Consider the following 121,896-nt stretch of genomic DNA (forward strand, 5'->3'; position numbering starts at 1 on the left):
TCGCAAAAATTTGCGACGACCTAGTAGCGACGGAAATTCCGTCGCTAAATTCGTCGCAAAAATGATTTGCGACAGATTTTTGCGATTTTTTCGTTGCAAAATCCGTCGCAAAAAACATGTTTTTTTGTAGTGAACAGACACTTGCGCAGTTGCCATGGCTAAGCGACCTCCTTGAAGGCGGCCGCACAACCTTGGAAGATAGAGGCTTGGCCGTTGCACCTTTTTGGTCCCTTTGATTTTCTCTGAATTTGAGATATGAACTTGCAATCGAAGGTGGCGGCCACGACACGGTCGCGCAATCGCCGGCTCTCCTGGTGACCTCCTCATCGCGATTGCATGACTGAAGGGCGATGATTATCAAAAAAAGTAATAAACCTATTGCACTTTTGTCAATTCCTTTATAAACCTTTTAATTGTGCTAATTGAATCCTAAACCTTTTCATATTTTGCCAATCGAGTTTATCTGGCCAATTTTGGTAGGAATTTGCTGACGTGGGCGCACAACCATCCTATGTGGCACGATCGGCGCTGACATAGACATTTTTAAATTTTTTTTTTATTTTTGATTTTCCTTCTTTTCTTTTTTTTGTATTGTGGCCAGCGAGGACTTCGCGGTCCTCGCCTAGACCATCGTGGCCACAAGTGAGGCCACCTTTTGAACAAGGGCCTAACGACCTTCATTTGTCACAATTAAAAAAGGAAAAGAGAAGAAAAGAAAAGAAGAAAAGAAAAGAAAATAAATAAATAGATAAAAAATCCAAAAAAAAATTAAAATTGTCCACGTTAGCATCAGTCGTGTCACGTCGAATGGTTGGCGGCCACATCAGCGATTTCAGACCAAAATTGGCCAGATAGACTCAATTGGTAAAACGTGAAAAATGCTTATGATTCAATTGGCATAATTAAAAGATTTAGGACTGCATTGGCAAAAGTATAATAAGTTTATGACTTTTTTATTAATTTTCCCCTGTCAAGGCGGGCCTGTGCAAGGAATCCTGAATTCGCGACCCCATGCTCAGGTTCGAGCATTTCCTCAGACCAGAGAGAGATAATCAGCCTCTGGCTGTGGTGATCGGAGACTGCAGCCACCACTTCGGTGTCGCCTGAGGAGGGCTAAGGCTCTCCACAGCAATGGCTTAGTGTAAACCAACAAGCCAAGTGAGCAAGAACAATCATTATATAAGGAGATGCAATCCACTCCCATCTCCAGCTTTATCGGCAAGACAATTCACCACAAAAATGGCTCTTAGTCATTCTGCAGATTCAAGTTGCAGCATAAGGCAAACAAAAGTGGCGCTTCAGTATCCTCTGCTTCTATCTTCCTATGCAACTTCCTTCAAGTAACTGCACCTGAAGTCCCATGTACAACTGCAGTTAGCGAGCGATTTACAAATCTGAGCCGTCCAATTGTTCAGGGACAAGATCTATGGATCTGTTCTACCCTTTCACTTGGGCGGTACTTCTAAATGGTTCAAATTCATCTATTGTCAGAAGGTTTGATGCACTCCTACATCCAACATTATTAGCATTCAGTTTGATTTTTGTTCTGTTGGTGGTTCAGGGTTTGAGCTTCATCTCTTTGGTTCTCTTGCTCTAATGAATAACATTGTGGTGTTTCGAGCATAATAGGTCGTTTTAATTTAGCTTGCATCCTCGTTTAGAGGAAAAACTGCACGCTCTGTCATTCAGTTGTCAGTGATTGTGGTCGCACTTCTTTGTGTTATTCCGGGTTAGCAGATTTTCATTAGGTACAAGCAAGACACTTCAGATATCTTTCATTCGACTGCTTTCGGTCCACGCAATTCAACTTAATTTCTACAAGACAGAATCTCTTATGATCACTCTTCTTGAGGTGAACAGTTACGTGAACTCGACTCTATCTTGCCGATGCTTTTTTACGATGTTCTTTTCCTGGAGAGGAGACATTGTTCCTTCGTTCCGAATCAGGTTCATCATCTTTAGTCAATTTTATGCCTCATCTATCCTCAAAAAACCAGAGCTACATAGCAGAGTATTGGGAGCCATTGAAGCGAAAAAGTTTTCCTGAATTTGCTGTTTTCAACTTGGGTACTCCTTCCTGTCGAATAATCCAGGGGGTTTCTGCTGGTTTCGGAAATCTTTTTCGGAGACTATTAAACCGTAACCAAGAAGTATCCGATCCCAGAATTCCTAGTTAGCTAGACTGTTCAACGTTCTCTCACCTTTAGTTAGACGCCAATTGATAAAATTCGGTCTCACACAGGACTGATTCGTCTTGATGTTGCCTTTCAGAGAATCTTCAAGAAGAATTGTGTTCTTGATGCTGCACTACCAATCCGAGCTAAAGGAGGGCAAAAGCTATTAGAAGCGGTCGCTGTACCAGCCCAAGGTCAGGGTGAAATCTGAAGCTAATATGCCAAGCAGGCCTACCTGCTAAAAACAGAGAACTAGTTTGTTAGTTTCAAGTGCCTGGAAGGAGTTGATGAAGCATGAACCAGCAGTTGTCGTCAGCTACTTCGTGTTTACCGTGTGCTACAACGCGGAAGGCCCCATCATGTTCGGAAAATTTGATAATCTGACGATCCATGGATGAGCGGCGCCGATGTCCATCGCTTGAAAGAAGTCAGATTTGTTCATGATGTTAATATGGGCACTAGTTGAAATGAAAATGGATGCCAAAAAATCATAAGAAAATGGTCTTTGTTGAGTTTTAAAGGCGTAACACTCAAAAGTGAAAGCCTCGATCGTCGATAACTCTCGTCGACAACTCTCGAAGAAAAACGCTCAAGGAGAGGAGAGGAATAAACTATTTTATTATGACTTGATTCACCTTACAAATACTTTAACTGGACTTGCCTTTATATAGGCATAATACATGACTCTTGATATGACTCATAAATGACTATACATGTATCTGATATTAACTAGATATCGAAACACGAAAGGTCAAGACCAAATACAAACAATCACATTAACTAGTCATTGAAATACGAAAGGTCAAGACCAAATACAAACAATCACATTAACTAGTCATTGAAATACGAAAGGTCAAGACTAATTACGAAAGATCTAGAGAGATAAGGCGGTGATATCTTCAATACTCCCCCTCACCGACTACTCTCTCTAGTGATAGTTCTAGCGACCATACCAAGCTGAGCTCGAAACTCTTCAAACTTTGCAGCTCCAAGACCTTTGGTGAAGATATCAGCAACTTGATCTCCTGTCTTGGTGTACTCCATCTTGATCTCGCCCTCCAACACTTTCTCTCGCAGAAAGTGATAGTGGACTTCCACATGCTTAGTCCTAGCATGGAAAACTGGATTCTCTGCCAAGCTTATAGCGGATAGATTATCACAATACAATATTGTCGAATAATCTATCGACTGATGAAGATCATCTAATAACTGCACTAGCCACGTGCTCTCCTGAGCTGCCATTGCTGCTGCTCTGTATTCAGCTTCTGTTGTAGACAAAGACACAGTCGGCTGTCTTTTACTGCACCAGGATACTACACGCTGATCCAAGATGAAACGAGTATCCAGTAGTTGATCGCCGTGTGTGTTGATCTCCAGCATAGTCGGCATCACAATGATCGACCAACTCACCTGATGATTCTTTTTTATACAAAAGCCCAAAATCAAAAGTCTTCTTTACATACCTCAGGATACGCTTGGCTGCATCCAAGTGAGGCTTCCTTGGCTTCTCCATGAATCGACTCACTACTCCCACTGCAAAAGCGATGTCAGGCCGAGTTATGGTAAGGTAGATTAGACTACCTACCAGCTTGCCTATACATAGACGAATCTTCTAGCTCTCGACCTTCTTCAAGACATAGCTTTGCGTTCCCATCCAACGGAGTAGATATAGGTTTGCAATCGAGCATCCCGAATTTTTTCAAGAGATCTCGTGCATACTTCTGTTGACATAGGAATAATTCTTCTTTTGTCCTATCAACCTCGAGCCCCAGAAAGTGTTTCAGCTCTCCAAGCTCCTTCATCTGGAACCGCACAGAGAGGTTGGCTCTAATTTGACATATCCCATCTTCATCATCTCCAGTAATGATGAGATCATCCACATAAACCAGCACAACTGCAACCTTTCCATCTTCTGCCTTTACGAACAGGCTCGAGTCTGCTAGAGCTACATTATAACCGCTCTTCAACAAGAATTCTGCAATCTTTCCATACCACGCTCTCGGGGCTTGCTTTAAGCCATACAACGCTTTCTTTAGCTTGCAGACATATTCTGGATAAGTTTTGCTCTTGAAACCATCCGGCTGCTCCATGTATATCTCTCGCTCAAGTTCTCCATGCAGGAAAGCATTCTTCACATCCATCTGCCACACATTCCACGACTTGCTTGCTGCAAGTGCTAATAGAACTCGAACTATGGTAACCTTTGCTACCGGGCTAAAGGTCTCTTCATAATCAACCCCATATTTTTGCGAAAAACCTCGAGCCACTAGACGTGCTTTATACCTCTCAATCGACCCGTCTGGTCGAGTTTTAAGTTTATAAACCCATTTGCAGGAAATAGGACGTACCTTTTCAGGTTTCGGTACCAAGTCCCACGTCTCATTCTTCTTTAGTGCGAGGATTTCTTCTTCCATGGCCTTTCTCCATTCTGTTCCCTTCGAGGCTTCTTCATATGTCGAAGGCTCGACCATGCCAACATCTACGGTTAATGCCGCATTGGCATACTTGGGGTTTGGCTTCCTTTGCCTCGTTGATCTCCGAAGTTGAGGCTCCTCCTCTTCAAGTTCTTCGACCTGACTTGGTCGAAGTTCTTCTGTCGACCTTGGACGCTCATCAAATGAACTTGTCGATCCTGGTGACTGTGTGTCGACATCTTTTTCAACAGGCTGATTCTCATCGAATTCTTTTAGCCTTTCTTCAACCTCTTCGTCGAAATGCTGTGAATTTGGCAATTCAACAGCTTGAGGTGACCACCAAGACGACAATTCGTCGAACACCACATTCCTTGAAGTATAGCACCTCCCTGTTGTAGGGTCGCAGCACTTCCACCCCTTTCGTTGATCATCATATCCCACGAATATGCAGCGAATCGCCTTCTTGTCGAATTTGCTGCGAAGATGATCAGGCACAAATGCATAACATACGCATCCGAAAACTCTAAAGTGACTTACCACAGGCTTGCGATTCCATAGCTTCTCGTATGGTGACATAAAACCAAGCCTTGCTTGTGGCAGCCTGTTAATCACGTGAGCCGTCGTCTTCATACATTCGGCCCAAAACCTCGGTGGAACATTCTTCGCGTGCAACATGCTCCTGCATGTCTCAGCTAGGTGCCGATTCTTTCTTTCGGCAACACCGTTCTGCTGCGGCGTATACGGACAAGTATACTGTCGACGTATCTTGCACTCTTGCAAATATTTCGTGAACTCGTAGGAAGTGTATTCTCCCCCGTTATCGGTGCGTAGGCAATGGATTTTTCTGCCTACTTCACTTTCAACCTTCTCCTTAAACACTTTAAATTTAATAAACGCCTCGGATTTTTCCCTCATGAAAACAACCCAGACATACCTTGAGAAGTCGTCGATGAAAGTGATCATATACTTGAATCCGCTAACAGACGACTGCTTCACTGGACCAAACACATCCGAGTGAACGAGCTCGAGAGGCATCCGAGTTTTGAACGATGATTCCTCATATGGAAGTTGATGTGCCTTCCCATACTGGCACCCGGCACAAATCACATCTTCTTGCACTTCCAAATGGGGAAGACCCCTCAGCATGTTCTTCTGCATCATCACCTTCAACTTGTGATAACTTACATGCCCAAGCCGCGCATGCCATAAATCAGGTGTATCATTCCTTCGAGTTTTGTTTACATATGCCGTTTGAGCAGACATCACGTAAACGGACTCCAGCCGACGTCCCTCCATGATTGGTCGACCAGTGGGCTTCACACTTCGGTACACCTTAACATCTCGTGGACCGAACACCACATAATTACCCGAGTCTGTGAGCTGGGACACAGACAATAAATTCTTCTTCATTCCCGGCACGTGATACACACTTTTCAATTCAACTAGCTGTGAATGGAATCGAGGAGATATCATCATCTTGCCGATTTGAGTAATCGGCAACCTCAAGCCGTCTGCAGTAATAACAACACGTCCTCCGGTATATTCATGCATGTTCGACAGCTTGCCTTGATCTCCAGTCATATGACTCGAACACCCCGAATCAACAATCCAGTCGAAATCATAATTAATCGACTTTTCACTTACAGAGATTAATGCCATCGCATCGTTTGACTTGAATGTGGAAGAGGCAGCGAGCTCATCTGATACCACCATTGCAACAGACGATTGGAAATCCCATTCCTCATCTTCATCGAAATCATTCTTCTTCGATGATGCTGCGACATTTCCTTCAACTTTCTTCACTCGACAATCTCTGGCAAAGTGGCCCTCCTTGCCGCAGACGTAACATCGTCCACTACGTCTTTTGCCATCGCCCCGCCAGGCTCCCCTTGGTCGAAGACTCGTCTCTCCTAGACGCTTTTGCCATTCTTCACGAGCTGGTTGCTTTTGCCATTCGACATGGCTTTTCCTTGACTTGCCATCTTTATTGTCAGCACCGGTTCGCCTCTGACCCTTGAACCCTCTTTTATCACTGAAGAGGGCACTTTCTTCTCTCTTAATCGAAACTTTAGACATTTGACTATCTAAAGTCTCTTGGTTAGCCAGAATACTCTCCAGATCGGTCAACGTCGGTTGAGTTGCCCATCCACGAGTAGCCGTAATAATACCATTATACTCCGGCTTTAACCCGTGAATAATAATTCTTCTCATTCTTGTTTCTGAGATGGCATTAGTGGGATCCAACTTTGAAATTTCGTCACAAATAGACTTAACTTTGGAGAAATACTGACTCACCGTCATATTTTGTTGTGACATCGACAGCAGCTCGTTTTCCAGCCTTTGTAGCTTGGCATCATTCGACCTTGCGAATAGCGCTGCCAAGTTATCCCATGCCTCTTTTGGAGTCCTCGCGCTCTTTATGTGCTGCATTAATTCATCTTCAACAGTCACAGAAAGAGCATAAAGAGCTTTACCCGCTTTGATGTTCCATCTCCTTAACTCGCCATCGTTCGTAGGTGGTGTGGTGTTACCCCCGCCAACGATATCCCACAAATCTTGTCCCAGCAAGTAAAATTGCATGCGGGAACTCCAATTATTATAATTGGAGCTGTTGAGCTTCTCGACCCCGTTCATCGAACTTGAAATATCCGCCATCGAACTTGGATATAATGCCTGGCACTACACCAATTCAGCTTGGTCCCAGACCAATGAATCACAGTCCCTGTCTTTGCAATGACAGAATTTCGGCGTTCTCTGGTCCCTGACCGGTTGCTCACGTACAACGGTCCCCGGCTCCTGGGCTTTGATACCACTTGTTGAGTTTTAAAGGCGTAACACTCAAAAGTGAAAGCCTCGATCGTCAATAACTCTCGTCGACAATTCTTGAAGAAAAACACACAAGGAGAGGAGAGGAATAAACTATTTTATTATGACTTGATTCACCTTACAAATACTTCAACTGGACTTGCCTTTATATAGGCATAATACATGACTCTTGATATGACTCATAAATGACTATACATGTATCTGATATTAACTAGATATCGAAACACGAAAGGTCAAGACCAAATACAAACAATCACATTAACTAGTCATTGAAATACGAAAGGTCAAGACCAAATACAAACAATCACATTAACTAGTCATTGAAATACGAAAGGTCAAGACTAATTACGAAAGATCTAGAGAGATAAGGCGGTGATATCTTCAATAGTCTTCAAATTTGTTTATTCTTAGATTGGGGATCTTTTAATTAATTTGAAATGTTATTTGATTAAGCGATAATATTACTTCCTCACAGCATAAAAGCGGAAAAATAACACCTTGAACTAGAATAGATTTCCAAAATACAGAAGAAAGAGGAAAAAGAAAGAGGACTGGACTGGAGAATAACCATTGTAATCCCCAATGAAACCGATGAACAGCTTGTAACCCTCAGAGGTGTAAGGCGCAACGTACGGCGTGTTAGGCGCATTGTATGGCGTGTTGGGCGCATCGTGTGGCACTCCAGCGGCGAGCAACCAAGTGCCGTCGGGGATCAATTGCCCGATAGTGAACATCGAAGCCTCCGTCAAGCTTGTGATGACATGGTAACCTGCCCATGTGACCCTATTTGTGGTTGATGACCCAGGACCCGTGTTCTTATATTCTCCATAATATAGAGTCTTAAGGGCAAAGTCACCTTTCCACTCCAACCAGCCGGCCGGGTCAATTAGGCAATCAAGGTAGGTATTCATGAAAACAGTTCTCGAATATTTTCGTCTCGGCCTCCCGAGGTATGTCTTCACGGAGCTTTGAATCGATATCAAGTCTGGAGCTGCGGTGACTTTGCAATTTTGGAAGGAGATGCCAGTGTTTTGGTTGGGGTGAGTCCGGTCCTGAGTAGTGATGGTATTGACCTTATCAGGAGGGCTTTTATCGTAGATGTTGCAGTTCTGGAAAATGACCGTAGCATTTCCAAAGATGAAGTCAACTGTACCGTAAATGTCACACTCTCTGTAGAATTGTCGCTTGGAATGAACGTCAAGGGTGTGCTCATAACCCTCCAAGCCACATTGATAGAAGATTGAGAGGTCAGAGTTGGAACGGAGAGCAACTGCTTGGTGATTTGCCGCACCAGCAGTGTTACAAAAAGTTATGTGTTTAGCAATGAATCCGTCACCAACAACAGCTGAAACTCAATATGAGAAAGATTATTAGTACACTTATGTCTACTTTTCAGTACTTATCCTGAATAAAATACACAGTATCATAAGTAACTTAAATTGTAAGCTCTTCAATAGTTGCTGATTTAAAGGTAGTAGATCCTTCGTCATGACTTTTGCTTCCAGTGATTATGGTCTTTCCAATACCATCACCCACGAACATAATGTTCTCCAATTTTCGTCCAACTTCAACATTCTCTTCATACGTACTGGCCTTGATATAGATTACGTACCTTGTCGTGCAAGATTGCTTCGATGCCGCAGTTACAGCTTCACTTATTGTTTTGTAGTTCCCCGTACCATCTTGGGCCACCACGATATTAGCAATAGATGACACGGAGGGAGACTGTAAGAGCTTTCTGTTGCTAGGCTTCAGCCAAGTAGGGAACTCATTGGTGTATTTCGGTGGAGCGTAGGGTACATAGTTTGCAGACAAAGCGTTGTTTATCAACTTGGAAACATTATTTGGCATCAAGGGCAACACATTGTCCGAGACGCCGAGCTTGATGAACCCGGCCCGACAGGTCTCAAGGTTGGTCAGGGCGCTGCTAAGCCACATTTGCACATCGTCCTGAGTGCACTGGCAATCGATGGTCCGGTTCAAGTCGAGGACCGTGTGCTCATAAAGCTGGAGGCAGTCGGCCCACGCAGCCTTCTCGCGCTTGTTGCGGCATCTGGGGCCCAGCGAGTACATGTCGGCTTGGGCGAGCTGGGCTCTCTCTAGGGCAACTTGCATCGAGGCCTTGATGAAGTTGGATTTTCGCTTGAGAGGGGTCTGGTTAGGGCTGTGTGTCAGGAAGTACTCACATGGTTGTGGGTAAGGCATTTGGCTACACCATGATTTCACATCACCGGAGGAATAGCTATGAATGGTTTGAGATAGCAGAAGAGGCAAAAAGACAATGATCATGAACTTTTGATGAACACCCATATCGATTAATTTCTGGTAGGCTGAAAAGATGAGTGGACGTAAGTAAATGAAGAGAAATGAGAATGTGATGAGGGAATTTGAGATTAGTGATCTTGAACTGGGGTTTGTTCATTTGCCTTGGATTGGTCCCTTTATATAGAAGTGGAGGCACAATGGTGATCAGAGGCATGGCAGTGGCACCAACTTTCCGGGAACCTGCGTTTCGATTATTGAATTTCGACCAAATGGATAACGAGAATGAAGAGAGAATAGAGAACGTACAATCGTCAACTAGGAAATGAACTTTTTCTTCACATAGTTTGTGCCTAAGCTACTAGCCATCATTCTTCTTGGAATATTATTTTTATCCGATGCGACCAAAAGCAACAAGGCATATGAACATTACTCATGAGCATGCGTCGCTATGCTTCTTCGTTATTTCCATTGGCGCACGAGTACAAAATATTGCAGTGGTTGACATGATTTTTTATTAATATCCTTATACAATGCACATGCACGCACGATCCAGTAATGAGGGGGAGTTTTTCGTGCATCTTTTCCTAGGTTAGAATATTTTTCAATTATCGCCACATTCTTTGGGAGATTGGCTTTGCTTTTGGACAAAAGAATCCGTCTCCAAGGGCTTTCATATGATGCAAATATGATTCGGTGATCTTATATTTTGACTTCAATGACTTTTGGGCACTTCACTTGAAGCTTCCGGACTCCAGGAACACTCCACACTGGGCACGGCCGATAAAAAAAGGTGGGATCTCATATTCAGTTTGGCCTCTATACAAAAATATTAGTGAGGGGAGAAGAGAGAGAGAGAGCATGTGCGAGTGGAGGTAAAACTGGAATTTAGATAGTCTAGTGAGGGCAAGATGGGAATACGAAAATATTAGTGAGGGTAAAGCGTGGAAGAAAAAAAATCAACAAACCCTCGAGGTAGCATTTTTGGAATGCTGAATTTTTGGCTTTAAGGTTTTTTAGGATTGTGTTACTAAGCACTTCCAACTTTGCACAAGAGCCTTTGAAGGCCCAAGGGACTTTGGAAAAGCTCTCCCAAACGCAAGGAACTCTAGCATTGCCGGTTCAGTTCTAGGTTGGAATAAAACATGATTTGTTATGCGTATCTTCGAAGGCAAAAATATTGCATTATAATTTTGTATTTTCAACTACCTTAATTCTCTTTCTTTGGAAGAGCTTGTCACTATTCCTCATGGTAATGGTTTCATAAATCCTTGAGGTCCGTTTGTTTCATGGAATAGTACCATTTTGGAAAACATTTTCTAGGAATAAAAATGACTTCATTTTTTTGTATTTGACTGAAACTTGAAAAAGATCCGGAAAGTATTTTCTGTCGTTTGGCAAGGAAGATCTGATAGGGAAAATTTTCAAAAAATTAGTATTTTTTAATTTATTTTCCTTTTCTCTTTTCTTTTTGCTTCTTCCTTGGTCGGTCGCTGGTCACTGCGATGGCTAGCGATTGGCCACAAGTGAGCTCCAGCCTTGCCCAATCGGCGAGCTTCAAGCTCACTAGAGGTCAGTGGTCAACGAGCCACTACGATGACCTCTGGCGAGTCAGCCTCGAGCAAGCTTGACGTCACTAGATCGGAAAGCTTCGAGCCTTACTAGTTTTGGGTGAGGCTCGAGCTTGCTTGGGGTTGGTCGCAAGTCGTCGTCGTGGCCAGCGATTGGCTGAGAAAGAAGGAAAAAGAAAAAGGAGGAAAAGAAAAAAAAAAGAAAAAGAAAGAAAAGAAACAATTAAAACTAATAAAAATTATAGTTTTTTTAAATAAAATAACAAAATTCCAATTTTTCTTTAAAATATTTTTTTAAATGAACAAATGTTTCATTAACCAAGGACCCAAGCCTGAGTGCTAAGAACCCGTGCACGGCCTTTGTGCACCCAAGCCTGAGGGTTGGGACTAGAGTTTGAGGGTTGAGGACCTGAGCACGACCTTTTATGGACCCAGGTTCGGGAGCCGGAGCATCAAGTACGGGCACTAGGAGTTCGGGCCCGGCCTCGATGGACTTGGTCATGGGCCCCGGGGGCCCATGCTCGAGCATCGGGGTCCCGAGACCTAGTTTGAACGTCGGGACCCGGGAATTAACGTTGGGGTTTTTGTTCCTAAGTGTAGAGTTTTGGGTCCAAGTGCTGATACTTAGTCATATTTTGGAAAACGTTTTTAGGTTCTTTCAAAGAGGAAATGATTTTCTTGAATTTAAGTTTAGGTGGGAAAGCCTTTTCCATTGACTAGGAAAACATTTTCCGTTGACTCATTTTCCTAAGTGAACCAAACACCGGAAAATGATGGAAATGTTTTCTTGAAAAATATTTTTCGTGAAACAAATGGACCCTTACTTTCCTTTTTTGCCCCGGCCGTCGCTACTCCCTTAGCCGTTCTTCAATCTCAACCTGTTTTTCCTCACTCGCTAGCTTCTGGTTTTTGCCTATTTTGATATCTGTCGTAATCTCAGTCAGCTAGAAATAAATGATTAGTAAACTGATCACAAAATGAAGTAGATGTAAAGGATTGAGTCGTGTCGAATACAAAATTAATGGAATGCCGTCTCACTCTCTTCGGGAACTATATACAAACCCAGTATTGATTTTGAAGCCTTTCTGGATTTTATGGAGAGAGCTTTGAAGGATTGAAAATGTAGCCTCGACTTAGTTAGATTCTGGCCTCTTTGCCTTTACTTTCAGATCACAAGTGGAAAAACACAGTGCTAGAAGGTGGTCTATGGTCTTTCTCAAACCTCCTATTAATGCTTAAGCCATGGGAGCCTAATACACCTCCCCATTGCTATTAGTTTTCTATTTGTGCTTTCTGGGTCCAAATCCATGAAATGCCGTATGTATGGTACTCCGAGGAAGCTGTTCATGGAGCAGCACCGAGGATTGAAACAATTTTGGTGGTGAAAGTCGAAGTTCAAATCAAGTTGCCTAATACTACTTGAGCGGGATTACACGACGAGAACAGTGACGGGCTGAACAACAAAGGACAACGACGGCATCCAGGAACAGCAGCGGCAACACCGACGGGACCAATTAGCAGTGGCGTCTGGCAGCAACAGTGATGAACAACGGCGACGTCAGGCGAGTGGGATAGTCGGGATTAGCAGGAATGTTGAGCGAGTAGCGGCGACAAGCAGCGGCGACGCGGAACCAGCGGTGGTAGCAATGAACCAGGCGGTGTCAGGATCAGCAGCAGCAACGGCAGGACCGGACGTTGTCGGACCCTGGACAGCGACGTGCGCATGCTTGAATGTTCAAGTCTTTTGCCGATCCAGAGTGAAGGGACGTATCGAGAACCGAAACAGAACGATCACGCAGAAAACAGAGAAAATAGACGATGCACGAATTTACCCAGGTTCACCCTCTCTTAGGGCTACGTCCTGCAAAGAGATTTCACTATGGTTTTTCGGTTTACAGCCACTCAACTCGTTACAATGATCAGAAAAACGAGTAAAATATATATATGCCCAAAACGGGCCCAAAATCTAAACCTATATAAAATCTCTTAATCTCACACCGGGCAGCAGGGCACCCGTGTCGGGGGCGCTGCCCCCGAGCCCCCGCATTCCGCACGCATGGGTCACATGTCGTCGGACAACACTTCAGTTTCCCGAAGCTCACGTGGGCGTACCCGGTGTGAGAAACAAGGGGGTCCCCGAATTATTCGCTAACTCCAACACAGAGAAGACTCGATCGCTTAAAAGAAGAAAGATTTGTTCGTGATGTTGAGATAGGCTACTAGTTGAAATGAACATCAATGCCGAAAATCAAAAGAAAATGAGTTTTTAAATTTGTTTTTCTTTGATTCGAAAGGGTTTTTTTCACCAATCAGAGATGTTCTTTGTTTAAGCAATAAAATTTCTTCCTTACAGCAAAAAAGCGGAAAAATAACAATTATTGAACTCGACTAGTTCGACCAAAAAAAAAAAGAATTAGACTAGATTTCTCAAAATAAAAAGTAAAAATAAAATATACTGGACAAGAAAATAACCGTCGTAACCCCCAATAATATTGACGGATAGTTTCGAACCCCCATAGGTGTCAAGCATGTAGTAAACCCTAGAGGCGTTAGGCATGCCGTAAACTTCAGAAGTGTAAGGCACGCCGGTGGCGAGCAACCAAGAGCCGTCGGGGATGAAGTTCCCGATGGTGAACTTTGAAGCTTCTATTGCGCTTGTGATGACATGGTAACCTGCCCATGTGACCCTATTTGCGGTCAATGACCCCGAACCCGTGTTCATATACTCTCCATAGTACAGAGTGTTGAGGGCAAAGTCACTTTTGTTCCACTCCAACCAGCCGGCCGAGTCAATTAGGCTATCAAGGTAAGTCATCATAAAAATAGTTCTTGAATATTCTTTCCATGGCCTCCCGAGGTACGTCTTCACGGAGCTTTGAACCGATACCAAATCTGAGGCTGCGGCGACTTTGCAATTGTGGATGGAGATGCCCGTGTTTTGGTTGGGGTCAGTCCGTCCCTGTGCCGTGATGGTATTGATATTGTTAACAGGGATTCTAGCATAGATGTTGCAATTCTGGAAAACGACGGCAGCATTTCCAAAGATGAAGTCAGTGGTGCCATAGATGTCACACTCTCTATAGAATTGTCGCCCAGAATGAACATGAAGGGTGTCCTGATGTCCCTCAAAGCCACATCGATAGAAGATTGAGAGGTTAGAGCTCGAACGTAGAGCAACTGCTTGGTGATTCGCCGCGCCGGCAGTGTTACGAAAGGTGATGTCTTGGGCAATGAATTCGTCACCATCAACAGCTGATGCTCAAGATGAGAAATTATTAGTACGCGTACCTATACTTGTACATGTAATCTAAACTGGAAAGTATATCAGCAAACTAAACACCGATCTAGAATGCTTAATTTACTACCTCATATAACCGAATAATTGTCAACCATGTGCACTAATTCTTGCATTTCATGATCTACACCTCCTTCATCTTCCTATTATATGAACTGGAAACGTTGCAATTTATTTAAGAATTGGACTATTGTTCCATTGCTTTATTCTAAAGGCAATCTAAAGGCTATTAAATCTAGGTATAGTGATAATGGCCGCCATTTGGTGGCACATGGAACCAACCATGAATTTATAGATGGAGTGTCGGCTCACATGACGATAGAAAAGATTAACTAATGCTGTCTCTTTGTTGATGATGTTAAGTGAAACCGTGTGCATTTTCTCAATTACGATCGATCTTGTACTAGATTAATTTCCATTGGGGGTTGATTATTTACAGCAGTTACAACCCCAATTCGTTTAATTTTAATTTATATAAAAAACTTCGTACTTATGATCGCTTCGCTTTCGAAACAATATCACTATATCGCTACATGAATCAAGATGCTTATGTGCAGCATCACATTTTGAGTATATTAATAGAGGATATGTAAAAGTACTGTTTATAACATTCTTCCACTTAAAAGTAAGTAGCCTTTGAACATTACAATAACCCGACATTGTTGGATGTTATGTACTTGTTAAAAATTATGAATATTGTATATGTGTAATGTTTTTCACATGGTTGGTGTACCAAAATAAGAAATCCTTTAGTATTTATGTAACCTTATCCGATCTCTATTTTTTTTTTCCCTTTTAATCTAGGAAAAAAGAAGAAGGTTGGTTTGTACTTTAAGCATCTTCATTTTCATGAAAGTAGAGACATGCTTAACTAGTTGAATCGTGTTGGCTTTATTAAGAAGGACCACCTTAATTCGTTAAATCATTTATTCCACGATTTATTAGAATAGGTCGTTCCATATCATATATAGCTTAAATAATACAAAACTTACCAACAGTTGCTGAATTGAAGGTAGTAGATCCTCCATCAGCACTTTTGCTTCCGGTAATTATGGTCATTCCAATACCATCACCCACGAACACAATGTTCTCCAATTTTGATTCAACTGCAACATCCTCTTCATATGTACCGGCCTTGATATAGATTATGTATCTTGCCATGCTTGACCGCTCCGATGCCGCAATTATAGCTTCGCTAATTGTCTTGTAGTTCCCCGAACCATCTTGGGCCACCACGATGTTGGCCATAGATGATGCGGAAGGAGACTGCAAGAGCTTTCTGTTGCCAAGCCTCAGCCAAGTAGGGAACTCGTTGGTGTAGTTCGGCGTAGTGTAGGGTACATAGTTGGTGGACAAAGCGTTGCTTATCAACTTGGAAACATTATTTGACATCAAGGGCAATATGTTGTCCGAGATGCCGAGCTCGACGAACCCGGTCCGACAGGTCTCAAGGTTGGTCAGGGCGGTGCTCAGCTAGGTCTGTATGTCATCCTGAGTGCCTTGGCGATTGACGGTCCGGTTCAAGTGGTGGACCGTGTGCTCATAAAGTTGGAGGCAGTCGGCCCACGCAGCCTTCTCACGCTCGTTGCGGCACCTGGAGCCTAGCGAGTACGAGTTCATCCGAGCGAGCTGGGCTCTCTCGAGGGCGACTTGCATTGAGGCCTTGAGGAAATGGGATTTCCGCTTGAGAGGGGTTTGCTTTGGGTGGTTGGTCAAGAAGTACTCACATGGTTGTGGGTAAGGCATGTTGCTGCACCATGATTTCACATCGCTAGAGGAATAGCTGGAAATTGTTTGAGTTAGCGAAAGAGGCCAAAGGAGAAGGATCATAAACTTTAGATGAAAACCCATCATGATTGATCGTGTGTGTTGCTAGCTGGAATTTGGATACGTAGAGATGAGAATGTGATGAGAGAATTCAAGATTGGTGATCTTGAATTGGGGTGGTTCATTTGCCTTGGACTGGTCCCTCTATTTAGACGTGAAGAGCAAGTGGCATGCAGTTCCACCACCTTTCGGGGAACCTACCTTTCGATTATTGAATTACGACCAAATGGTTGACTCTGAATAACGAGAATGGATAGAGAAATAGCGAACGTACACTCCTGAACTAGGAACAACATCCGTCCTAAGCCACTAACATTCTTAATGGGTTGTTATTTTTATCTGAGACGACCAAAAGCAAAAAGGCATATGAACATTTCTCATTAGCATGCGTTACTATGTTTCTTCGTTGTTCCATTGGCGCACAAGTACAAAATATTTCGATGGTTGGCATGATTTTTTATTAATATCTTTATACATGCACATGCATGCACGAGCCAGTAATGAGTGAGGGAGTTTTTCGTGCATCTTTCCTAGGTTAGAATATTTACGATTATTATCGCTCCATTCTTTAGGAGAAAGAGTTTGCTTTTGAACAAATTTGATTCGGTGGCCTTAGATTTTGACGTCAATGACTTTTGGGCGCTTCACTTGCAGCTTCCGGACTCCAAGAACACTCCACACTGGGCACGGCCGATAAAAAAAGGTGGGATGTCATAAACAATTTGGCCTTTATACGAAAATATTGGAGAGGGGAGAGAGAGGAATAGAGCGTGTGTGAGTGAAGGTAAAACTGGAATTTAGATAATCCAGTGAGGGCGAGGCAGGAATAAGAAACTATTACTGAGGGTAAGCTTAAAAAAGAAAAAAAAATCATTCAACCCCTGAAATAGCATTGTTGGAATGCTGAAAATTTGGCTCGAGGGTTTTTGCGATTGTGTTACCAAATACCTCAACTTTGGCACAAGAGCCTTTGGAGGCGCCAAGGATTTTGGAAAAGCTCTCCTAGACGCATGAAAGTTTAGCATTGGGGTTCAATTCTATATTCCAATAAAAACACGGTCGGTTCCGTGTATCTTCAAAGGCAAAAAAACTACCTTAATTCTCTTTATTTGTAAGGGCTTATCTCTCTACTCCTCATGGTGATGTTTTCATAAATCCTTACTTTCCATTTTCACCCCAGCCGTCAATACTCTCTTTGCCGTTCTTCAATCTCAACCTGTTTTTCCTCGCTACCTAGCTTCTGGTTTTTGCCTATTTTGATCTTCATCGTAATCTCAGTCAACTAGAACTAAATGGAAGAGGATGTGGATGCTGATGCTTGCCTCACCTTGCCTCACTCTGTAAACGATTAGTAAACTCTGATCACAAAATGAAGTAGCTGTAATGGATTGAGTCGTATCTCATAAAAAATTAATGGAATGCTGTCTCACTCTCTTCGGGAAAGTATGTACAAACCTAGTATTGATTTCCAAGCCTTTCTGGATTTGATGAAGAGAGCTTGAAGGGTTGAAAATGTAGTCTCGGCTTAGTTATATTCTGGCCTCTTTGCCTTTACTTTCAGATCACAAGTGGGGAAACACAGTGCTAGAAGGTGGTCTATGGTCTTTCTCAAACCCCCTATTAATGCTTAAGCCATGGGAGCCTAATACACCTCCCCATTGCTATTAGTTTTCTATTTGTGCTTTCTGGGTCCAAAACCATGAAATGCCGTATATATGGAACTCCGAGGAAGCTGTTCACGGAGCAGTACCGAGAATTGAAACAATTTTGGTGGTGAAAGTGGAAACAAAAGGATTTACCTCCTATAAAATAGGAATAGAATGCACTTGGATGCTCCATTGGAATCTGGTACCCTTACCAGTCTCGAAAGAAAGAAACTATCGCTTGATTTTAAATATGAAAGGCCGCCACAGTTTTGCTATTAATGTGGTAAGATGGGTCATTATGGGATGTATTGTGAGATTCCTTGATGAAGCAAAACTTACTGCAGAAAATGGGAGTTGTTTTGGGCAATGGCTTAGAGCAGAAGTTCATGGAGCTAGCTCTTTTTGAAAGATCTTGTGTGCAACAAAGATTAATGAAGATGAAAAAGAAATAATTCCAGAGACCCAGTCAACAATACTCAAATCGTGAATTTTTTGAGGAGGACTTCCAGCCCCATGAGAATGCGTATAGCAGATCTGAAGGACACAATAGCTGCAGTAGAAAATGGAGCAAATAGAAAGTAGACACAGGGAAGTAAAAAGCTAGAGACTGAAAGTATCCTGGCTATTCCAAGGCCAACACAAAGGGTGGAACCAATGGTGGCGGAAACCCCAGAGAAAACTTGTAGGGGTCCTAAATCCCCAATAAATAAATAATTGAGGAGAAATAGTCCTTCTGGAACTCAATTACCTTGTTTCAATGCAATTGATGAAACTCAGATTTTGGATACTCCAATTATGGTGTCTAATGATTCAACTAAATATGTTTTCGTGGCTAACCGTAATAAGCTTCTGGATTACAAATATAATTTTTATGTTGGAACTGTTAGGGTTTGGGCACACTTCTGAAAATCCAGGCTTTACAAACCATCATGGCTCAAGAAAGAAGTAGTGTGGTATTCTAACGGAGGCAAAGAATCAGAATTCAGTCATACAAAGGTTGAAAAAGCTTTTTACATTTCTGCTTTGTTTTGTGGTAAATCTTGTAGGAATTGCAAGGGGATCGGTTGTTTCATGGAATGACATGGTTTCTTTAAATGTTGATTCTGCTTATGAGGAGATTATAAATCTGAATTGTGAAGATATTGAAGTAGACAACGAATGAGACTTAGGGTCCGTTGAAATGCAAATGCCTTGTCACGCCCCGTACCCCACGAAGCGGTAACATCCCTACCTTGGTCGATTATGGTGCAACGCTCCCAGAAAGCGTCGCCGACCCAACGTCCCAACAGAGAGTAAAGCACAAGCGGAAGAGTAAATAATAAACCCTGACAGTAAAATATGAGACAAGGATAACCAAACAAGCAACCAACGAGGAAACATACTTGCACTTTACATTGCTATAGAAAACTTCTTTACAAACATCTATACACAACCATGAAAAGATATAAGTCCCCACCTATACGATCTGCATGCCACGGGGTCAAAAAGGGAAGTGGCTAGGGAGGTCAGACTAACTCAAAGAGAGGGCTACAGTAAAAAAGTTACTAGCCCTCACTACTAGCTATAGCTCAGAACAAACCTAGGGTTCCCACTCAGGGTCGGAAGATCCAGTAGTTTCGTCCGACGGCTCCTCTGAAGGAATCTCTGAAGACTCGGACGGTTCAGAATCCATATCTTCGGCTTGGGCTCGCTCATCTTCAGAGTCCTGCTCCAACTCTGGATCTAGGTAGAGACCTAACTCGTTGTCTACTCCCAGCTCTTCGTCAGATCCTACCTCAGTGACTTCTCCGTCTTCGCTTGAGTCTTGATCCATCGGCTCGGGTTCCGGCTCCTCTTCGGCATCTTGGTCCTGATCTTCAGCTATCACCTGTGGCTCCTCATCCATAGGCTCATCAACGCCATCTACATCGTGAACATCCTGAGGATTGATCACCTCGCCATCCGCATATATGGGTTCCATCAATCCATTTTGACCGATTAGGGCATCAAAAGTCCTCAGGGGTTGCCCTAGGTTTCCGTCGGCATCTCTCAAGCACCAAGCTACATATTCCTGAATCTGATGAAAATACTCTCCCACGTTTACAAACACCACAGACCGGTATCTTACGTATGATTCCCCATTTCCTGCGGGGTAGGTACTGGTATACTGGTGTATCTGTACAGGTATTCCAAAAAGCGGCGGGTTCGGCATCCTTACGGCTGGGGGTCTGAAAAGTTGGGTTATAATAACCGTGAGACGAATCTCAGCGAGTATAACCCCTAAACCTAGGCTAGGCTAGCATGCAATCTCCTGACCGGAAATAAATATTTGAATCACAATACAACAATAATCAAACCATTCTCTGACCCTGCAGGTTAGACAGATCAACATATAATAGTCACGGCACATACGTGGCACACATTATCACACGTACGCCAATCACATGCTCATGCACCGAGTCTCACACACTCGCATGCCAGTCCATGCATGTTCATGCATGCAAATGTCGTCGACAGGTCACGTGCATTTCCCGTGCCCACTAGCCCACACTGGCAATCACCCAATTTATTATTTATTACGACGACTCGAGTCAACAATATCCACGGCCCGGTGCGTCTAGCCTGCTTCAAAGTGCATGAGGCACAGCAACCGATCTGGCCCAGTGTCTCTAGCCTGCTTCAAAGTGCATGAGGCGCAACATTGATCTCCTTACGAACCAGAGCCTGCTTCAAAGTGCATGAGGATGGTCGTCTTCCGGACGTACCGGGCATCGTCCTGCTTCAAAGTGCATGAGGACGGTATCGACCCGAAGGTCATGACCCAAAGGTCTTTAGGTGATCACACAACTCATTATTATCTGAACCCAGCGTATGACGCTTCGGGGTATTTTAGGTGATCACACACTCATGGCAGGCACGCATTCTCGCACAATTCCACCACATGCCTCACTCTAGGCATACATAATGCGTGTCCATGTTATGCGATGCAATGCACCATGAGCACCAATGAAATTCAATCACTCGATATCACAACACGTGCTCAATTGGCCCAATTAATACCGTGTGGCCCAACGTGCGATTCACAATTCAATAATTAATTTCAAACCAATCATTGGCTAATCGCACTCCACATAATTCAGCCACACGACATGCGACATGGTAGTACGAAATCAATCCCAATTAAGCACAAATTATGTACAACCAGTCAACCCGGATATACCCGGTAATTTTCCAATGGGCTCCTAAATTGGTCATTTAATCCAATTAATCTCCCCATATAATTTTCATTAATCCACTAAATTTTCCCGATAATAATTTCTACCAATCAGTCCTCAACACAGTCTGGAATACACATTGATACTACCTAAGCCAGTCTAAAATGCACCGATAATACCTAAATCAGTCTAGAAAAATGCACTATCAGTCCTAATCCGGGTTTAGGAATTTTACTCACTTAATCCAAGGTCACGACGACGGGGAACGGCGGCTAGGGGTGATCGGTTCCAGGGTGAGTTGGGTCCGGACCTAGAACCTGAAACCAACCCTGTTATAACCGGTTCCCAATTTTTGGAACCTGAAACCAACCCTGTTTTTCCTAGACCCTGTTTTGGAACCAACCCTGTTTTTCCAGTCCGGTTTCAGGGTCTACCCGAGGACCTATTTTTTTTTTTGTTCTTTTTTCCGGTTTTATTTTTTTCTAGCAAAATAATATAGGTAGCAATGAAACGATTTAAAATAAAAGATGAATAACAAAAACCACTATCCGCCAAAAGTAACAATCCCCAAAATGAGCAATTGAAATTACAATCCATCAAAATCAACAATCCAAAAGCACTATGTGGCAAGACATAGTCCAATCGCATAAATCTTTAAGAGTCACATTTCCAGGGAATTTATTCAACATGTTTAGCTCTTTATTTTGCGCCATGATGAGATAACTCCTCACTTCTGTTTCCGAATGAAATATCTTGAAAGAAAAATCAAGAGACTTAGCGGTAAGGCATCTGCTCTCACTAGAAAAATGTCTATATATCTTTTCTGAATCACACAATATTTAGATGACTTTAAGAGCCATGTTATTTCGCTCATAGTTGTGAAACATATTCCAATATTAAACCGGAAATCGGTTCTAAAACCGGTGAAGTAGGGTAACGTGATATAGACTTTTTACTTTTTTGTACATTATCTCAAAACCGGTTCTAAAACAGGTTTGGGTTGGTTTTTACTTGGAACCGGAAACCGGACCGGTTCTAACCGGTTCCCAAAAAATGGAACCGGTACCCGGACCGGTTCTTGTTAGAACCGGTTCCCGGACCTATTTTTCGGGTGGGTTGGTCCGGTTTCAGGGTAAACCCGGTCCGGTTTCCGGGTAAACCCGATCCGGTTACACACCCTTAACGGCGGCTGATCACTGGTGAACAGTGAAACCGGCGACGGCGTACGGACGGCGTACGGTCGGCCGTATGGACACTGTACGTACGGCTACGTACGGCGACGTACGGACGGGCTGGAGGTCGCCGTGGCAGCGGCTCGGCCGTACGAGCTCCGGCGTGGCAGCGGTGGGTCTCCGGCGCGGCGGCGGTGATGATCGGGAGAGGAAAAGAGAGAGAAAGAGAGAGAAAGGGAGAGAGAAAGGGGTCAGACAGAGGCGAGGCTGAGGCTGGGGACCGAGGTGGTCCACGGCGGGGCACGGCTGCCGGCGGCGGCGCTCCGGTGGCCGGCGGTGTGCTCCGGCGAAGTTCGGCCGAGAGAGAAAATGAGAGAAAGAGAGAGATCGGGAGGAGAGAGAGAGATGTGGCCGAGAGTGAGGGTGAGGAGAGAGAGTGGCCGGTCCAAGCTGGTCAAAATTAGGGGGCTAGGGGCGATACGTGTCGCCGATCCGGCGGTTTTGACCAAAATACCCCTAATCCAACGGTCTCGGTTGATTCTATCTAAATAATTGAGGGGTAAAAAGGTCTTTAGCCCCAATAATGTAGCTGATAAGCACTCTTAAATATCCCAAATAATTTCCCAAAAAATTCGAACCCGAACATAGCCTAGGGGCAAAATGGTCATTTTTCCGGTTTCGGGGCGAAATTCCAATTTTCGCACGTATCAACCCCAGATGTCCGTGGCCAACATAATATGGCGTTGGAATCGCGAAAATAGCCTCTTAAGCCCTTGAAAATTGACTGCGAAGTTCCGGGAATAAAATAATACTATTTTTCCAATTTTTGTCGAAATTCCAATTTTTGGCCATAACGACTCCTGGTATGCGTGGCCACCCAAAAATGGCGTCGGCCTCGAAAAGTAACGCTGGCGTCCCGAGGGGCAAAATCGTAAAGGAAAATTTCATTTTGGTACTCAAAGTGGGGCCTTTTTCTCAATTTGGTACCCAAAGTGGACATAGTCCCAAATTAGTACCCAAAGTGCCCATTCAGTCTCAATTTGGTACCCAAAGTGGACATAGTCCCAAATTGGTTCCCAAAGTGCCCATTTAGTCTCAATTTGGTACCCAAAGTGCCCACTCAGTCTCAATTTGGTACTGAAAGTGCAGGTCAAATGCTCATCGGCCGGAAGAAATTTACTATTCGGCTATCGAACAAGATTTTTTTACTTTTTATTTTTTTCCCTTTTTCTGTTTTTTTTTTCCTTTTCCTTTCTTTGTTTTTTTCCTTCTTCCCTCCTCGCCGGCCACGCCATGGCCGGCGGAGGTCGTCGGCGTCGGGCAAGGGCGGCCTCGCCGGGCCGGGCGAGGGTCGCTCGCTCGCTGCCGGCGAGGGCCACTCGCCCGCGGCCGGCGAGGCCACCCTCGCTTGGGTCGGCCCTCTCTCGACGCAGGCGAGGCGACCTCGCCAGCCCTGTGCGAGGCCGCCTCGCCCGACGCCGGCGAGGGTGACTCGCCAGATCCCGGCGAGGGCAACCCTTGCCCTCGCCGGATCCGGGTGGGGTTGGCCTCGCCCGCCCAGCGAGGGTGGCCTTCGCCCGACGGAGGCGAGGGCCGCCTCGCCCGACGCGGGAGAGGGTGACCTCGCGATCCGGCGAGGGCGATGGTCACCTCGCCGGCGTCGGCGAGGGCGGCCCTCGCCGGGCCGGGCGAGGGTCGCCCTCGCTGCGCCGGCGAGGGCCGACCCGCCGCCCCAGCGAGGGCCGCTTCGCCCGACGCCGGCGAGGGCCGACGCGGCGACTCCTCCGCGGCCATGGCTGGCGGAGGGAAGAAGGAAAAAAAGAAAAGGAAAAGGAAAAGAAAAAAAAACAGAAAAAGGGAAAAAAATAATAAAAAGTAAAAAATACTGCTCCTAAGAGCCGGAATAGTAAATTTCTTGCCGGCCGGTGAGCATTTGACCGGCCGGCGAACTCAGGTACCAAATTGAGACTGAATGGGCACTTTGGGTACCAAATTGAGACTAAATGGGCACTTTGGGTACCAATTTGGGACTATGTCCACTTTGGGTACCAAATTGAGACTGAATGGGCACTTTGGGTACCAAATTGAGACTGAATGGACACTTTGGGTACCAATTTGGGACTATGTCCACTTTGGGTACCAAATTGAGAAAAATGCCCCACTTTGGGTACCAAAATGAAATTTTCCCAAATCGTAATTTTTCACCCCTGGACCGAAATTCCAATTTTCAACTGTATTAACTCAAAATATGCGTGGCCAGCATAATATGACGTCAGATTTCCAAGAATAGTCTCTTAAGCCATCGAAATTCGACATCGAAATCCGGGCCCAATTTCGTGATCAAAACTCGCTCGATTTTCAATTTCAGGGTCTCTCACTAACGGGCGGTTGTCTAGAGGTTACGCATATCGACCTAGGGTTATCCGAGTCATGACGGTCCTTATCATTGAGAGAATAAGAAATTATCATTAGTTCCAGAGGTCACGATCGTCCGATTTAAGTTCAAGACTGGTTGACCACGTGTACTCTCGGTCGTGCAGAATCACCTGCGATCCGATTGTACATCGTTGGCCTTGGCCAAACCAAGTCCGTTACCTTTCCTAAGATCGATCCACATTGGTTCATAATATTCTCTCATCATTTCTCGTGATCGGTGTCCGCTTCACGATCCGGTCCTTGGTCCACGTACCGCTTTCTAATTAGCCATACCCTATTGGTTAGTATCCCGAGAGTGATCAGCTCTGGGCGAGACTTACTAAAATAAAATGCGAAATATTGTCAATTTTATTGATCCCGGAATTACATCGAAATTCAGGCTGTTACATGCCTTTAACTTAAAGCCCCTTTGGAAATGCAAATTGCGTTTGGTAAAAAATCCTTTATAAAGCTACTTTGGCTTAAGTAGTATTTGGCAATTTTCTTTTTGCGAAGGGTTTTTGGGTTTTTTTTAATTAAAAAAAAACGTAACCCCTTCGCCAGAGCTGGCGAAGGGCTACGGTCACTGGCGAGCTAGATCTGGCGCCAGCGGCTATTGCGCGACCCCAGGTGACGAGGCCTGAGGTCAGTCGACCTTAGGTGGCCGTCACTGGGCTCATGCGACCTTGCCGGCCCTCGCCGACCCTTCGCTATCTCGATTTGGCCTCGTCGACTCTGGCCGGCCCTCGCCAGCCGCCCTCGTGCAAAGAAGATGAATAGTAATAATTAGAGGCAAAATCGAAAAATTAAAGAATTAGTGAGGATAGTTTTGGAAGAAAAAATTAGTTTCAGCATTTGGCCAAATGTTGAAAGCCCAAAGCTATGGGCTTTCAACCTTCCCAATGCTGGCTTTCACTTGAAAGCTCCTTGGGAAGGTTTGCCAAACACCTCAGCATTTTCCCAAAGTGTTTAAGAGGCCAAAAGACTCTTGGGAAAGCTGAACCAAATGGGGCCTTTGTTTGTGCGTCAAATATATATCAAGAGAGACTTAAACTGTGGGAGGAATTGCAAGTAATGTGTTCCTCAATCTTCTTCCTAGAGTTTGTTTAAGTGATTTTAATGAAATTTTCTCCAATTGGGAGAAAGTTGGGAAACATATGGCTGAACAATATTACTTGAATGCTTTTCGAGACTGCTTGAATGATTGATCTTTGATGGATAATGAGTGCAAAAGGGTGTTCATACACATAGGAAAATAATTGTGAAGGGGATGCTTAAGCTAAAATGTGACAAGATTGGGTATTTTAAGTAACATTGAATGGAGGTTGATGTTCCCCGACGCAGAAGCTTATAAACTTCCTGCCATTTGGTCAAATTACATCTCAATATCGCTTTCTCCAGCCAATCAGTAAAAAAGGAGAAAGGAATTTAAGTCTGAAGCTTTCTGGCTTGAAGATGGAGAGTGGAAGGAAATTGAAAGAAGCATGGAATTCCTCGGCTTTGGAAATTGAATTTGTCATGAAAAAGTAAGAAGAACTTCTCCAATTGCTATTGCGCAATTAACTTTCTCAAGCAAGAAATTGAGAACAACGTCAAGAATTCCAGTGAAGCTTTTGAAGAAAAAGGGTACATAATCTTGAAGAGGAAGTAGAACGTCTCTGAAGCAAGATGAGATGTACTGAGGGATGAGGTCTAGAATTAATTGGTTGAGATGAGGGCATAAAAATACAAAATATTCTCATGCCAAAACCATCCAAAGGAGGAACAGAAGCAGAATTTCAACGGAGAAATCTGCAGAAGATGTGTTGACCAGAGACCAAAAGTCAGTTCAAACAAAAACTGTGGAGTGCTTCCAAACTTGTATAGCTCTGTGGGTCCCCAAAATTGCCATCCTGTTTTGGATCTTCGCCTTGCTTGGTACCAGATGCAACGTATCAGTTTTGAATAGCAAAGGTGTATATGAAAGGGGTGAAAGATGTAGATTGGGAGCTTCGAAAGCACCTAGACTAGATAGATGGCTTGAATGGATTATCTTTTCAGCACCGCTGAGAAGATATGAAATAGGATGTATTTGCTACAGCGAGCGACTTCCTTAACCTTGGATTTTTGATTTCATTATTGAATAGAACTCGCATCTCCCTCGTACCTAACTCTCCTAATCTTGAAAAACTAGATGAGATAAGGATACTAGAAGTGCCAAAAGTCATGTACGGCACTCACTTTAGGGTCGCAAGTTTTTTTTATATCACTTAAGTGTCAATTTTTTTGAAAAATAATCATTTCAGTACCAACTCCGCTCAGTTTGGCCGAAAATATGACATGGCCTTTTTTTTATTAATATCTTAAGCCTACGTTGCTTGCCGGAGGTCTGAATCAGCATAAAAAGTCCAAAACGACGTCGTTTAACCAGTTTCATCTATCAGTACATCCCAAAACGACGTTCATCTTCCTCTCTCTCTCTCTCTCCTCCATTTCTTCGTTTGAGCTTTGCAACATCACATGAAGGAGGAGGAGGGATTGGGTTTGGAGGCGGCATCGGAGAAAGAAAATTGGCGGTGGGATTTGGCCTTGAGCTCACGCTTCTCTTGTTCGTGAAGCTTCTAGGTTTGCTTTTGCTCAATCTCGGAACGCTTCTCAATCGTTGGATTCAAAGTTAAATCGTGAGCAAATCGTGACAGAGTGAGATGGATGCGTGACAAATAGAGATGATTTAAGACTCTGCACACTATGTTTAGGTTGAGAAATACATTAAAATCAAGTCCGAAGCTTACCTTTTAAAATGCCTCGAATGTGTTCGACTATTTGCCTAAAAGAGCTAACAAAGTTGTTTTCATGAAATCGATGTTTAGAGTTAGGATTGATTCACGATATCTTCCTTGATAGCTAAAACTATGTCTAAATCTATGATTCCCTATGGTTTTATGGCATGTCCTTTGATTCCCGGCGCCGGCCGTGGATTACCACCTACGCCGGAGTCCCTACCCATTTTCCAGCGATTCCCCTTGTTCAAGACCATTATCGTGAGATCCTTATTAGCCGGCGAAAATGGTGACCGATGTGATGTTTTGGTGGCAGTGGTCTGGTGATTGGCAGCGGCAAAGGTGAGTTGGGGTTGGTCGCGAAAAAAAGAAGAAAACGAAGAAGCGCAAGGTTGCAGAAGGAGAGAAGAAAAGAAAAAAAATTGAAAAAAGAAAAAAAATGATATGGAGGTAGAGGAGGAGAAATGTACACGTGAAAATGCCATGTGGACCGGTTTTTTAAAATGCCAACTCATATTAAAATTTTAATTAAAAAAGCAACGTATTAATTTTGGCCGGAATTTTTCGCGGTTAGCACTTAACTGATCGTTTTTTCTCCGGTTTTGTACTTAAGTGATCCGGCAAAGACTTTTGGCACTAAAGTGAGCGCTATACACAATTTTTTGCACTTCAGGTGTCATTGTTCCAAATCTAGAGCAATCACGTTAGTTTATGCAACTTTGTTTATAAAATCATTTCAAAGGTTATGGCTAATAGCTAGGCTCAAGCCCGGGTTTCCATATTTGATAACCATAGATTAAGTGCTTTGTGAGTGGGAGATAAATTCAAGATAACAACTTGATAGTATAGGAGGTCCTGCACCAACTAAGAATTAGAAGGAGGAGGGAAAAATTCGAGCCAATCCTAGAGTTAGATATGCTCAAAGCCTATAATCGAGCTGAGTGGGATTTCTTGAAGGTATGCACTCTAAACATGAGAGATGGTTAGGATGGATAATCCAATGTGTCGCAGCAGTTTCTTTTAGTGTGAAATTTAATAGGGGAGCCACTACCTTTCTTCCAACCTTCCAGGGGCATTAGACAGGGAGGCCCCTCTCATCTTATCTGTTTATTTTGGTTGCTAATTTCCAGTCTTTCCTAATGAAAAATGAAATAGAGAATGGTAGTAGAAAAGGTGTCTAGCTAAACAGATTCTACCCAACACTATCTCATTTTCTATTTGCGGAAAATATTATTTTATCTTTAACGTTGTTTTTGCGGGAGACGGGACATTGCTTCTTCGTTCCGAATTAGCTTGATCATCTTTAATCAGTTTCACGCCTCATCTAATACGAAGTCGAATCCTCAGTAAAACGGAGCTGTATAGTGCAGTATAGGGAGCTATTGAAGCGAAAAAGATCTTTTGAACTTGCAGTCTTCGACTCGGGTACTCCATCCTGTCGAATATCCGAGGATTTCTCCTGGTTTTCGGAAATCTTTTTCAGAGACTATTGGACCATAACCAGGAAGGATTCAATCCCGGAATTCCTAGTTAGCTAGACTGTTCAACGTTGTCTCACCTTTAGTTAGACTCCAATTGATAAAAATGGGTCTCGCACAGGATGGATAACTCTTGATGTTGCCTCTCAGAGAATTTTGAAGAAGAATTGTGTTCTTGATGCTGCAATACCAGTCCGAGCTAAAGGTGGGAACAAGCTATTAGAAGTGGTCGCTGTACTAGCCCACGGTCTGGGTGAAATCTGAAGCTAATATGCCAAGCAGGCCTACCTGCTAAAATCGGAGAACTAGTTTGTCAGTTTGAAGTGCTTGGAAGGAGTAGAGGAACAAAAGCATGAAACAGCGGCTGTCGTAAGCTACTTCGAGTTTACCGTGTGCTACAACGCGGAAGGCCCCGTCATGTTCGGAAAATTTGATAATCCGACGATCCATGGATGGGCGGTGCGAATGTCAATCACTTGAAAGGAGTAAGATTTGTACGTGATGTTAAGATAGGCCACTAGTTGAAATGAAAATAGTTGCCAAAAAATCATAAGAAAATGGTCTTTCAAATTTGTTTATTCTTTGATTTGGGAGTTTTTAAACCATTGAAATGTTATTTGATTAATCGAAAAAATTACTTCCTTACAGCGAAAAAAGCGGAAAAATAACACCTATTGAACTAGACTAGATTTCCAAAAAACAGAAAAAAATATAAAAAGAAAGAACTGGACTAGATTATAACCGTTGTAACCCCCAATAAAACCGATGGACAGTTTGGAACTCCTTGAGGTGTAGAACACGTCATAACCCCCAGAGGTGTAAGGCACATCGTAACCCACGGAGGTGTAAGGCATGCCAGTGGCGAGCAACCAAGTGCCGCCAGGGATCAAGTTCCTGACGGCGAACTTTGAATCCTTCATCGCACTTGTGATGACATGGTAACCTGCCCATGTGACCCTATTTACGGTTGATGACCCAGGGTCTGTGTCCATATACTCTCCATAGTACAGAGTGTTCAGGCAAAGTCACCGTCCCATTCTAACCACCCGGCCGAGTCAATTAGGTTATCAAGGTAAGTCATCATGAAAACTGTTCTTGAATATTCTTGCCACGGCCTCCCAAGGTATGTCTTCACGGAGTTTTGAACCAATATCAAGTCTGGAGTTGCGGTAACTTTGCAGTTGTGGATGGAGATGCCGGTGTTTTGGTTGGGGTCAGGCCGGCCCTGTGCAGTGATGGTATTGACCTTGTTAGGAGGGTTTCTGACATAGATGTTGCAATTCTAGAAAACGACGGTTGCATTTCCAAAGATGAAGTCAGTGGTGCCATAGATGTCACACTCTTTGTAGTACTGTCGCTTGGAATGAACAAAAAGGGTGTCCTGATAACCCTCGAAACCACATCGATAAAAGACTGAGAGGTTGGAGCTAGAACGCAAAGCAACTGCTTGGTGATTTGTCGTACCTGCAGTGTTACGGAAAGTGATGTCTTGAGCTATGAATCCGTTATCATTAACAGCTGAAACTCAGGAAGAGGCATTATTAGTACGGGTAAGTCTACTGGTATGTGTAATCTAAACCGGGAAGCATCACAGCAAACTAAACACCGATCTCTAAATTCTTAATGTACTACCTCATAGAACCAAATAATTGTACAACAATCTGCACTAATTCTTGCATTTCATGATCTAAACCCACTTCATCTACTTATCATATCAACCGAAAACGCTTCCCAATCCAGGTCAATCTTCGACCAGATTAATTGAAGTCAAAGCTTATCATTCTCCTCCCCCTATTAAGCTTTATTATTAACAGCGGTAAAAACTTTGATTCGATTTATTTTTATTTATACGTCAAATTCTCGTGTTTACGAGTGCGTTTACTTTTGAAAAAAATATCAACGAATCGCTACACGAATGAAGATGCATAAGTAGAGCCTAAAGTTTTCACTGTATTTGTAGAAACTATGTAAAGATACTGTTTATACATTCTTCTACCTAAAAATAAGTAGCCTTTGAACCGTAGGCTCATGCTTGGACAACCAAGTTTTATATTTGTTGCAGTCTTTCTTTATGTGACTCTCTTCTTGCAAAAGAAGGGTGGTCACCATCCTTTTTGAATGATGCTTTATAATATCCCAAACAGTCAAATGATTTGTGGTTTCATGAGTTCCTTTATGAGTATGATTTTTTGAACCTCTTACTCTTCTTGTCCCTTACCCCATCCGAACCATCATACCTTGTGTTGAAGAGTCTTTGTAGATGTGTCCCAATCTCAAGATTAGATGAGACATGATTCCTAGCCTCCAAGACTTCTATCATCTGTTTAGCAGTGCAGTCAGCTGGTAAACCACTCTTCAAATAATCCTGAATGGATTGCTTCATATAAGAAATAAAATCCAATTGCTCTTTTTCCAAGCAGCAAAGTATGCTTTCTTGGGTTCCGTATTGGTAGTAGTGAGATATGCCAGCTTTTCCTTAGTAAGAGCAATATAAATATTTGCTAGCTCCATCCTAAACAAAATCCCCTTCCATTTTTTAAAGTTTGCAACAGTAACCTCATTCGTAATGGAGTTGCCATTTACAGAGAAGATGACTGATTTGACAAGCAATGCATACAATTAGCATTATGTGAGTACTGTGCAACTTGAAATGATATAAGTACATATCCTGATAGTTATATACATTATCATGTAAATACATTTGGACAGAATATATGATATGCAGTTGTATACTCTCCACATAATAGTGGCTATGAGAATATATTCCAACCTTGATGAATTTACCACCTTTGGGTGTATGAATCACTAAGATCAGTCACTCCTCAAGCATATGCTGTACATGTGTTCCTCCATGAACTAATACACAATCACCTCATTTGGGAGTACGACCATGCATTAGAATAGAGGACATCTTACCACAATATGATATCAATATTTCTCAAACCTAATCAAGTGTGATACTTCGGTGGTCACATAATTAAATCACTCTCTCATACTAGAAATATAAACTTTATATCTCACATATAGCATATAGATGTAATTTTGGACTTAAAGATAGGGGAAACCTGTCGCTAAAATCACATGTCATGCCAATTACATTGCTCCATTCATTAATAGACAATGAATCACACTCTACACATTTTGTATGTGGTGATATACATGTGAGCTAACATCTTTTATTTCCGAAACCATAGAGAAATACAAGAAAATACACAAAATTACCCTAAAAATACACGTATATAGGGTTTTGTATGTATTTTCATATCCTTAAAAGCCTAAAAAATATAAAATAAATATGCCACATTGTAGAGAATCTAGACATGAGCACGCCAGTAACAAGAACGCTCCAAATGGAGCTCGGACGCGCTCACAAGCATCGCAGAAGTGCGCAGCGCGTGAAATGCACAGCCAGCCAGTCTAAACCGATCTATACCACTGGTATGACTGGTTGACCGGTCCAACTAGTCAACAGTCAACGAACCAGTTCAATCGGTTGACTGATCCGATCAACCAAGTCGGGTCCTGGATCGGGTCCGATCCTAGGTCGGGTCACTCGGTCGACGAGTGGATCCCAAATCGAGTCGGGTCATCTGGGTCGACCCACATTGCGAGTTGCCCTAGCGTGTGCTCGATGCATGCCGTTGCCCAGCGATACGTGGCCACGCGTGGGGCCACGGGCGGCATCCTTTGGTGGCTCTCTGCCACTCAAAATGTTCGTCTCGATGAGCTCTTCCCGCTTATATAATCAAAAATATTTTTTATCCAACAAAAAGTTACAAAAATGGGCCAAATTCGTACGTTTTACATCCAATCTATAGTTGCTCTGATACCACATGCAAGTTGCGAAAATGGCACCCCAAGATTACCATAGCTAGAATCTAGAATACAGTAATCGAGAATAAAATGATTTGTGCACTTAATTTGAAATCCATCGTTTTTTATGCGGAATTACGACGACCTTTAGCACAAGTGCTTCTCCTCTATTACCCTATTTATCACTAACTTAATGAGACTGCCTCTCATAATAGAGTTTTGTAACTGTTCCTTATGTGAGGTAATTTATGCATCAGGGTTAGAGAAGAGACTTTAGCATTATTTATAGAGTTTAAAGGCACAGGCCGGGTTTTACTCGGCCCGCACTAACCAGTCTCATATTAGACAAATTAAGAATTTTTATATCTTACATTATTAAACCAATCCCATAAAATGGTAAATTACAATATCAATTAATATAGCCCACATAAAAAAAACTCTTACGCTTTTTCTTTCTTTTCTTTCTTCCTTCCTCTCTTTCCATTTTTTTTTTCTCTTCCCTGAGCTAGCTCTCGGTCTCTTTATGCTAAATTTCCATTTCTTTTCTCTTTTGTTGACTTTTCAAACTTTCTTTTCTTTTTAATTTTTTTTGCTTTTCTTCTTGACTGGGTCAAAACCCATATCTTACACAAAGAGCCCAAGACTGCAACCGAAATCTTCGTGGCCAAAGTCAGGGATCGCTGTGACGGTCTGGGACTGATCGCAGTCAAGTCGTTAGAGTTTCCAAAATTAACAAAGTCACTAGCAAGGCGGCTTAGGTGAGTTAGTCGTGCAAGAAGAACTATGCCGGTTCGATATTTGTTGAAGAATAGTCTGGTTGGTCACTCTGTGTGCTAAATTAATCTTAATGCAAAGATTAAAGAGAAAGCACTATCAAGAAGTTCTATTACGACTCTCTATGGGGCAACTTATAATGGCCACGGCCTCCTCGACTCATTGGCTTGAACTAGAATCGATCGATTCGAGTTTATCTTTCTTGGTGAAGACTATATTGGTTGCATATACATTGCCTAGTGCAGCTAGCCTGGTCGCCAAAACTCTTTCTTGTTTTGTTTTTCTTTAGAATAGACAGCACAGGATTCTAATCCGAGAACTGCTAAGCTACCATGTGATCTTAATTCGATTGACTGTTTAGGTTTATCTATACTTCTCTTAATTTTCCTCATTGAATGCCATCTACAGGAAATGTGGCATAAGTTCAAAGAATCCATCAGCTATCTCATCCTAATCGTGCCAAATTTGAGGGATATTGATGGGCCGACACAAAGATACTCCTGGTTTTTGAAATCTGGAGAGACTATGATTTTGAATATGACAATTTGCAAGACCAACTATTTCATAGTAAGAATCACTCAGAGGTCTTATTTGATCAATGTGCATGTGTCATTTTGTTTATAAAATCATTTCAAAGGTTATGGCTAATAGGCTCAAGCCCTGGTTTCCATATTTGATAACCATAGATAGAGTGCATTTGTGAGTGGGAGACAAATTCAAGATAACATCTTGATAGTATAGGAGGTCCTGCAACAACTGAGAATTAGAAGGGCGAGGGAAAAATTCGAGCCAGTCCTAAAATTAGATATGATGAAGGCCTATAATCGAGCCAAGTGGAATTTCTTGAAGCATGCATGCTAAACATTAGAGATGGTTAAGATGGACAATCCAATGTGTCAGCAGTTTCTTTCAGTGTGAAATTTAATGGGGGAACCACTACCTTTCTTCGTGAAAGACATAATGGGTGGACCGCCCAAGATGGGCCAAACCCGGCTCATGAACCACAAGGGCCCACAAGGTAGTTATTTGCCTATTACTATAATAGAAGGCACCCCTTGGAAAAACTAACGTGTTTTTTTTTTTCATATGCAAACACACTCCTTCGAACATAACGTTTTCTCTGCTTTTGCTTCGGAACGCAAATGAGTACGAAAGACGATCGAAGAACTCTCAAGCACAAAGTGGCACTTAATCTGTGACAATACCGGGTATGTTCGTTGTGTGATATGCCTGTACGATCGGTGATACAAGTTGATGGTCCTCGGGCACGCTTTCCGCATTGATCGAATTCGTTCCGAATATATTTCGAATGCGTCGATCAGGGATTGAGTTTTCCCAACATTGGTATCAGAGCCTGTTTTACTTGTTTCCTGATCATGCATGTGTATCGTATCTAACAGTGAAATGCATACTGCTTGTTTTTTCGTTTTGGCCTCGTTTTTTGTTCGTTTTCTTCGCGTCGCCGAACTATTCATGCATGTTTCAATTTTTGTTTTTCGTCAAAACTTGAATTTTATTGCATAAACAGAAAGTGCTCGTCGAGACGAGCAAAATGAGGTGCGGCGCGTCGCTGAAGGATGCCGCACGCGCCCTCACGCGCCGACAAGGGCCGTGTGCGCGACGGCTCGTGAGGCCCATGCGCGGCCATGCGAAACGGCGCGTTAGTCGCCGCCTAACGCCAATGATGACATCAGGGTGACGTCATCGGGAGCGCGGACCCGTTGACCTGACCCGGTTGACTGTTGACCCGACCCGTTGACCCAGATCCGGTTGACTATTGACCCGATCCGGTTGACCGTTGACCCGACCCGGTTGACCGTTGACCGGTCAACGGTCGGACCGGTTCAAACCAGTCGAACCGGACCGGTTCAAACCGGACAGAATGACCCCATTATTTCTTTCGGCCCGTTCGAGCTCATTTGAACTCCGATTTGGGCGTTCTTGGTATCGACGTGCTCGTATCGGAATGCTCTACATTATGGTATATTCATATTACATGTTTTCTGTACTTATGAATGTGAAAATGCATGATAAACCCTATGTACATGTACTTAGGGGTATATTCTTTGGCATTTTCTCTAGTATTTCTCTATAGTTTTTTGAAATACAAGTGCTAGATCATATGTATATGAATAAGCATTCCTTATCTTAATGTATCATGGATTATAAGTAATCCTTTGTTCTGCCTTCGTTGCAGGAACAATGGTACATTTGAGACGCGCTCCGATAATCCCAAGAACGGCAGCTCAGAAGGAGAGACTTGAGAACCTAAGAATCAAGCTAGCTCTTTATCGATGGGACGCTGGAGATGATATGATGACACACATCATCAAGGTCAACAAAATGATACAGGATATCATTTGGAACGGTTTTGTAATGCCGGAATATGTAATGGTCGGAGCCCTAAAATGCACTATTCCTGAGGAGTTGGGAAGAATTCTTGATAAGGTTAAAGAAACCTTAAAGGGGCCAAGCTATAAAATGCTTGTGGAGAATTTTCTGCAAGAATATATAAGGGTCGGGGCAAGGAGAACATCAACCCTTGCATTGAATGGGTCTCGGCGCAAACCATGGCCCGGATCTAGGGGTTTTCCGGGAGCCTCTGTTTATGTTTCAAAGAAAATAGAACTTTCTAAAGAATTTTATGAGTCATTTCCTGTCTATGTGCTGAATTAGTACACTTGATATTGTTCTTTTAGGATTTGGAATCAATTCTGTACATGTTTCAAGTTGATATTACATGTTCTTAAACATTTGTGAATGTGTTATGAAATATATATATGGCTATGAATTTTTGTGATTTCTTATTTTATATTGCAATATTATATGTTATGTTATATGTGGGAAGTTCTTAAAAGTTTGTATAACTTTTGGAGAACCAATTTCTTTACATAAATGATTATGTTAATAATAATTTCAAATTAGGTTTTTTAGACGATGATTAGGAACATAGTGAACTTGCGACTCTAAGACCTTTTGTGAAACTATTCATTAATATGATTAGTTTATGTAATCATGATGCTGATGAAGTATTTAGATAGGCTTTAATAATTCGTGCGTGTGTATTTGAAATGTTCAGATACGATGGCTTTAGCAACTAAAAACATAGTGGCTGAACTTAATAAGGGAGAAAAATTGAATGGCGACAATTATGAGATTTGGAGTCTCAAGATTCAATATGCGCTGGAAGAGCAAGAGGCACTCGAAGCTCTTAACCAGATTATGGAAGAACCTGAGGATGGGACAACTGCCCAACACAAAAGGGACAAAGATGCCTTTGCTGTTTGGAAAAGAAAGAACTCTCTCGCTCGCATTACGTTGCTAAGCAAGATAGACAATGACATCATGCGAGAGTTCGGACGTTCCGTAACGCCAAAGACATGGGGTGACTGGCATCAAGATTTGGTCGAACTTCTGTGACCAAACTGAGACAATTCACTATCCGTTTCGACTCATACAAGATGTCTCATGGAAAGATCATGAAACAACATTTGAGGCAGATGTCAAATATGATTAGTGAGCTAAAAGATGCCGGCCACATACTCACTGATGAACAGCAGGTGTAGGCAGTAATCCGCTCCTTGCCTCAAAGCTGGGAGCACATGAATATCCATTTGACCCACAATGAGGGTATCAAGACCTTCGAGGATGCTATGCGGCATCCTGAGCTGGAAGAGGATCGTCTCATGGCGGCTAAGCCAGAAACTGATATTTACTTTGCTGGTTCTAGCTCGCATGGAGTTTCGGGCTCCAAGAGGAAGCATCCTACTGGGTCAAAGAAGTGGAAAGGCAAGGGAGCAAGTCCTTCAGGGAAGAAACCGAGGCATAACCAACGGGAGAAAGGAAAGCGTCCTTTCAAGAAGAACATTTCAAGAGTGAAATGTTTCAACTGTGGCAAGAAGGGTTACTTTGCTCGCGACTGTGGCGAGCCAAATAAGGTATAAACCCTAAGTATTAATAAAAATGCTACTTATGTGTCTAGTTCAGTATTTCTAACTGAATACAATCCTTTGTGGACTGTAGACTCGGGAGCTACAGACTATGTAGAGAAGGACAGAGAAGCTTTCGTGGAGTTCTGACGAGTTTCACAAGGAACGAAGTGGATATACGTGAGGAACAATTCAAGAGTAGAGGTCAGAGACATTGGCACCTGTCAACTACTTATGCGCGGTGGACGCACATTGTTCCTACATGATGTGCTATTTGCTCCGGAGATTCGTCGGAACTTAGTTTCGGTGTTGGTTTTAGTTAGACTTGGTTTTAATGTAAACTTCCATAACAATGGTGTAGACTTGTCTTTAGGTACAAGTTATTATGGTTCCGGATATTTTTTAGATGGTTTCATTGTATTAGATGTTGACTATTGTGAAGTTAATGTTAGTTATTCCTTATTTACATCATCTGATTCTTATGAGAATGATGTGAGCGTATGGCATGCTAGACTTGGTCATATTGGCCAGCAAAGAATGAATAGATTGGCTAAAGATGGCTTATTGGGCAATATTAAAAAGGTTGATTTGCCCATATGTGAGCATTGCCTATAAGGAAAAACAACGCGGAAACCATTTGGAAAAGGAACAAGAGCTGAATTTCCTTTGCAATTAATCCATACTGACATCTGTGGTCCAATGAATGTAAAAGCAAGGCACGGGTCTGTTTATTTCATCACATTCATTGATGATTATACTCGATTCAGACATGTCGATTTGATTTCTCATAAGTCCGAGGCTTTAAATTGCTTTAAAAGATTTATGAGCTTAGTGGAAAATCAATTAGACAAGAAAATAAAAACATTATCGAGGTCGAGAATATTTGTCTGATCAGTTCAGAAATTTATGTGATGAAAAGGGAATAGAAAGACAACTGGCTATTCCATATACTCCTCAACAAAATGGTGTTGCGGAAAGAAGAAACAGAACCTTAATGGAAATGGTTAGGTCAAGATGGCACAAGCTAACTTGCCCATCACTTTTTGGGGTGATACTTTATTGACTGCTACCTACATACTTAACCGTGTACCTTCTAAATCAGTTGCTTCTACTCCATATGAGTTATGGACAGGCAGAAAGCCTGATTTAAGCTTTCTAAAATCTTGGGGTTGTGCTGCCTATACTCGTGAGTCTTCTCACAAGTATGTAAAATTAGGCCCAAGAGGCAAAAAGAGTATTTTTATAATATACTCAGAGCACTCAAAGGGATATGTATTCATAAGTGAGCAAGAAAGCGGAAGTATAACTGAATTTGAATCACGGGATGTCACATTCTTAGAGAATGAATTTCCTAAAAAGGGCGAAGTAGGTGGAGATTAATCACTATACGAATCTGTGGATCGTGATAGTGAAGTTAGTGGGAGCATTGTGACAAATGGAGAGTTGAATATAACCCAGTCTCAATTGCAACCACTTAAAGAGACAACACCACCATTATCTAATTCGAGTGGGAGCGCAATGGAACGTGGTGAATCATCAGGAGTACAGCATTCCATACGACAGTCAAGTCGTAGTAGGATTCCCCGTTGACATTTTGACATTGAAGGAGAAGCTTTCATGATCGCCCCACAAGATGAAGATGAGCCGAAGAATGTGAACGATGCTCTAAAGTGCCCTGATAAGGAAGAATGGATACATGCAATGGAAGAGGAAATGGAGTCATTGAGATCAAACCAAGTTTAGGAATTGATTGACCTTCCAAAAGGACACAAAGCCATTGGGAACAAGTGGGTTCTCAAAATAAAGCGTAAGGCTGATGACTCAATAGAGAGGTATAAGGCTCGCCTTGTGGCGAAAGGATATAATCAACAGGAATGAGTTGACTTTGAAGAAACTTTTTCTCCTATGGTTAGATTTACCTCTATTCGCCTTATCCTGGCAATAGTAGCTAGTATGGATCTTGAATTACATCAAATGGATGTAAATACTGCATTCCTCAATAGAGAATTAGAGGAAGAAATTTATATGGAACAACTTGTTGGTTTCATTACAAAAGGCCAGGAGCACAAAGTGCGTCGACTATTAAGGTCGATATATGGCCTTAAGCAGTCTTCGAGACAATGGTATATACGTTTTCACAATGCCATAATGGCATATGATTTTGTAATGATTAGTGAAGACAATTGTGTATATATCAAAAGATCCAAAGATCAATTTGTGATCTTATCATTATATATTGATGATATACTAATTGCCGGAAGCAGTATGGAGTTTGTTAATACAGTCAAGAATTAGTTATCTTCCAATTTTGAGATGAAAGATATGGGTGAAGCTGCATACATTCTTGGAGTTAAGATTTCAAGAGATCGATCAAAGAAATCCCTATCCCTTTCACAAGAGACGTATGTGAATAAAATCCTTGAGCGATTTCGTATGCAAGACTGTAAACCAATAGATACTTCCATTGCAAAGGGCGAAGCATTAAGCGACAGAATGTGTCCTAAGACTTCACAAGAAAAGGAGCAAATGGAACAAGTTCCATATGCTAGTGCTGTCGGAAGCTTGATGTACGCTATGATGTGTACAAGACCTGATATTTGTTATGCAGTTGGAATGGTAAGTAAATACCAATCCAATCCAGGTCAAGCACATTGGATCGCTGTCAAAAGAATCCTGAGATATCTAAAGGGAAGTGCCAACTATGCGCTGACTTATCAAGGAAGTGATCTATACCTTGAAGGCTATACTGATGCTGACTAGGGAGGAGATTTAAAAGAAAGGAAATCTACTTTTGGATACGTGTTCTTACTGAATAATGGTGCCATATCTTGGAGCAGTAAGAAACAACAGTGTGTAGCCTTATCTACAATGGAAGCCGAGTTCGTGGCTTTATCAGCAGTGGCACAAGAAGCTGTTTGGCTTAGAAGATTTTTGGATCACTTAGGTGTTACTGAGAATGCTGCAAACCCAGTATTGGTCTATTGTGATAGCCAAGCAGCAATAGCGTACACTAAGGATCCCAAGTACCATGAAAAGACCAAACATATAGATATCAAATATAACTATGTCAAGGACATGGTTGCACGAAAGGAAGTGAACATGAAGTACATATCTACACAAAGGATGATAGCAGATCCTATGACGAAGCCGATTCCTAGAGAAGTTTTCCATGGTCATGTGAGATCTCTAGGACTGTGTAGAATATGATGTACTGAATATTGTAATTTTCCCTGAATGTTCACTATTAATGAAGTTCGTTATTATTGCCTATAAATTTGTATGACGTTTGTGAATGTCGATGCTGAGTGCATTATATTGAAAAGGTATGTCGGACAGATGAGAGATTAGCCCACTCACACGGGTAATCGCCTCTACTCACTGTGTGATGAATAGAGATGAGACAGTTTTAAGCTTGTTATCTAGGTGATAATTGAGAGCTTAAGCTTGAAGCATGGACGTCGCCTTAACAAAATGTTAAGATGAGGACATATAGATTATTATGTCCGAAAGTGAAATGACCCACATATTTCACTTTACTTGTCTTTAATGCCAGATATGAGTTCTGATAGACGCTTATGAATAGAGTAGATTTGTGAACTCAAGTTAGACATTGAGTATGTCTAAACTATCATCTGTACGGTATTGAGAGTAAAGACATACGCTCTATAGGAAAAGGAGAGAATACCGTAATACGTATTTCATATTATGTATGCATGGGACGACCGATAAGAGTTGGCACAAATTATGATCTCAATTTTTTAAGTCGTGTGAGACTCTTGAGGAAAATAGTTTTTCTCAATTAAAGTGCTCTCATGACTCTTACTTATTCTCAAAATTTCTATTCAGTGTTTGCTATCTTAGGATGTTGCCGATGATCATGATAATTCGGTCTAACGGGGCATTTCTAGAAAAGCGAGTTGGACTGAAATGGAGAGGTTTAAGGAAAGAGGAAGATCAATTTGATTTATGATGTCACATTCTATATTTGTATTCACAGGTCGACCAATTATGATTTTGAGTAAATCATAGTTGTGAATACAATATACGAGATACTAAAAGAGATCAAGAGAGATAAAAAATGTGACTGATTGATCTAGGGAACTGCATACTAATTCTACTCTGGATAATGCTCAATTTGAGCTGTTATATATTCCTAACAAATGTATAACAACGAGCTCTCATAGTATGCTGGTCGCACGGATTATTTGCCAATATGAACTTTACAAGGAAGAAAGTTGTGTTTAGCCCATCGTGGGCGAGTGAGAGATGAAAGACATAATGGGTGGACCGCCCAAGATGGGCCAAACCCGGCCCGTGAGCCACAAGGGCCCACAAGGTAGTTATTTGCCTATCACTATAATAGAAGGTACCCCTTGGAAAAACTAACGTGTTTTTTTTTTCATATGCAAACACACTCCTTCGAACATAACGTTTTCTCTGCTTTTGCTTCGGAACGCAAACGAGTACGAAAGACGATCAAAGAACTCTCAAGCACAAAGTGGCACTTAATCTGTGACAATACCAGGTATATTCATTGTGTGATATGCCTGTACGATCGGTGATACAAGTTGATGGTTCTCGGGCACGCTTTCTGCATTGATCGAATTCGTTCCAAATATGTTTCGAATGTGTCGATCGGGGATTGAGTTTTCCCAACACTTCGAACCTTCCAGGGGCATTAGACAGGGAGGCCCCTCTCATCTTGTCAATTTATTTTGGTAGCTAATTTCCAATCTTTCCTAATGAAAAATGAAATAAATAATGGTAGTATAAAGGGTATCTAGCTGAATAGATTCTACCCAACACAATCTTATTTCCTATTTGCGGAAAATATTATTTTCTTTTTTTTAACGTTGTTTTTCCTGGAGATGGGACATTGCTTCTTCGTTCCAAATTAGCTTGATCATCTTTAATCAGTTTCACACCTCATCTAATACGAAGTTGAATATTCAGAAAAAAAACGGAGCTATAAAGCGCAGTATAGTGAGCTGTCAAAGCGAAAAAGATCTTTCGAACTTGCAGTCTTCGACTCGGGTACTCCATCCTGTCGAATATCAGGGGATTTTTGCTAGTTTTCGGAAATCGTTTTCAGAGACTATTGGACCGTAACCAAGAAGGATTCAATCCCAGAATTCCTAGTTAGCTAGACTGTTCAACGTTCTCTCACCTTTAGTTAGACTCCAATCAATACAAATCGGTCTCGCACAGGATGGATGACTCTTGATGTTGCCTCTCAGAGAATTTTTAAGGAGAATTGTGTTCTTGATGCTGCAATACCAATCCAAGCTAAAGGTGGGAAAACGCTATTAGGAGTGGTTGCCGTGCTAGCCCAGGGTCAGGGTGAAATCTTTAAGCCAATATGCCAAGCAGGCCTAACCATTGATCTTGAGTACCTGCTAAATTTGGAGAACTAGGTTGTCAATTTCAAGTGCTTGGAAGGAGTTGAGGAACAAAAGCACGAAACAGTGATTGTCGTTGGCTACTTCGAGTTTACCGTGTGCTACAATGCGGAAGGCCCGATCATGTTCGGAAAGCGCACATGTCGATCGCTTGAAAGAAGTCAGATTTGTTCGTGATGTTAAAATAGGCTACTAGTTAAAATGAAAATACATAGTATTATCAAAGAAAATGGACTTTTAAATTTGTTTATTCTTTGATTTGGGTGTTTTTAAACAATGAAAAATGTTTTTAATTAAGCGATAAAATTACTTCCTTACAGAAAAAAGCGGAAAAATAACACCTATTGAACTAGACTAGGTTTCCAGAAGAAAGAAAAAACAAAAAACAAAAAAAAAAATACCGGACTAGAGAATAACCGTTGTAACCCCTAATAAAACCGATGAACTGTTTGTAACCCTCAAAGGTGTAAGGCACGTCGTAACCCACAAAGGTGTAAGGCATGCCGGTGGCGAGCAACCAAGTGCCACAGGGGATCAAGTTCCCGACGGTGAACTTTGAAGCCTCCGTCGCGCTTGTGATGACATGGTAACCTGCCCACATGACCCTATTTGCGGTCGATGACCTAGGCCCGTGTTCATATACTCTCCATAGTATAGAGTTTTCAAGGCAAAGTCACCATCCCACTCCAACCATTCGGCCGAGTCAATTAGATTATCAAGGTAAGTCATCATGAAAACAGTTCTTGAATATTCTTGCCACGGCCTCCCGAGGTACGTTTTCACAGAGCTTTGAACCAATATCAAGTTTGAAGCAGCAGTGACTTTGCAGTTGTGGATGGAGATGCCGGTGTTCTGATTGGGGTTAGTCTGGGCCTGTGCAGTGATGGTATTGACCTTATTAGGAGGGTTTCTAGCATAGATGTTACAATTCTGAAAAACGATAGCAGCATTTCCAAAGATAAAGTCAGTGGTGCCATAGATGTCGCATTCTTTATAGAATTGCCGCTCAGAATGAACGAAAAGGGTGTCCTGATAACCCTCAAATCCACATTGATAGAAGACCGAGAGGTCAGAGCTGGAACGCAGAGCAACTGCTTGGTGATTTGCCACACCGATAGTGTTACGGAAAGTTATGTCTTGAGCAATGAATCCGTCACCATCAACAGCTGAAACTCAAGATGAGGAATTATTAATACGGGTATGTCTATCTACCGGTACATGTAATCTAAACAGGAAAGTGTCTCAACAAACTAAACATGGATCTCTAAATGCTTCATTTACTACCTCATAGAACCAAATAATTGGGCAAAAGGACACTATAAGTGCCATAACTTGTGTACGAAGATCACTTTGGTGCCATAACTTTTTTTCGGATCACTTTGGTGCCAAGTCGGAGGAAAAACGATCACTTAAGTGTCATAAGTTTTTTTTGGATCACTTCAGTGCTAAAATTTTTGAAAAACGATCACTTAAGTGCTAAATTTTGTTAAAAACGATCATTTAAGTGCTAAAATTTTTGAAAAACGATTACTTAAGTGCCAATCTCCGGCGAGCCACGTCAGCTTCAGAAATTAATAAAAAAAAATGCCACGTCGGATTTCCGGCGAAAAATTGTGTACTGCACCGGAGTTGGCACTTAAGTGATCGTTTTTCAAAATTTTTAGCACTTAAGTGATCGTTTTTCAAAAATTTTAGCACTAAAGTGATCCAAAAAAAACTTATGGCACCAAAGTGAGCGCCGTACACAAGTTATGGCACTTGTAGTGTTCTTTTGCCCAAATAATTGCATATCATTCTTCAATCTGATTAATGAAAGTTAAAGCTTATCATTATTTTCCTATAGGCTTTATTATTAACAGCAGTCAAAACCCCGATTCGATTTATTTTTATTTATATATCAAAATCTCGTGTTTACAAGCGCGTTTTCTTTTGAAAAATTATCACTAAATCGCTACGTGAATCAATATGCATACGTGGAGCAGAAAGCTTTTACTGTATCTATAGAAACTATGTAAAGATACTGTTTATACATTCTTCTACTTATAAATAAGTAGCCTTTGAACAGTTTTAAAAACCCGATATTGTGGGATTTTATGTACTTGTTAAAATTAATAATATTGTATATGTTTAATTTCTTTCACATGGTTAGCGTACCAAACAAGAAGTCCTTTAATATTTCTTTTGTTTTGATCTGGGAAAATAAAGAAGGTTGGTTCGCTCGTAGGCACTTCTTACGTGGGCCACAACATAGAAAAATGGAGCAATTCCCTTAATTCTCCAGTTTGTGCTTTTAAGAATCTTCATTTTCATGGAAAATAGAAGCATGCTTAACTAATTGAAACATTCTTGTTGGCTTCATTAGGTCGTTCAAATTATTTCTGTGAATCAAATCGCACGTTGAACATAGCAGAAATCTTAGCAATTTTTGACATTCCAACATTATCACAAGTCAAGGAGAAATTGTCCAAAAAGTTCTAAACATATTGTTTTTTTGCCAATTTAGACCTAAACCTTTCAATTTTGTCAATTTAGTCCTAAACATTTTCAATTCTTGCCAATTCAGTCCATCCGGTCAATTTTGGCCGGTCAGCGCTAACGTAGACGCTGGTCAGTGCCAACGTAGACGCTGGTCAGTGCCGGCCGTCTGGCCAACGTTGACGTGGAATTTATATTTAATATTTTTTTTGAATTTTTATTAAGTTTTCTTTTTTTTTCTTTTTTTTTTCCCTTCTTCCCCAGAGGCAACGGTCGGTGAGGTCGACCTCGCCGGCCTCTAGAAAAGCTTGCCCTCATTGGCCACTGGCGAGGTCGACCTTGCCATCGTTGGGTCTCCCTTGCCCAGGGATGACGTGGTTGGCCTCAACATGGCTATGAGAGGCTCGACTTTGCCAGATTGAGGTCAAGCCTTGCCCAGCCATGGGGAGGCCAACCTTGCAGTCTCTAGGCGGCCTCGCCTTGGTTGGGCAAGGCTCACTCTCGCTAGTGGCTAGCAGGGGCGAGATTCGCCAAAGGCTAGCAAGGCCGACCTTGCCGGCTCTCGCCACTGGCCCATCGCCGGACCGGCCAGAGGGAAGAAGGGCAAAAAAAAAAGAAAAAAAAATATTGAAAAATATTTAAATATTTAAAAAATTGTCACGTCAGTGTTGGCCAGACGCTCGGTGTCCACGTCAGCGCCGGCCGGCCAAAATTAGCCGGATAGACTAAATTGGCAAGAATGCAAAAAGTTTAGGACTGAATTGGCAAAATTGAAAAGTTTAGAAGTGAATTGGCAAAAAATGCAATAGATTTAGGACTTTTTGGACAAGTTTTTCCAAGTCAAGTGAATATTCAAATTTGTGATCTTATAAGGGATATCGAGTTACTAAGATAAGCCTGGTGGCCCCACGACTAGACTTGACTGACTGTTGATAATCCTCCTTTTCTTTTTACTTTTCAGTATTTATCCTGTACAAAATGCACTATGTCATAAATAAATTACATAATAAACTCACCAACAGTAGCTGAATTGAAGATTGTAAATCCTCCATCAAAACTTCTGCATCCGGTAATTATGGTCTTTCCAATACCATCACCGACGAACGCGATGTTCTCCAATTTTAATCCAACTTCAACATTCTCTTCATACGTACCAGCCTTGATATAGATTATGTACCTTGCTGTATCAGACCGCATTGAAGCCGCAGTTATAGCTTTGCTAATCGTCTCGTAGTTCCCCGAATCATCTTGAGCCACCATGACATTGGCCATAGATAGCGTGGGCAGAGACTGCAAAAGCTTCCGGTCGCTAGGCCTCACCCAAGTAGGAAACTCATTGGTGTAGCTTGGGGTAGCGTAGGGCACATAGTTTGCAGCCAAAGTGTTGCTTATCAACATGGAAACGTTCTTCAACATCAAGGGCAACATGTTGTTTGAGATGCCGAGCTCGACGAACCCAGCCCGACAGGTCTCAAGATTGGTCAGGGATGTGCTAAGTCAGGTCTGCATGTCGTCCTGAGTGCACTGGTGATTGATGGCCCGGTTCAAGTGATGGACCGTGTGCTCATAAAGATGGAGGCAGGGGGTGTTTGATTTAGCTTTGGGAAGGGGCTTTGAGCCCCGAAAGCCCCGAAAGCCCCTTCTCAAAATGCTGGAGTGTTTGGTTCAGCATTTGGCCTAGCATTGGCCAAATGCTAGCATTCCACGAATGCTACTGTTCACCAATATATATATATATATATATGGTTTGAAGTTGTTCTTCACCAGGCAGCCGGCGAGGACGGCCGGTGAGGGTGGCCGGCGAGGTCGGGCGACCACCGGCGAGCTAGATCTGCCGCCACCGGCGGTCGCCCGAGGCCGACGACCTCGGCGGGTCGCACGCGACCCAAAGCGGCCATCGCCCGAGGTCGCCCGGGTCGCGCGACCTCAAGCGACAGCCCGCCTGGGTCGCGTGCGACCCCCGCCGAGGGTCGCTTGGCCTCGGGCTACCGCCGGCGGTGGCAGATCTGGCTCGCCGGTGGTCGCCCGACCTCGGGCGACGGCCGCCGGCGCCAGATCTATCTCGCTGGCTCCGGCGATGGTAGGTTTTATTTTTTTTTTTAATAAATAAAATAATTCTGAAAGTCCATTTGCAAAAAAAATTTACCAAACGCTATATTTTGACCAAAGTAGCTTTACAAAATATTTTTACCAAACACCATTTGCATTTCCCCAATGGGCTTTCACCCAAAGGTATTTGCATTCCCCCAAATAGCATTTTCAAAGTTGAACCAAACAGGCCCGCAGTCAGCCCATGCGGCCTTCTCGCGTTCATTGTGGCACTTGGAGCCTGGCGAGTACATGTGGGCTTGGGCAAGCTGTGCTATCTCATGGGTGACTTGCATGGAGGCCTTAAGGAAATGGGACTTTCGCTTGAGAGGGGTTTCCTTAGGGCTGTGGGTCAAGAAGTACTCACAGGGTTGTGGGTAAGGCATTTTGCTACACCATGATTTCATATCTCTAGAGGAATAGCTAGAGATGGTTTGAGATAGCAAAAGACGCAAAAAGAGAAGGCCCATGAACTTTTGGTGAAAACCCATATCGATGGATTTTGCGTATTGCCAAGTGGAATTAAATGAAGAGAATTTGAGATTGGCGGGTTATTAACAAGTAGAGAGGGTTTAGGAATTTTTTATCGATATGGTTTTAGGAATTTTTTGGTACTTTTCCCAAAGTTTACCGGCCATCGTTGCCTCTCAGAGAATTGTTAATAAAAATTGTGTTCTTGATGCTGCAATACTAATAAATCCGATCTAAAGTTGGGAAAAAGCTATTATTAGAAGGGGTTTGCTGTACTTGGTCAAAGTCTTGGGCCTAACTATTGTGATATTCAGTACCCGCTAAAAATGGAGAACTAGTTTGTCAGTTTCATCAAGTAGTTGGAAGGAGTTGAGGAACAAAAGCATGAAACATCGATTGTCGTCGGCCACTTCAGGCTTATCGGGTGGTACGAGCCAGAACGCTCGATCATGTTCAGAAAGTTTGATAATATGACGATCCATAATGAGCGGCGAACGCCAATCGCTTGAAAAAGTTGATCTGTTCGTGATGGGGGGAAGAACAACATTGGTGCCAAAACTTGTGTACGGAGGCCACTTTGGTGCCAAAACTTTCATTTGGATCACTTAAGTGCCAAAAGTTTATGCCGGCAATCACTTAAGTGCCAAATCGGAGAAAAAACGATCACTTAAGTGCCAACGGCGAGAAATTCCGATCAAATTTAATACGTGACTTTTATATTTAAATTTTAATGACACGTGGCATTTCCATGTGCATAATTCAATTTTTTAAAAAAAATTTCTGATTTTCTTCTTTCTTTTCTTTTTTTTTCTTTTCTTTCTTCTTATTTCCGATGGCCGGCGTCCGGCCACCGGCCATGGCCGGCCTCGCTGGGCATCGCCTTCCTCCGGGCGAGGCCCGCGAGGCCGCCGTGGCCTCGGCGAGGGCCGGCCTCGTCGGATCTGGCGAGGCGAGCCCTCGCCGGGGCTCGCCCCGCCCTGTGCGAGGGTCGAGGTCGCCCGGGCGGTGGCGAGCCCCGACGAGGTAGCCGTGGCCTCGGCGAGGGCGGCCTCGCCGGATCTCGGCGAGGCGAGCCCCGCCGGGCTCACCCCGCCCCAGCGACCTCGACCTCGCCCCGGGTGGCGAGCCCCGGCGAGGGCTCGCCTCGCCAGATCCGGCGAGCCCCGGCGAGGGCTCGCCTCGCCAGATCCGGCGAGGCCGGGCCTCGCCCGGAGGAAGGCGAGGCCGGCCATGGCCGGTGGTTGGTGGCCGGTGGTCGGACGCTGGCCATCGGAAATAAGAAGAAAGAAAAGAAAAAAAAAAGAAAAGAAAGGAAAAAAGAAAGAAAAGGAAAAAAGAAAGAAAAGGAAAAAAAAAAAAAAGAAATGCCACATCAGCCTCCCGGAGCCACATCGCCTTGAGAAATTAATAAAAAATGCCACGTCGGATTTCCGCAAGTGGCACTTAAGTGATCGTTTTTCACAACTTTTAGCACTTAAGTGATCTGATTGAAAGTTTTGGCACCAAAGTGGCCTCCGTACACAAGTTTTGGCACCAATGCTGTTCTTCCCCCGTTCGTGATGTTAAGATAGGCAACTAGTTGAAATGAAAACAGATGCTGAAAGTCGAAAGAAAATGATTTCTATGATTTTTTAAATTTCTTGATTCTTTGATTTGGGAGTTTTTAAACAATCTGAGATGTTCTTTGATTAAGCAATAAAATTACTTCCTTACAGCAAAAAAGGAGAAAAGCACTTATTGAACTGGACTAGATTGTGTTAAAAAGAACTAGACTAAATTGTCTTTAGGCACTCGGTCCAGTTGGCAGGAGGAGGGGGTGGGGACGTGCACGTTAGGGGAACAAGTCTCTTGAACCACACTTACAGACACAATAAAGTAGGGTGAGCAAATGAATCGGCGGTTCTAGGTAGATCCAGCGGGAACCAGCCGGTTCCCTGTTCCTAAAAATTAGAACTAGTGAATATTGGTTCGGTTCTTGATTCCAGGTGTGGACCTACCCACCCGAATGATCCAGACTAGACCGATATACACACACATACAAATAAGAATGTCATGTATTGGCATATATATATATATACACACACAGTAGTATTTATCAAGTAAAGGGATTTGTTAGTGGATTTTTTTTTTATCTATGGAGACATGACAATTGATAAAGTCCTTGCATACTTGTATATGTGAATCTATTCTGATATATATTTTTTTAAGCATCTTAATATGTACATCGTGATGTAATTGTAATTTCACACACAATGCACACACCAATGCCAGCAAAGCAAATACATCATAAGCAACTTTATTTGAGATGTTATTTCACATCTTTTATGTAGAAAAACATTATCACAGCCGATTCTTCGACTCACCTCGAAAAAGGACCAGACCGTCGGTTCAGTTACCAAGTGGATCCAAGAACTGGTGGGCTAGATCCGGTTCCACAAATTTGGAACTAGAGTAGAATCGGCCCTTTTGGTCCAATTCCCAGTTCCAGAGTGAAAATCGGTCCATCTTGGAACCGATCACCCCTACAATAAAGCACGGTGAGAGAGAGTTAGAATAGGATGACAAAAAAAACTAGACTAGATTTTCCCACAAAAGAAGAAGAGTTGGACTAGAGAATGCCCGCTATAACACTCAGTAAATTTGATGAACATTTTGTAACCCTAGAGATGGAAGGTACGCCCCAAGAGGTGTAAGATACACCAATGGCAGGCAACCAAGAGCTGCTGACAATGAAATTCCCAATGGTGAATCTTGAAGCTTCTGTCGTGCTTGTGATGACATGATAGCATGACCATGTGACCCTATTTGCATCGATGACGTGAGGCCAGTGTTCACATACTCTCCCTAGTATGGAGTCTTAAGGGCAACGTCACCATCCCGCTCCAACTGGCCGGCCATGTCAATTAAGCTATCAAGGTAAGTGTTCTTACAAACAGTTCTTGAATATTCTTGTCAAGGCAACCCGAGGTACATCTTCATGAAGATTTGAACCGATGCCAAGTCTAAAGCTGCAATGACTATGCAGTTGTGGATGGAGATGCCAATATTCAGGTTGGGGTTAGTCTGACCCTTTATAGTGAGGATATTGACTTTGTAGGAGGGTTTTTGGCATAGATGTTGCATTTCCAGAAAATGACAGCATCATTTCCAAAGACGAAGTCAACGGTGCCATAAATGTTGCGCTCTCTATTGAGCTGTTGCTCGGAATTGACAAAAAGGGTATCCTGATAACCCTCAAAGCCACATCCATAGAAGATTGAGAGATCGGAATCTGGATGTAGAGCAACTGCTTGGTAATTCGCCCCACCGGCAGTGTTATGAAAAGATGATGTCTTGGGCAATATAGCCGAAACTCAAGATGAAAGAGATTATTAGTACGCATATGTCTACTTGTACATGTAATCCAAAGCGAAAAGTATCTTGCAAACTAAGCACGGAACTTTCAATGCTTAATTTACTACCTCAAATAGAAATACAACCATACCCACTAATTCATGCATCCATGATCTTGACCTACTTCATATAGTAATTAAATGAAATGAACTCTTCGTAAAATTAGTATCATTGCTTTCTTCCAAAAGCAATCTAAAGGCTATTATATATTAGATAATAGAGCAAAAGCCACTAAAAACTCTAAATCATATCCAATGCGACACATTTATCTTAAACATATTTTATGACACCAAAAGTCCCAAACTTATACATGTGTGAGACATTTACCCTCTATCAAAGTTCTGTCAATGAGAACTGTTAAAAATCTATGTACATGGATACCAGAAATTAAACATTGTTGACATGGCGCTCACTTGGCTTAAATAAAATAAAAATGACATTTTGGTTGAAAAACCATCTAACGACCCTTGAAGAAGTGTCAACGGGTTACATAGGTACAAGTTTGGAGTTTTTTATGTCACAAGAAAAAGTTTATGGTAAATGTGTCATAATTGGCATAGTTTAGAATTTTTGATGTTACAAAAAATATTTATGATAAATGTGTCACAATGAATATAGTTTGAAGTGTTTTGTTATTTTTTGTCTAGATTACATGATGCATTTGTCATGGGCAAAGACATTCACGTCCAAGTTGGTGTCCCAGGGTCGAATTTTTTGTGTCCTGAAAACTGTCCTAGGATATCATCCTGTGCAGAGTGACGAAAGAATGCTGCTGGGCCTTGTGATGCCAATAGCGACGAAAAATTAGTGCTTTTCTGACTAATCATTAGAGCCGCCCCAATTTTCTAGGATGGGGTTGATCCCGAGATTATCGAGCTTTATCCAAGCCGCTGTTGGATAGATATTCTTTTTGTTTAATGTTTTAGGAATCCTTCCGACCAAAAAAAATGTTTTAGGAATCCTTTGTCGAGAATTTGTCAACAAATGGAACTCCTTAAGATCAACTAATTAGGTTGAATTAAGTTTCAATCAGCCAACGAATAATTCTAGGAAATTAAGCTGCTTTATCCTTCCATCTTGAGTACCCCTCCAATATAAAAAATCATCATACCTTGGACTTTCTTGATTACTTTAAAAATCTGGTCATTAAAAACTTGGTATGGTCTTTGAATTGGTCATCGGGTAGACTCTCAAACGGATCTAAATTTGGTAGTAAAAAAACACTTTTGCTTCCAGTATTTATGGTCTTTCCAATACCATGACCCACGAACACAATGTTTTGAAATTTTGATCCAACTTGAATATTCTCTTCTTCTGGTAACCTTGCCATGCCGGATCACTTCGATGCCGCGGTCTCAGCTTCGCTAGTCATCTTGTGTTCCTTGAACTATCTTGGACTGCCACAATATTGGCCATAGACACCATGGATGATGATCGCATGAGCTTCTGATCGCCAAGTCTCACCCAAGCAGAAACATTAGTGAAGTTTGGCGTTGCGTGGGGCACATAGTTTTGTGAATAGTGTTGCTTATCAACTTGGAAACATTATTTGACATCCAAGGCAATACCTTGTCCGCAACACTGAACTCGACGAACTCCACCTGATAGGTTTCAAGGTTCGTCAGGGTGGTGCTAAGCCACGTCTCTGTGTCGTCCTGAGTTCACTGGCGATGGATAGTCCGGTTCAAGTGAAGGACAGTGTGCTCATAAAGCTAAAGGCAGTCGGCCCACACGGCCTTCTTGAGCTCGTTGCAGCACCTGGAGCCTAGTGAGTATGTTTTGGTTCGGACGAGCTTGGCTCTTTCGTGGGCGACTTGCATCGAGGCCTTGGAATTTGGATAATTGCTTGAGAGGAGTTTGCTTAGGGTTGTGGGTCTTTCTAATCACTCGGTTGGGGGTATAGCATTTTCACTACAAAAAAACATGTAATTTGCGACGGAAATTTTCCGTCGCAAATTTGCGACGAAATTTGCGACGGATTATATTTTCCGTCACAAATTAGCGACGGTTTATTTCCGTCGCAAATTTGCGACAGATGAAAAATCCGTCGGAAATTTGCGACGGAAAAAAGTTCGTCGCAAATTTCCAACGGAAAAAAAAACCGTCGCAAAATCCGTCGCAAATTTGCGACAGAAAGAAGTTCGTCGCAAATTTGCAATGGAAAATAAATCCGTCGCAAAATTTTCGTCGCAAATTTCCGACGGAAAAAAAAACCGTCGCCAAATCCGTCGCAAATTTGCGACGAAAACGCACGTCCTTCGCAAATTTATAGTTTATTAGCCCGTGATATTCCAACCCTATCTCTCTCTCTCGCTCTCTCTCGCTTTTCTCCCTCTTTCATAAGTCTGAAATCAGCAAAATCCGCGCACGCACATATTAATCTCGGTGAAGCTTTTGTACCGGTAAGTATCATAGCTAGCTTCGTGACTATTCATCGTTGAATTGTAATTTCTTTTATTTTATATATGTTTATGTTTGTTTTTTTTTCGTATCTGCATCACCGGTTTAACGACCGGCGACCGGCGACACCTCGCCGGCCTTTGGATGAGGCCGAACGGCCACGCCGTTTTGCGACGGAATCAAGGATCCGTCGCAAATTTGCGACGGAATCAAGGATCCGTCGCAAATTTGCGACGGAATCAAGGATCCGTCGCAAATTTGCGACGGAATCAAGGATCCGTCGCAAATTTGCGAGGGATGAATTCCGTTTCCATCGCACATTAAAAATTATTAAAAAATGATTCTTAAGTGATTATTCTTTTTGGGTATGTGTCTAATTGAAAGTCTCGCAATCCAAGTGGACGTTGCAATTCTCATCAAATTGACCACTTTCTCCTACCAATAGTTCAGTCAAATAATTGGGTAAGTCTTCTTTACATGGTAATTTTTTCTATTTTTGCAATTTCATATTAATTGTTGCGTGAATAACAAAAATTATAATTTCCAAAATTTTATGGTTTTAATTAAGAACAATAGATATGATATTTTAAATATTTTACCAGAATTTTTTATTTTAATACAGACACAATGCAAAGAGAAAGGGCTTAGATGTATAATAAGAACTTACCTGGACGTCAATGATTGACAGATGAGTTTCGTACTGGGTTGGAACTATTTTTAGACTTTGCTAGTAGTAAATATGAGTTCATGGATGGAAATAAGTTAAGGTGTCCGTGTAAAAAGTGCGGTAATGGTAAATTTCTTGTGTGTGATCAAGTTAGAGAACACCTTACTAGATTTGGGTTTAGTCCGAACTATTATAATTGGACTTCCCATGGTGAACCATTTATATCTGATGAAGGATATGGAAGAAGTGACCAATTTTCAGTTAGGGAAGAATGTGGCTATTATGAGCAATTGAACCCATACGAGAGGATGGTGATTGATGCAGCTAGTTATAATTTTGTCACAGAATCAAATCATGCAAGTACTAGTTTTACTCCTACACGTGAACAAGTGGGTACTAGTCATGCTTCACAATTGGAAGATATAGGAGTAACGGGTTTTGATGAGAATGTCTATAATGAAACTTTTCAATCTAATCAGTTCTGGGATGTGTTGAAAGCAGCAGATGAACCTTTATGGGCAGGTTGTGAGGACCACACTAAGTTATCGGTGACAGCCCGACTATTAAATATCAAGGCAGAGCATAATGTGTCTGCGGATTGCTTCAACTCTTTTGTTGAAGTAATGCGGGAATCATTGCCTCGTGATAACATCATGCCAAGTGATTTTTATGATATGAAAAAGCTAGTGGATAACTTAGGTCTTCCGGTTGTAAGGATTGATGTATGTAGTAGGTGTTGTATGATATATTGGAGAGATGATGAAAATGCATAATCTTGCAAATTCTGTAGCCAACCTAGGTACAAGATTAACAGGAGGCCGGGTCGTAATCAGAAGCGTAGACCATGCAAGCAAATGTTTTATCTACCCTTAATCCCCAGATTGCAAAGGCTTTATGCGTCTAAAGCCACTACTGAACACATGACTTGGCATGCAAATCATGAAACAGAAGAGGGTCTAATGTGTTATCCTTCAGATGCGGAGGCCTGGCAACATTTTGATAGAACATACCCTGAGTTTGCGATGGAGCCTCGGAACATCAGGTTAGGTCTCTGTGCCGATGGATTTGCTCCATTTGGGAAAACAGGAAAAAATTATTCACGTTGGCCAGTTATCTTAACGCCGTACAATCTTCCACCTGGTATGTGCATGAAGACACCTTATATGTTTTTGACATTGATCGTGACAGGGCCGCAAAATCCGAAAAAAGTTAATAGATGTTTATATGCAACTATTGATTGAAGAGTTACAACGGCTATGGGTTGAAGGTGTCCCTACGTATGACGTTTCTACCGATCAAACATTTGTAATGAAGGCTGCCCTTCTTTGGACGATAAATGACTTTCCAGCTTACGGAATGTTATCTGGATGGAGTATAGCTGGGATCTTAGGATGTCCGATATGTTTGGAGAGGTCAAAGTCATTTAGATTAAAACATGGAAAGAAGCCCAGCTATTTTGACTGTCACAGATAATTTTTACCGCCAAGTCATCCTTTTTCGTAAGGAATAAGAAAGAGTTCACCAATAATAGGATCGAAAGAACGCGTCCACCATTGAGGTTGACCGGCGATCAAATTTGGGAGCGTGTGCGGACTTTCCGACCGTTGTTGAGAACCCGCACGGCACGACTTTGCGTACGGAAGTACACATAAGTGGACAAAACGCAATATATTTTGGGATCTACCATATTGGAAGGCCCATCTTATTCATCATAATCTTGACGTCATGCACATAGAAAAGAATGTTTTCGACAATGTCATAAATACTGTGATGGATGTCGTCGGAAAAACAAAAGACAACTTGAACGCAAGAAAAGATATGAGAGATATTTGCGATCGGCCAATACTAGCTGTGGATGCAAGTAGCAGGGGACCAAAACCGAAAGCAGTTTATACATTGGATAAGGAGCAGAGACGAGTTGTTTGTCAATAGTTGAAATATGTGCGGTTTCCTGATGGATATGCTTCGAACCTCGGGAGATGTGTTGATTTGAATGAATGCAAGTTCACAGGTTTGAAGAGTCATGATTGTCACATCCTGATGGAAAGACTAATTCCAATAGCTTTGAAGGAAGTTCTACCGAACTTTGTATGGGGCGCCATTACAGAGTTAAGCAATTTCCTCCATGATATTTGCTCGACAGTGTTAAAAGCATCGCACATGGAAAAACTAGAGAGAGATATTCCAATTATTCTTTGTAACTTAGAAAGGATATTTCCTCCAGCGTTTTTTGATTCGATTGAGCATCTCTTAGTTCACTTGTCTTATGAGACCAAAGTTACAGGTCCCGTCCAATTTTGATGGATGTATCCATTTGAGAGGTAATGTTTTTTTTAAAATACAGTTCAAATTAGTTTATCATATAATATGTTCCGATAAGCTTCTTTCTATTTCAACTAGATTCTTATATCATTTGAAGAAAAAAGTGAAGAATAAGGCGCGTGTTGAAGCTTCAATTTGTAATGCATATATTATGGAAGAAGTGACAACATTTGCATCATACTATTTTGAGCCGCACGTTCAGTGCAAGAGGCGGAGAGCAGGCAGAAATGATGAGGGCCCCATTGATCCCAATTGCACAGCATTCTCTATTTTCAATTATCTGGGTCGACCAAGCGGCGCATGTCAGTTTCGTTACTTATCAGGCGAAGAATTTCATGCAGCCCATACTTATATTTTACTGAACTGCCCAGAAGTTGAGCCATACTTTAAGTAAGTGTAAATTTGCAAATATATGTTTTGTGTGTCAAATATTTGCTAATATTTATATGGTTTTTAATATTAGGATTTTCCAAAATGAAATGTTTGGACTACAACCAAATGAGTTTCACTGTTTGTGCGATGAACAATTTGCAGCATGGTTCAAGACATATGTAAGTTGCCTATGGACCAAAACCAAGTTATTAAAATTATATACATCATTTAGTATAATATATATTATTGACTTTGTATGTGTAACCTTAGGTTCACAGTAATTATGATGAAATTGGAGGGCAAGGATTGCTATATCATCTGTCATGGGGTCCACAGTTAAGAGTTCGAAGTTGGCCAGCATATTTCATAAATGGATATAATTTTCATACTCAAGAATATGGAATGGGAAAATCCACAATGAATAGTGGTGTGTGTGTTCGGTCATCCAATGGTGGCAGTTCAGAAGATGATTTTTATGGCTTGTTGGATGAAATCATAGAGATAGAGTACCCTGGACCATTAATGATGCGGGTTGTGTTATTTAAGTGCACGTGGTTCGACCCCGTCAAAGGAATGAAGGTGCATACGAAGTTCAATTTGGTTGAAATAAATCACAAGAAAAGGTATATGAAGTATGAACCATTTGTCTTGGCACAACAAGCAATTCAAGTATGTTATGCATCATATCCTAGTTTGAAACGTGACAAAGCTTATTGGTGGGCTGTATGTAAAATCAAAGCACGGAGGAAAATCGAGGAACACTTGAAGGATAGAGCCTACCAACAAGAGGAAGTGTGTACACGGTTGAAATTGAGGAATATAACATACCAACTTTACGAGATCCGTGTGGAGCAATGATAGATGTGGATCCAACTGAAATTTGCAAATTAAATGTACAAGAATGTTCAGAATCTGATTTTTAGACAAATGACGAAGACAAGGACGAAGACGAAGACGAAGACGAAGATTAAAATTTTTATCACAAAACACTATAGATATGTAATTATTAATGCTACAAGTGCTATTTTGGTTGTTATCATTATTGTTCTTGTTATTATTGTTATTGTGCTTTTTTATTATTGTTATTGTCGATTATTCTTTTTATTTTAATTGATCGTCCGAAATTTTGTCCCTAAATGCCGACAAGTCAAATATTATTAACGTGCCCTAACATTTCCGATATTCTAATTTCCATTACAAAATTTGAGATGCCAAAATTTTGGACTGAAAAAAAGACGTAGCAAATTTAGGACCCAAATAAATGAGATGCTAAATTTTTGACAGAAAAAAAGACGTCAAAAATTTACAACGAACATGTAGTATGTCCATATTTGCGACGGACCAGTATAGTCCGTCGCAAATTTGCAACGGATTTTTATTTCCGTCGCAAATTTTCAACGGATTTTTTTTTACGGCGCAAATTTGCGACGGATTTTTATTTCCATCGAAAATTTTTTGTCGGTCGAAAATTTGCGAATGACATAGAACGTTCGTTGCAAATTTGCGACGGAAAGTGAAGTTCCGTCGCAAATTTGCGACGGACCAGTATAGTCCGTCGCAAATTTGCGACGGACTCAACCTGTCCGTCGCAAATTTTCGCAAATTTTGCGAGGCAAATTTTACCATTCGAAATTTGCGACGGATAATTTAATCCGTCGTAAATTTGCGACGGATTTTTATTTCTGTCGTAAATTTTTTGTCGGTCGAAAATTTGCGACGGACATAATTTAATCCGTCGCAAATTTGCGACGGAAAGTGGAGTTCCGTCGCAAATTTGCGACGAATCAGTATAGTTCGTCGCAAATTTGCGACGGACTCAACCGGTCCGTCGCAAATTTTGCGACGGACTCAACCTGTCCGTCGCAAATTTTGCGAGGGAATTTTTACCGTTCGAAATTTGCGACGGATAATTTAATCCGTCGCAAATTTCCGACGGATTTTTGTCGCAAATTTGCAATGCATTTTTTTTTACGTTGCAAATTTGCGATCGATTTTTATTTCCGTCGGAAATTTTTTGTCGGTCGAAAATTTGCGACGGACATAGAAAGTCCGTCGCAAATTTGCAACGGAAGGTGGAGTTCTGTCGCAAATTTGCGACGGACACTTTAAGTTCCGTCACAAATTTGCGACGGAACTCCACTTTCCGTCGCAAATTTGCGACATTATTACCCCCTCCCCCCCTTCCCCGACGCCGCCCAAGCCGTATTTATGCGCCGCCCCCGCCGCCGTCACCGCCGCAGCCTGCCGCCGTCGCCGTCGCAGCCGTCGCCGTCACCGCCTCAGCCTCGCAGCCCGCCACGCAGCCCCCGCCTGTCGCGGCCGCCCCACTGTGCCCTCGCCCGTCGGCGGTCGCCGGCCGCCCGCCCCATGCCCCCCGCCCATCGCCCGCCCTCCCTCGCCGATCGCGCCCTCGCTGCCGCAGCCTGCCGCTGTCGCTGCCGCCGCCCGCCTCGCAGCCGCCCTCAGCCTCCCCGCCCGTCGCCGGTTGCCCCGCCAGCCCCTCGCCTGCCGCCGGTCGCCGGCCGCCCGCCCACGCCCCCGCCCGCCCGTCGCTCGCCCCCGCCGATCGCGCCTCGCCCCGCCCCCCGCCGCCTCGCCGCGTCCGAGCAACGACCCGAAGCCTCGCCGCCGCCGACTGCAGCAGACCGACGCCGTCTCGGCCCAGCCTCGCCGCCTCGCCCGCTCGCCCGAGCCAGCCGCCAGCCGCCGGTCCGCAGCCCGCTTCGCCGTTGCCGTCGCCGCCACCATCGCCCGGCCGAGGCTCTCGCCGGGAGCAACCCCCACCCGTTGTCGCCTCGCCGGAGCACACTGCCTCACTGCCGCCGCCGGCCGCCGCCGACGCTGCCATCACCGCCGCCGGCCGCTGCTGCCGCTGCTGCCGACGCCGTTATCACTGCCGCTGCCCGGCCGGCCGCTGGCTGCTGACGCCGCCATCACTGCCGCCGCTGCTGCCGCCGCCGCGCCGACGCTGCGTCATCACCGCCGCCGCCGCCCGCCGCTGCGCCGCTCGCCGGCCGGTAGCCGGCCACCCACCTTCTATTCGCCGACCGACGTGCCGCCGCCGCCGACGCCGCCGCGCCAGCCGCTGCCCGACGCTGCCGCGCGCCCGACGCCATCGCCGCCGACCGACACCGTCGCCACCGAGCTCCACCGTCGTTTGCCCCGTCGTGGCCGAGCACCTGGCCGACTAGTCACCATTTGGGCCCACGCCCGCGCCGGGACCGCCATTGTTCGATCGGCCGGTTTTTGTTGTCCTTGAACCAAGTAAGCAACTCCTTAAACCCTAGTTAGTATAATTAGGTAATTAGTCGGACTTGTTTAGGGATTATTTAGGATCACTTTTCGTTGGCTAAGTTACGGGTCGATTTCAGGATTGCATGTGGCTTTGATCGATGGTCGACTGGTTAATTTGTCTATTATGTGGATGATTAAGCGTTAAATGACGATAGGATGATTGATTAAGCGTTTTCACAGAAAATGCTTGAAAATTGAACAATTCTATAAAAAATCATGAAAAATTACGAAAAATTAAAAAAACGGTATATGTTGACAACAAATATGAAATTTGACCGTAAAAGTTTTTTAAAATTTTTAAAAAACAAAAAATTTCATAATATCACAAAATGGCAAAAATTAATAGTGACCACTCATTTTGAGTGAAATTTGATTTTTTAACGTTCCGGGACAAAAAATTTTCATAATCTTATAAAATTTCTTAAAATAAATGTGATCACCCATTGTGAGAGAAATTTTTATTTTTTTTGGGTGAAAAAAAAAATTAAAAAAATATAAAATTTCAAAACTGCATAGAATTGCCTAGAAAACATGTGGCCATCAACTTGCAGTGAAATTTTAATTTTTTTAGGTTGCCAAAAAAAAAAATTAGAATTTAAAAATTTTCAAAACTTTACGGAATGGCTTATAATACCTGTGGCCACCCACTTTTAGTTATATTTAATTTTTTTAACGTGCCCTAAAAATTATTAAAATAAAGAAGGACAAAAATTTTGGAAACTTTACCTAATAGCTTATACTACCTGTGGCCACCGAATTTTAGTATGGAAAATTTTTTTATTTCACGGGAAAAATTTTATATTAAAAAATAATAATTTAAAAATTCTAAAAATTTTTAAATTTCAAAACTTTACAGAATGTCTTAGAATATCGGTGACCACCAAATTTTAGTGAAATTTATTTTTTTAGGTCCCAAAAAAAATTTAACAATAATAACAATTTTTCTCTTACAAAACTTTACAGAATGACTTAGAATACCTGTGGCCACCCACTTTTAGTGAAATTTAAATTTTTGTACGTGGTCAAAAAAAGTTTAATCAAAATGAATGCGATTCATATAGTGATGTTTGATACTTGTAGCCACCCATATCGTGCTCATATATTGATGTTTCATATCAAAATGAATGGGATTCATAGTATATTTGTTCGTAGGAAATTGCACGTCATAAGCACTCGACATTGGCTCATTTCAAGGAAATATTTTCTCAGTCTTTCCATCAAAATGGTAAGCTTCGTCATGTACATCATTATGTGTCCGTAATACGTGTCAATAGTTCTTTACATATTCGCATAACCTTCCTACTTGTCAGTATAAACGTGGAGGTCATTCGTATAGAAGACAAGCCTCTTCCTCATCCTCGTCCCCGGCCCTTTCCTCTTCCCCTGTCCCGTCATCTAACCCTCAACCACACTATGGTCCGTCACAATATGGACACGTTGGCCCTTCCTCCAACACTCAACAACATGTTACGGGACTTGGCCACATGCGAACTGAATCTCCTCCAGTTCAATCTCCTTTAGCTCCCTCTCCTTCCGTTCCACCCCATTATTCGGCGGAACAATCGAATATTGACGGAAACACAGGTCAATAAGATAACTGATTCTTCATATGCCCATTTGGAGATTCGTAAGTACTTCATTTTTATTTTAGTATATGTAATATTTAGGGCTTTAGATATTGATGTCAACTGAATTGTCGATGTTGCACAATATCCGTATGATTGCAGATTCACGGATGCTCCGTCTGTTGTGAGGGAATTGAACAAAATAGTAAGAAACTTTTGGATGGGAGAGTATATTATTTACAGAAGTGTTCCACAAGAAGTGAAAGAAATGTGGTGGAATGAGTTCAAGGTAAGTTTTACATATTTTATTTTCTCACCAATTAAGTTTGGTGTAGTATATTGATGGTCAAGAATGATATAAAGGGACCAGAACAACTCTATAGTTTTCGATACCTAAAGGACCAGATATTTTCACCGACATGAACTTTACAAAATCTGTCTATATTTGTTTGGTGCATGGTTATGGATATGTGATCATCATAATAACTTTCAATTTGTGTTTTTATTCATTGCAGCGGAAGTTCAAGTGGGAGGAAGCGGAAGACAATGAAGCGAGAAGAATTTTCGATAAGAAAAACGGTGATTTTATGCGAAATGTCATGAATAGAGCGAAGATCAAGCAAGTGAAGCCGTCTTTCTTTACAGCTGACAATTTGGCGGCAATTAACAGATTTTGGGCATCTGAACAGAGTCGGCAACTATGTGAGCAGAATAAGAAGAATCGATCTTCTAGTTCTAATGATGGGTCAGCCACATATGCTGGGGGCTCTATCAACATTGCGGAGCATCGCAAACGACTGGTAAGTCTGTTAAATGAGTTATAAGTTAATTTAATTCAATTACTCATGTTTACATTTTGTAGGCACAAGAATTGGGGACGGAACCGACATTTGCAGCTACATTTGAATGCACATTTCAAAAGAAAGATAAGACATGGACTGGCGATCGAGCAAAAGCTGTTAAGGTATGTAAGGTTATACTTTGGCTTATATGTAAACTATAATGAAAACCGTGAATGCTTTCAATATTTATGGTAGATATATATATATATATATATAGTGATTTTATTTTCATCTACATTGTTAATGTAGGAAAAATATGATGAACTTTTAATGAGCAGTGCTAGTGGTAGTGATGATTGTCCTGAGTCCCGGCCATCAGTTGATAATATGGCATTATGGATGGAGGCAACGGGTCGGGTGAAAAAAGGGAAAATATTTGGGATGGGATCGTTGTCAAGGATGTACATGCCGAATAATCCTGGAAGTTCATCATCCACTGCGACTAGTCGAAGGAGGCCATGACAAGACGAGCAATTGACCCAAGAAGTGCATCGTCTAAATAATTTACTTGTTCAGAAGGACGAACAAATAAATAACTTGGAACAACAAATGAGACTCGTTATGCGACACCTTAACCTCAATCGCTATGACGATCCTCCTGTACCTCCAGCCAATCCAATAGGTGATGGGCACAATGATGACCAACACATTGATGCCGAGAATGCTGATGATGATGATGATGATTTTCTCCAGTCTTTCGAGTTAAAATTCTCAAAATCGGGGGTAAGCTTGCTTCATAATCTTGGTTTTTCATAATTTCACTCATATTCATATGTAAGAACATTTATGTTCGTCCTGAAACGTATTTTTGTTAACCGTCTTGTTATTTTACACCTAGTTTCACATCCATGCATAAACGCTTCTTTTATATTCTGGACTGATTTATGTATCGATATTTCCTCAGGTCTCGACAAAAGTGACTACTTTTGGTGTCCTGCCATCGTACCAAAGCTGCGTCTTCTTGTGTATGGTTTTTCTGCGTCTTCTATGGTTGTCCCGTCTCTTAGTTCATGTTTTGAATGTATTGTAAGATTGGATATCAAATAGCATCATGTCAGACTCTGCAACTTTCCTTCAGTTATTTGTTTCAATTATATGTCATTGTGGTTGGTTTGTCAGAATCTATGGTTTGTTCGTTTTTCTGTTTCAATTATATGTCATTGTCTCCTTTGTTTGATATGGACAAGAATTTATGGCCGAAATGATGTAAAAATAGCGACGAATATTTTAAGCCGAATTTTGCGATCATTACAGTTCGTCGCTAATTTGCGACGAATACATTTTGTAACGAATTTTGCGACGAAATTTGCCACGAAATTGCGATGAAATTTGCGATTAAATTTGCGACGAATTTTGCCACGAATTTTGCCACGGTTCGTCGCAAATTTGCGACGAAATATTTGCGACGAATTTTGGGACGGATTGTATTCGTTGCTAATTTTGCGACTAATTTTGCGACGAATTTTGCGACGAAATTTGCGACGAATTTTGCGACGAAATTTGCGACGAAAATGCGACGAATTTTGCGACGGATAGAGTTCGTCGCAAATTTGCGACGAATTTGCGACGGATTGTATTCGTGGCTAATGTGCGACTAATTTTGCGACGAATTTTCCGATGAATTTTGCGACGAATTTATTTTCGTCGCAATTTTGCGACGAACTTTTAAATTTTCCATCGCAAAATTTTGCGACGACCTAGTAGCGACGGAATTTTTTCCGTCGCAAAATTCGTCGCAAATTCAATTTGCGACGGATTTGTCCAAATTTTCCGTCGCAAATTTCGTCGCTAATCCGGTGTTTTTTTGTAGTGTTTGCTACACTATAATTTCACATCACTAGGGGGATTTCTAGAAGTGGTTTAAGATAGCAAAAGAGGTTAAAAGAGAAGGATGATCAACTTTTGATGAAGACCCATTTAAATTGATTGTGTGTGTTGCTAACTGGAATTTTTTCATAGGCCGAGAAATATGGACGTAAGTAAATAGATAGAAATGAGAATGTGATGAGATAATTTGAGATAGGTGATCTTACTATAATATGTTAACTGCTTCACACCATATTAATTATCCGACGCGAGACTTTTTCTAACGCGACTTACATGTGCATCTCAACAATCTCCCTCTCGTGTGACCTCAATATCAGGTCTGCTCTCCTTAATTCAGGTATCCCCACAACAACAATGCCCATCTTCATTCCTAGTATCTTTCTCCAAACCGAATCGTGAAAGCTGGCATCGGGACCATATTGCTACACCACAACGTCCACCTCTACCTGGAAACAGTGTTGATCACGAGATTCATTCCTTAACGTATTCACCAAACACCATACACAATGTCATTTCCCTATACTTGTAGAATTGGAGCGTGACATTTGTTGCCAATGACGGTAATATCTACTAGGACAGAGAGACTTTTCAAATACAAAGAGCCGAAGTCTGCAACTGGAATCTTTGCGGCCAAAGTCGAGGACCGCTGTGAGAATCTGGCAAATTAATTGCAGTCAAGTCGTTGGAGTTTCCAAAATTGCCAAAGTCACTTGCAAGGCGGCTTAGGTGAGTAAGTTGTGCAAGAAGAACTATGCCAGTTCGATATTTGCTGAAGAATAGTTTGGTTGGTCACTCTGTGTGCTAAAATTAATCTTCATGCAAAGATTAAAGAGAAAGCACTATCAAGAAGTTCTATTACGACTCTCTATGGGGCAATTTATAATGGCCACGCTCTCCTGGGCTCATTGGCTTGAACTAGAATCAGTCAGATTCGAGTTTATCTTTGTTGGTGAAGAAAGTACTGGTTGCGTCTACATTGCCTAGTGCAGCTAGCTTGGTCGCCGAAACACTTTCTTGTTTTATTTTTCTTTAGAATAGACCGCACAAGATTATAATCCGAGAAGTGCTAAGCTGCTATTGATCTTCGATTGATTGTTTAGGTTGATCTGTGCATTCTCTTAAGTTTCCTCATTAAATGCCGTCTGCAGAAAATGTGGCATAAGTTCAAAGGATCCATCAGCTATCTCATCCTAATATTGCCAATTTGAGGAATACTGCTGGGCTGATGCAGAGATACCCCTGGTTTTTGAACTCTGGAAAGACTGATTTAGAATACGACAGTTTACACGACCAGCTATTTCATAGTAAGAATCAGCACTCAACTGTCTTATTTGATCAATGTACATGCGTCATTTTAATAACACTGTGTAGCGGCCATTAAAGTCACAGCACGACACAGAGAAGCCACAGTTTTCTTATGTTTTAGTGTGGCAATCATCACACATCAAGGAGTCTTCATGAAATAACATTATGTACTTCCGTCTAGTGACGCATTGAGAATTTTGGACTTTGGAGATATTGCCGAACCCTCAACTTTTATCACTCTATCGATGAGCTATTTCTCAAGAATTCAGGGCTTTTGATTTTTCGGAGACAAAGGAAATGCAGCAAGTTGTCTAACATTATCATGGTTACTGAGGCTGAAGATTGCAAAGAGGTAGAAAGCCTTTCTTGCATAGTGCAAATATCGTGCCTTCTGCATACTTTCGTGCCTCTCATATTCTTCTCGACAAGGTAAAAGTTCTAGCCATCTCGCAATCGCTGTGATGAGGAGTATTTAGATAGCAGTAGGTTCAGGCCCAGGGCTAGGATCTTGGATAAAGGAAAGCATTAATATCATATGTGTGGCATCTCGTAATCACATGAAATTGAATGGCATTTTAGCTAAATATTGTGTTAAAGGAAAAAATCCTCGAATTGACACTGGATGATCTGAGATGTGGTTTTCCCCTTTTTCCCTTCTGCTTCGGCTTCGTCTTCGTCTTCCTCTGCTATCCTTAATTATACAAGTTTCCTGCTTAAGTGGAAGAATCGAAAGACATAAATGGAGCACAAATTCGTTTTGCTATGTTGTCAATCGTCTATAATCATTTGAACGAATCTGTCATGATTTTGCCATGTGAGAACTGTGCAATGATCTTAATGTCTTACCTCAAAAGTTTGGTCGACATTCTTGGGGAAGCTCTGAAGTGAAAAGAAGACATAAGGTCCAGATATTGACAGAGATTTTGAGCTTCGGTCATTACAGATTGTCTTGTTATGGTGGGAAGGATGTTTGAAAACTTGGCTTCAGATACACAAAAGTTGATTCAGACGAGTTGGTTTAAACTGGAAGTGATGTCGACTGAGCTTGTAGCTGGATTAGTCCCTTTTATATGTCATTCAAAGAATTACTTGCTTATACCGAAATAAGAAAGAGGCTTCACATTGTTTTTAGCAACTTGTACAATTAAAGAGAATAAATTTAAGCAAAACTTGCAATATAAGTATCATAAACAGCTTTATATTTAAGCTTTCTATTCTGTCAATTTCTTCACCTTAATAATATCTTTGTAAGTGGAAATGTAATCGGTTCCTTGTCATGCATACATATTGAGCGTCTTCAGAGGGAAAAGAAGCCGAATATGTCCAGATCTTTACTTCTTTTGGTCCTCATTTTGTGATTTCAGTCAGCATTTTGGTCGAGTCTTTCCCTTAGAAGTTATTTATTTCTCTGTGGTTTTAGTCACTGTCCTTCCTTTTCTCTCGAGATCATCAGCAAAGTAAAAGAATGGAGATGTTTCAAAATCCGTTTCAACCATGGAAGTCCTTTTAATTCTGTTGACTGGACGTGGTAGGATAAAGATGTCGGCCCAAATTGAGAGTGGTATAATTTACAATCCCGCTAGGTTTACTAGCTGAAATGTGGTGAGTTCACTGTTTGAAGAGCGCTAAGATATTGGGCTTTCCTTTTGATGTGGAAATCGTGGTGAAGAGCCTAGCTCTTGATGATTCTGATGGAACATGTAGCCGCCTAATTTCCCGATATCCTGTTCAAGCTCTTCATTGTCATTGATCATCAATGTTTGCTTTGTACATTTATGTTGGCAAGTCTTTCAACTCGAGCTTGTTTGTTTCGATGAAAACACATTACATGGTTGATGTAACAGGGATGGCAGTCTCGAAGGAAAATGTAAATGACTTTTGTGCTCTCTTGATCGAGATGCTATCGGGCTTGCCTCTTGATGAGAACAGACAAGACCATCTGCGGAAATACTCAGGTGAAATGGGTCAAGAAACCGATCTCCAATACTCTAGAACTTGACCCGATGATGGATTCGGACTTGAATACATCTTATCCTCCCGATACTGCATTTCACTTAGCCAAGCTCCCTATTCGCTATCTCAAACCAAGAAGCAAATCCTGACTGACAATGCGAGAGGTTGGAGACACCCAAAGGCAAACACGCAGCCATTGCCAAAACAAGAAATTTCAGAGGTTAGGACTGATCATACGCTGGGTCGCACATAGGTTATGTGGCTCTTTCTCTACTGCCTATGGTCTCTTGATGTGACCTGCTTGTTAAAGTAAATGTCAGTGAAATTTCGCATTACAATTTTCCCCTAAAGGAGAAGATCTAGCATTAGTTTTGAGGAGCCTGAAGATCATTTCGAGGTCTTCGAACATAGTTGAATGTATGCTACACAAAACATGGGGAATGTCTTCGGCCAAAAAGAAACATGGTGAATGTCTGCACAGTTGGGGATTGGATTTTGTATGCTTCACCGAGCTTTTTTCCTGGTATCTTGTACATACACATGGGAATATGTTCTTTGTGACGTGTAAATCTTTCTTTTCAGTTCCTTCAACTTCTTTAGGCAATCATTATCTAAGGAGATGCAATCCATTCCCATCTCCTGCTTTATCGTCAAAACAATTCACCAAACAAATGGCTCTTTGTCCATTCTTATTCTGCAGATCGAAGTTGCAGCAGAAGGTGAACAAAAGTGGCGCTTCAATAATCCTCTGCTTCTGTCTTTCTATGTAACTTCTTTAAAGTAACTGCAGCTGAAGTCGATGTTTAACTGTGGTTAACTAGAGATATATGAATCTCAGTCATTCAATTGACCAGGGACAAGATCTATGAATTTGGTTTACCCTTTCACTTGGGAGTTACTTTCAATGCTTCAAATTCATCTATCATCAGAAGGTTTAGTGCTCTCCTACATCCAACATTATTAGCTATCAGTTTGATCTTTGTTCTGTTGTTGGTTCAGGGTTCGAGCTCTATCTCTTTGGTTCTCTGCTCTGATGTGCAATATTGTGATGTTTCGAGCATAATAGTTCATTTTGATTTAGTTTGCGTCATTGCTCAGAGGACAAACTGCACGCTCTGGCACTCAGTTGTCAGTGATTGTGGTCACACTTCTTTGTGCTATCCCGGGTTGGCAGATATTCATTAGGTACTCGCCTGTATCTCGCCGATGCTAATTTACAATATTTTTTCCTGGAGAGGTGACATTGTTCCTTCATTCTGTATTAGCTTGATCATCTTCAATCAATTTCATGCCACATCTAATTCGAAGAAGAATACTCGGAAAAACAGAGCTATATACGGCAGCATTGGGAGCTATTGAAGCGGAAAAAGTTTTCTTGAACTTGCTGTTTTCAGCTCGGGTACTCCGCCATGTCGAATATCCAGGGGTTTCTGCTGGTTTTCGGAAAGCATTCTCAGACTATTGAACCGTAATTAAGAACGATTCAAACCCAGAATTTGTTAGATAGTTTGACTGTTGAACGTTCTCTCACCTGTAGTTAGATTCCAATCAGCGCACGGGATGGATTAGTCTTGATGATGCCTCTCGGGGAATTCTTAAGAAGAGTTGTGTTCTTGATGCTGCAATACCAGTTCGACCTAAAGCCGGAAAGAAGCTACTAGAAGTGGTTGCTGTACCAGCCCAGGGTCGGTGAAATGTGAAGCTAACACACCAATCAGTCCTAACTATTGATCTCGAGCATCTGCTACAAATGGAGAAATAGTTTTTCAGTTTCATGTGCTTGGAAGGAGTTGAGGAACAAAAGCATGAAACAGCAATTGTCGTCAGCTACTTCGAGTTTACCGTGTGCTACAACACGGAAGGCCCCGTCATGTTCGGAAAAATTGATAATCCGTCCATCACTTGAAAGGAGTCAGATTTGTACGTGATGTTAAGATAGGCTACTAGTTGAAATAAAAATAGATGCCAAAAATCATAAGAAAATGGTCTTTCAAATTTGTTTATTTTTATTTTTTTATGTTTTTTCGGTTTGTCCTATTTCTAACTCTCCTCGCTCTCTGACTTTTACTCTACCTCTTATAGAGCGCGGGAGTCGAACCCCGCACCTGTGATAATATCGTTCCCCTCCAAATCCCTTTACCAGCAGAGCCGCATGCCTATTGGCAATTTATTTATTCTTTGATTTGGGAGTGTTTAAACCATTGAAATGTTATTTGATTAAGCGAAAAAATTACTCCCTTATAGCGAAAAAGCGGAAAAATAACACCTATTGAACTAGACTAGATTTCAAAAAAACAGAAAAATAAATATAAAAAAAAAGAGAATTGGACTAGAGTATAACCATTGTAACCCCCAATAAAATCGATGAATAGTTTGTAACCCCCCGAGTTGTAAAGCACGTCATAACCCTCGAAGGTGTAAGGCACGTCGTAACCCGCAGAGGTGTAAGGCATGCCAGTGGCGAGCAACCAAGTGCCGCCGGGGATCAAGTTCCCGACGGCGAACTTTGAAGCCTCCGTTGTGCTTGTGATGACATGGTAACCTGCCCATGTGACTCTATTTGCAATCGATGACCCGGGGCCCGTGTTCATATACTCCCCATAGTACAGAGTGTTCAAGGCAAAGTCACCGTCCCACTCCAACCACCCGGCCAAGTCAATTAGGTTATCAAGGTAAGTCATCATGAAAACAGTTCTTGAATATTTTTGCCATGGCCTCCCGAGGTACGTCTTCACGGAACTTTGAACCAATATCAAGTCTGAATCAGCAGTGACTTTGCAGTTGTGGATGGAGATGCCAGTGTTCTGATTTGGGTCACTCCGACCCTGTGCAGTGATGGTATTGACCTTATTAGGAGGGTTTCTGGCATAGATGTTACAATTCTGAAAAACGACGGCAGCATTTCCAAAGATGAAGTCAGTGGTGCCATAAATATCGCACTCTTTATAGAACTGTCGCTTAGAATGAACAAACAGGGTGTCTTGATAACCCTCAAATCCACATCGATAGAAGACTGAGAGGTCAGAACTGGAACGTAGAGCAACTGCTTGGTGATTTTCTGCGCCGGCGGTGTTACGGAAAGTGATATCTTGAGCAATGAATCCGTCACCATCAACAGCTGAAACTCAAGATGAGGAATTATTAGTACGGGTACATCTATCTACCATTACATGTAATCTAAACCGGAAAGTATCTCTCAACAAACTAAACACGGATCTCTAAATGCTTCATTTACTACCTCATAGAACCAAATAATTGCTTATCATTCTTTGACCCGGAGCTTATCATTCTTCTCCTATAGGCTTTATTACTAACAACAGTCAAAACCCCGATTCAATTTATTTTTATTTATACATCAAAATCTCGTGTTTACGAGCGCGTTTGCTTTTGAAAAATTATCACTAAATCACTACATGAATCAAGATGTATATGTGGAGCATAAAGCTTTTACTGTTTCTATTGAAATTATATAAAGATACTGTTGATACATTCTTCTACTTATTAATAAGTAGCCTTTGAACAGTTTTAAAAATCTGATATTGTGGGATTTTATGTACTTGTTAAAAATTAATAATATTGTATATGTTTAATTTCTTTCACATGGTTAGTGTACCAAACAAGAAGTCCTTTAATATTTCTTTTGTTTTGATCTGGGAAAATAAAGAAGGTTGGTTCGCTCGTAGGGACTTCTTACGTGGGCCACAACATTGAAAAATGGAGCAATTCCCTTAATTCTCCAGTTTGTACTTTTAAGAATATTCATTTTCATGAAAATAGAAGCATGCTTAACTAATTGAAACATTCTTGTTGGCTTCATTAGGTCGTTCAAAATATTTCTGTGAATCAAATCGCACGTTGAACATAGCAGAAATCTTAGCAATTTTCGACATTCCAACATCATCACAAGTCAAGCAGAAAATTGTCCAAAAAGTCCAAAACATATTATTTTTTTGCCAATATAATCATAAACCTTTTCAATTCTTGTCAATTTAGTCCATCCGGCCACTTTTAGCTGGCTGGCGCTAAAGGGGGCGCCAAAATTTTTTAATATTTTAATATTTTAATATTTTATTCAAAATTTTTATTTATTTATTTTCTTTCTTTCTTTTTGTTTCTGCCCTTCTTCCCTAGAGGCGACAATCGACGAGGTTGACCTCGCCAGCCTCTGGCGAAGCTCGCCCACAGTGGCTACTGGCAAGGGCGAGCTTGCCCACCACATTAGTGTTGGCAGGACGCCCGGCGTCCACGTCAGCGCCGGTAAGCCAAAATTAGTCGGATGTACTGAATTGACAAGAATGCAAAAGGTTTATGACTTTTTAAACAGTTTTCTCCAAGTCAAGCGAGTATTCAAATCTATGATCTTATAAGGCATATCGAGTTACTAAGATAAGCTTGGTGGCCCCACGAATAGACTTTACTTAACTATTGATAATCCTCCTTTTTTTATCCTTTTCAGTATTTATCCTGTATAAAATGCACTATGTAATAAATAAATTACATAATAAACTCACCAATAGTTGCTGAATTGAAGGTCGTAAATCCTCCATCAAAACTTCTGCATCCGGTAATTATGGTCTTTCCAATACCATCGCCAACAAACGCAATGTTCTCCAATTTTGATCCAACTTCAACATTCTCTTCATACGTACCGGCTTTGATATAAATTATATACCTTGTTGTATCCGACCGCATTGAAGCCGCAGTTACAGCTTTGCTAATCGTCTTGTAGTTCCCCGAATCGTCTTGGGCCACCACGATATTGGCCGTAGATAGCGTGGGCAGAGATTGCAAGAGCTTCCGGTCGCCAGGCCTCACCCAAGTAGGGAACTCATTGGTGTAGTTTGGGGTAGCGTAGGGCACATAGTTTGCGGCCAAAGTGTTGCTTATCAACTTGGAAACATTATTCGACATCAAGGGCAACACGTTGTCTGAGATGCCGAGCTCAATGAACCCAGCCCGACAGGTCTCGAGGTTGGTCAGGGCTGTGCTAAGCCAAGTCTGCACGTCGTCCTGAGTGCACGAGTGATCAATGGTCCGGTTCAAGTGGTGGACCGTGTACTCATAAAGCTGAAGGCAATCAGCCCACGCAGCCTTCTCGCGTTCATTGCGGCACCTGGAGCCTAGCGAGTACATGTGGGTTCGGGCGAGCTGCCCTCTCTCGTGGGCGACTTGCATGGAGGCCTTGAGAAAATGGGACTTTCGCTTGAGAGGGGTTTCCTTAGGGTTGTGGGTCAAGAAGTACTCACAGGGTTGTGGGTAAGGCATTTTGCTACACCATGATTTCACATCTCTAGAGGAATAGCTAGAGATGGTTTGAGATAGCAAAAGAGGCAAAAAGAGAAGGATCATGAACTTTTGGTGAAAATCCATGTCGATGGATTGTGCGTATTGCCAAGTGGAATTAAATGAAGAGAATTTGAGATTGGCGGTGTTCAATTGGGGTGGTTCATTCTGCCTTGGATTGGTCCCTTTATGGAGAAGTGAAGGCATAGTAGTGACAAGAGGCTTGCAGTTACACCACCCTCCAGGAACCGCGTTTCGATATCATATTATATTATGACCAATTGGTTGGAAAAAAGAGTTGTGAAACGTGTCGTTGTCACAACCGGTTAAAATGTTACTTTGTCAATCTATGTACCTAAAGTGTCCAGTTGTGTGCAATGAACTTCCCCCATTGGAATATCATTCCAGAGAGTGTGATTGAGTGGCCTCATAGCTCGTGCCTAAATCTCTTAGCTACTGGTCTTCAAAGTCTGCCCTCCACGCATCTCTCCTTTGTTACTAACTAAAGCAGAGACCTGCCTTGGATTCTTGATAGTGATTACCTAGAGTACCTTACCAAAGCAGGGACAACCTAGACTTCCGGCTGGGTAGGCCCTGCCTGTCTAGGTATATACACTTAGCAGGCTGTCAGGATTGCGTTTCTTAGTTTAACACATCGATACCGTCACGTCCAGTCTCCCTAATTGGAGAGAAATTTTTCTTTCATCTCTCTAGAGATTACTTCCGAAGTTTAACGTGCCAAAGTTTAGACGAAACATTTCGAGGACTTACTTCAACATTGTTTAGGGTTACATTATTTTTTTACCAGACGACCATAAGCAGAAACGGCGTGTGAACATGTCACGTGCACGCGTTCCTATGCTTCTGTTGTTAGTCCTTTTGATGAAAAGTCCAATGATCCACGTGGATGCATGTGTCCGAGCCAGTAAAGAGATGGGGTGCTTTTCGTGCATCTTTCCGGTTGATTCTCTTTGCATTTGGACAAACGAATTTTGACTCTAAAGACTTTTCCATAAGACAAAATATGTTGGTAACCGACTTTTGACTCCAAAGACTCGTGGGCTTCACAGGCCGCTTTCGGACTCCAGGAACACTCCCCGTGTTTGCACGACCGATCAAAAGAAGGTGGGATCTCGAAGTCAGTTTGGCCATTATAAATTCAACCAGAAACTCTTTGTTTATTCATCATGGGAATAAATGAACTTCACTGAGTGGCATTGCAGATCAGTTTGTCCTCATCTGTAAGTTTCCACGTTTATTTTTGGAAAATTATCCAAAAAGTTCTACACATATTGCATTTTTGCCGAGTCAGTCCTCAACATTTTAATTGTGTCAATTGGATCCTACATCTTCTCACGTTTTGCCAATGAAGGCGTCCGGACAATTTTGGCCGGATATCGCTGACGTAGATACCGACCGCCCTATATGATATGGCCGGCGCTGACTTGAACTCCTTTTTGAATTATTTATTTGTTTTTATTCTTTCCTTTTTCCTTTCCTTTCTTTTCTTGAAAGGACAAGCCGGCCCTCACCCAGATCCAGAAATTTCTAATTGTCCGTTCTTATCTCAACCCGGCAATTGGCACGAAAGCTTTATCATTGAGTACAACGTCAGCAAAAGCAAAACCCCTCCTTGCTTTCGTGGAAAAATTTTCACTTTTCCCCGGAAAAAAATAGAAGGAAAGAGACTGCGTCGGGGAAAAAGTAGAGAGAGAGAGAGAGAGAGAGATTCCAGTCCAACGAGCGTTGCTGCTTTAAGGGAGCTTTGCGAGAAGGCCAACAGGCGCAGACATCATGATCGTGGAAATGTGAGCGCAGATGGCGCTGGCGACGAGGAACAAGGGCGTGGAAGGAAAGATGTAGCAAAAGAAGAGGAGGAAGATAAGGAGTTGGACGAAGCGTTTGAGAAATGGAAGTCGAAGTCATACTCCTTGACTGTTCCGCTGTGGGTCGTTGCTCTTCACGTTTGTGTTCTTGATGCTGCAATACTAAATCCGATCTAAAGTTGGGAAAAATCTATTAGAAACGGTTTGCTGTACTTGGCCAAAGTCTCAAGCGTAACTATTGTGACATTCAGTACCCGCTAAAAATCGAAAACTAGGTTGTCAGCTTCAAGTGCTTGGAAGGAGTTGAGGAACAAAAGCGTGAAACATCGATTGTTGTCGGTCGCTTCAGGCTTACCGGGTGGTAAGGCGCGGAACGCTTGATCATGTTCAGAAAGTTTGATGATATGAAGATCCATAAATGAGCCGGGAATGCCGATCGCTTGAAAAGGTCGATTTGTTCGTGATGTTAAGATAGGCAGCTAGTTGAAATGAAAACAGATGCCGAAAATCGAAAGAAAATGATTTCTATGGTTTTTTAAATTTCTTGATTCTTTGATTTGGGAGTTTTTAAACAATCTGAGATGTTTTTTGATTAAGCAATAAAATTACTTCCTTACAACAAAAGAGGGAAAAAGCACCTATTGAACTAGACTAGACTCTGTTGAAAAAACTAGAATTTATTGCCTCCGGGCACGCAGATCCGGCTTTAGTGGTGAGCACGGTTCCAGTAGTAGAACGGAACCGAACTGCGGTCCGGCTCGTGGGCTTCACAGGCCGCTTTCGGACTCCAGGAACACTCCCCATGTTTGCACGACCGATCAAAAGAAGGTGGGATCTCGAAGTCAGTTTGGCCATTATAAATTCAACCAGAAACTCTTTGTTTATTCATCATGGGAATAAATGAACTTCACTGAGTGGCATTGCAGATCAGTTTGTCCTCATCTGTAAGTTTCCACGTTTATTTTTGGAAAATTATCCAAAAAGTTCTAACCGGCACTCTCTCTCCTACTAAAAAGTAAAAACCCTAACTTTCTTAGTTTCTTTCCAAATTTCCTCTCGCCTGGTAGCTCCTCCATTGCGCTCTCTCTCCCACTCCCCACGCCCGCGACTCAACGAGACCCTCTCGCCTCTCCTTGCTCTGCTCGGCGTCCACCTCGGCTCTTCCTCCGCTTTCTTCATCAACCGCGGTCCGGGCTGGCGTCCGCGGCGAGTGGGGCAGACAAGGAGTTGGACGAAGCGTTTGAGAAATGGAAGTCAAGTCATCCTTTGACTTTCCGTCTGTGGGTCATTGCTCTTCGCGTTTGTGTTCTTGATGCTGCAATACTAAACCCGATCAAAGTTGGGAAAAGCTATTGAGCGGTTGCTGACTTGGCCAAAGTCTCAGGCCTAACTATTTCATTCATACCCTAAAAAGGAAAAACTCCTCTCGTGTGCTTGCAAGGGTGGATCAAAAGCGTGAAACATCGATTGTTTCTCGCCAGGACCGGGCGGTATCCTCTCCGGCAAGGTTGATGATATGAAGTCCATAAATGAGCCGGTGCCGATCGCTTGAAAAGGTCAATTTGTTGTGATGTTAAAATAGGCAGCTAGTTGAAATGAAAACGAAAATCGAAAGAAAATGTTCTATGTTTTTTAAATTTCTTGATTCTTTGATTTGGGGTTTTTGCAAGAGTGTTTTTGGGGAGGGATAGGGGCACCTATTGAACGGACCGCATCCCGCTATCGGATTTGTCAACCTACAGGCGTAATGTATGTTTTCCCTCATGAAGGGTGTCACAAGATGTTAAAAATGTCTCGGCAGCTGGATTTATTCTAACTCTTTTCTTGAAGTATCTTTTTCTTTGGTCCCTAGTGCAACAATGACTTTTAGTGGCGTTTACTATTCATCCGATGTACTCACCGCCGAACATGTGAATCTTCGCATATAGAACTCCGCATTTCTTTACTCTAGTCCCCCTTATGAAAAGGAAGGGGAAAAGAGAAGAAAATAAATAGTTGTGGTGAATTTCTTCCATTTTGCATGTCGTTTGCTCCATAAACGTTGTGCTCTTCATTCGAACCATAATGATTGCAATATTTTGTTTAAGTAGTTACTACTGTAATTTTTGTCGTACTTTCTCTAGATGATTACATGTTTGATCCGCAGACCGTGCGGGTGTGGCAAGGTTCCAAGATGGGAGCTATAACTGTCGGCATGTATTGAAAGATCATACTGCTGAGGTACTCTTGGTGGCTTGTTTTCCTTAATCAAATACGTTGCTTTCAACTATGAAAAGGAAAAGCACATTCCATGTCACATGCCTATTTGTAGATGAAAAATGCTTCCTTGGTGTAAACTTTATGTCTCTTGCTTGTATGAAATCCTTTTGCATGTTTTCTTACTTCAATTGGTTTAGTCAACTATCTCAATGATTTTTCCTGTTATCTGAAGCATGGATGTCATTCTCCTATTAGTATTGTTTAGTCATGTACTGAGTCAAAATAGCTATAGATACAGTGATGAGGCTTAAAAACACAGGGATTCTAGAGAAGTACCCGAATCTAGTCTTTCATTGGGAACCAAAGACATTCCTTAATCTAGCTTTCTTTAATTCTCCTTTATATGACCTGGTATTCTTGTCTTTAGGTGTTGGAGTCAGCAAAACGTCTTCATTTGAAGGAACATGCTGTATGTGATGATTCTGGAAACATTTTCAAATTAGCTGCACCAGTGGAATGCAAGGGTATTGTGGGTAGCAATGACAGGTTATCCTCTTGGGACAGCTTATCTTACCTCTTTTTTGTTTGCTGGTTGATATGTGATCATTTTAAGTCTAACATCACCTTCTACTCATAATTTGTTCGAACAATGTGCTTTCATTGTTCATGCCATTTTGGATATTTTCATTATCTTGCTACTTTCCTCCTCAATAATTGTTGCTTATTTTTTTCCTTTTGGCTTGCACTAGTTCTTAAGGCCCCTTTCACATTATTCTCAGGGTATGCCAAATAGCTTAACAGTATAGTGTGCACTATCTGCTGGAGAGATAAATTCTAATGGGTAGATTAATTAATTCTATGATGATAGAAAAAAGAAAAGATTTCACTAACTGAGAAAGAGTTGAACAGTTGAGGTGCGCATTTTTTTGTGTTTGGGGATGATTCCACTACAACTGTAAAGTTACATAGTGCTTGGCTATGGTGATGTAAAGATTGGATCTAAACTTATGTAGGGCATGCATCTTGTCATTTTTATGCCAATATTGGAACTTCAAATTTATGTTTGGCTGCAGCATCTTGCTAAAGTGTGGTTATTAAAATTCCCATTTGTCAAACATGTTTTTACATGGCATAAAATACTATAGTTGGGAGAACTGAGACAAGACAATTGAAAATTTCTTCTCATTTCATCTGCACTTTATTTATAGTATGTCTCATAAGGTCCTCTTTCCATTTTACTCTTTTGTTTTGATTTAGGCACTATCTTCTTGACTTGATGAGAGTAACTCCTCGTGTTGCAAACTATACTGGACTTGGATCTCGATTTTGTATTTTGAGACAGGAACTAGTCACAGCTTTTTGCCAGGTAGCTTATGCTATTACTGTAGTTAAGTGGTTCAGCCATCTTCATGATTTCTTACTTAAAATTTTTCTGTTGAGAAGGCCCAGGATGCAGGAAGATCGAAACAGAGTTCAAGCTCTAATACTGTCCGTGACTCACCAACTGATTCTTTAAGAGTTGCCAGAGATAACGGGCTTGGGAATGCTGATGCTGGTGTTGGAGGATTTTCCGACAGTAAGGTAGTTACCCTATCTTTCCCCTTCAATTGGTATTGGGCAATTATAGTTTAGTTCTATCCAAGCATTTGTAAACTTGGCATTATATCCCCTGAATATCACATCAGGGCATTGTGTATGTATCATTCAGATGATCTACTATTGCGTTTATTTTTGTTTTGTTTAATTCAAAACGAAATTAAAAAAAAGAACCTATTGGAACCTAGAACCTGTGACAGGGTAGGTTCCAGGTTCCACGTTCCGACGGGTAGGTTTCAGGTTCCTCATTTTGAGGAACCTGTACCCGAGGGTAGGTTCCAGGTTCCAGGCGGAACCTACCCAAAACCTGGAACCGCTCACCCCTAGTCCAGTTGGCAGGAGGAGGGGCTGGGGACGTGCACGTTAGGGGAAATTAGTCCCTTGAACCAAACTTACAGACATAATAAATAAAGCAGGGTGAGCAAAAGAGCCAGATCGAACCGATAATCATATGGACTAGACCAAATCGGCCGGTTCTGGGTAGATCCAACAGAAACAGGTCCGACTCTTTATTTCTAAAAATTAGAATCGGTGAATATTGGTCCGATTCTCGGTTCCAAGTGTGGACCCACCCACCCAAATCATCCGGACCGGACCGATGTACACACATACAAATAAGAATGTAATGTTTTGGCATATATATAAATTAGTATTTATCAAGTAAAGCGATTAATACTAGATTTTTTAATCTATGGAGAGACATGACAATTTATAAAGTCCTCGCATACTTATCTACACAAATCTATTCTAATATATATTTTTTGAAGCATATTAACATGCGCGTTGTGATGTAATTGTAATTTCACACACAATACACATTTCTATGCCAGCAAAGCAAATAGAATAATGAAAACATCATAAGTAACTTTATTTGAGATGTTATTTTCACATCATTTATGTAAAAAAAAATTTATCAAAGTCGGTTCTTAGACCCACCTGGGAATAGGGTAGGTCCAAGAACTGGTGGACCAGACCAAAATCGGCCCTTTTATTCCGGTTCCCAGTTCCAGGATGAAAATCGGCTCACCTTGGAACCGATCATCCCTACAATAAAGCACGATGAGAGAGAGTTAGAATAAGATGACAAAAAAACCTGGACTAGATTTCCCAAAAAAAGAAGAAGAATTGGACTAGAGAATGCCCACTATAACACTCAATAAATTTGATAAAGATTTTGTAACCCCAGAGATGCAAGGTACAACCCAAGAGGTGTAGGATACGCCAATGGCAGGCAACCAAGAGCTGCCAACAATGAAATTCCCGACGGTGAATCTTGAAGCCTTCGTCGCGCTTGTGATGACATGATAACCTGCCCATGCGACCCTATTTGCAATTGATGACCCGAGGCCCATGTTCACATACTCTCCATAATATAGTCTTAAGGGCAAAGTCACCATCCCGATCCAACTAGCCTGCCATGTCAATTAGGCTATCAAGGTAAGTGTTCTTGCAAACAATTCTTGAATATTCTTGTCAAGGCCTCTTGAGCTACATCCTCGTGAAGTTTTGAACCGATACCAAGTCTAAAGCTACTATGACTATGTAGTTGTGGATGGAGTCGTTAGGGTTAGTCCGACCCTATGTAGTGAGGATATTGACTTTGTAGGGGGGTCTACGGTATAGATGTTGCAGTTCTAGATAATGACAATAGCATTTCCAAAGATGAAGTCAACAGTGCCATAAATGTTGCACTCAGCATGGAATTGTCTATCAGAATTGACAAAAAGGGTGTCTTGATAACCCTTAAGCCACATTCATAGGTGAAAATATTAGGTACCTCAGTAATACCAGGTCAGCAAAATATTAGTCTACTTAACGTGAGACACGTGGCTATTTTGGGCCCACATGTCAGATTTCTCTCCCCCTTTGTCTCTCTCCTCTCTCCCCTGCTTCTTCACGACTCCGTTAAAATTTTTGCGGGGGCGAGGGTCGCCCTCGCGGCCTTCGGCGAGGGACCGACCCTCGCTGCCTGAGCAAGGGCTAGCCAGATCCAGAAGCTGCGGAGGGAGGGGACGACATCGGATCCGCAAGGGACCTCGAGGATGCAGGAGCTGTGGGAGGGCTCAGGGTTGCGGGTGATGAAGAGGGGGGGGGGGGGGCTTGGGCAGGTTCTTGAACCCAGGGGAGCGGCGGACGAGGCGGAGTCCGCGAAGTCGTCGCCGTCGCAACCGCCGTCGTTGGGAGCTCTTTTGTGCAGTAGGAGTTCCTTCAAGAACACCCAACAAAAACCCTCTTCAAAACCCAGAACTCTGTTTGTTTTCTCAGCCTCTGCAACGCACCCAAATCCAACAAATTTCTCCTCTTTATCTCTGGGACACACGTGGCTGATAAAAATGGGATTTTGGAAAGTAGTGAAACTCCCAAAGACCAGAAGAATGCCTTCCCTTTCTTCCCCAACTTTGGTTTCAATTTCCCATTTCAATTCCCTGAGAAGGAGCCGAAACCAGTGAAGAAATGAAAAAGAGCAAAATTTTAGCGGGAGTCGTGAAGAAGCAGGGGAGAGAGGAGAGAGACAAAGGGGGAGAGAAATCTGACATGTGGGCCCGAAATCACCACGTGTCGCAGGTTAAGTGGACTAATATTTTGCTGACCTGGTATCACTGAAGTACCGAATATTTTCTCCATTCATAGAAGATTGAGAGATCGGAGTCAGAATGCAAATCAATTGCTTGGTGATTCGCCGCGCCAGTAGTGTTATGAAAAGGTGATGTCTTGGTCAATATAGCCGAAACTCAAGATGAAAGAGATTATTAGTAAGCATTTGTCTACTTGTGCATGTAATCCAAAGCAAAAAGTATCTCGCAAACTAGCACGGACCTTTCAATGCTTAATTTACCACCTCAACTAGAAATACAACCATTTTTACTAATTTGTGCATTCATGATCTTGACCTACTTCATGTAGTAATTAAATGAAACGAACTCTTCGTAAAATTAGTATCATTGCTTTCTTCCAAAAGCACATTAAAGGCTATTATATATTAGATTACAGGGCAAAAGCTACTAAAACTCCAAATTATGCTCAGTGTGACACATTTATCTTAAATTTTATTCTGTGACATAAAAAATCCCAAACTTGTACCTGCGAGACATATTTACCCTCCGTCAAAATTCTGTCAATGAGAACCGTTAAAAATCTGTCTACATAGATGCCAGAAAGCAAACAATGTTGACATGATGGCACCCACATAGCTTAAGTGAAAAAAAAATGACATTTTGGTTGAAAAATCATCTAACAAACCTTAACGGAAGGTAAGTGTGTCACATATGTACAGGTTTGGAGTTTTTTATGTTGCAAAAGAAAAATTTAGGGTAAATGTGTTCTAATGGGCATAGTTAGGAATTTTTCACGTCACAAAATTTTTTGAGGATAAATGTGTTACAATAAGTATAGTTTACAGTTTTTTTGTGATTTTTTTTGTCTAGATTACATGATGCATTTGTCATGAACAAAGACATTCACATCCAAGCTGGTTTCCCTGGATCGAATTTTGTATGTCCTGAAAACCATCCTAGGATATCATCCTGTGCAGGGTGGCAAAAGAATGCTGCTGGGCCTAGTGACGCTAATAGCAACGAAAAATTATTGCTTTTCTGTCTAATCATTAGAGCCGCCCCAAATTTTCTAGGGATGGGGTTGATCACGAGGTTATCGAGCTTTAGCCAAGTCGCTATCAGATAGATATTCTTTTTGTTTAATGTTTTAGGAATCCTTCCGACCAAAACAAAAATGCTTTAGGAATCCTTTGTCGAGAATTTGTCAACAAATGGAACTCCTTAACATTAAGGAAAAATGACACAAACAATTCATGAATTTTGATTTAATATGTAATTTAGTCCATGAACTTTTAATTCATTTAATGTGATCTCTAAACTTTAACTTAATGTGCAATGTGGTCTTTGAACTTTTAATTTGTTCAATGTCATCCATAAAATTTGGTACATATTCAATTTAGCCCCCGAACTATATAAAAACGTTCAAAGTAATCCTTCCATTATTTCAAGTGTAGGGACTGCATTGAACATTTTTATATGGTTTAGGAACTACATTGAACATGTACCAAAAATTCATAGGCTATATTGAACAAATTAAAATTTTATGGTCCAAATTGCATATTGAACCAAAGTTTATGAACTATTTGTGTCAATATCCCTAAGATCAATTAAGTAGGTTGAATTAAGTTTCAATCAGCCATCGAATAATTCTAGGAAATTAAGCTGCTTTATCCGTCCATCTTGAGTACCCCTCCAATATAAAAAACCGTCATCTGTCAAACTTTCTTGATTACTTTTAAAATCTAGTCATTAAAAAGAAGGGTTAATACCACGAAAAATTTTAAACCGGTACACTTATGACAAATTTACCCTAAACTATTTCTTTGATCACAAAAAAACCCCAAACTGGTACACCTGTGACAATTTTACCCTGAATTAATTTTTTAACTATCAAAAATTTCAAATTGGTACACTTGTGATAATTTTACCCCAAATTAATTTTTTGACCACCCAAAACCCCAAACTGGTACATCTGTGACAAATTTACCCTTCGTTAGTTTCCGTTAAATTTTACTATCAAATTGCTAAGTTTGATGACACGTGATAGTTGACAATTGTGCCAGTTTTGGGTTTTACCCCTCTGTTTGTCACAAGTTTACCAATTTGTGATTTTTTGTGATATTAATCCAATTTAACGGATACTAACGGAGAGTAAATTTGTCACAAATGTACCAGTTTGGGATTTTAAGTTGTCAAAAAAATTAGTTCGGGATAAAATTATCACAAGTGTACCAATTTGGGGTTTTTGGTGGTCAAAAAATTAGTTCTGAGTAAAATTGTCACATCTGTACCAGTGTGGGGTTTTTGGTGATAAAAAAAATAGTTCGGGATAAATTTGTCACAGGTGTACCAGTTTAGGGTTTTTGGTGAAAAAAAATTAGTCCGGGGTAAAATTGTCACAGGTGTACCAGTTTGGGGTTTTTCGTGGTATTAACCCTGAAAAGGATGGTATGGTCTTTGAATTGCTCATCGGGTCGACTCTCAGCCGGATCTCAATCATAAAAAAACACTTTTACTTCCGGTATTTATGGTCTTTCCAATACTATGACCCACGAACAAAATGTTTTCAAATTTGCTCCAACTTCAATATTCACTTCTTACATACCGGCCTTAACATTGATTATGTACCTTGCCGTGCCAGACCACTTCGATGCTATGGTCTCAGCTTCGCTAATCGTCTTGTGTTTCCCGAACTATCTTGGACCGCCACGATATTGGCCATAGAAACCGTGGACGAAGATTGCATGAGCTTTTGATCGCCAGGTTTCACCCAAGCAGAAACATTAGTGTAGTTTGGCGTCGCATAGGGAACATAGTCTTGTGAATAGTGCTGCTTATCAACTTGGAACCATTATTTGACATCCAAGGCAACACCTTGTCCGCAAGCCTGAGCTCAACGAACTCAACCTGATAGGTTTGAAGGTTCATCAGGGCGGTGCTAAGCCATGTCTACGCGTCGTCTTGAGTTCGCTGGCGATGGATAGTCCAGTTCAAGTGAAGGACCGTGTGCTCATAAAGCTAAAGGCAGTCGGCCCAGACGGCCTTCTTGAGCTCATTGCAGCACCTGGAACCCAGTGAGTACGTTTTGGTCCGAATGAGCTCGGCTCTTTCGTGGGTGACTTGCATCGAGGCCTTGGAATTTGGATAATTGCTTGAGAGGAGTTTGCTTAGGGTTGTGAGTCTTTCTACTCACTTGGTTGTGGGTATGGCATTTTGCTACACCATAATTTCACATCACTAGGGGAATTGCTATAAATGATTTAAGATAGCAAAAGAGGCTACAAAAGAGAAGGATCATCAACTTTTGATGAATACCCATGTAAATTGATTGCGTGTGTTGCTAAGTGGAATTTTTTCCTAGGCCGAGAAAATCTGGACGTAAGTAAATAGATAGAAATGAGAATATGATGAGAAATTTTGAGATTGGTGATCTTATTATAATATATTAATTACTCCATGCCACATCAATTCTCAAATGTTAGACTTTTTCTAACACGATTTACATGTGCATCTCAACAATCTCTCGCTCATGTGTGATCTAAATATCAGGTCTGTTTTTCTTAATTCAGGTATCCCCGCAACAACAACGCTTTAGTATCTTTCTCTGAACCGAATCATGAAAGCTGCCATCGGGACCATGTTGCTACACCAAAACGTCCACCTCTGCCTGAAACCATGTTGATCACAAGATTCATTCCTTGATGTATTCACCAATCACCATACACAATATCATTTCCCTATAATTGTAGAATTGGATTGCCAATGGTGGTAACCGAAATTTCTACTAGGAGCGAGAGACGTTTCAAATACAAAGAGCCGAAGACTGCAACCGAAATCTTCGCTGCCAAGGTTGGGGACCGCTGTGACAGTCTAGCAGACTGATTGCAGTCAAGTCGTTGGAGTTTCCAAAATTGCCAAAGTCACTTGCAAGGCGGCTTAGGTGAGTCAGTCGTGCAAGAAGAACTATGCCTGTTTGATATTTGCTGAAGAATAGTCTGGTTGGTCACTCTATGTGCTAAAATTAATCTTCATGCAAAGAAAAAAGAGAAAGCACTATCAAGATGTTCTATTACGACTCTCCATGGGGCAAATTATAATGGCCACCTTCTCCTGGACTCATTGGCTTGAACTAGAATTGGTCGATTCGAGGTTATCTTTGTTGGTGAAGACTGTACTGGTTGTATATACATTGCCTAGTGCAGCTAAATCAGTCGCTGAAACTCTTTCTTGTTTTATTTTTCTTTAGATTAGACAGCACAGGATTATAATCCGAGAAGAGCTAAGCTACTATGTGATCTTCGATTAATTTTTAAAGTTTATCCATACGTTCTCTTAATTTTCCTCGTTGAATACTGTCTGCAGGAAATGTGGCATAAGTTCAAAGGATCAGTCAGCAATCTCATCCTAATATTGCCAAATTTGAGGAAAACTGCAGGGCTGATGCAGAGATACTCCTGGTTTTGAACTCTGGAAAGACTGATTTAGAATACGACAGTTGGCACGACCAGTTATTTCATAGTAAGAATCAGCACTCAACTGTCTTATTTGATCAATGCGCATGTGTCATTTTAATAACACTGTGTAGCGGCCACTTAAAGTCACAGCACGACACCGAGAAGCCACAATTTTCTTATGTTTCAGTGCAGGAATCATCACCCATCAAGTGAGTCTTCATGAAATAATATTATGTACTTCCGTCCAGTGACGCATTGAGCATTCTGAAATTTGGAGATATTGCCTAACCCTTAACTTTCATCACTCTATCGATGAGCTATTTCTCAAGAATTCAGGGCTTTGATTTTTTTCGTGACAAAGGAAATCCAGCAAGTTGTCTAATATTATCATGGTTACCGAGGCTTAAGATGGTAATGGAAGTGGTAGATGATGAGACTAGCAAATATCACCTAGAGGGCAGTGAATATGTGATTTTAATGCAAATTGATCAAATTTAACGTGGAAGTAATTGATCTCAGTCAAAGACTGAACAACGTTAAGATTTTAGTCAGACTTTGAATGACAAACAAACAAATGTGCGATAAAGAGATTTAGGGAATAGAGAATATGCACACAGATGTATAGTGGTTTGGCGTATAGCAAGCCTACATCTACTCTCCCACGCTGACAACCTACTGGCTAGATTCCACTAGATAATCGATTGAGAGATTATACAAATTCTGAGTGATCCTTCTGAACATCACACTATCTCTCTTGATCAAGAATATTTTGGAACTTAGCCGAGCTTGCTATTCGCTGTCTCAAACCAAGAAGCAAATCCCGACTGACAATGCGAGAGATTGGAGACGCCCCAAGACAAAACAAGCAGCCATTGCCAAAACGAGAAATTTCAGAGCTTGGGACTGATCATATGCTTGGTCGCACAGAGGTTATTGTTGAAGCTACCGTTGCCGATGCTGATTGTTGAAGATATCGTTGCCGATGCTGATTGATCTTAATTGATCTTGAATGCTACATTGGTGGAAAATTAGAATATTGCATATCAGGCAATCTTAGGGAATCTTTTTTTCTTTATTATGTATATATATTTTCTTTCCCTAATCATCTAGACTTCTTGTACTATAAATAGGGCTGTAATTACACATTGTTATGTATGAAAGCAATACACAATTCCAATCTTCAATCGCTTTCCATCCTCTAAACTTCTGACAGTTATGTGGCTTTCTCTGCTGCCTATGGTCTCTTAATGTGACCTGCTTGCTCCTGTAAATGTCAGTGAAATTTTGCATTACAATTGTTTCCCCTAAAGGAGAAGATTTAGCATTAGTTTGGAGGAGCCTGAAGATCATTTCGAGGGCTTTGTACATAGTTGAATGTTCTGACTATTGTCACTCCATGCAACACAAAACATGGAGAATGTCTGCACAGTGGGGGCTTGGACGCTTTTTTCCTGGTTTCTTGTACTTACACATGGGAATATTTTCTTTGTGACGTGTAAATCTTTCTTTTCAGTTCCTTCCACTTCTTTAGGCAATCATTATCTAAAGAGATGCGATCCATTCCCATCTCCGGCTTTATCGTCAAAACAATTCACCAAACAAATGGCTCTTTGTTAATTCTTATTCTGCAGATCGTAGTCGCAGCAGAAGGTGAACAAAAGTGGCGCTTCAATAATCCTCTGCTTCTGTCTTTCTATGTAACTTCCTTAAAGTAACTGCAGCTGAAGTCGATGTTCAACTGTGGTTAGCAAGAGATCAATGAATCTCGGTCATTCAATTGACCAGGGACAGGATCTATGAATCTGGTTTACCCTTTCACTTGGGAGTTACATTCAATGCTTCAAATTCATCTATCATCAGAAGGTTTAGCGCTCTCCTACATCCAACATTGTTAGCTATCAGTTCGATCTTTGTTCTGTTGTTTGTTCAGGGTTCGAGCTTTACATCTTTGGTTCTCTGGCTCTGATGTTCAATATCGTGATGTTTCGAGCACAATTGGTCGTTTTGATTTAGTTTGCGTCGTTGCTCAGAGGACAAACTGCACGCCCTGGCACTCAGTTGTTAGTGATTGTGGTCACACTTCTTTGCGCTATTCCCCGCTGGAAGATTTTCATTAGATACTCGCCTCTATCTTGCCGATGCCAATTTATGATACTTTTTTTCCTGGAGAGGTGACATTGTTACTTCATTCTGAATTAGCTTGATCATCTTCAATCAATTTTATGCCTTATCTAATTCGAAGTAGATTCCTTGGAAAAACAGAGCTATATACCGCAGCATTGGGAGCTATTGAAGCCAAAAAAGTTTTCTTGAACTTGCTGTTTTCTACTCGGGTACTTTGACACGTCGAATATCCAGGGGTTTCTGCTGGTTTTCGGAAAGCATTCTCAGACTATTGAACCGTAATTAAGAACGACTCAATCCCAAAATTGTTGGATGGTTTGACTGTTGAACGTTATTCCAATTGGTGCACGGGATGGATTAGTCTTGATGGTGCCTCAATTGTGTTCTTGATGCTGCAATACCAGTTCGAGCTAAAGTAAGGAAAGAAGCTATTAGAAGTGGTTTGTGTACCAGCCCAGGACCAATCGGTCCTAACTATTGGTCTCGAGTATCTGCTACAAATGGAGAACTGGTTTGTCAGTTTTAAGTGCTTGGAAGGAGTTGAGGAACAAAAGCATGAAAGAGCAGCTATGATCGGCTTCTTCGGGTTTGGGCGGTACAACGCGGAATGCTCGATCATGTTCGGAAAGTTTGCTAGTCCGATGATCCGAGGTTGAGCGGCCCGAATGTCGACCACTTGATTAAGTCAAATTTGGTCGTGATGTTAAGTCTTCGTTTGTTTTGCGGAAAATGAATCATTTGAAAAATATTTTCCTAAAAATAATCACTTATATCGCTAAAAATAATTAGTCAATATAAAATGTTTTCACTATCGACAATAATTTATTTCTAAACATTTTCGTAGACGATGAAAATATTTTTCGTTTATTTATTCTTGTAAGCTATACAAGCGATCATTTTCAGAAAAAATGGTTTTCAAATCATTCATTTTCGTAAAACAAACACACTATTTGGTTTCATTTGTTTCGTGGAAAACAACTTTTAGGAAAATGTTTTTCGGATTTTCCGGTGTTCATTCACTGGAAAATAAACTAGTTAAGGAAAATATTTTCCCTAAATAGAAAAGATACCTTCAAAAGTAGGAAAAATGTTTTCCTCTTTTTGAAGAGAGGAAATTATTTTCCCTTCTCTTTCCTCTCTACACTCCTTCAAATTCCTTTTCTTTTTAATTATTTTTCTTTTTCTTTTTCTTTTTTTATTATTTATAAATCTTTTCTTTTCTTTTTTTCTTTTCTATTTTTCACTACCGGTCGCCGACCACAGTGACGACCAATGACCGGCCATAGGCGAGGGACGAGCTCGCTTGTGGCCAGCGAGCGAGGCCAAGCTTCACTAGATCTGGCGAGGTGAGGATTCGGCCTCGCTCGAGGCCGGTGAGGCAAGGCTCCACCTCAGGCAAGGCTAGCAAGCGCATGCCTCACCGATCTCGAGCAAGTCAAACCTTGCTAGATCTAGTGAGGCGAGGCCTCGCTCGAGGCTAGCAAGCTCAAGCCTCGTTGGCCTAAGGTAAGCTCGTCCATCACTTGTGACCAGTAGAGAAAGAAAGAAAAGAATCAAAAAATAGAAAAGAAAAGAAAAGAAAAGAAATATACAAATTTATTTAAAAATTCAAAAAATAAAAATAATTAAAAATTCAATTTTTTTTTAAAACTTATCAAAGGGATTGCAAGGAGGAAAATCAAATCAGATTTTCCATACCGATTTTCCAGGTCATTTTCAAATCTTAGCCAAATATCGTAAATATTGTCATTTCCTTGGAAAATGACTTTCTGGAAAAAAAATTTCAAAAACGTTACATTTTTCGCGAAACAAATGGAGCCTTCGATAGGCTACTAGTTGAAATGAAAATAGATACCAAAAATTAAAAGAAAATAACCAATGTAAGCCCCAATAAAAGTGATGAACAATTTGTAACCCCTAGAGGTGTAAAGCACGTCGTAACCCCCAGAGGTGTAAGGCACGTTGTAACCCACAGAGGTGTAAGGCATGCCAGTGGCAAGCAACCAAGTGCCACCGGGGATCAAGTTCCCAACGGTGAACATCGAAGCCTCCATTGCGCTTGTGATGACATGGTAACCTGCCCACGTGACCCTATATGTGGTCAATGACCCGGAGCCCGTGTTCATATACTCTCCATAGTACAGAGTCATAAGGGCAAAGTCACCGTCCCACTCCAACCAGCCAGTCGAGTCAATTAGGCTATCAAGATAAGTCATCATGAAAATAGTTCTTGAATATGCTTGCCACGGCCTCCCGAGGTACGTCTTCACTGAGCTTTGAACCATTATCAAGTCTGAAGCTGCGGTGACTTTGCAGTTTTGGATGGAGATGCCAGTGTTCTGGTTGGGGTCAGTCCGACCCTGTGCAGTGATGGTATTGACCTTGTTAGGAGGGTTTCTGGCGTAGATGTTGCAGTTCTGGAAAATGACGGCAGCATTTCCAAAGATGAAATCAGTAGTGCCATAAATGTCGCACTCTCTATAGAACTGTCGCCCGGAATGAACATGAAGGGTGTCTTGATATCCCTCAAAGCCACATCGATAGAAGACTAAGAGGTCGGAGCTAGAACGTAGAGCTACTGCTTGGTAATTTGCAGCGCCGGCGGTGTTACGGAAAGTGATGTCTTGGGCAATGTATCCGTCACCATCAACAGCTGAAACTCAAGATGAGAAATTATTGGTACACGTAAGTCTACTTGTACATGTATTCTAAACCAGAAAGTATCTTAGCAAACTAAACAAGGATCTCTAGATGCTTAATTTACTACCTCATATAACCAAATAATTGTACAACCATGTGCACTAAAAGCAATCAAAAGGCTATTAAAATTTATTTAAGAGTAGGACTATTGTCTCATTGCTTTATTCTAAAGGCTATTGTGTAAAATGATACTTGTTAAAAGTTATGAATATTGTATATGTGTAGTGTCTTTCACATGGTTGGTGTACCAAACTAAGAAATGCTTTAGTATATATGTAGCCGTTGACACCTATTTTTTAATTGCCCAATAGGTCGGTCGCGACAGTATAACCTTATCCGATCTCTATTTATTTTTTTCCCTTTTAATTCAGGAAAAAGAAGGTTGGTTCGTACTTTAAGCATCTTCATTTTCAAGAAAATAGAGACATGCTTAAGCAGCTTAACTAGTTGAAAGATTCGTGTTGGCTTTATTAAGAAAGGATGACCTTAATTCTTTAAATCGTCTATTCCACTATTTATTAGAGTAGGTCGTTCAATATCATAAATAACTTAGATAATACAAACTTGCCGACAGTTGCTGAATTGAAGGTAGTAGATCCTCCACCGGCACTTTTGCTTCCGGTAATTATGGTCATTCCAATACCATCACCCACGAACACAATGTTCTCCAATTTTGATCCAACTTCAACATTCTCTTCATACGTACCGGCCTTGATATGGATTATGTATCTTGCCATGCCAGACCACTCCGATGCCGCGGTTATAGCTTCGCTAATTGTCTTGTAGTTCCCGGAACCATCTTGGGCTACCACAATATTGGCCATAGATGATACGGATGAAGACTGTAAGAGCTTTCTGTTGCCAGGTCTTAGCCAAGTAGGGAACTCATTGGTGTAGTTCGGCGTACCGTAGGATGCATAGTTGGCGGACAAAGCGTTGCTTATCAACTTGGAAACGTTATTCGACATCAAGGGCAATATGTTGTCCAAGATGCCAAGCTCGACGAACCCGGCCCGACAAGTCTCAAGGTTGGTTAGGGCAGTGCTCAACCAGGTCTGCACGTCATCCTGAGTGCCCTGGTGATTGACAGTCCTGTTTAAGTGGTGGACCGTGTGCTCATAAAGCTGGAGGCAGTCAGTCCATGCGGCCTTCTCGCGCTCGTTGCGGCACCTAGAGCCTAGCGAGTACGAGTTCGTTCGGGCGAGCTGGGCTCTTTGGAGGGCAACTTGCATTGAGGCCCTGAGGAAATGGGATTTCCGCTTGAGAGGGGTTTGCTTAGGATGGTAGGTCAAGAAGTACTCACATGGTTGTGGGTAAGGCATGTTGCTGCACCATGATTTCACATCGCCAGAGGAATAGCTGGAAATGGTTGATGTTAGCAAAAGAGGCCAAAAGAGAAGGATCATGAACTCTTGATGAAAACCCATCATCATTGATCGTGTGTGTTGCTAGCTGGAATTTCGATAGGCCGAAGATATGGACGTAGAGATGAGAATGTGATGAGAGAATTGGAGATTGGTGATCTTGAATTGGGGTGCTTCATTTGCCTTGGATTGATCCCTCTATTTAGAATTGAAGGGCAAGTGGCATGCAGTTCCACCACGTTTCCGGGAACCTTCGTTTCGATTATTGAATTACGACCAATTGAATCTCTGCAGTTGGAGTGTCCAGCAGTGTGAAATGAACATACTTTGTCCCTTAAGCTACTAACGTTCTTTATGGGATATTATTTTTATCCGATACGACCAAAAGCAGGTAGGCATATGAACATTTTTTGTTTCATGAGCATGCGTCACTGCGTTGCTTTGTTATTTCCATTGGCGGACAAGTACAAAATATTGTGGTGGTTGACATGATTTTTTATTAATATCCTTTTACATGCATATGCATGCACGAGGCAGTAATGAGTGGGGGGGGGGTCTTTTTGTGCATCTTTCCTAGGTTAGAATATTTTGAATCAACGCTGCATTCTTTGTGAGAATGACTTTGCTTTTGGACAAAAGGTGGGATCTCAATCTCACAATCAATTTGGCCTTTATACGAAAATATTAGGGCAAAAGTACACTATAAGTGCCATAACTTGTGTACGATGATCACTTTGGTACCATAACTTTTTTTCGGATCACTTTTGGTGCCAACTTTTTGAAAAACGATCATTTTAGTGCCAATGCGACGTGGCTCGCCGGAAATCCGATGTGGCGCCGACACGGCTTGCGGGAGAGGTCCATCAAGCATTAAAAACCAAAAACGACGCCGTTTAGCCCGCTGACGTGTACTTTTTTTAAAAAAAATTATATTATATTAAAAAAAAAAAAAAAAAAGAGGCTGCAGTAGTAGCGAGGGAGCCCTCGCCGCTGCTGCCGCCAACCCACCACCGCCGGGAAGGGCCGGCCCCGGCAGTGGTGGTGGGTGCTGTGGTCGGCGAGGGTCGCCGGCCCTGGTCGGGGTTCGGCGACCCTCGCCAAGCCTAGCAAGGGCTGGATCCGGCGAGGCGAGACCTCGCCGTCGCGACCCGGGCGACGGCGAGGTCCGGCCTCGCCCGGCCGAAGGCGAGGCCGACTTCACCGTCGCTTGGGTCGCCATGGCGAGGTCCGCCTTGCCTTCGCTGGACGAGGCCAGACCTCGTCGTCGCGACCTGGTGACGGCGAGGTCGGCCTCGCCTTCGCTGGGCGAGGCGAGACCTCGCCGTCGCGACCCAGGTGACGGCGAGGTCTCGCCTCGCCGGATCCGGCCCTCGCTGGGCTCGGCGAACCTAGCCGGGCCGACGATCCTCGCCGACCATTGCGCCCACCACCGCCGGCCCTTCCCGGCGGTGGTGGGTTGGCGGCAGCAGCAGCCCTCGCCGCTGCTGCAACCTTTATTTTTTTAATTATTATTATTTTTCTAAAAATTTAAAAATTCGAAAAAAAAGCCACATAATTTCCACGTGTACAAGTCAAACCGTTTTTTTTAAATATAAATGCCAGGTCAGCTTTTTGGCCGGAGTCACTAAAGTGATCTATTTTCCTTCGACTTGGTACCAAAGTGATCCGAAAAAAAGTTATGGCACCAAAGTGATCGCCGTATATAAGTTATGGCACTTATAGTGTACTTTTGCCAAAATATTAGTGAGGGTAAGCTTGGAAGAAAAAAAAGTCATTAAACCCTTGGGGTGGCATTTTCATAATGTTGAATTTTTGGCTTTAGGATTTTTGGGATTATGTTAGCAAGCACCTCAACTTTGGTACAAGAGCCTTGGGAGGCCCAAAAGGCTTTGGAAAAGCTTTCCCAAACGCACAAGGCTGGCATTGCTGTTTCAACTCTAGGATCGAATAAAAGCACGGTTTGTTATGTTTATCTTTGAAGGCAAAAATTAGAGCATTATAATTTTGTCTTTTCAACTACCTTAAGTCTCTTCCTTTGGAAGAGCTTGTCTCTGCCCCTCATGGTGGTAGTTTCATAAATCTTTACTTTCCTTTTTAATCCTAGCCGTCACTACTCCATGTTGGGTTCATCAACGAAAACAACACAGCGGAATATAGAACCCTAGACAGGATCCATGTGTATATTGAAATCGAAAAGGAATTTCGATACGTACCTTTTGCAGATCGAAGATAAATCAGCAACTGATTGTGTCTGGATGAGCGTCCCAAGTGTTGCGCCTCTACCGGTATCCACACACACGAACGGAATTCTCCAACGATCCACGTGCTAGCGAAAGATCTTGAAGTTCCTCTTCTTGAACGCCTTTTGATTTTCGATACTCTATCGAAAAACCCTAGACAGAGAACGATTCTCTATCTATTTATACAGCCTCATTATCTAGCGGAATTAAAAGAAGTGGGCCGGGCTATTTGGGCCCACCAAACCGTCCATCTTCAATCGTACGTTTAATCGTTATCTCATAACGCGCACGACCGCATAGATAATTTAAATAGGAGAATAAATTAAAATCTACTTCTTAAGTAGATCAAGGCGCACAGACAATATTAAGTCCGTTCGCTATTGTGTGCGACCCTGTAGGTTCACTAAACATTATCAGTGTGCCCAAAACTCTTTTGGCCCACAAGTCATAAGCGGTCTCTAGCAAGACATTATGACTACCTAAGTATAGTGAAGATTGGTTTTCCGACACAACCTAATCCACAACTAATATTAGAGTATCAACCTTGATTGATTCTTAGGGTAGACCACTAACACTCCCCTAGCCGTTCTTCAATCTCAACCTGTTCTTCCTCACTCGCTAGCTTCTGGTTTTTGTCTATTTTGATCTCTGTCGCCATCTCAGCAGCTAGAACCAAATGGAAGAGTTTGTGGATGGTCACCTCGCTCTGCAAGAGATTAGTACACTCTGATCACAAAATGAAGTAGCTGTAATGGATTGAGTCGTGTCGAATAAAAAATTAATGGAATGCCGTCTCACTCGCTTCGGGAAACTATATACAAACCTAGTATTAATTTCTTAGCCTTTCTGAATATGATGAAGAGAGCTTAAAGGATTGAAAATGTAGTCTCGGCTTGCTTAGTTAGATTCTGCCTTCTTTGCCTTTCCTTTCAGATCAGAAGTGGAAAAAGACAATGCTAGGAGGTGGTCTATGGTCTTTCTCAAACCACGTATTAATGCTTAAGTCATGGGAGCCTAATACACCTCCCCATTGCTATGAGTTTTCTATTTGTGCTCTCTTGGTCCAAATCCATGAGATGCCGTATATAGAGGAAGCTGTTCATAGGGCAGCACGGAGTATTAGAACAATTTTAGAGGTGAAAATGGAAACGAAAGGATTTCCCTCCTACAAAATAGGAATAAGATGCAGTTGGATGCTCCATTGAAATCTGGTACCCTTACCAGTCTCGAAGGAAAGAAACGATCGCTTGATTTTAAATATGAATGTGGTAAGATGGGTCATTATGCGAAGTATTGTGATATTCCATTTTTTTTTTTGGTCGAATTGTGAGATTCCTCCATGAAGCAAAACTTAATGCAGAAAAATGAGAATTGTTTTGGGCAAGGAATTAGAGCAGAAGTTCACAAAGCTAGCCCTTTTTGAAAGATCTTCTCTGCAACAAAGGTTAATGAAGATGAAGAAGAAATAATTCCGGTGACCCAGTCAACAATACTCAAATCGGGAATTTTGTGAGGAGGACTTCTAGCCCTATCAGAATGCATATAGCAGATCTGGAGGCCACAACAGCTGCAGTAGAAAGTGGAGCAAATAGAAAGTACACACAGGGAAGTAAAAAGCTAGAGACTGAAAGTATGCCAAGGCCAGCATTGAGGGTGGAACCAATGGTGGCAGAAACCCCAAAGAAAACTTGTAGGGGTCCTAAATCCCCAGCATATAGAAAATTGAGCAGACATAGTCCTTCTGGAACTCGATTATGTGGTTTCAATGCAACTGATGGAACTCATATTTTGGATACTCCAATCCCGGTGTCTAACGATTCAACTAAAAGGGTTTCGGTGGCTAACCATAATAAGCCATCGGATTATAAATTAAATTTTTATGCTGGAATTGTTAGGGTTTAGGCGCTCCTCTGACAATCAAGGCTTTACGAGCCATCATGGCTCAGGAAAAAACTAGTGTGGTATTTCTAATTGAGACAAAGAATCAGAAATCAGTGATCCAGAGGTTGAAAAAGCTTTTTAAATTTTTAGCTTTGTTTTGTGTTTTGTGGTAAATCCTGTAGAATTTGCAGGGGATTTGGCTGTTTCGTGGAATATAATGGTTTCTTTAAATGTTAATGCTGCTTCTGAGGAGATTATAGATCTGATTTGTGAAGATATTGAAGTAGACAACAAATGAGACTCACTTTTGTTCATGCGTCAAACATATATCAAGAAAGACAAACTGTGGGAGGAATTGCAAAGAATGAGTTCCCTCAATCTTCTTCCTGGAGTTTGTTTAAGAGATTTCAATAAAATTCTCTACCATTGGGAGAAAGTTAGGAAACATATTGCTGAAAACTTTCACTTAAATGCTTTTCGAGAATGCTTAAATGCTTGTTCTGTGATGGATATCGAGTACAAAGGGTGTGCATACACATGGGCAAATAATCGACAAGGGGATGCTTATGCTAAAAAGCAACTAAATAGGGTATTATAAGTAACATTGAATGGAGGTTGTTGACACCTATTTTTAATTTGCCCAAAAATTAATCACACAAAATTTAGGAATTAATTTTCTTTAATTCCTAAAATAAAAAATATTTCTATTTCAATGCATTGCATATAGGCATTAGGTATATTTGCATTATTAGGGCCTATTTGAGCATATTTTCTTAATTAATCCTTAAAAAAAAAAAAAAACCGAGTCGGGCCGGGTCGGGGTTGGGCCGACCTGGCCCTTTTCTTTGTTCTTCCATTCCCCCAGCATGGGCTCAGCCCACTTTTCTTTTTCTTTTTCTTCCCGCGCGAGCTGGGCCCGGCTCCCTTCCTTCTTCCTCCTCGCCAAGCCGTCGTTCTCCTTCCCCCTGTTCTCCTCTGTCGCTGAGCAGAGGCGACAAGCGGCTGAGCGCGGCTGCCCCGTCCCCATCCGGCCAGAGCAGGATCGGGGCAGCACGCCACAGGGACTGGCCATTAAGGCCAGTCCCTTCTCCCCCCGTTTCCCGGTCTCTCTCTTTCTCTCTCTCTCTCCTTCTCCTCTCTGTCTCTGCACATTGAACGGCCCCCCTGCTCTGCACCGGCCTGCCATAGCCACGAAAGTCGTGGGGTGGCGTAGGCCGGTGCAGGCCATCGTCATGCCGACGCGGCCGGGCCCAAACTCGTCGTCGTCGGCTATGAAAGATAGAAAGAGAGAGAGAGAGGGTCGGCCATTTTTGGAGAAAAACACAGAGAGCGTGAGAGTGTGAGTCGAGAGAGAAAGGGAGCTTCCGGCAGCCACCGCGCCTCAGCTTCAGCCATCCATCCCCACCGCCGAGCCGACGGCGGCGACACAGAGAGCCGGAGAGGAGTCGGTCGGCCGTTTTACGAAAGAAACAGAGCAGAGAGAAGCCGGGAGAGAAAGAGAGAGATTGAGCGAGACAGAGAGACTGAGAGCTCTTCCGGCAACCATCGTGCTCGTACCGCGACCATAAAAGACCAGAGAAAGAGAAGAGAGGAGTCGGTCGGCCATTTTGAGAGAAAAACCGAGAGAGAGAGAGAGAAGAGAGAGAATAGAGAGAGAGAGAGAGAGAGAGCGAGAGAGAGAGAGAGAGAGAGACCGCAAACAGAGGTCATGCCGGAGCCAAAAGAGAACCAGCAGTGGTCGTCGACGTCCCCAGACCAGCCGTAAGCCCCTCAGAAGCGTCGCCAACCGGTGAGCCTCCGGCCGAGAACCACCTCTGTTTTCCCCTGTTTTCCGGCGTGGTTGGGCCGGGACTCGCGCCGGCCGTTTCGCGCGAATCCCGGCCCATACGGACGTCGGTCCCGGTCCCTGCTCACCGTCTGAAGCGAACCCAAGCCGCTGGAGTCGACCGGATCGCCGGAGGAGGTCGGAATCCCCCGTTTTTCCACACGCCCGCAAGGCGTTCGACGAAATGCCTCAACCAGGCTGGTTTTTGTTCCATCGCCGGCCGGCGAACGGTGGTCCGACGGCGGTTCAGGTGAGTGGCACAGCCCAGAGGCGATCCTAATCAGGCAATTTGAGGGCCGGCGCTGGCCTAGGTGGGCCGGCGATCGGCCAATTCTGGCTTCGCCGGCGCCCCTCTCCCCGCGGGTCTGTGAGTTCGGGTCGGATTCGACCCGAATCAGTAGATTCGACCCTGGTCAACGACCGGGTCGGATCCGTTGACTCGGGTCGGTTCCGACCGACCCGGATCAGCAGATCCGACCCGGGTCGGTTCCGACCGACCCGGATTAGCAGATCCGACCCGGGTCAACGCCCAGGTCGGATCCGTTGACCCGGGTCGGACCTGACCGACCCGACCCGGTCATTATTATTTTTATTATTATTTTTTAAAAAAATAATAATTAAAAAATTTTTAAAAAATTAATTAGTTTTAAACAAAAATTTAAAAAAAATTTCTTTCTTCTGAAAAAAAATAAATTTTAAAAATTTTTTGTTTTATTTTTTTTTTGTACTTTTTTTTTCTTCTGTACTTTTTTTTTTCTTTTTCCCAAATTTTTTTTTTGGGGTTTATCTAAGTGTTTTAATTTATGGTTGTATTATTATGCATGCTGTTATAATTGCATAATTTACCATGTTTAAATTAGATAAGCCTAGGATTGCGCGATAGTATTTTGTATGTTAATTTTATTACCGTTGTGTTATTATGCATATTTTTGATACAATTGCATGAACTGTTGTGTTTTGAATGTCATCTGACTTAGTTAAAGTTGGAACCTTCGGCTGCATGAATTATTGTGTTTTTTACTGCTAATCGTTTCTGATTATGCACTCGCTTGATCACCTCACATGTTAGGAGAAAGGTCCTAGAATCAATCCAAACTGCCTGATAAATATTTTAAAAAATGAACAAGGTAAAATGGTACCGAAAGGGCATTAGTTATCCAACTAGTGTAACCAAGTCCCCGAACTCAGTTAATCTCTGGTTCGCAGGAATAGGGTGATTCTCCCATCACCCTATTTGGGTTTCTAATCGGCCCACCCCAAATCGATTAGTGGCGACTCCTTGGTATAAACCACTTGCATGTTAAATACTTAAACCCTAAGTCGCGATATGGTATGGGCTTGGGAGGGCCCGAGTTAAGTCATAAACCTAGACTTAGCACGTACCAGGCGAATCCTCCCTTTTTGTATGTTTTCAAAAAAAAGCTCGGGAGTTCGGTCGCGACAGAGGTTGACGTTCTCAGGCGCTGAAACTTATGCACTTCCTGCCATTTGGTCAGATTACAGCCCAATATTGCTTTCTCCATCGGCTAATCAGTAAAAAGTCTCGAGCTTTCTGACTTGAAGATGGAGAGTGGAAGGAAGTTGTTAAAGAAGTATGACATTTCTCAACTTTGGAAATTGAATTTTTAGTGAAAAAACTGTGCGCAGTTTCCGTAGCTTTGGCTAAATGGAGCAAGAAGAACTTCTCCAATTCCCATTGCCAAATTAACTTTCTCAAGCAGGAAATCCAGAACATCATCAACAATTCCAGAGAAGCTTTTGAAGAAAAACGGTACAGAATCTTAAAGAGGAAGTAGAACGTCTGTGGAAGCAAGAGGAGATGTAATGTGGTATAAGGTCTAGGATTAATCGGCTGAAAAGATAAATATACAAAAAAATTTCATTCCATAGCCATCCAAAGGAGGAAAAGAAGCAGAATTTCTAGGCTGAAATCTGCAGAAGATGTGTGGACCAAAGACCAAAGTCAGTTCAAACAGATGTGTGGAGTTTTTTCAAGACTAGTACAGCTCTATGGATCCTCAAAATTGCCATCCTATTTTGGATCTTTTCCCTTGCTTGGTACAAGATTGAAATGTATCAGTTTATAATAGCAAAGGTGTATATGGAAGAGGTGAAAGATGTAGATTTTTAACTGGGAGCTTCGAAAGCACCGAGACTAGATAGATGGCTTGAATGAGTTATTTTTTCAGCACCACTGGGAAGATATGAAATTAGGATGTATTAGCTATAGCGAGAGACTTCTTTAACTCTTATCCAGAATTGAATAGAACTCACATCTCCCTCAAATCTAACTCTCCTAATCTTGAAAAATGAGAGCAAGTTCATCTCAAAGATTATGGCTGATAAGCTCAAGCCCTGGTTGCCAGATTTGATAACCATAGATAAAGTGCATTTGTGAGTGGAAGGCCAATTCAAGATAATATCTTGACAGTATAGGAGCTCCCGCACCAACTAAGAATTAGGAGGAGGACGAAAAAATTCCAGCCAGTCCTAAAGCTAGATATGCAGAAGGCCTATAATCGAGTCGAGTGGGATTTCTTGAAGGCATAAATGCTAAAGATGAGAGATGGCTAGCATGGATAAGGCAATGTGTCACAACAATGAGGGAACCGCTACCTTTCTTCCAACCTTCCAGGGGCATTAGACAGGGAGGCCCCTCTCATCTTAACTGTTTATTTTGGTAGCTAATTTCCAGTTTTTCCTAATGAAAAATACAATAGATAATGGTAGTATAAAGTCTGTCTAGCTGAACTGATTCTACCCAAATCTATCTCATAACTTCGAAAAGAAAAACGAAAGTCACATCAACCCAAACCCTAAATTCGAATTCGCCATGTCAATTTACTCCCTAAACGAAGATGATCTCAATTCTCACATAATCAACGGTTCTCCTCGCCATGCTTGTCTACCAAACTAGAGAGTAAACATAATCTCACCACACCAACTCCATATCATTCCTTGTGTTTACACAGTATTTAGAAGGACTTAAGAAAATGACGTCTAATCTACCCTGATAGACCCACAAAGGTGAGGCTGATACTTGCAGTACTTTGCTTGTTGCTCATCTATACCGTTTAGTGTTGATGTTAACTTGCAAGCAATAGAAGCAGTACTTGAATTTGAAACGATCAATATCAAGTAAAAGCTTGCTTGGTAGAGAACTATGCTTTGCGGGAGTCTAATCAGATCCGATTCAGCAACTGTCTTGGACTTTATGCCCATTTAAATTTTTGCATTATAAGCTTATAATACTAGACTGACCATTAGTTCGATCTTGTTGACTATTGATGTGAGCAAAAGGACAGTCTTAATCAAATAATCATGTGTTTAAATAGCTCATCTGACTTCCCAAATTGAGAGATGGTATAACAATATGGAAAAATTCTAATTGACAGATGATATAACCAAAGAGACTGTTGGAAATTCCTTATGCAAATTATACAAATGTGAAAGAATGACAACTGATTTTCCTTTATTACAAATGATACATTCAAAGAATATGAAACTATATATATGAATCACAACATATGCTTGCGCTTATTAACTATGTTTGTATTAATGGATTCAATATAGTGCATATAATCTGAACACCATCTTTTCCTTTGAAAGACTTGTGACCTTGTCAAGCTTTGTGCTTCACTGTGATTTTCTGCCTCTGCAAAGCTTAAAGGCCAGAGGTGTAAGGCACGCCAGTGGCGGGCAACCAAGAGCCACCGGCAATGAAGTTCCCAACGGTGAACTTCGAGGCCTCCGTCGCGCTTGTGATGACATGGTAACCTGCCCATGTGACCCTATTTGCGGTTGACGACCCCGGGCCCGTGTTCATATACTCGCCATAGTATAGAGTCGTAAGGGCAAAGTCACCATCCCACTCCAACCAACCGGCTGCGTTAATTAGGCTATCAAGGTAAGTCTTCATGAAAACAGTTCTTGAATATTGTTGCCACGGCCTCCCGAGGTACGTCTTGACGGAGCTTTGAACCAATTTCAAGTCTGAAGCTGCGGTGACTCTGCAATTGTGGATGGAGATGCCGGTATTCTGGTTGGGGTCGGTTCGACCCTGTGCAGTGATGGTATTGACCTTGTTAGGAGGGTTTTTGGCATAGATGTTGCAATTCTGGAGAACAACGGCAGCATTTCCAAAGATGAAGTCAACCGTGCCATAGATGTCGCACTCTCTGTAGAACTGTCTCTCGGAATAAACATAAAGGGTGTCCTGATAACCCTCAAAGCCACATCGATAGAAGACTGAGAGGTCAGAGCCGGAACGTAGAGCAACTGCTTGGTGATTTGCCGCACCGGCAGTGTTACGGAAAGTGATGTCTTGGGCAATGAATCCGTCACCAACGACAGCTGAAATTCAAGATGAGAAAGATTATTAGTGTGCATGTCTACTTGTTAATGTAATCTAAACCGAAAAGTATCTCGCAAACTAGACAGACCTCTAAATGCTTTATTGACCACGTCACATAGAACCAAATAATTGTCCAACCATATTCACTAATTCTTGCATTCATGATCTTGACCTACTTCATTTAATTATTATATGAACCGAAAGAATCGGACTATTCGTAAATTTAGTACCATTTTTATCTCTTAAAAGCAATCTAAAGGCTATTATATCTATCTAGATGTAGTAATACTTGCCGCCATTTGGAGGCACAAGGGACCAACCAGGAAATTGTGGTAGGAGACTCGTCTCACATATCATAGACATGACGATTTATTATATGTTGTGTCTTTACTGACGTTGAGTGAACAAGGTTGATAGAATATTTAAATAATAAATTAAGGGGAGAAATACATGCAATTTTGAAAGATTTGATTAATCAACAGAATTATTAAATGAAATCTCTAATTATCTCTACCAAGTAATATACATGCAATATACGTGTAATATACGTGCAACATATGTGCATTATATGTGCAATATACGTGCATTATAGGGACATCTTACGGGGGCCACAACATTTAAATAATTGAAAGATTCGTATTGGTTTAATTATTAAATGACGACCATAGTTCGTTAAATTGTCTATTTGACTATTTACTAGATTAGGTTGTTCAAATTATTTCTGTGGATCTGATCGCACGTGGAACACAACACATATCTTAACTTTTTTCGACAGTCCAACTAAATCACAAGTTAAACAGACCTTCGAATCTATGATCTTATAAGGCAAATTAAGTTACTAAGATAAGCCTACCGGCCCCATGAATAGACTAACTGGCTGTTGATAATTCTCTTTTTTCTTCTGCCTTTTTTTAATTACTTTTTTAAGTATTTATTTTGAATAAAATGTACAAAATCATAAATAACTTGAATAAATTAAACTCACCGACTGTTGCTGAATTGAAGGTAGTGGATCCGCCACCAACGCTTTTGGTTCCGGTAATTATGGTCTTTCCAATACCATCGCCCACGAACATAATGTTCTCCAACTTCGATCCAACTTCAACATTCTCATTATAAGTACCGGCCTTGATATAGATTATGTACCTTGCTGTGCCGGACCGTTTCGATGCTGCGGTTATAGCTTCGCTAATCGTCTTGTAGTTCCCCGAACCGTCTTGGGCCACCACGATATTGGCCTTAGACGCCGCAGACGAAGACTGCAAGAGCTTCCTATCGCCGGGCCTCACCCAAGTAGGGAACTCATTGGTGTAGTTCGGCGTAACGTAGGGCACATAGTTTGCAGACAGAGCGTTACTTATCAACTTGGAGACATTATTCGACATTAAGGGCAGCACGTTGTCCGAGACACCGAGCTCGACGAACCCGGCCCGACAGGTCTCGAGGTTAGTCAGGGCTGTACTAAACCATGTCTGCGCATCGTCTTGAGTGCATTGGCGATCAATGGTGCGGTTCAGGCGGAGGACCGTGTGCTCGTAAAGCTGGACGCAGTCGGCCCACGCGGCCTTCTCGCGTTCGTTCCGGCACCTGGAGCCTAGCGAGTGCGTGCTGGTCCGGGCGAGCTGTGCTCTCTCGAGGGCGACTTGCGTTGAGGCCTTGAGGAAATCGGATTTCTGCTTGAGAGGGGTTTGCTTAGGGTTGTGGGTCAAGAAGTACTCACATGGCTGTGGGTAAGGCATCTTGCTACACCATGACTTCGCATCACTAGAGGAATAGCCAGAGATGGTTTGAGATAGCAAAAGAGGCAAAAGGAGAAGGATCATCAACTTTTGATGAAAACCCATATCGACAGTACGAAAGCAAGTAGACGAAGAGAAATGAGGATGTGATGAGACAACTCGAGATTGGTGATCTTGAATTGGGGTTGGTTCATTTGCCTTGGGTTGGTCTCTTTATATAGAAGTGAAGGCACAATGGAGACCAGAGGCATGAAGTTGCACCGCCTTCTTTTGCTTTTTGCCTTGTTATCCTTCCGTTTAAGGAACCTTCGTTTTAATTATTAGATTATATCCAATGGGTTGATTTTGAATAATGAGAATGAACAAAGAAAAAGAGAGAGAGATGTACGCTTGTCAACTAGGACAAACACTGTGACATCGTTCTCTGAGTAGAAATGATTTGTTTATTTCAATGATGAACATAGATTGTGCATTTGACTTTTCTGGGTGCCTTTTGATAGTTGACCAACATCCAAAACGAGGAAAGAGAAGGGAAAAAAGAAACAAGAAGAATCGAAAGGGGTGCAAAAAGAGCTATGAAACGCGTTGTTAACACAGGTGTGCAAATCTTAATCTGTTAATCCATGTAATTAGAGTGCAATGAGCTGCCCGTTTGGAATTTTCAGATAGTTAGATTGGATGGCTCATAGTTTTACGAATCTGAAACTTACTGATTTTATATTATTTAAGGGAATATTACCTTTTCTTTTTCTCCGGGACGACCAGAAAGCAAAAAGATACGAACATCTCACTACCACGCGTTACTATATTATTTGTTTTAGTCTTTACATGATTTTCTTCATTAATATAGTTATGCATGCACGCATGCATGTACACGAGCCAGCAATGAGATGAGGAGATGGGGAGCTTTTCGTGCATCTTTCCTAGGGTTGAATATTTTCTAGTATTGCTGCTCGTTCAATCTTTCATCTAAGTTCCGATTGTATTTATTTATTTTTTTAGTCATCTACGTTCTGATTATGTTGCTATTAGAGGTAAATTTGTCTCCTCTTCAAACATAAATCGCAATTTTGGGTTTATTTGATGTAGCGCTAAGTGAAGATTTGAAATGACTGAGAACTTTCCTGCCTTGATTAATATCATTCGAATGGTGCGGGTTAGTGTGCGCCTCAATCTATCTTTTCATTTTAAAGAATTATATTGTGAAAACTAAAGATTTGTTTTTTTTTTGGTAAAGTAAGATGTATTTATACTTTTAACGCACCAAGTACAAAGAAAGGACGTCGTACTCAAAAACCTCGTACCCTAGGGAACAAGGATGGTGTTCTCACGGGTACAAGGTGTACGATTGAGAAAAGAAAAAAGCCGCGAGGGTGGAACAAGGAGGCCGAACACTCCGGCGAAAGCCAGCTATACAACTGCTAAGCAAATACTAGGAATCAAAAATAGAGGCAGAGATGCCCCAGTTTGCTTGAACTCTCCGGTTGCAGGGACTATCTTCGACGGGTTTAAAGGATAAACCTCTATCTCTCGTCACCTTAATAAGATGGTTGCGGATGGCCGGTATAAAAAGTGGTTTGCTCCTAAAAAGGATATCATTTCTTACCGTCCAAATAATGTGGCATAAGGCGCTTAGGGAGAAGCGAACAATGCGTTGGTGGAAGCTATAGCCACCAATGACCCGTATAGCCCATCGGAGGTTGTTAAGCCACGGTTTATTGCGCCAGGAATGGGGGGATGTTAAACTAGGGACAGGGGGATGTTAAACTTTCATATAAACATGATATGCTAAATGATGTATCATACTATTTTTGGTTCATGAATATGGCCTATTTATTTAAAGGGCTACTCACAGTCTGACACATCACTTAGTAAATCGATTTTATATTCAGTCTCACTAAGTATAGCATTGCTTGTTCAATTCCAGGTTCTAATACAAACACGGTTTATGGCACGTATCTTCAAAGGCCAAAAATAATCATAATTTTGTATTTTCAAGTTATTCTAAACAAGTACAATTTGTTTAAAATGGTCTACACTTGTATTTGCAAAAAATGCATGTGTTCTTTTGGAACTCGAAACCAAAATGATTTCAGATGGACCTTAAAGAAAGCCAATTAAGTCTATGCCGTATTCGATTGGACAAAGCTTAATGCATTTAAATAGGACCCAAATTGTCACAAATTAGTTTAAATTTCATATTCAAACAAACAATATCGTACAAGTCCAAACCCTTTCAAGATGTACCTTCCAAATCAAGAATCAATTTGCTGAATAATTAAAACAGACGTCTATTCCTATTACTGTTCTCCCGTTGGATAACTTATGCCGTGCGTATTGCTTGTACAACCACCTAAAGGATTTTCAAATTATTTCAGCAGCTCGGAATGAACCTTGAAAGGAAATTGGTTTAACCTTTACGAAAAACTGAAATTAAATCTGATTTAACCATGCTTTGATAAACTAAAAATAACAACAATTACGGGTCTTCTTTGATTGTCGGCCAAGTTTGCTCATAGAATATCCTTAAGGATATAAAACTCGCCTAACTTTACATAATTGGTTTCACTAATTCTTTAGTGGGGATACAGAGAAGGCACGTTAGCTTATCTAATTATTGTGTCCCCACGTACCTAAATCAGAAACTGTGAAGTCTATACGTAATCTCTATCAGTCACCAATTTAAATAAGTCCACCTCAGCAATGTCAAGACATCAACGTAACGTAACGGAAAGTGACGGGTGATGTAGGGCATGTTTGTTTCACTTTAAAGTTTTATGATAAAAGAAAATATTTTTTAGAAAGACATTTTTAAGGAAAATTGTTAGGTTCCACTTGTTTGATGATTCAAGGAAACAAACGCTTGATTGAACAATCTTATTAAGTTAGAGGTTTTAATTCAATAAAGTTAAAAATAAAAAGAACAAAACTGCAAAAACAATCAAAGTAAATTAAAAGAACCCGTAATCACTGAACCCCAAGCTTAGCTGCTGCATTTAGACGCCGCCGTGCCCATTGTCGCAATGGTGGCGGCTGCGGTAAACAGTGGTGGGGTGGGTGATGAAAGAGGTGAGGGTTTATGGGAAACTTGGAGGATCGGAAATTCTAAAAAGAAGCACTTTGCTCTTTTTAGCATATGATAATTTGGTAGCGGATGATATATGGTATTTTTAAAAGTAGAAGAGAGTAAGCGATAATAGGGAGAAATGTGCGGATGGATTGTGGGTAACAATTACCTAAGACGAACCGAGCTAGTATTAGGAACTTAAGATGAACTTTAGATGACATCGGATTCAGCATTAAGCTCGAATTGTTGGGAGGCTTTGGGTAAGAAAGCCTTTTCTTAAAAGTTGGGCATTAGACCTATGCAGGTGGCTTTCACCTAGAAAAGTTTGTACGCAATTGGTAGGATTTGAACAAGTAAGCCCTAACTCTTGAATTAGAAATCCCACAATAGCCCAATCAACTGCACCAACCTTGGGGATTGATTTAAATAATTTTAAAAAGTAACTATGAAATCTAAAAAATGGTCGATGAGGGAAATCTGAATTGAAATTTAGAACTTAGACACACATACACACTTACTCAATAATTATCTCGGCTATATCATCGAACCACGAATTTTCCCATTTCATTATAGCTTAGGATCATAACTCATGCTATTCGACAAACCCGTTCTTTTCAAAATGATTAAAATCTGTCATGTAACGTGGCCCGTCACATATTTCTAACATATTTCTTAACACTATTTCTTCGTGCCTAAATCGGCAATTGTGGACATAACCACATTGGCGAATCATAAGTGGATCTTTCTTCGTTAGTTAAGGCAAGCGCGTTGGGCCTTCCTTATTTTCTCCGGTTTGAATGGACTTAGAATTAAGCTGGAACAATCGTATTATTCAATATCTCTACAAGTGAACAGGGTAATCGAACCCTGCAACCACGGTCAACGCCTTTCGGTCAACGGACGACATCAAAGAAAACTTCGCGTGAGACACCGCACGTTGGAAAAACTGCATGCGTTGTGCGGATCAAAACCCTAGAACAATCCGAATCTCTACTTCTATTTCGATAGAAGATAAGGGAGTTGACGTTAGGGGAAGCAGCTAAGCAAGGCGGCTCAATAATCACGTAATCAAACTGATGCACCTAGGGGACCGGCGAACCTGTTATGCGACTAGACGAACCGACGGGCTCGAAGTCAACGATCTCGGATTAAGCTCAAATTTGGTCGGCTGAAGCGAAACGGCGTGCTGATCAATACTCATGCCGTTGGCTATGACTAATGATGGATTTTCGCGATTCGGGATCGTTTAGATGGATTTTTCTATTATTTTAGTATTTTTTATGGGTTAATTTAGTAAATGGCAATTTCGTAATTTTGCGTTTTGATGTTTATTAATCCTAGTAGGGTTAGGTTTGGAGATATATAAGCTTGTTTTAGGGTTTCGTTTAAGCAGACTTTGGATATTTTGATTGTTAATCAATTGAGAGAACAGTTTGTTCCTCGTTATCATTTGGATTCTACTGTTTAGCCTAATTTTTTTCGCGCTTCGGCATCACAAACTGCATATGAAAATTGGATATTGTCTGATCAACGACGTTGAATCTGCAAACTTCTTCTTGAGTTTTGACCCGAAAAAGGGTGTCATGAACGTGTCGTCTTTATCCTCAGAAGTTCTTTTTACTTCACGTTTAGAGAGAGAGAGAGAGATAACCATGGATGACCATTTGAAGAAAGTATATATATCATATAGTGTCTTATAAATTACCCAGTGCCCTGATGAACTGATATCTGTCGAAGTAAATAAATGATCTTTTCTGGAAAAAAAAAATGTCTACTCGATAAGAAAACTTTAGCCTTTTAAAGTATCAATAATAAAAAAAAAATAGTATCGATAAATCCAGATTAGCATATAAGTTAGGGTATGTGGAATGAAGCTGTTATTCTAGAGTTAGTTTTGAACAAAATCTGTACTACGTAATAGTTATGCCCAATGACATGCTGATATCATATCCATGACACAAATCAACTATATGAAATGTCCTTTTTAATGGTTAAAGGTTAGGAGGGACAACTGGTACGATTAGCCATCTAAGCATTACCATAAGGGTTCTACACTCGCTCCGAAAAGTTCAGTTTGAGCTATAATTGGACCACTCGTAGGTGTAGAGGGTCATCACCACAGCCCCATGGACATGGTAGAAGCCTGAAAGTCTCTTCACATGATGTAACAAAAGCCGGTCTAAGGTTCTTCGATGATATGACTCGAATTTATGATCTCATGGAAGACAATGCGACTCGTAATTACTGGGGTACAGCGCTCGATGGTATCGGATGTTGTGTTGTCTATTATTACATACCGAGCAATAATGAGTTATCATGAGGAGATTACAAAGATTTTATTAATAGCCCGTCGTGGGTAAAGAGATGATTAACATGTAGATAACAAACTTCTTAGACTTTTTGGGGGTCAGATGTTACGGCTTACTAATAACAGCTATTCATTTTACTAATAATATTTATTGACTATTATTTTTCTCTGGGGCGACCAGAAGCAAAAAGGCATAAACATGTAAAAAACAAATGCAGTTATTGACATGATTTATCTATTAATATGCTTGTACATGCACATGCATGTCTACGAGCCTGTCATGAGATGGGGAGTTTTTCGTGCATCCTTCCTTGGTTTGAATATTTTCAAGTATAGCTCGTTGGTTCTTTTTATCTAAGTTCTAATTATGTTGCGATCAAAGGTAGATTTATCTCCTCTTTAAAAAGAAAATGATAGTTTTAGGTTTATCTGATGTAGCACTGAGAGAACATATAAAATGACGGAGAATGGTCCCACGTTGATTGATAGCATTCGAATGGGACGGGTTAGACGGCAACTTAATCTATCTTTTAACTTTACAGATGTTAAGAAAACTAAGTGACGTGTCAAACCGTTATTGATTCCTGAATATGGCCTATTTATTTAAAGGGTCATTCGTAGTCTGTTGTCTGATGCGTTACTTAGTGAATCAACTTCGTAACCAGTCTTAGTAGGTCTAGCGATACTCATTCAATTCTAGGTTCCAATAAGAACGCGGTTTGTAATGTGTATACAGTTTGTGTAAATGGTCTAAAGAAGAAACCAAGTTGATTTCAGATGGAGCTTCAAGAAGCCATTGAGAGCCGTATTCAATTGGACAAACTTAATGCGTGCAAGTTGGATCGAAATTGTCAAGATTTAGTTTAAACTTCGTATTCAACCAAACAATTCAATACAAGTCCAATAAATTTGAAGATGTAGCTTCAAAATCAAGAACCAATCTCCAGAAAGATCTACCATATTATAAGGATATATTTAAGCATATGTCGATTTCTATTATTGTTCTCTCGTTGGATAACTTATGTTGTACGTGTTGCTTGTAACAACCACCTATAGGAATTTCAAATTATTTCACCAGCTCTGATTGGTGCGGGTCAGCAATAATCCATAAATGATACTGAAGGTAAATGGAATGAAAAAAAAATTGATAAAATCTTCGCGAGAAATCGAAATTAAATTTGAATGATCAACTTAGGGTAGCCATCGCAGCATTGCGCTTAACTATATTTTTCAATTATAAACCATGCTTTAATGCACTAATCTGACTTTCTTCCTAGAGGTAAAAATGGAAAAAAAAATCAAAATTTTTTTTAAAAAAATGAAGAGTTTGCTCATGCATTATCTCTTAAATTTATATAATTCTAATAACTTCATATAATTAATTTCATCTTGTTTTTTATTGAGGGTTCAGAGAAGCCACGTCAGAAATGTGCAGTTGGATCGTGACATTTGTCACGAGAATTTAATGACTTAACAAGTTGTACTTTTATATTGTCAACTAAGTTCTCAACTTATCTCACTATTGTGTCCACACTTGCCCAAATAAGAAAGCATAAGTATGTACGTATTCGAGACCTGTTGTCACGTCACCAATTCATATAGGTCCACCTCAGCAATGTCGAAACATCAAATTAAGATAGAGGACTTGATTAAGCAAAGTAAAAAAAAATTACCAAATCGGAAAAATAAACAAAATTCAATTAGAGTAATTCAATTTACCCAACAAAGAAAAAGGCGAATAGAAAACAGTGATGGTGGCAGTGGTAAATAGTGGCAGGTGATGAAAGAGGTAAAGGTTTGTGGGAAAGTTGGAGGATTGGAAATTCTAAAGAGGGACCAATTTTGGTCATTTTAGAAAATGAGATTTTGTTAGAAGATGGTAAACGGTATTTTTAAAAGTAGAGGAGAGTGATTGATGATAAAGTGACAAGTAGGATGATTTTTAGGTAATAATTACCTGAGACGAACCAATTCTAGTACTAGGAACTTAAGATCAACCTTAGATGACATCGGACTCAGCATTACACTCGAATTGTAGGAATGCTTAGGGTGAGAAAGCCTTTCTTAAAAGAGAAAAAGAGCATACACCGTCAATGTAAAGAAAATTTTACAAGTAGCTTTGTCCACAATTGATTTGAAGATTCTAAATACTCATTCTCTCAAATTACTGATGTTTGAGACTTCTTGTGTAACTATCGATGTATGCTGTAATTATTTTGAGGATAAAGGTTAGTCTGAACTTAAGGAAGAATTGTGTCAAGATTCCAATGATTTTTTTTTTAAAATAGAGGGGGACAAGCGCAGTCGCCCCTAAAAGTAGCCCCATCAAAAGGTTAAATTAGGGCATTTTGCTTGTACAGATAGCCCTCACTGAGAGCAATTTGCATCTAATTTGTGGAATATAACTTCTAGCTCTTGAGCTAGATATCCATGATACCCCGACCAACTGCGTCAACCCTTGAAATTGATTTGAATAATTTTCAAAAGTAAAATATGAAATCTAAATAAATTATAGATGAGGGACTAAATTCGAGTTTAGAATATGAGATGCATACACACTTACTTGATCTTATGTTGACTATATCCTCGAACGGCAATTTTATCCATTTCGTTGTAACCAAGGATTATAACTCATCGTATTAGACCAACACGTTCTCTTCAAAAGATAAATTTGTCGGGTAACATGGGCCGGTAATATATATTTACATCATATTTCTTAGCGCTCTTTCTCGTGCCTAAATTGGCTCGTCCATGTGAAACGTGAAACTGTGGATATAACCGCATCGATGAAATAACAGTGGAACGCACAGAGTTTAAGGAATAAAGGGAAAGTTAAAGATGAGAGAGAATGCTAATTTGCTAGGTTTGTTTGATACATACTCAAGAGAATTATCAGTTGATCTTCTTCTGCATGCAAGCGTGTTGCGGCTTCTTTTCTTTGGTTTGAATGGACTGAGAATCAAAATTGGAATGATGTAATCTCATATCTCAACAAGTAAATATGGTTTTGGAACCTCACAACCACGGTCAATGCCTTCCGGTCGACGAACCAAGGACATCAAAAAGCTTCACGTTAGGCACCGCACGTTGGAAAATCTGCATGCTTTGTGCCGCCCAAAACCCTAGAATGGTCCACATTGATGATAAGGGAAGCAGCTAGCGGCGGCTTACACCTAATCAAAACGGCTCAAGTTTCTGGCTTTCTGCAACATCTGGAGGCGATGGCGACGGTTCTCTTCTGTCCCTATTTCCCGTGCCTGATCATTCAAAAGCTAAAAAGTGGGGAATGTTGTTGGATCAACAACGTTGAATCTGAAGACTTCCTTTCGAGTTTTGACCCGAAAAAGGGGTGTCGTGACACATTTATCGTAAGAAGTTCTTTTACTTCACGTTTACAAAGAGAGAGAGAGAGAGAACCGTGGATGACCGTTTGAAGCAAGGAGGATCATATAATGTCTTATAATCAATCAGTTCCCTAATGTACTGATTGCTGTTGAAGGAAACGAATGATCTTTTCTTGGAAAAAAAACATCTGCTTTCGAGTATTTTAAAATATCGATAATCCATATTAGCATATACGTTAATGCATTTGGAAAAAAAGCTGCTGCTTTTTCTTATTTGGCTATTCAAGAAGTACCCTCCAAAGTTAATTTTCAATGAAAATCTGCATTGCATAATAATAATGCCCCGTGAAGTGACGACATCATATTAAGATGACTAATCAAATATATCAAAAATTCTTTTCTATTTCTCGATGGACTAAAGGTTAGGAAGGGGCAACCAGTTACCTCTCTAGACGTTACCATAAGAGTTCCATACTTACTACGGAATGTTCAATTTGAGTTATAACTATTCAATCCACTAATAGGTGTATGAGCCAGTCACCGCAACCCCACTGTTGTGCCAAAAACCAAGAAATGTCTCCACATGATATAGCAAATGTCTAAGAAACAAGCTGGTCAGATGTTCACTGACGACATAGAAGAACAATACAACAGATTTTATCAATTTGCCGTCGTGGGTACCGTAATGATTAATTTCTAGATCACAAACTTCTTGGACTATTTGGCGGTCCAATGTTACGGCTTACTAATAACAGCCATGCAGTGAAAGAAGAACATTCAAATGCTCTCAAACTCCCTCTCTCTGTCTCTCTCTCTCTTCGGTGGATTTGAGCAAAAGTTAGGTGCAATTTGTCGTGTGAAGTCTTCGTGGAGAAAATGTTGTCCGAATCTAGCTACAAAGGTCAAGGGCTAGCCAGAGGAAGATTCATGCTATTTGACGCAGGTTGATTTCGAAATTCACGTAAAGGAATTGAGAGACAGAGAATTTTAGTATACGCTTTGTCAAGCACGTAAATGTAGAGTTTTCACGACTGTTAAGAGTCCTTGGTTATGATCAAACAATAATAAACCGGAAAGATATAAATGTGGACATAACCACATCCGTCGGATAACAATGGAATGAACAAAATATTAGAAATAAAGAGCAAGCTAAAGATCAGATAGAATGCTAATATGCCAAGTTTGTTCAACATATCCTTAGAGAGTTAGAAATTGATCTTCTTCGTTAATTTGCAGTAGACCTGTCAAAATGGGTCTTAAACCCATATATGACCTATTTAAACTGCAACTTTGAAAAGCCTACACTAAATGAGTCTTAAAACTTAAAGCCTAAACTAAATAGGTCTAAGTGGGTTGAGTTTAGAACCCATTTCCAACCCTCTAGACCCACACACTCTCTCTCCCTCTTTAGCTTAATAAAACTATTTTTTTAAAAAATTGAAATTGATATCTTTTCTATTTTTCTTTTCTTTTCTTTTCTTTTCTTTTCGTTTCTTTTTCTTTTTCTTTTTCATTCATTTTCGGCCGTTGGCTGGCCATAGGCTAGGAACTCGAGCTCAACGATCTAGCGAGGCCAAGGCCTCACTAGCCTTGGGCGAGGCTCAAGCCTCGCTAGCCTTGGGCGAGCTCAAGCTTGCCGATCTCAAATCTCACCTGAGGCTCGGCTTGACGAGATCAGGCGAGCTCAAACCTCACCTGAGGTTGATGAGATCAGCGAGTTTGAGCTTTGCCGGCCTCCGGCAAGCTCGTTCCTCACCTGTGGTCGGTCGCTAGCCATTGTCCAAAAAAAGAAAAAGGAAAAAATAAAATAAAATAAAATATAAAAATTATTAAAAGGAGTGCACAGAGGAAAATCAAATCATATTTTTTATACCAAATGGTGGAAAATATTTTCTAATTCATTTTCAAGTTTCAGTCAAACACCGGAAAAATAACTTAATAGAAAATTAATATTTTCTAGAATTGTCACATTTTCTGCGAAATAAACAAAGCCTCAACTTTAAAAAAAATATAAAAATTGTCTACTAGATTTGTATTGCATGAAAATGTTTTAGAAATATATTTTTTGAAAAAATCATAAGAAACAAGTTTTTCAATATGGAAATGTTTTAGCAATATGGATCAGGTTGGGTATGGATATGAGTCGGGAAATTTACATTGCAAATAAACGGGTTAATGGGTCAATTTAGGTCAGACCATTTGTGACCCAACCCAACCTATCCGTTTAACAGGTCTATCCATTTGTGGAAGCGTGTTGCACCTTCCTTTCTTCGGTTCGAATGGACTGGAATTAAAATTGGAATAGTGTAGTCCCATATCTCTACAAGTGAATAGGGTAATCGGACCCTACAACCGCGGTCAATGCCTTCCGGTGAACGAACAACATCAAAAGAAACTTCACGTAAGACACCGCATGTTGGAAAAACTGCATGCATTGTGTGCCGCCCAAAACCAGAGAAGAATATCTGACCATAAAAAAAACAAAACCAGAGAAGAATCCAAATTGATGATAAGTGAGTTCTTTTTTCATAAAAGTATAAGATAGTTGACATCAAGGGAAGCAGCTAGCGAGGCGGCTTCATAAACATCTGACCATTCAAAAGCGAAAACTGGATATTGTCGGATCAACAACGTTGAATCTGCAGACTTCTTCTTGAGTTTTGACCCGAAAAAGGGTGTCATGAACGTCGCACCTTTATCTTAACAAGTTCTATTACTTCACGTTTAGAGAGAGAGGACGTGCAGACATCATATCAAGAAGATAAATCAAATATATCGAATGTTCATTTTATTTTTTCTCTATGGGTTTAACGGTTAAGTGGGGCGACCGGCACAACTACTCCTCTGGATGTTACCATAAGAGTTCTACACTCACTTGAAAATATTTAGTTTGAGCTATAACTACTCAAATCACTCGTCGGTGCATGAGCCTATCACCGCAACCCCACAAGTCTCTCCCTATCATGCAGCAAATATCCGAGGCACAAGCTTATTGAGGTTCGCCGATAATATGGCTTAACTTCTGACCTCCTGAAATATAGTATAACCCGTAATTATTGGGCTACGACGCTTGGTGGTATCAAATGTTGTTGTTTATAACTACATTTAGAGCAATAATGAGTAATCATAAGAACAATATAAAAGATTTTAGTAATTCGCCGTTGTGGGTCAAGTGATGATTAATTTGTAGATAGCAAACTTCTTGGACCATTTGAGGGTCAGATGTTACGGCTTACTAATTAACAGCCATTCATTTAAGTGAAATAAATTAAGAACATTCTCTCTCTCTCTCTCTCTCTCTCTCTCTCTCTCTCTCTCTCTCTCTCTCTCTCTCTCTCTCTCTCTCTCTCTCTCTGCGTGGTAGCTGGATTTGAGAAAAAGTTAGGTGCATTCTATCGTGTGAAGTCTTCGTGGAGAAAATGTTATCCGAATCTAGCAATAAAGGTCAAGGGCTAGCCAGAGGAAGCTTCATGCTATTTGACGCAGGTTGATTTTGAAATCCACTTAAAGGCATGCAATCGAGAGAGAGACAGAGACAGAGACAAAGACAGAGAGAGAGACACGCAGGTTGATTTTGAAATCCACGTAAAGCCATGACACTGTTTGCCGAGCAAACCCGGAATATTCGCTTTGTCAAGCACGTAAATGTAGAGTTTTCGCGACTGTTAAGAGTCTTTGGTTGTGGTCTTATCTTTTGATTGTGTCTTAACAACCTTCATGCATGTCAAAGATGGTCTATGCCGTAGAAATTTCACACATTCGTATCTTGTTGCGAAAATAAGTGATCACACAATAATAATTTGGAAAGATATAAATTCGAACATAACCACGTTGATGAGATAACAGTGGAATGAACGGAATATTAGGAATAAAGAGCAAGTTAAAAATCATAGAGAATGCTAATATATTATATCATTTGAGAGTTACAGATTGATCTTCTTCGTTAGTTTATGGAAGCGTGTTGTGCCTTCTTTTCTTCGGTTTGAACGGACTAAGAATTAAAATTGGAACTATCCAATCCCATATCTCTACAAGTCAATAGGGCATTCGGACCCTCCAACCACGGTCATTGCCTTCCGGTCAACGAACTAGGAACATCAAAACGCTTCACGTAAGGCACCGCACGTTGGAAAAGCTGCATGCGTGGTGCAGCTCAAAATGATAAGATGAGAGGTTGACATTAAGGGAAGCAGCAAAGCGGCGGCCTTCACCTAATCACAATGGCTCAAGTTTCTGCAACATCTAGAGGAGATGGCAATGGCGACAGTTCGCTTCTCTCCCTATTGCCTGATCAGTCAAAAGCTAAAAAGTGGATAATCGTTGGATCAACCACGTTGAATCTGGCGACTTCTTTTTGTCATTAAGAAGTTCTTTTACTTCACGTTTTAGAGAGAGAGAGAGAGAGAGAGAGAGAGGTTTGCTCAATAAGAAAATTTTTAGGTCTTGTTTAGTATCGATAATCCATACAAATAGATAAGTCGGTGCATTTGGAACGGAGCTGCTACTTTTTAGTATACTCCAAGGTTAATCTTCGATAACTATGTTTTTCCATAATGATCGTGCCCTGTGACATGTTGACATCACATCAAGGAGATAAATCGGATATATCAAATGTTCTTTTGTTCTCGATGGATTAAAAGGTTCGAGAGGCGACTAGTATAGGACGTTACCATAACGGTTACACACTCCTTCCAAATTGATGAATAAGAAGGAACCCGTTCGTACACGTACAAGCCTGTCGCTGCAGCCCCACCGGTATACTAGAAGCCAAGAAGTCTTTCCACAATATGTACCTAATGTCAAAGACACAAGCTGGTCTCAGGTTCACCTATGATATGTCTCGAATTTTTTACCTCATAGAAGACGGTGAGACCCTTAATTACTAGGCCAAAATGCTCCATGGTATAAAATTTTGTTGTTTATTACTACGCATTAAGTAATAATGAGTAGTCATTGAAACAATACAAAACATTTTATTAATTTGCCGTGGGTCACGTGATGATTAACTTGTAGATAGCAAACTTGATGGACTATCTGGGGGTCAGATGTTACGGCTTACGAAAGTTAGGTGCATTCTATCGTGTTTTAGTCTTCGTGGAGTAGATGTTATCCAAATCTAGCTATAAGAGGTCACGGCCTGAGCTGGAGGAAGATGCACGCTATTTGTCAAGCACGTAAATGTGGAGTTTTCGCGACATTTCAGAGTCCTAGGCTATGGTGTTGTCTTTCCACGGTGTCTTAACAACCTTCGTGCATGTCAAAGACGATCTATTCCCTAGAAATTTTATGCATTCTTGTCTTGCCGGAAAGCAAGTGATCAGACAATAATAGACTGGAAAACAAGAAAGTAAACCAAAATATCGGATTTCATTTGGCATGACCTACTCCATAGGAAAAGCACCACAAGATTCCACTGCAACTTAAGTGGTACAATAAAAATTATAACAACACTCGAGTCAATCAAATACCCTTAGTGTTTCTCATCCCTCAATTATATCCAATAACTATGGTGCTTCACCTTCATAATTCTCGCGAAATAGGCTCTTTAATCATACTTAATGAGTGAATATCCGATTTTCAAAATATTTATTACGTATATCATCACGAGACCGGTAAATGCATTAGAAATTGTAATTTTTTCTTATTTAATTGCATAACAAGTGCACATGTGGCACGCTCTAACCAAATCGGGACCACATTAAGTTCATGTACATGCAACAATTTTATTTCCCAACACGTTCTAGCTTTCCGTATTGAAGTATTCTGTGGGCCAACATTGCTCCTTTCGTGCGATTGCTTGACTCAAGGACGTGGACACCTCATACAACACAAAAGAAAAAGAAAACCTATACGTGAAAACTATAAAATGATTTTAAACTCATATTTTCGTTTTCCGTTCGAATTCTTTTTCCAGGACTATACTTAATTTTATACAGGTTGCTCTTTCATTAAGATTATTGCCGTGCATGTGTTAACACCATAAGAGTCCATCTAGTTTCTATTTAACAGAATTAGGCAAACTACTTACACCAGAATAAACAGAAACGAAATGGCAAACTGCTAAGACGAAAATAAATTTATAAATAGGAAAATGCTAACTAAATGCACTAAAAAATCATATCAAAATTTAACCAATCGATAGGACAAATATATCGAGTTATTAATATGAAAGAACTATAATAATCGAATAATTTATTACCAAATACCTTACTATCAATCTAAATATAAGCAAAACCTACCATAATTAATTCTAATTCGAGGTTGTTTCGTAATCTAAGTAAGCATGGCATGTCCATTAGCATCTCAATCCGCTTGATCGTGGTACTATATATGTCAGAGAGGCTTTCAATAAATCAAAATATAGGTTGGTTAGGTTACTATCCTAATCAAGTGATGATGAAAGATCTTTGACATAGAACAAAGAGTACGACGGAAAAAAAAAAGGCTATGAAAAATGTTAGCTATCGATAGACATCTTACGTACTCAATGAGGAATGGAATGCGATCTAGTGTGAATGATTAAATAAAAGTCCACCACGGAACTGTCGTTTCATTATAATAAGTTGAAATTGTTGGACTTTAGCTATGGTATTATCGCAATTATAAAGAGATGAACTCAATCGTATTAAATATTCATTCGAAGTTGTTGACTTCATTGAGTTGGTCATGCTGTTCGTGCAAAAGGGTTTGCAGCACTAAGTAGTTTAATTTTGGTTTGTAAGTCATAACTTTTTTGTGAACTCAATGAGTAACTTATTTTGAAGCTAAGCTCACAGATAACTTAAGTGTGCAATCATCTGCTTCATAAGCTTAAACCGTTAGCATGTGATGCATATTATACTCATAAACTTACCTTAGTCAACTCTAATACTAACAAAGATTTATGTGCGTAACCATTGAGTAAAAATTTAGAAATTTAGAGTATGAGTCAAAATTTGGAAATTTAGAGTATGGTTCAAAATTAAGCTTTTATGGCTTAATCCAGTTAAACAATCATCAAATAGAATGAAGGATCCTGCGATAAGGACCAACGTGAGAATAGTCAATTGGGGAAACATATAATATGAATAGGAAACAACTTTTGGTGGGCGCATTATAAATTAGTATTATAAAGAATTACAAATGCTTGTCATATGACGACGAGCTGAGGATTAAAGAATTAAAAACCCGATATGTAGAGAATCTTCTCGATCCATGGATGATTGTAAATCACTGAATTTTGCTCCAGTAGCCATCCTTTCTACTTAGAAAGGAAGAGATGGGAAGTTCGATTCCCCACCTTCTCAAGAGGGCTGTCGCGACCGAACTCCCGAGCCCTTTTTATCGAACATGCAAAAAAGGGGGGCTCGCCTGGTACGTGTTAAGTCTAGGTTTGGGACTTAACTCGGGCTCTCCCAAGCCCGTACCATATCGCGACTTAGGGTTTAAGTTTCTTAACATGCAGGTGATTTATATCGAGGAGTCGCCACTAATCGATTTGGGGTGGGCCGATTAGAAACCCAAATAGGGTGATAGGAGAATCACCCTATTCCTGCGAACCAGAGATTAACTGAATTCGGGGACTTGGTTACACTAGTTGGATAACTAATGCCCTTTCGGTACCTGTTTACCCTGTTCATTTCTGAAAACATTTGTCAGGCAATTTGGATTGATTTTAGGACCTTTCTCCTAACATGTGAGGTAATCAAGCGAGTGCATAATCAGAAACGATTAGCAGTCAGGAACACAACAATTCATGCAGCCTAAGGTTCTAACCTTAACTAAGTCAGATGACATTCAAAAACACAACACTCATGCAATTGTATTAAAAACATACATAACAATATAACGGTAATAAAAACTAACATGCAAAATACTACCGCGCAACCTCAGGCTTGTCTAATTTAAATAAGACAAAAACTTACAAAATAATATCACATTAGATTAAAAACTTAGATATAACATAATTTAAAAAAAAAAATTTAAATTTTTTTTTTTCGAAAAGAAAAAAATAATAATAATACAGAAAAAAAAAATTAATTTGTTTTTTTAAAAAAAAAATTTTAAAATTTTTTTAAAATAAAATAAAATAAAAATATAATATTAACCGGGTCGGGTCGGATCCGACCTGGGTCAACGGATCCGACCCGGGCGTTGACCCGGGTTGGATCGGTCAATCTGGGTCGATCGGAACCAACCCGGGTCAACGGAACCGACCCGGGTCAACGGATCCGACCCGGGCGTTAACCCAGGTCGGAACTGTTAATCCGAGTCGGTCGGAACCGACCCGAGTCAACGGATCCGACCCGGGTGTTGACCCGGGTCGGATCTGTTGATTCGGGTCGAATCCGACCCGAACAAACAGACTCGCGGGGAGGGGGGCGCCGGAGAGGCCAAAATTGGCCGTCCGCCGGCTGACCCAGGCCAGCGCCGCCCCCAAATCGCCCGACTAGGACCGCCTGTGGGCTGTGCCACTCACCTGAGCCGCCGTCAGACCACCGTTCACCGGCCGGCGATGAAACAAAAACCAGCGTGGTTGAGGCATTTCGTCGAACTCCTGGCGGGCGCGTGGAAAAACGGGGGATTCCGACCTCCTCCGGCGATCCGGTCGACTCCAGCGGCGGTCGACGGCGCGTCTGGGCGGCTTCCGGCTAGTCTGGCGGCGTCGACGACCGTTGCTGGTTCTTCTTTAGCTCCGGCTGGTTCTCGGCTCCCTCTCTCTCCCTCTATTCTCTCTTTTGTCTCTCTCAGTCTCTCTCTGTGTTTCGCCGACCGGGGGCTCTCTCTCTTTCACTGTGTCGCTGCCGTTGGCTCGGCGGCGGGGATGGATGGCTGAGGCGCGATGCGAGTACGGCGGTCGCCGGAAGAGCTCTCGGTCTCTCTGTCTTGCTCAGTCTCTCTTTCTCTCTGTCTTTTTGAAACCGCCGACCCTGGCTCTCTCTCTCTCTCTCGATTTTATAGGCGAACGACGGCGTCCCCGGCTTCGTTGCGTGCGATATGACGATGGCTGCACGGCCTATGTCGCCGCGACTTTCGCGGCCATATGCGAGCCGGTGCGAAGCAGAAACGAGAAGGGCCGGTGCGAGAGAGGGTGCAGAGAGACGGGGCAGAGAGGGAGAGAAAGCCTGGGAAACGG

At 41.4% G+C, this 121,896-nt stretch overlaps 5 protein-coding genes and 5 pseudogenes across 5 annotated transcripts; 1 reads left to right on the forward strand and 9 right to left on the reverse strand.

Moving 5' to 3' along the window:
- Positions 1–7,835: 7,835 nt before the first annotated feature.
- On the reverse strand, positions 7,836–9,919 carry LOC115664619 (pectinesterase 2-like). The gene is made up of 2 exons (XM_056318000.1): positions 8,868–9,919; positions 7,836–8,761 (listed from the first exon to the last, which is right to left on the reverse strand). Exons 1-2 carry the CDS (start codon positions 9,722–9,724, stop codon positions 7,918–7,920), a joined length of 1,701 nt encoding a protein of 566 aa, XP_056173975.1. The 5' UTR covers positions 9,725–9,919; the 3' UTR covers positions 7,836–7,917.
- A 3,637-nt stretch (positions 9,920–13,556) lies between these two features.
- Positions 13,557–16,401, reverse strand: LOC115664618 (pectinesterase 2-like; annotated as a pseudogene).
- Positions 16,402–29,704: 13,303 nt separating this feature from the next.
- Positions 29,705–48,049, reverse strand: LOC115662962 (pectinesterase 2-like; annotated as a pseudogene).
- A 2,541-nt stretch (positions 48,050–50,590) lies between these two features.
- On the reverse strand, positions 50,591–51,464 carry LOC130139945 (pectinesterase 2-like; annotated as a pseudogene).
- A 1,037-nt stretch (positions 51,465–52,501) lies between these two features.
- On the reverse strand, positions 52,502–65,032 carry LOC130139946 (pectinesterase 2-like; annotated as a pseudogene).
- Positions 65,033–70,201: 5,169 nt separating this feature from the next.
- LOC115689176 (pectinesterase 2-like) lies at positions 70,202–73,441 on the reverse strand. Its single transcript, XM_030615170.2, has 2 exons — positions 72,434–73,441; positions 70,202–71,040 (listed from the first exon to the last, which is right to left on the reverse strand). The coding sequence occupies exons 1-2, from the start codon at positions 73,410–73,412 to the stop codon at positions 70,202–70,204; spliced, it is 1,818 nt and encodes a 605-aa protein (XP_030471030.2). The 5' UTR covers positions 73,413–73,441.
- Positions 73,442–75,023: 1,582 nt separating this feature from the next.
- On the forward strand, positions 75,024–78,926 carry LOC115689154 (clustered mitochondria protein-like). Its single transcript, XM_056317959.1, has 6 exons — positions 75,024–75,064; positions 75,307–75,392; positions 77,178–77,251; positions 77,658–77,776; positions 78,488–78,596; positions 78,674–78,926. Exons 1-6 carry the CDS (start codon positions 75,024–75,026, stop codon positions 78,860–78,862), a joined length of 618 nt encoding a protein of 205 aa, XP_056173934.1. The 3' UTR covers positions 78,863–78,926.
- Positions 78,927–79,956: 1,030 nt separating this feature from the next.
- LOC115689177 (pectinesterase 2-like) lies at positions 79,957–84,507 on the reverse strand (annotated as a pseudogene).
- Positions 84,508–89,791: 5,284 nt separating this feature from the next.
- LOC115689178 (pectinesterase 2-like) lies at positions 89,792–92,086 on the reverse strand. Its single transcript, XM_030615171.2, has 2 exons — positions 91,228–92,086; positions 89,792–90,612 (listed from the first exon to the last, which is right to left on the reverse strand). Exons 1-2 carry the CDS (start codon positions 92,084–92,086, stop codon positions 89,792–89,794), a joined length of 1,680 nt encoding a protein of 559 aa, XP_030471031.2.
- Positions 92,087–101,370: 9,284 nt separating this feature from the next.
- On the reverse strand, positions 101,371–104,258 carry LOC115689158 (pectinesterase 2-like). The gene is made up of 2 exons (XM_030615145.2): positions 103,309–104,258; positions 101,371–102,322 (listed from the first exon to the last, which is right to left on the reverse strand). Exons 1-2 carry the CDS (start codon positions 104,165–104,167, stop codon positions 101,634–101,636), a joined length of 1,548 nt encoding a protein of 515 aa, XP_030471005.1. The 5' UTR covers positions 104,168–104,258; the 3' UTR covers positions 101,371–101,633.
- Between the last annotated feature and the right edge of the window lie 17,638 nt (positions 104,259–121,896).

Source organism: Syzygium oleosum, unplaced genomic scaffold, assembly GCF_021117445.2.
Source record: "Syzygium oleosum isolate NSW1041296 unplaced genomic scaffold, Sole_v2.1 Sole_v2.14, whole genome shotgun sequence".
In the NCBI taxonomy this organism is placed as follows: Eukaryota; Viridiplantae; Streptophyta; class Magnoliopsida; order Myrtales; family Myrtaceae; genus Syzygium; species Syzygium oleosum.

Bases quoted from the DNA above. Each gene is read 5' to 3' on its own strand.
- LOC115664619 (XM_056318000.1), bottom strand. From the start codon at position 9,724: ATGGGTGTTCATCAAAAGTTCATGATCATTGTCTTTTTGCCTCTTCTG. The intron at 8,762-8,867 runs TGAAGAGCTTAC...ATATTGAGTTTC, and splicing joins ACCTTTAAATCAGCAACTAT to AGCTGTTGTTGGTGACGGAT.
- LOC115689158 (XM_030615145.2), bottom strand. From the start codon at position 104,167: ATGGGTTTTCATCAAAAGTTGATGATCCTTCTCCTTTTGCCTCTTTTG. The intron at 102,323-103,308 runs GTGAGTTTAATT...CTTGAATTTCAG, and splicing joins CTTCAATTCAGCAACAGTCG to CTGTCGTTGGTGACGGATTC.
- LOC115689178 (XM_030615171.2), bottom strand. From the start codon at position 92,086: ATGGGTTTTCATCAAGAGTTCATGATCCTTCTCTTTTGGCCTCTTTTG. The intron at 90,613-91,227 runs GCAAGTTTGTAT...CTTGAGTTTCAG, and splicing joins CTTCAATTCAGCAACTGTCG to CTGTTGATGGTGACGGATAC.
- LOC115689154 (XM_056317959.1), top strand. From the start codon at position 75,024: ATGGCGCTGGCGACGAGGAACAAGGGCGTGGAAGGAAAGAT. The intron at 77,252-77,657 runs GTACTCTTGGTG...TCTTGTCTTTAG, and splicing joins TGAAAGATCATACTGCTGAG to GTGTTGGAGTCAGCAAAACG. The intron at 78,597-78,673 runs GTAGCTTATGCT...TCTGTTGAGAAG, and splicing joins TAGTCACAGCTTTTTGCCAG to GCCCAGGATGCAGGAAGATC.
- LOC115689176 (XM_030615170.2), bottom strand. From the start codon at position 73,412: ATGCCTTCACTTCTCCATAAAGGGACCAATCCAAGGCAGAATGAACCA. The intron at 71,041-72,433 runs GTGAGTTTATTA...CTTGAGTTTCAG, and splicing joins CTTCAATTCAGCAACTATTG to CTGTTGATGGTGACGGATTC.